General features: G+C 33.6%; 16 protein-coding genes, 1 long non-coding RNA gene, 2 other non-coding genes and 2 pseudogenes across 28 annotated transcripts; 11 read left to right on the top strand and 10 right to left on the bottom strand.

Annotated features, from left to right (window-relative positions):
• The first annotated feature begins 2736 nt into the window (after positions 1-2736).
• LOC107902710 (subtilisin-like protease SBT1.5) lies at positions 2737-5835 on the top strand. The gene has a single exon (XM_041093798.1). The coding sequence runs from the start codon at positions 3249-3251 to the stop codon at positions 5565-5567; it is 2319 nt and encodes a 772-aa protein (XP_040949732.1). The 5' UTR covers positions 2737-3248; the 3' UTR covers positions 5568-5835.
• A 15243-nt stretch (positions 5836-21078) lies between these two features.
• LOC107906038 (ethylene-responsive transcription factor RAP2-12) lies at positions 21079-23542 on the top strand. The gene is made up of 2 exons (XM_016832880.2): positions 21079-21489; positions 22566-23542. The coding sequence occupies exons 1-2, from the start codon at positions 21204-21206 to the stop codon at positions 23414-23416; spliced, it is 1137 nt and encodes a 378-aa protein (XP_016688369.1). The 5' UTR covers positions 21079-21203; the 3' UTR covers positions 23417-23542.
• Positions 23543-23677: 135 nt separating this feature from the next.
• LOC107906039 (uncharacterized) lies at positions 23678-25846 on the top strand. 2 transcript variants are annotated; one of them, XM_016832882.2, is made up of 3 exons: positions 23678-25291; positions 25440-25529; positions 25633-25846. In XM_016832882.2, the coding sequence occupies exons 1-3, from the start codon at positions 24734-24736 to the stop codon at positions 25693-25695; spliced, it is 711 nt and encodes a 236-aa protein (XP_016688371.2). In that variant the 5' UTR covers positions 23678-24733; the 3' UTR covers positions 25696-25846. The 2 variants fall into 2 exon arrangements, with proteins under 2 accessions (XP_016688371.2, XP_016688370.2); XM_016832881.2 differs by lacking the exon at positions 25633-25846 and having other exon boundaries at positions 25440-25626.
• A 7023-nt stretch (positions 25847-32869) lies between these two features.
• On the top strand, positions 32870-35731 carry LOC107906040 (GDSL esterase/lipase 5). The gene is made up of 5 exons (XM_016832883.2): positions 32870-33288; positions 33470-33591; positions 34156-34386; positions 34567-34822; positions 35366-35731. Exons 1-5 carry the CDS (start codon positions 33012-33014, stop codon positions 35629-35631), a joined length of 1152 nt encoding a protein of 383 aa, XP_016688372.1. The 5' UTR covers positions 32870-33011; the 3' UTR covers positions 35632-35731.
• A 2771-nt stretch (positions 35732-38502) lies between these two features.
• Positions 38503-40314, top strand: LOC107903210 (GDSL esterase/lipase 1). The gene is made up of 5 exons (XM_016829253.2): positions 38503-38873; positions 38970-39091; positions 39185-39415; positions 39502-39757; positions 39911-40314. The coding sequence occupies exons 1-5, from the start codon at positions 38627-38629 to the stop codon at positions 40144-40146; spliced, it is 1092 nt and encodes a 363-aa protein (XP_016684742.1). The 5' UTR covers positions 38503-38626; the 3' UTR covers positions 40147-40314.
• Positions 40315-42257: 1943 nt separating this feature from the next.
• Positions 42258-44291, top strand: LOC107906043 (GDSL esterase/lipase 1-like; annotated as a pseudogene).
• Positions 43632-48386, bottom strand: LOC107906041 (developmentally-regulated G-protein 2). 3 transcript variants are annotated; one of them, XM_041093796.1, is made up of 13 exons: positions 48252-48386; positions 47681-47758; positions 47454-47521; positions 46982-47058; positions 46513-46693; positions 46163-46219; positions 45996-46070; positions 45654-45773; positions 45380-45550; positions 44921-45034; positions 44630-44800; positions 44351-44471; positions 43632-44060 (listed from the first exon to the last, which is right to left on the bottom strand). In XM_041093796.1, the coding sequence occupies exons 2-12, from the start codon at positions 47748-47750 to the stop codon at positions 44376-44378; spliced, it is 1200 nt and encodes a 399-aa protein (XP_040949730.1). In that variant the 5' UTR covers positions 47751-47758; positions 48252-48386; the 3' UTR covers positions 43632-44060; positions 44351-44375. The 3 variants fall into 3 exon arrangements, with proteins under 3 accessions (XP_040949730.1, XP_016688374.1, XP_016688373.1); XM_016832885.2 differs by having other exon boundaries at positions 43632-43987; XM_016832884.2 differs by lacking the exon at positions 43632-44060 and having other exon boundaries at positions 44107-44471.
• Positions 48387-50522: 2136 nt separating this feature from the next.
• LOC107902711 (uncharacterized) lies at positions 50523-54274 on the top strand. 3 transcript variants are annotated; one of them, XM_041093793.1, is made up of 9 exons: positions 50523-50791; positions 50865-50957; positions 51055-51110; positions 51284-51379; positions 51505-51582; positions 52187-52249; positions 52339-52512; positions 53117-53212; positions 53921-54274. In XM_041093793.1, exons 1-9 carry the CDS (start codon positions 50611-50613, stop codon positions 53993-53995), a joined length of 912 nt encoding a protein of 303 aa, XP_040949727.1. In that variant the 5' UTR covers positions 50523-50610; the 3' UTR covers positions 53996-54274. The 3 variants fall into 3 exon arrangements, with proteins under 3 accessions (XP_040949727.1, XP_040949728.1, XP_040949729.1); XM_041093794.1 differs by lacking the exons at positions 53117-53212; positions 53921-54274 and adding an exon at positions 52587-52781 and having other exon boundaries at positions 50535-50791; XM_041093795.1 differs by lacking the exon at positions 53117-53212 and having other exon boundaries at positions 50536-50791.
• Positions 54275-56359: 2085 nt separating this feature from the next.
• LOC107906044 (protein ELF4-LIKE 4) lies at positions 56360-58274 on the bottom strand. Of its 4 annotated transcripts, none has more exons than XM_016832886.2 (2): positions 57824-58274; positions 56360-56965 (listed from the first exon to the last, which is right to left on the bottom strand). In XM_016832886.2, the coding sequence occupies exon 2, from the start codon at positions 56933-56935 to the stop codon at positions 56591-56593; it is 345 nt and encodes a 114-aa protein (XP_016688375.1). In that variant the 5' UTR covers positions 56936-56965; positions 57824-58274; the 3' UTR covers positions 56360-56590. The 4 variants fall into 4 exon arrangements, with proteins under 4 accessions (XP_016688375.1, XP_016688376.1, XP_016688377.1 ...); XM_016832887.2 differs by lacking the exon at positions 57824-58274 and adding an exon at positions 57241-57798; XM_016832888.2 differs by lacking the exon at positions 57824-58274 and adding an exon at positions 57204-57219.
• Positions 58275-61460: 3186 nt separating this feature from the next.
• On the bottom strand, positions 61461-62747 carry LOC107906045 (transcription factor MYB114). Its single transcript, XM_016832889.2, has 2 exons — positions 62291-62747; positions 61461-62210 (listed from the first exon to the last, which is right to left on the bottom strand). Exons 1-2 carry the CDS (start codon positions 62421-62423, stop codon positions 61762-61764), a joined length of 582 nt encoding a protein of 193 aa, XP_016688378.1. The 5' UTR covers positions 62424-62747; the 3' UTR covers positions 61461-61761.
• A 5960-nt stretch (positions 62748-68707) lies between these two features.
• LOC121217719 (uncharacterized) lies at positions 68708-69400 on the bottom strand. Its single transcript, XR_005913902.1, has 2 exons — positions 69159-69400; positions 68708-69017 (listed from the first exon to the last, which is right to left on the bottom strand). It is a non-coding gene; the product is annotated as an uncharacterized lncRNA (long non-coding RNA).
• Positions 69401-70729: 1329 nt separating this feature from the next.
• LOC121217718 (eEF1A lysine and N-terminal methyltransferase-like) lies at positions 70730-74712 on the top strand. The gene is made up of 7 exons (XM_041093790.1): positions 70730-71219; positions 72209-72330; positions 72636-72716; positions 72861-72935; positions 73500-73666; positions 73763-73913; positions 74342-74712. The coding sequence occupies exons 1-7, from the start codon at positions 71093-71095 to the stop codon at positions 74537-74539; spliced, it is 921 nt and encodes a 306-aa protein (XP_040949724.1). The 5' UTR covers positions 70730-71092; the 3' UTR covers positions 74540-74712.
• A 1038-nt stretch (positions 74713-75750) lies between these two features.
• On the top strand, positions 75751-77126 carry LOC107906046 (leucine-rich repeat extensin-like protein 6). Its single transcript, XM_016832890.2, has one exon. The coding sequence runs from the start codon at positions 76258-76260 to the stop codon at positions 76735-76737; it is 480 nt and encodes a 159-aa protein (XP_016688379.2). The 5' UTR covers positions 75751-76257; the 3' UTR covers positions 76738-77126.
• Positions 77127-78858: 1732 nt separating this feature from the next.
• Positions 78859-82831, bottom strand: LOC107906047 (probable GTP diphosphokinase RSH2, chloroplastic). 2 transcript variants are annotated; one of them, XM_016832891.2, is made up of 7 exons: positions 82531-82697; positions 81376-82222; positions 81097-81282; positions 80061-80521; positions 79773-79931; positions 79335-79686; positions 78859-79218 (listed from the first exon to the last, which is right to left on the bottom strand). In XM_016832891.2, the coding sequence occupies exons 2-7, from the start codon at positions 82048-82050 to the stop codon at positions 78910-78912; spliced, it is 2142 nt and encodes a 713-aa protein (XP_016688380.2). In that variant the 5' UTR covers positions 82051-82222; positions 82531-82697; the 3' UTR covers positions 78859-78909. The 2 variants fall into 2 exon arrangements, with proteins under 2 accessions (XP_016688380.2, XP_040949723.1); XM_041093789.1 differs by having other exon boundaries at positions 78859-79253; positions 81376-82831.
• Positions 82832-97290: 14459 nt separating this feature from the next.
• Positions 97291-99551, top strand: LOC107906049 (putative receptor-like protein kinase At1g72540). Its single transcript, XM_016832892.2, has 5 exons — positions 97291-97838; positions 97941-98076; positions 98188-98324; positions 98418-98541; positions 98620-99551. Exons 1-5 carry the CDS (start codon positions 97458-97460, stop codon positions 99183-99185), a joined length of 1344 nt encoding a protein of 447 aa, XP_016688381.1. The 5' UTR covers positions 97291-97457; the 3' UTR covers positions 99186-99551.
• Positions 99552-102165: 2614 nt separating this feature from the next.
• On the bottom strand, positions 102166-102895 carry LOC107903212 (uncharacterized). The gene has a single exon (XM_016829254.2). The coding sequence runs from the start codon at positions 102838-102840 to the stop codon at positions 102355-102357; it is 486 nt and encodes a 161-aa protein (XP_016684743.1). The 5' UTR covers positions 102841-102895; the 3' UTR covers positions 102166-102354.
• Positions 102896-104881: 1986 nt separating this feature from the next.
• LOC107902712 (RING-box protein 1a-like) lies at positions 104882-107907 on the top strand (annotated as a pseudogene).
• TRNAS-GCU (transfer RNA serine (anticodon GCU)) lies at positions 106318-106399 on the bottom strand. Its single transcript has one exon. It is a non-coding gene; the product is annotated as a tRNA-Ser (tRNA).
• Positions 107908-108770: 863 nt separating the features above from the next.
• TRNAS-GCU (transfer RNA serine (anticodon GCU)) lies at positions 108771-108852 on the bottom strand. Its single transcript has one exon. It is a non-coding gene; the product is annotated as a tRNA-Ser (tRNA).
• A 503-nt stretch (positions 108853-109355) lies between these two features.
• On the bottom strand, positions 109356-112126 carry LOC107906050 (subtilisin-like protease SBT1.4). The gene has a single exon (XM_041093787.1). The coding sequence runs from the start codon at positions 111854-111856 to the stop codon at positions 109550-109552; it is 2307 nt and encodes a 768-aa protein (XP_040949721.1). The 5' UTR covers positions 111857-112126; the 3' UTR covers positions 109356-109549.
• Positions 112127-113024: 898 nt separating this feature from the next.
• Positions 113025-116309, bottom strand: LOC107906051 (cation/calcium exchanger 4). The gene is made up of 2 exons (XM_016832897.2): positions 113552-116309; positions 113025-113452 (listed from the first exon to the last, which is right to left on the bottom strand). Exon 1 carries the CDS (start codon positions 116002-116004, stop codon positions 114028-114030), a length of 1977 nt encoding a protein of 658 aa, XP_016688386.2. The 5' UTR covers positions 116005-116309; the 3' UTR covers positions 113025-113452; positions 113552-114027.
• Between the last annotated feature and the right edge of the window lie 25294 nt (positions 116310-141603).

The raw sequence follows: 141603 nt of genomic DNA, 5'->3' as shown, positions 1-141603 counted from the left end.
ATGGAGGTATTTCAAAATAGAAGTAGTAGAAAAAGAAGTAGTTTGGTTATAAAGGATGCTCTAGTCATAGCAACTCCAGTATAGATTGGTCAGGAATGAGTAGTAGTATATTTGTTTAGTTGGCAAGAGTAAGATGGTACTACGGTAGGATATATAGTAATTGCTCTTAGAGATTTTATGGATCATGTAATAGTTTGTCCGTCTTTTACTAGTATAATCCATTCATAGTCCCACCTTGTTTTTGAGAGCTATTAATTAGAATAAAAACTTAACGTTGATTGCTGTGTTTGTTATGATTTTCACAATTGATGAGGAGGGTTTTATTGAGCAAGTGTCAAGGTACAGTGGAAGTTAGAGCCGATTAGCTTGGATGTTTGCCACTTAGTCAACAATTAAGGGTTGTGATATAATAAGACAACATCCATTATCGGAGTCTATGTACGGTTTAACCTCTTTCACAATCGATAAAAATGTTTTTTTTAATCTACCTATACAATAGAGTGCTATTTATTACTATCTATTGCATGCTTCTATCTTTTTTATAAAAAAAAATCAAAATTATAACTGATTGTGGAATTTAAATGTTAGATCAAGGAATTCCATCTCCCTGATGCCATTGAAATATGGAACATTTGACCTTTTTAGTTGTTAATTAAGTTGGAAAATGGTGAATTATACAATAATTGAAGGAAAGATTACTATATAGACAGCTTTTGTCTCTTCAATGTTCAGACAATCTAAAAATAACACTTTGTCATTTCAAAAGGTGTAGCTCTAGGGATAAGGCCATGACCATGCAAATAATATAAATTGAAAAGCAAGATTTGTCTTAATCATAAGCTTATGAAATGCTTTTAGGTTGCTTTAATTTAGATTCATATCAAAACCCCTTTTTGACTTGAGGCCCATAACCCACATTCGTCTCCCTTTTTTACACTAATATGTTGAAGTTAATAATAATAATTGCATTTGCATGTGATGTTTACCAAACCCACTTCTCTCAACCTTGTTCAAATTGTTTTTAGCATTCCATTGGGGCCTCAATGCCTCTCATTTATCCCTTGTTTATGGCAATTAAGATGCACGTAGCCGACATGCTTTATCCAAAATCAATAACACTACTCAGCTCATGGACTGGGTAAACACCCACATCCTCAGTAATTAAACCTTTATTAAAGACTAAACTTAAGGTGTTATATAGAGTAAGTGAACACGTGGAATGCCACTTTATTAATTTTTGCATTTCATTATGACTGTAGATGGGAAAGAGAGAGGGCATATAAAATAGAAAAAGTGGGGTTGGAATTGAAATCAGAAATATTGAAATAATGGAAACTTTGTTTGTGCACTGAAGAGAGTCAGATGAGTCCCCACCCAATGCCTTGGCTGTGCTGTGCTGTGCTGTGCTTCACAGAATGTGCATTTCACCACTCCCTCAACTATCCATAGATTTCAATTCATAACGCAACAAAAAAGTTTTGGTTTCATTATATTTGTATTTTTCATTATGATATCACACTGTCACTGACTTTGATTAAAGATAAAAGCAATGATCCGGATCCACTCACTTGCCTTTCTTTTTTTTTCAAAATATTACATTTCTACATTTTGATTCATTTATCAATATCTTAAAAGTGCAGATTTGTTAAGTATATTTAATTACATTTGCTGTATCAGGCTGTAGCATGACAAGGCGTAACCTATAATCTCCACGTATGTCTATCAGCTTTTAAAGAGGAAAACCAAAAAAAACTTTAAGCTACTATATGAAAGCAATTTAATTAATAGTTATCGGAAAGTGTGAGGTTTATTAGTAAATAAAAGAATTCGTTCATTCATTCGGATTATACAATTTGGGAGAAGCAATAATAAGTTTTTGTGGTTAGCTCTATCTACACAACAAATGTTTCAGTCTCAAATTAAATGAATATTATAATACGTTGATAATTAATTTTGTCACAACTCAAGCACGATTATTTGGAGTGATTGCAAGCATTTAATACGATAAGAAAATCAACCTCAAATGGTTCAAGATGGTGGAAAAAAACAACAAAAGAACCGAGCATCTACTAAACTGGAAAGGACAACGACAAAACCATCTTAAAATCATTTGTAAAAGTAAGACTACATGCATAAGCAAGATTAAGAAACGTGCTACATGAGCAGACAAAAGCTTCTAAAAACAAATATTTATTAAACAATGAAAAATTTAAAAATATAAAATTTAAGAAAACATGAGTTAAAATTGAGTTATGAAATCATTTATTATTCTAAAATATTCTTAAAACAGAAACATATCATGAGATGGACGGAGAGCTTTCCAAGAGAAATTATTGGTAATCAATAGAATTTTCATGATGACAGACATCATCATTTATCTATTACAACTTGTGAAGACAGTAAATATATCTACAAAATAGAATTGTAAACGAAAAGAGAAAAATCACATGAAATGAATGAAAAAAGAAATAAAGAAAGAATTGGTGGAAGAAAAGACGAGTAATAGGTAACGGGACTAACACCGCGGTTGGGAAAAACAAAAGTGAAGAAAAAAGGAAAAAGGGTTTTAGAAATGGTATTAATTAACATTATATATTAGTTTACCTACCAAGTGTCACGGACCAAACTTGTGTTTTCGTTACTAAATAAAAATTATGAAGAAAATTTGTATATTTTATATTGAAAGTTAATTAATAGCAAGCAAGCAAGGTGGGTGAAATATAAGGGGACTGTGAAGTCACGTTAACATAGTATATGATGACATGTAAAATGCGGGTCATTCTTAATACAATGCAACATTATTAATTACATTTTTATTTGGATCTGATTTTAATTTCTTTTTCAGAAAATACAACCATTTAGACTTATTTAATAAGATTTTGAATAAAATATAGTGATAGAAAATAATGAAATTAATTTATTTTCTTGGCAAGAAATCAATAAAATTTTGTCGGATTTATCTCAAAACGTCTATGGCATTATGAAGATTTGTCATTGTTTTTGTAGTAAGGACATTGGAATGTCGAAGTTTACCGACAAAACAACCATAGCACCACAGCACAGCAAAGCCAAACCCCACCGCCATTACTGTTTCTCCTTCTACTCACTGCTTGCCCTACTGGACTCTGCATAGTAACGGCCACACAGTTCAAATCTCTCTCCTTTTTATGTAAGTTTTTGGTCCTTCCTCACTCTCCCCACTTCTCCATTAACGGACGGTCTCAAAGCTCCAACCTTTCACCCACCAAATGGGGTTCTTTCTTTTCTTTTTCCTTTCGCTTCTCTCTTTAGCTTCTTCAGCTTCCAGAGTGGATCAGAAAACTTTCATCGTTAGAGTCCAAAACGAAGCCAAGCCTTCCGTTTTCACCACTCACAAGCACTGGTATGAATCTTCACTTTCCTCTGTTCTCTCCCCATCAACTCCTATCCAACTTCTTCACGTCTACGACAGCGTTTTCCACGGTTTCTCGGCTAAGCTTTCGCCGACTGAAGCCCTCAAGCTTCAAACGCTTCCCCATTTCATCGCCGTCATACCCGAACAAGTCCGGCACTTGCAAACCACGCGTTCTCCTCTCTTCTTAGGTCTCAAAACCACCGACAGTGCTGGCCTTTTGAAAGAATCCGACTTTGGGTCGGATCTTGTTATCGGAGTCATCGACACGGGTATTTGGCCCGAGCGTCAAAGCTTCAACGACCGTAACTTGGGTCCTATTAATTCTAAATGGAAAGGCCAATGTGTTACGACAAATGATTTCGGCTCCAATTCTTGTAATAAAAAGCTTATTGGAGCAAGGTATTTTTGCAGTGGTTACGAAGCAAGTAACGGCAAAATGAATGAGACCTCGGAGTTTCGTTCCCCACGAGACTCGGACGGCCACGGGACCCACACTGCTTCCATTGCCGCTGGAAGGTATGTGTTTCCAGCTTCTACATTAGGTTATGCTAAAGGAGTGGCTGCAGGGATGGCACCTAAGGCAAGGCTTGCAGCTTACAAAGTATGCTGGAATGCTGGTTGTTATGACTCTGATATTCTCGCCGCCTTTGATTCCGCCGTGGCTGATGGCGTTGATGTGATTTCGTTGAGTGTTGGTGGTGCTGTGGTGCCTTATTATCTTGACGCCATTGCGATTGGTGCTTACGGTGCTGCTGAGAAAGGGATTTTTGTGTCGGCCTCTGCTGGCAATGGAGGTCCTGGTGGACTGACTGTTACCAATGTGGCTCCATGGGTGGCTACCGTTGGTGCTGGGACGATTGATCGGGATTTTCCTGCTGATGTTAAGCTTGGAAATGGGAAAGTTGTGACTGGAGCCGGGGTGTACAATGGGCGGGGCTTGTCTCCGGGTCGGATGTACCCGTTGGTTTATGCCGGATCCGGTGGTGGTGATGGGTATTCTTCTTCTTTGTGTTTGGAAGGTTCTTTGGATCCCGACTTCGTGAAAGGCAAAATCGTTTTGTGTGATAGAGGGATTAATTCCAGGGCTGCCAAAGGGGAAGTTGTCAAGAAAGCTGGAGGGGTTGGAATGATTTTGGCTAATGGGGTTTTCGACGGTGAAGGCCTAGTTGTCGATTGCCATGTGTTGCCAGCTACTGCTGTTGGTGCATCAAATGCAGATGAGATTAGACAATACATTGATTCCGCATCGAAGTCCAAATCATCAGCCACTGCCACTATTCTCTTTAAAGGGACTCGGTTAGGTGTGAGGCCAGCTCCTGTTGTGGCCTCATTTTCAGCTCGAGGGCCTAATCCCGAGACCCCAGAAATTTTAAAGCCTGATGTGATTGCTCCTGGATTGAACATCCTTGCTGCCTGGCCTGATAAAGTTGGTCCTGCTGGGATTCCATCAGATAACCGAAGGACAGAGTTTAATATTCTTTCAGGCACTTCAATGGCTTGCCCTCATGTTTCAGGATTGGCTGCTTTGTTGAAGGCAGCTCATCCTGATTGGAGCCCTGCAGCCATTAAGTCTGCCCTCATGACCACTGCTTACACAGTTGATAACCGTGGGGAAACTATGGTTGATGAATCCAACGGGAATACTTCAACAGTTTTGGATTTTGGATCAGGTCATGTTCACCCCACAAAGGCTATGAATCCTGGTCTGGTTTACGATATAACTCGGATGGATTACGTGGACTTCTTGTGCAATTCAAACTATACGATTAACAACATTCAAGTGATCACCAGGAGGAATGCAGATTGCAGTGGGGCAAAAAGAGCTGGCCATGTTGGGAATCTTAATTACCCATCATTTTCTGCTGTTTTCCAACAATATGGCAAGCACACGATGTCGACACATTTCATTAGGCAAGTGACTAATGTTGGGGACCCAAATTCAGTGTACAAAGTTACAGTCAGGCCGCCTAGTGGCACACTGGTGACGGTAGAACCAAAGCAACTTGTTTTTAGGAGGGGAGGCCAGAAATTGAATTTCCTTGTAAGAGTGGAGGCCACGGCAGTGAAGCTCGCTCCTGGAAGCACTAACATGAAAAGCGGTTCAATTGTGTGGTCTGATGGGAAGCACAATGTCACTAGTCCCATAGTCGTGACAATGCAGCAACCTCTATAGTAATGAGATTGTGCTGCCGTTTTCCTTCTATAGAACTCTCTCTATATAAATATGTAATGAGACTGCTGTCGTTTTCCTTATCACAAAACGGGTGGTGCTTGCATGTAATGCAAAGGAGAAGTTATAATCTGCACAGTCTACTGGACGGTGCAGGTCTAATATATATATATATCTTTATTGTCGATCCAGAAGAAAGAATGTTTTGTAGAAATCGTGTCTTGAGAAGATGCCGAGGATAGTGTATGAAAGAAGTTTCCTTCTTTTTTCATATTTGGGACTCAATTCAGTTTTTTAGTTTGATGTAAATTTGTGTATTGCTTACGTTGGTGAATGCACGTGGGAAGTGGGGGAAGGTGCGTCTAGGTAGGTAATTGTCATGTACTGTTGCCGGTCAAAAGTAATCTAATGCATGTAAATTTTAACCGCTCTACAGAAAGGCCATCATAACAATGACAATGGTTAAGACAAAAATCATGTGGGTGGTTTTGAGCATATAGGTCTGTCTGCAGGTATTGGTGGGGCTGTAATTTGAAACCAAAGAAGATGATGAGCAAAAACGAAACATCCTTCTCAAACTGACACCGCCTTTAGCTGCTCATCATATTTCAATCATTATCAATTGAAATTAGAAAGCATTGCAGTTGAACTATTTGGGAAATTTTCTGTTTTAAATGTTATGCATTAGTGGCACGCATGGAGCAAACCAAAAATGTGGAAACAAGCAAGTGTATTTGCCAAATATAGGAAGATCAAAACCAATTACTTGGGGAAGAGTGTTTCTTCTTCTTCTTTAAACAAAGTAATAAGGTGTGTTGTTGAATTTGTCAAAATCCATGGTGTTAAATTGGCTGCACGATCTATTAGGCTGCCTTTCTAAAAGCTCACATAGTTCAGAGGATGTTCTCAACGCAATCGGGCTTTTAGAAACATCATAATTTTATATACGATTAAAATGAAAAAATTATACGGATGCAACTCAAATACACTAATGAATGGTGAGACCTATCAAAATAGAAACCGATCACCTTAGATGGTGGAGGTATAACCATGACCGGATGCCTGAAACAGTCAACAAGTACAAAACAAGGTCCACACTCACATCCGTTAATTTAGAAATTTAAATTTTATAAAAATCATAATCTGTAATCGTGATGTCTGAGTTTTCACAATAACAATGGATGGGGAAGATTTTGAACCAGACTTAGCATTATAGTTATAAAGTAGGCTGCTTAATGTAAAACCAACAGAGCCTACATTGCTCCAATATCCCAATGATTGAATGCCTCTTGGAACGTAAATAATTGAATCCACCATATCACTTTACATCTAAATTGGGCCAAATCCAAGCGGTTGGCTATTTTTCTAATCTTCATATCTATTCTTTTTCAAATGATACCTAGATTACTTTTTTTTTCTTTAAGTCGGTATTTTCGTGAATTAAATCTATTCCTTTTAAAAAGATTAACCAATAAACTGATATTTAAATTATACATTTTTTTCTTATTTGGTACCTAAATATTTTTTTATCATAATTGGTACCTAAATTATTTTTTCTAAATTGATACTTTTATTAATTCAATCGATTGTTGCTTATAAGACTTTTTTTTAAAAAATAATCAAATAAAATTGACATGTAGCAAACAAGACAAAAAATATTATTTTCTCTTAGATTTTTTTTTTTTGTTTCTTCAAAACTAGACTGATGGTCAAACCAGTCAGGCCACCAATTCCCGACTTGATCTGTTCACTCAATTTAATCAAATAAATTATATAAAAATTCATAAAAATAAAAATAAATATTTAAAAAAATAGAAAAATCGGTTCAACTGATTTTTTAAGTTTGGTTCAATCAGTCTACACTGGTTCGCAAGTCAATCAGTGAGGCAAGAATTTTTCTCAACGAATATAACATTTTGATGAAAAATGAATAATGGAAGAATAATTAAAGTACCAACTTGGGAAAAAAATATAATCTAAGTACTAATTTGTGAGTTAAGACATTTTTAAAATAGATTTAACGGTCTGACTAACAATTGAACTAACAGATGTATCAACTTGAAAAAATTAGTTAAGTGCTACTTGTGACAAAAAAAGTTTAGATACAACTATTGACGATAAATACCATAATTTTAACCCAAAAAAGAAGAGAAAAGTCTAATTTATGATTTAAAAATGTATCCAATAAATATAAATTCAAATTTATCAAATAAACATCAGTGAAAAGGCTTGGAATGGTGTAGTTTTCCGCTTCTCATCAATTGGACTTGGGGAAATCGCTTTGAAAACAGCAACGAAAGTTGCATCATACCATGCATTTTTGTCTGTTTAAGTAGATATTTTCCTCGTATATATCAACACTTTGGTGTTGCAAAGCCGCCTGACGGCCGATCCTTTTGCCCAATTACCGTAAAAGAGTTTGAAGAAAACAAGTTGAATGCAAATTCTAGAGCTTGGTTTAATCAGTCAAGCGGGTATATATTTAGCAACGCATGGCAACTTTTTTTTATTTAATATTAATATTTATTCATTTTATATATATATTTGAAGCTTTTAGAATTAGGATTAAATTGAGAATATTTATAAATTTTAAAAATTAATTCTTTAAAATTACGACTAAATTAATATAATATGTAAAAATTTAAAACTAAATTTATTACTACATCGATTTTCTTTAATAGTCACGTCAACTTACCATTTGTGATTTTAATAAAAGTGATCAAAATAATTAAATTATGTAATGTGTGTGTTTAAATTATAAAATTTTATTTTAAGTGTCTAAAATAAAAGTTTTTAATAGTTGAGTGATTATTTATATAGTTTATTTATAATTAAACTATGTTGTCGAAAAAGTTTGTAAAAATATATAATTTTAAATTTAAATGAATACTAGTTTTAAAAGTTGTGTTTGAAACTATTTAATCTTCTATAAGAAAAATGGGATACATTAAATAACACAAATACTCTATAATTAATAATTTATAGAAAAAATAGTTTTGAGCTCTGAATTTGTGTCGGTTAATTCGTTGATACTAAACTGAATCAAAAGCTTAAAAATATTTAGAGTGCACTCATTTAATAAAATTCATATTTATGGAAGCAACAATGGGAACGAAACTAAAACCCGTAGTTTGACATGTGAAGAAGATTCAGCAGTCTTATCCATCCAGATGTTTAGATAAGATCAAAGGGAATACTAATGTTTCCCCAGTATCTCTCATGTCGTCATGCCAAGAGACAGCTCCAAAAGCGATACCCACCCTGGTCTGGTCCTACCTAAAACACCAAAAAACAAATTGATGAAGTCATTTCTTTAGCTGTCGATTGGTCATCACTCGACTCTAATTGGCGAGTCCTAGCTTCAATTTCAATGCTCTCCTCCAACCTATTATTTTCATCACCGAAGCTTTGCTTTGCTGCAACTTGGGTTTTAATTCATTGTATCATTAATCAAGAATAAAATATGGGTCACGTGTTGGTTATGTACTTTTTTCTTTAACCAATATTAACAATACTTCTTTTGTTAAAGTGAAGCATTAGGTAACAAGCTTTGCTCAAACTATTCCTTTCAGCTTTTTAATTAAGGTTGTTAATTGGATTAAGTTACTTGGTAGATAAACGAAGAGGAAGACTTCATGGCTATTAAGCCTTTTGAAAGGTCACTCCTAATTATGACTAGTCTGTTAATTAATAATAAAGAATTGAAACAACTTGTGTTCAGTGGCTGAACCCTTTCTTTCGACATGAAGAAGGAAAATATTGTTTTGTTGAGAAAATAATATCAATTAGCAATAAGGATGAGAAAAATAAGATGTTGATTACGGATAATATATAATCGGGTCGGACGATAACAAATATTGAATTACAACTGCGGTATGATGAAAAGATTTTGTTTTTTTGTAGAATTTAATTGGTTGATATAGAAATGAGGGTGCTTATTTTGCAAAATAGAAACTATGGGCTAAAATACTACAGTTTCAATCACAAAATCAAAAGTGTGTAAAAGATAAAGATGAACACTGAGATTCCTTATGCAATTTAACCTCAATTTAGCAGGGCCTTACCTAGAACAATGATTCACTATCTTTCTCTTAGTATAATCAATTATTTAAGTTTTAACACGGTCTAAACTTAGCGACTTCACCATTGTATAAAGATTAGACCAATCTCCCACTAAGCTTCCCCCTCGAAAGCTTAGTTTTGCAACTCAAGAGACTCTTGGTTGCTTACAAAAATAATACGCACATATGCATTCCTAACTTGAATAAATTTGTGCTCTTTCAAATTTTAGGTCTCTTGGTTACTCTCTATATTCACATCAACCTAAACAAAACTTAAGTTTATATACTACTTAAGTTTTACTTACATAAGAGTTATAATCTAATCAATTTTCTATAAAGTAAAGCTAAAATCAGCATAAGATAATATTTTCATAAGAGTCCTGATGTGATCCAATGTTTTCAACTATAAAAAGTGATTTTACTAGTTCAGCAAGTGACTTAACTTAATCCGCAAGAAATCAATTTTCAAGTCTTCAATTTCAACTCAATTGGTCTTCATGTTAGGGGGTTCTAATTTGTCCAAATAATTCCACAACATGTAGTTCAATACTTTTTTTTTTCTAAAATCTGTTAACTTTGAAAAATAGGCAAGCTTGGCAATGAAACATTGCCTGAAGTTGTGGCCACTGGTTCAGCCACAGAAACAGCCTCATAATTAACCTTGCCTTCAAATGTGTCGACAATCTTCCCCTTTGACAATTTTTGAACAATACATATACAGGGAAAATAAAACATCACAATCACATATTTCCCTCTAAGTAACTCTCCCTTCGCAAAAACAATCTTTAATTATTAAAATAAGTATTAAGTACAAACTTGTTAATGTGATCCAAAACATGTAAGGGTAGGTGTATGAGATTATTGGACTGAGTGAACATTTGAACAGACAAAAGAAGAATCATCATACCAAATTAACGAGAATTGAAACCCTAAGTTTGTGGTTATTGGATACCTACAATCTTTGACTTTTCAAAGATGAATAGTGGCAGAAAGTTGGCACCGAAAGGCACCGAAAGTAGAAAGTAAGATTGGTTGGCATGAGATAATTGCAATTTTGGTCCCTAATTGTATAGGGACATTGCAAGTTGATCCTTAAACCTCAACTATAAATAGGCCTAACCATTTCTTACTTTCTTCATCCCACACTTGCCATTCTCTACTTAAGGCAATTGTTCTCTCTCCCTATTTGTAAACTTTCACTTGTATTTTTGGAGTGAAATATATTTGGTAGTGCCCGAGGACGTAGGCAAAATTTGTTGAACCTCGTTAAAATTCTAGTGTTCTTAATTTTTGTTCTGCATATTTTGCAAGTGTCATTGTAGTGATTTATTGTGCTATTAAATTACGATAGAGGGATATTCTAGCTAGGAAAGATCTGGTATGTAAGCGATCCTCGTGATCCACCTCTCTTTCCTGGGAATTGAACTTAGTGTGATTTTCAGTACAATAATTTTGCTCTTTCACACGCTTCCGCGCAACAATTGGTACCAGAGCCAGGTTCGTACTTGGGGAATACGACCGTTTACAGTACTATTCACGTATACATCACTATTCACGTATATAGTACTATTCACGTATACGGCACTATTCACGTATATAGTACTATTCACGTATACGGCACTATTCACGTATACGGTACTGTTCACGTATACAGTAGTTGGGATTGAGGAGAAAAATGGCAGCAGCATCGTCATCAGCAAGGACTACTGTGACAAATGCAAAATTTGAAGTAGAGAAATTTGACGGTACCAATAATTTTGGTATGTGGCAGTGTGAGATCCTAGATGTCTTATGTCAGCAAGAGCTGGATATAGCCCTTGAAGAAAAACCTGACAAGATGGATGACAAGGAGTGGGCCAAGATCAATAGACAGGCGTGTGGTACAATCCGCCTATGTTTGGCCAAAGAGCAGAAGTACTCCGTCATGAGGGAGACATCAGCGAAGAAGCTGTGGGATACATTGGAAGAAAAGTTTCTAACGAAAAGTCTTGAAAATAGGCTTTATATGAAAAAGAAACTTTTTCGGTTCACGTATGCACCTGGTATGTCGATGAATGACCATGTGAACTCATTCAATAAAATTTTAGCAGACTTGCTAAATTTGGATGAGAAATTTGAAGATGAAGACAAGGCATTATTGTTGTTGAATTCCCTTCCTGATGAATATGATCATCTTACCACCACATTACTTCATGGGAAAGATTCAATCACATTTGATGCAGTCTGTAGTGTGTTGTATAGATCTGAGACTCGAAAGAAAGATAAAAGAGATCACAGAGATACAACTGCAGAAGTCTTAACAGTAAGAGGTCGTTCACACAGCAGCAAACCTGGTAGAAGGGGTAAGTCCAAAGGGAGACCCGCCAAAGATGAATGTGCCTTTTGTCGTGAGAAAGGGCATTGGAAAAAGAATTGTCCTAAGTTACAAAAGGGCAAGTCTATTTCTAATGCATGTGTAGCGGAGCATGATGATGAGTCAGACTTTAGCTTGGTTGGTATGGCAATGGCATGTCAAACGGATGAGTGGATATTGGATTCGGGATGTACTTACCATATGTGTCCTAATAAGGACTGGTTTTCTAGTCTTGAAGAACTAGAAGGTAGAGTTGTTTTTATGGGCAATGATAGTGCCTGTAAGATAATGGGTGTAGGTACAATCAAATTGAAGAACCATGACGGCTCAATCCAAGTTCTGACAGATGTTCGCTATGTACCCAGCTTGAAGAAAATCTCATCTCATTAGGGGCCCTAGAATCTAAAGGGCTCACAATCACTTTAAGAGATGGATTACTAAAGGTAGTAGCTGGGGTATTGACGGTGATGAAAGGCACTAGAAGAAATAACTTGTACTATTTAAATGGAAGTACAGTTATTGGATCAACATCAACAGCTTCTGCGAAAGATGCAGATTCAGAGGCTACCAGGTTATGGCATAGGCGATTGGGACATGTTGGTGAAAAAACTTTGCAGACTTTGGCGAAGCAAGGCTTGTTGAAAGGTGCAAATTCTTGCAAATTGGAATTCTGTGAACATTGTGTTCTGGGCAAGCAGACGAGGGTAAAATTTGGTTCAGCAATTCACAATACGAAAGGAATTCTGGACTATGTTCACAGTGATGTGTGGGGACCTACCAAAGTGGCTTCTTTGGGAGGTATGCACTATTTTGTCACTTTTCTTGATGATTATTCAAGAAAAGTATGGGTGTATCTAATGAAAAGAAAAAATGAAGTTTTGGATGCATTTCTGAAGTGGAAGAAGATAGTGGAGACTCAGACAGGTCGAAAGGTCAAACGACTTCGATCAGATAATGGTACTGAGTACAAAAATGATCTATTTCTACAAGTATGTCAAGATGAGGGCATTGTGCGACACTTCACTGTTCGAGATACACCACAGCAGAATGGGGTGGCAGAACGCATGAATCGGACTATACTGGAGAAAGTTCGATGTATGTTGTCCAATGCTGGATTGGGCAAGGAATTTTGGGCTGAGGCAGTTACATATGCGTGCCATCTAATTAACCGATTGCCATCAGCTGCAATAAATGGAAAAACTCCTATGGAGATGTGGACTGGTAAACCTGTTACTGATTATGATTCTTTACATGTTTTTGGTTCCACTGCATATTATCATGTAAAAGAATCTAAGTTAGACCCAAGAGCAAAGAAAGCATTATTCATGGGTATAATTGGTGGTGTAAAAGGATACCGTCTCTGGTGTCCTGATACAAGGAAGATTGTTTTCAGTAGAGATGTAACCATGATGAAGAACGAGGATTCACAAAAGGATGACAAAACCAGTAGTACTTTGCAGCAGGTGGAGTTTGAAAAGGTTAATGATGATCCAGCTAATATTGAAAGAACAAATGATGAAGAAGTTTCGACCCAAGAACTTCTACAGCAACAAGATTCAATTGCATATAGGAGGCCAAGAAGAGAGATTCGTAAGCCTGTTCGCTTTGACGATATGGTGGCCTATGCACTTCCAATTGCAGATGATGATGTTCCTTCCACTTACACAGAAGCAATAAGTAACTCTGATGGTGTAAAGTGGAAGCAAGCTATGAATGAAGAAATGCAGTCTCTTCATAAAAATAGGACTTGGGAGTTGGTGAGACTGCCCAAGGGAAAGAAGGCAATTGGATGCAAATGGGTATATGCAAAGAAGGAAGGATTTCCTGGTAAAAATGAAATTCGATACAAGGCTAGATTGGTAGCAAAGGGTTACACTCAGAAAGAAGGAATAGACTACAATGAAGTGTTTTCTCCAGTTGTGAAGCATTCGTCTATTCGGATTTTGCTAGCCTTGGTTGCGCAATAGGATCTTGAACTAGTTCAGCTTGATGTGAAGACCGCGTTTTTACACGGTGATTTGGAAGAGGAAATCTATATGACTCAGCTAGATGGATTCAAGGTTGCTGGAAAAGAAAATTGGGTTTGCAAACTGACAAAGTCGCTTTATGGATTGAAGCAATCTCTGAGGCAGTGGTACAAGCGATTTGATCAGTTCATGAAAGGGCAAAGGTACACAAGAAGTAAATTTGATCATTGCGTGTATTTTCAGAAGCTACAAGAAGGAACTTTCATATACTTGCTCTTATATGTTGATGATATGCTAATAGCATCTAAGAGCAAAGTTGAGATTGAAAGATTGAAGACTCAACTCAATCTCGAGTTTGAGATGAAAGATCTAGGAGAAGCTAAAAAGATTCTCGGCATGGAAATATGTAGAGATAGAGCTCATGGCAGAGTTAGCTTGTCTCAGAAGCAGTATTTGAAGAAAGTACTACAGCAGTTTGGCATGAACGAGCAGACCAAACCTGTAAGTACCCCGTTGGCTTATCATTTCAAGCTTTCTGCACAACTATCTCCTTCGACGAATACGGAACGAGAATACATGTTGCAAGTTCCGTATTCTAATGCAGTGGGTAGCTTGATGTATGCAATGGTGTGTACAAGACCCGACATTTCACAGGCAGTTAGTATAGTGAGCAGGTATATGCATAATCCTGGAAAAGGACATTGGCAAGCTGTGAAATGGATTCTACGGTATATTCAGAAGACCGTGGATGTTGGATTACTGTTCAAGCAGGATAATACACTTGGTAAAGGTGTTATTGGGTACGTTAATTCTGACTATGCCGGTGATTTGGACAAGCGAAGATCAACCACCGGTTATGTGTTTACACTTGCTGGAGGACCAATAAGTTGGAAGTCTACACTACAGTCTACAGTTGCATTGTCAACCACAGAAGCCGAATACATGGCTGTAACAGAGGCTGTAAAGGAGGCTATTTGGTTACAAGGTATGGCTAAAACCTTGGGGTTGGTTCAGGAGCATATTAACGTGTATTGTGATAGTCAAAGTGCTATTCATTTAGCAAAGAATCAAGTCTATCATGCACGTACAAAACATATCGACGTACGATTCCATTTTGTGCGGGAAATTATTGAAGAGGGGAAAATTTGTCTTCAGAAGATCAAGACTGCAGATAATCCCGCAGATATGATGACCAAGGTGGTAACAACAACCAAGTTCGAACATTGTTTGAACTTGATCAATATCCTGCAAGTTTAACAGTTGAAGAAGGCACTATCAAGTATTGTTGTCAAAGGTAGAAAGAATTGTGTGAAGATAAGATTATCCTAATCAAATCTTCAAGGTGGAGATTATTGGATACCTACAATCTTTGACTTTTCAAAGATGAATAGTGGCAGAAAGTTGGCACCGAAAGGCACCGAAAGTAGAAAGTAAGATTAGTTGGCATGGGATAATTGCAATTTTGGTCCCTAATTGTATAGGGACATTGCAAGTTGATCCTTAAACCTCAACTATAAATAGGCCTAACCATTTCTTACTTTCTTCATCCCACACTTGCCATTCTCTACTTAAGGCAATTGTTCTCTCTCCCTATTTGTAAACTTTCACTTGTATTTTTGGAGTGAAATATATTTGGTAGTGCCCGAGGACGTAGGCAAAATTTGCTGAACCTCGTTAAAATTCTAGTGTTCTTTATTTTTGTTCTGCATATTTTGCAAGTGTCATTGTAGTGATTTATTGTGCTATTAAATTACGATAGAGGGATATTCTGGCTAGGAAAGATCTGGTATGTAAGCGATCCTCGTGATCCACCTCTCTTTCCTGGGAATTGAACTTAGTGTGATTTTTCAGTACAATAATTTTACTCTTTCACACGCTTCCGCGCAACAGTGGTTATTGTTGTCCCAAAAACCATCATACCACCACCACCACCACCACCACCATCACCATACGACCACAACATTACTCCCTTTTTGTTCAATTATTGTAAAAGGATCACTGAAATTGCCTGGCTAAAATATCTAGCTTCATGGCCAATAGTTTGTTGTTGCGAGCTTTGAGGTCTTTGATCTACCTCTCATTGGCAGCAATCACATCAGAAAGCAAATTGAGGATCCTTTGAACAATAACAATTGATATGCTTGAAGAACGAGAAAATGTGTCAATATTTACGCCAACGGTTTCAAGCACTGTTGTGTCTTTAGTAGAGGCTTCTTCCTCTTCCACATTCCCAAGGTCTAAGGGAGCATTTTTGCTTTTAATCACTTCTATGAGAACTTCAACTTAGGAGGTAACTTCTCATACTTCTTAGTAGACTTAACAATTTTGTTATTTTGCAAAAACATGATTTGAAATATGAGATATGGATAAGGGAAACTAAGCTTACTATAAACCTTCTCAGCATGTTGATATATCTTAGTAAAGATCAAGTCTCCAACATCGAATTGGATTCCAACTCCCACCTTCTTCAATAGGGCAATTATCTTCTTTGTCATATTATGCCTTTGACTATTGGGAAGCCAATTCCTCGTGGCTTTGGCATAGAGGGCAACATAGGTTGGTTCCAGGGTAGAATAGTGAAGTTTGGAACCAACAAGTCATGTGAGATGGACACCATTTGTAATCTGGGCAGCAATAGGTTAGGACATTAACATGATTTCTCGAACGGCGTTAAGACTCGGTTGATGAGTGACATCAACTCGATAAATGACTTTATAAATAGTATAAATTATTAAAATAATACTAAAAATCTTATCACATATGTATACAAATAGAAAATAAAAAATCTAAATACAAATGAAATATTTTATTTTTAATAATAGATTATAAAAAATTGATCCAAATTTTTTGTTTCTATATTTCAAAACTATATATTTTAATTAAAATAATATAAAATCGATCATTGTTAAAAGGAACTGAACGGATAAATTCCAAAATTCTTATCCAAAGCTTGAACCTTCAACAAGTGGATTCTTTTCTTTTCTTTTAAGTTTTGGATTCCCGTATGTTATTATTATTATTATTTTATTTAGTCATTTTCTTTTTATTTGAATACATTATTATTAAGATTGATATTAAAGTTAATGAAATTTATCTTGTTTACGACAAATATTTATTATTATTTTCTTAAATTACATGATTCAATTCATAAGAAATTTCATTTTTAAAATTTTTGGAAACTCTTAGATTATATGCAAGATAAAAAGGTTTCACCAACGAAGTTGCTGATTCATTAGGTTTTTCTTTTAGACTATATATTTTTATGTTAAATAAGAAATTTAAAACGTTAAATAATAAAAGTTTAAACACGTGTCTGCATAAATAGAGTAGAAGAGGGGCACGTGATTTTTATTCATGACTTTGGATCTTAAGTAGTTAAGTTCAAGACATTTTTTATAATTTCATAATTGAATTGATAGTTTAGTTAAAATGATATAAATATAATATATATAATTGAGTCGGACACTAATTAAGAGCGAGTGTTTAAATATAATATATATAGATATAAATATTTTAATATTATTTATTTTTAAATTTAACTTTTCTTGTCGATAAAAAAAATATTCTTACCATTTTACTTTTCTCTTCATTGAATTTTTCATCTTTTCAAAAAAAAAAAAAAACAATCACATTAAACAAAGCCATAAATTATAAATACTATGAAAAGTATTGCATGATATTTGTGACATCATTCTCGTTAAATACATTATAATTTCATATCACGTTGAAATGATTAAAATTAGATCATGAATTCAAATGAAATACTGATATAGTCAAATCTGGTGTCGAAAATTCTATAGGTAGAGTGTAAATCAGAAGCTTCTCAAGACAACTAAATTTTTGATAATTGAAAGAGAGAATGGATCGAATTTAAAATTGTCATGTTTATTACATATGCATCTGATGGTAATTAATTTAAATATCATACAATAAATAACAAAATTAAAATTAAAGTAGTAAGTTGAAAAAAATGCATATGCACTCCAATTACATTTCAATTTGTAGAATCATGCTTTTATAAATAAAATAAAATACAATAACATTAGATTAGAAAATGGTTAATTATATAAATATTTAGGATTAGATGTGAGAAACGTAGAAACCCAGATTGTAATTGTTTTGTAATTTTCAAAAGGCTAGTGAAATAATTACCACATTCCCAGTCCCACCAGTTTTAAAATATGAAATTTACCTGCTCCTTAAGACTAGAGGATTAATCCAAATAAATAAAGGAAAAGTCATGTTTTTGCAACTGCAGCCCCCCTTTGACTACCACATCTCACCAAAATTTTCCTTCATCTGCTTTTATGGATATTATAATTTTCTATTTTCTTTATCCATTATTTATTCATACAGTCGCTTTAAATATCCGATGTTCAAATATCAGCCATTACTAAATTCTTTTTATTTATTTGCATATTATATATCGAAAAATAATTTCTAGAAAATGACATATTTTTCTAGAAAAATTAATATTTTCTAATGTTTGAATGAATCTGTGTAAAATATTTTCTATTATTTGCAGATTTCTTGAAAATATTTCATAAAATTTGTTTTCAACGAAGCAAACATTCATTTGAAATTTATGATAAAGAGTTTAAATGAAGTAGTGAATTGATTACAAAGTGACGTTAAGGTGAAATTGTAGTAAATAATGAATCTTCATTATGTTAAAGATTAAATTGTAAACTTTGTGAAATTTATAATTGAAACAAGAGAAGTGATATGCATGAAAATTTGTTATGTGAAATAAGATATTATAATGAGTTATTTGATTAAAGTGCTTATATGATGAAAAATAAATTACATGGCAGTAGGGACTAAATTGAAAATTGTACAAAAGTTTAAGTGTGAAACAATTTAATATGTGAATAATGAAATTATGCTAAAAAGTTTAATAAATGTGTTATATATGAGATGACGAAGTATGCATAAAGTATTGTAAAAGTGAATTTGTGAAAAAATATGAAATTTTTATGATGATAAGGACTAAATTGTTAAACTTGAGAAAATATGTGGATGGAAAATAGAAGTGAAATACGTAGAAATTTGATATGTGAAACAAGATATTGAGATAAATTATGTGATCAAAGTGTAACAAGAAAGAAAATTGATTTAATATGATTAATTAGTGAATATTGAACTTTTATGACAAAAATGGACTAAATTGAAAAGTTATGAAAATTTATAAGAAAATATTTGATAAGTGAAGAATGTAATAGAGAAAGTAACATTGCGGTGTTTTGGCCTGATGTTCGAGTTGGGATGGGGGTATTACAATGAACAGAGCCTTATCAGTTTGGAAAATATCTTACGAATTTTTTTTTGATAAGATATTTTATAAGAATATTAGGGTAATTTTACGTTGAGTAAAAAACTTTTTACATGAAATAAACATAGAAAAAAGCAGAGAATATTTTTCGTAAAATTTTTTATATTAAAACAAATGGAGTTTAAATAACATGTAATAACTGAATTTCTCTTTTTTTTTTTATTTTATTTAAATTTTGTTCTTAAAAGTTGATTGTGGGTTTGGCTGTTGTTGATTAAGTTAAATAATTAATTGATAATGACAAATAGTTGTTTCTTGCATTTTGTTGGTTCCTCGAGGGTAGTAATTTGACGGCTGAATCTGTGGGCTGCCTTGGTTGTCAAGTAAATATAATATGGGATTTGGGACCTATACTTGTCCTAAAAAGGGATGCCGTTTTATTTTTGTTGGTTAATTTTATATTTACTCCGCTGGCCAATAAAACCTTAATTGGAGGATTCTTTTTTCTGGCAGAAAATGGAATTTTTTTTACTTGAATATAGTATTTTTAAAATAAATTTCTATATAAAAGTTACTTTTTAAAATAAGTTTTCTTTTTCATATTTGTTGGTGTCTAGATTTACGTTGGATAAAAAATATTTTTTTTGATCTAAACATCCATGAATATGAAAAAAGTTTTAGGATTTGTTGAAAAATTTTATACTTTGTTGTTACATATAAAAATTTGATATGAAAAAAGAAAAACTTAGCTCTTATAAATGTTGAATTCATACACTTTGTTAGCTATAAGATTGGCACCTATAAATGTCTAAATTTATTAATCATTACCTAATAATTACTTTGATTTTAATGGGACAGTAAAATTTTGTGGCACAAGACAAACAGCTCAACACCCATTGTCGATGTAGTCTTTCCAAGAAAAAAAAATCTGCTTATAATTGGAGTGTTAGTTGTAACTTGTAAGTTGGCGATTGAAGTTATGAGTAAGGATTTGTTCGAATGGAAATACAAAGTTTTGAGTTATAGTTAAACAAAAATCTCTAAACTAAATTAATATTGTTTTTATAAATATTGAAAAAGAATATTCTTTTATTTAACGAAAGACAAAAATGTTAAATTAAGAGTTATTTGGTCATTTAGTTAATGGCCAAGCCTTTGCCTACCTATTTGGTTACATCGTTGGTGAGTAACTTAACTCCCGTTTTCTAGTTTATAATATATCAAAAATAAAATTCACTTTTACTAATTATTATTGTTGAGGAAAAGAAAGCGTAAAAAAGAAGAAGATTCACAAGAGAGTAGATTTCATGCCCAGAATTATGTTTGTCATGAGAGTTGGATATCACTCAAGTTTAGTGAAGGGTACAATAGTTATAGGTAAGCCAAGCTTGGACACGTATCCGCGTGGGTCTGACTTGGTATGCCATGTAAGTGGCATGATAGCTTCCCAGTCATATAACGTAGGCTTTCTTGTTATCGCTTGATGCAATCGAGATGCAGATAATGGGTAAAACCAAAAAAATATTTTTGGAATAGATTGAAATTAAATTATAATTTTCTTTATGAAATATAAAAATAGGATAAAGTTTGAATTTAGGTTATATTTGAGGTAATAAATATATTAATTATCAGATTATTACACGGGATCTTAAATTGTTTACTTTCGTAAGAGTTAAACTAGACATTGTATTAATTTATATATTTGTAATTTTTTAGAGAATTAAACTAGAATCTAATATTTTTGGATCAAAGTACAATTTCCTCATCTCAAATTTGTAATTTTCACAAAAAGTATGGACGTAAAAGTAAAGTTACAACTCATACACGCCTCTGCATGAAATATAAATAGCCCACCATTGGAAACCAAGGCATCCATTTCAGTTCACTACCCCAACAACCCAAACAAACAAACAAAAAAGGAATCGCCTCTACTTCTACTTTTTACATAATTCTCACTTTCAATTCCCTCACTCTGATCAAGCCGCCATGTGTGGAGGTGCTATAATCTCTGATTTTATTGCTCCGGTGCGGTCGCGTCGGCTGACGGCTGACTACTTGTGGCCCGATCTGAGAAAATCGCAATCGAAAAAGGCTTCCAGTAATAGGTACTCGAAGCCGGCGATCGATTTCACCGATAACTTCGAGGCCGACTTTCAAGACTTCAAGGATGATAAATCCGATATCGAAGACTATGATGTTGATGATGTTTTGGCTGATGCCAAGCCCTTTGCGTTCTCTGCCGCAAAGAAAGCATCTTCTACTGTTTCTCATGGTAAGCAATGACAGCAATAATGATCTCTTCTTCTTTTTTTTGACCTTTGATTTTTTTTTAATTCTTTTGTAAGAAATAAGTCCTTTTGCTTTGTTGTAATTTTTTTTCTAGATTCTACTCGTTGCAGGATATTTTTAAAAAAAAGTTGAAACTTAAAATTTTATAATTTTTTTGAAAAGCTCTTTTTTTTTTTTACTGATTTTTTCCAGTTGCTGGTAGGTTTCGTCTCTGGCTATGTGTATGCGATTTTCCTTTTTCCTGCTGTATTTCTGTGTTTTATCTGCTTTAGAAAGTTAATTATTTTCATTTGCTGTTTAAGATTTGTTTGTAAGCAGAAAGGCATGAGGAAGAAAAAAATTATTTGTAGTTGGATCATAAATCTTAGCAACTTAAAGTTTATTCAACTTGAAAAAAAAGGAGGCCAAAAAAGAAATTTGAATAATTAAAGATCTGCAAGAACAGTGTCTTTTACCATAAAGCCCAAATCAGCTGAGTTTGAAGTTTCTCTGTTGAGAATGATATTCCCTTTATAATTCTGGATGTTTTGGTTCTTGGGAATCTAGTTCGTTTTTCATTGTGCTGTTTGTTTTTGGTCATTATTGTTACCTTTCCTCGAGGGGTTAAAAAGAGGAAACTGTAATCTTATGTTTTTCAACCATTAGTCGTTTTTTGGACCTTTTACTGAAATTAACTTCTAATTTATATTAAAAATGGAATTTAAACTGTGCTTCTTTCTTATTGTTTTAGTCTGACCGATCTGTATGGTTCTTAGATATCTACTTCCCTTTTGTCTTTTGGCGTTTGAAGTCATTTTTTTGTGCCTAAAATTTGTAGGAAATTGAGTTTCAAACCTCAAGTAATAGTTTTGTGGATCATAATTTCAAAAATATTTTTCTCATGATGTCCTTACTCTTGAAGTTCCTATGTTTTGTTGCCTGGTGGAAGTTTTCTTATGATTTATTGTTTTCATCAGCCATAACATGTATTATAAGGTTCATGCATGTGTGTATTAGTCTTGAAACTTTTTGTTTTCAATTGTGAAGTTTCTAACTCTGTAAAATCTGTGGAATTCAAAGCTCAAGCTGAGAAGTCTGCAAAAAGAAAGAGGAAGAGCCAATATCGAGGAATTCGACAGCGTCCATGGGGTAAATGGGCTGCTGAGATCCGAGACCCGAGGAAAGGGGTTAGGGTCTGGCTAGGAACTTTCAATACTGCTGAAGAAGCTGCAAGAGCTTATGATTCTGAGGCACGAAGAATTCGGGGTAAGAAAGCAAAGGTGAACTTCCCTGATGAGATGCCACGCACCTCTCCAAAACGTGTGATTAAGACAAATGATGAGAAACCACTTCCCATGTCAAATTTGAGCCCTGTTGAACCAAATATCAACCAGAATTTCAATTGCTTGAACAAACCAGAGCAGGTCTTTTATGATACCATGGGTTTCGTTGAAGAGAAGGCACCAATGGATCCATTTGCTTATGTGGACACTGTTCCTGCTGCTGTTGATGTTGGATTGAAACCCTTTGGCCAATCTGACAATACCCCCTTGTATTTCGGCTCAGACCAGGGAAGTACTTCCTTTGACTGTTCTGACTTCGGCTGGGGAGAACATGGTGCAAAGACTCCGGAAATATCATCTGCTCTTGAAGCTACTATGGACGGTGATGATTTTCTGGTGGATGCAAACCCTAAGAAGAAGCTGAAACCAAGCTCTGAGAATGTTATGCCTATTGAGGACAATTCAGCAGAGAGTTTGTCTGATGAGCTACTGGCTTTGGGCGATCAGATGAAGTACCCATTTCTTGAGGGCAACTGGGATGCCACCCTTGATGCCTTACTCAATGGAGATGCAAGTCAGTATGGTGGAGCTCTAACGGATCTTTGGAGCTTTGGGGACTTCCCTGCCGTGGCTGGTGGTCATTTCTGAGAACATTTTCTCTTACTAGTTTTTGTAAATAAGGCATGTTAGCCGGTTTTATCAATTGTGTTGATCTCTAACAACTTTTCATTTTTCTGGACAAATTTTCAGTAATTTATATCTTACTTTTTTTTTCTTGTTTATTGCACTTAGGAATTGGTCAATCTGTTATGGAGTAAAACAGCTATACAATGCTTGACCCAATTTAGTATAGACTTTAAATTTTGAGTGACTATCAGTGACCATGTGTGATTTAGGATGAAAGACTGAAAGCAGATGAAGGTGTAACCCTTGCTATTTGTTTCTCCCATAGTCCCGTTCTGGTACATTAAAATCGATCCTTGTAGATTTGGCATCACATATATGTACATGTATATCAAAACTACGAAAATATGGCATATAAATTTAGAGCTTTGTTAAATTTGGAATCTAGTAGTAAGAAATTTCGTGTAGAATAGCCACGTGAAGCAGGAAAAATTGGGCAAAAAGGGGGAAATTATTCAATCTTCGGCTCTTTCTATCTCTCTTGCATGTGGGGAGCATAGCCAGTTTATTCTCTACATGGAACGTGTCGACACGGTAGGGTCAATAATCTGTCATGGGATTTTGTTGGGTAGCTGAAGGTCAAGGGATTTAGCTATAAATTTGGTTTATTTAATTTAGCTATCATTGTGAGGTCAGCTTTGCTGGTGAGCTGGGTCCCAGTATCATGGGTTTATAGGGGGTGGCAACCCTAGGAAGATGAGCCCCCACTTCCCTGCCTGCATAGCAGGAATACTTTGTGAAGGACACGGTGAAAAAGGACATGAATGAAAGTAAGCTTGTAAGATGTCTCGTGATTTTCCATAACAATGGCTGCTCCAGTAGCACACCACCACCACGCACCAGCATCCCCGGCCCTTTTTGCCCATACCAATCAATACCCACTAAACAAACAAACAAAAAAACGTGGCTAGTTCAAGTGCCTATGGGGATATTGTTTAGTCATTACATTTCAGCTCCCTAGACATATCTCGGTCTTTCAACAATGGAGGCTGTACGGAATCAACATGTCTAATTATTAAGTTCATGCGGGAGGGAAACTTCAATAAAAGGATATACTTAAGTCTGAATTTTTGTTTTTGAGTCATTTCTTTGCATTCAATCTACCTCTGAAATCTATTCGAGGCTTTGGGATCCCATTAAGAAAGGAATAATAGAATGCTATAGTTAAAAGGAAAACATCAAATTCCTTCTTAATCTCCAAGCAGCAACAATAAACTAAAGGTTAAATCACCACTTAAACTGTTCCATTAGTTTAACATAGTCCAAAAATGCAGGCTTATCATGCATGCACCAATGAACCATTCAGGTTGTTTACATTTCCGTCAACCATTGAAACAAGAGCGTTTTCTCAGGAGCTGCTGTTTCTTTCTCTCCGTATATCTTCTAATCATAGTTTCCACCGTAGGTTTGGGTGGATTGCTTGTCGTATTCGTTTTGAAGCCTCAAAAGCCGGTGTTTTCGATCCAAACTGTAAGATTAGATGCGTACCAGTTGAACGTTTATTCCAACACAACCCTGTTTGTCTCGGCTGTTGCATCCATGGTTCTAAATGCTAGCAATCCTAACAAAATTGGCCTCAGATACAGCCCTTCAAGGCTTCAACTCTACTCGGAAGGACTTCCGATGGCGGTTATCCGAGTTCCCGGGTTCTTTCAACCCGCTCATAGTAACAATGTCAGTTTGACAGCAAGGGTTTTGATTCCTTGTGTGAATGTTACCCAAATTCTGGGCGGGGCTTGGTTGCAAGACCAGCAGGGGCACAACATTGTTCCAATGAAACTATCAGGTGACATTAGAGTGAACCTCCATTTTACACACATAACCCTGCCAAAGATCAAGGTTTGTACTTGTAAATCTTTCACCTTGGATGATCATTTTACCTTATGAATTTCTTGTTTCTCAAGTCATTCAAATGAGATGAAACTTAAATTTGCGAACCCTAAATCTTTTTTTTCTGACGTAGTGATTATGCATTATCATGTTACAGGTGGCCTTGGATTGTGACATAAGTTTCGAGTATAAGGAATTGGCCTTCTTAAACGAAGCTTACATCAAGAAACCACCTAAAGATCTACTTGTAAGTGTTGCTTCAGATATAAAATTAATTACCCAGTTTCCCTTCATTAACCATCAAGCTCTCTTGGATGCTATTTTGTAAAACAAAATTCTTGACTTTGCAGGCACCTTTTTCAAATGATTCCAACTCCTTTCTCAAGAAATGTGCTTTGGCTATCTATGTATAAAAGAAATCGGCAGTTTCCTTGATAAGGAAGTTTCTTTTTTTTCCCCTGAATGTATAGAAGCTTTAGACAATATGAGGATGTGTATAATATTATATTAAGCCAAGAACGATGTTGGGCAGAATGAAGGAATAAAAAGTTGTGTTGAAAGTCATTTAAAGAGTTTGGCATTAATTTTAAGGAGGTTTGTATAATTAAGATCGCATGATTTCGCACACAATTAATTTAGAATAAATTTAGTGTTAATGGTAAATTTGTTTAATTTTATATTTAATTTGTCAAATATAACTCCATGGATGTGATTTAATTCGAGTTTTAAGGTTGATTTTATAAAATTTAATTGTTAATATTATTAGTTAATTATAAATTTTTATTAAAATAATTATAAAACTTAAATTAAACATTAAAAAGTTAGTACTCTTAATTTCAGATACCAAAACATATAACTTTTGTTAAATACAAATGCCACATTGGACTAAAAATAAACACATATACAAGATTTTTTTAAAAAAAAGTATCAAACTCATGTGCCAAATAATGTATTAAATCTAATAGTAAAAAATAGAACCCATCTCTTAAATTCCACTATAACTGAAAAAAGGAAAACATTCTAAATAAATTTAAATTTTGACTACATTATTTGGTATTTGAAAATTATATATATATATTCTAAAATGCAATTGAGGTTTTTTATTCAATATATTATTTGGAATTTTCGAACATTACATATTTTTTATACAATATTAATGATAAGAGATGAGATAATACGATATGAATCTGTACTAAATATGTCTGACAAAAACTTTAATTGCCGTTCTATTTAAATCGAGACCAAATATTACACATATTAATCCAAATAATTGATGCCAACATATTATTCCAATTTGACTTAGGGTTTAAGAGAGAAAATATAAAAGAAAAAAGTATTCACTTTAAATGGAAGTTACTCAAAATTTATTAAAAGAAAATCATTTACTTAAATTAATAATATGCTGACACCAATTTTGAGGTGCTTATATTTTTAATTGCCATCCCTCTAGGGAACCTTCCTCTTCTATTTTTTTCCTTTTGCAAAATTTTTAAGATTTATTAGCGGATCTTTATTTTTAATATTCATTTTTTTATTTTTTTATATCATTCATGTCTATTTTACAATCCATTTTCGATGTCTATTGTATCTAACCTTTTCTCTTTGATCTCAATTGTTTGTCATGTATACACAAATTTAAATTGACCAATCATATTATCAATTAAAGACGTCTTATATCAGTTCATTACATTAAGGCTCTCCACTTCAAACTCAAAAATGCTTCACTAAACCTCCGATATATTATAAAACCTAAGTTATTTCCGTTCTTATCACACATGTCATCAACTCTAAGTTGTTTTTTAAAACTTGTGTCTAGATCAACAACTACCATTTTATGAATATTATGAGGGAGCTCGAGGTATTTATAATGCTTTCCAAGATCCATAACTCCATTATTAGAGCCTTCAAACTACCATGGTAGTAAATAGAGTATCCTTTTCCATATCATCAGATAAAATAGTGGCCTATACCATTACTTATTTAGCATTTCATCGTCGACAATTGCATTATAGGATCTTGGCCTTAGACTAGATTTTATTAACTTCTAAAGCATGCTTTATTAAACCCTCATCACTACTCACTAGTGCCTGTTGTTGCTTTACCAGTAGGTTCTATAGATAGAACTTGTTTGTAAGTTATGGAGTTACCATCTTTCTCCGTAGGCACTCTTATGTACATCCCCAAGAACCCTCCTCAAAAATGAAGATCTTTATCCATATAGGGTCACAGGTTAACACCAACTCGATAATATAAAAACCACATACTATTGAGATTATGAACTACTCTCATTACATTAGATAATATTTGGCACCTCATGGAGTCGAATTTCAACTCATGGTACTCCTCTTTTTGGGTATGAAATGGTCAACAACATTCCCATGGATATTATACATACTCTTCAACCATTAATGAACTTTGGACAGAATGTTATTAACAAACGGGTAGTGGTGGAGAGAAAATCAGAGGAAATTCATGGGGTTGGAACATGAAAACAAGAGGAGGTAAAACCATTTGAATTGATGATGAAGATGTAGTGATTCATGAACTTGAGGGTTGAAGGGAGTAATAAGAGAAATGAGAGGGGGGAGGGAAAGGTTTTAACTTTCAATGGTTAGTGTCAATGAACAAAGAATGACTTAAACATTCGTTTTACAAGTGGATTTTACTCAGAATCTTTTGAGGTAGATGGAATTGAGCAAATATTGTGTAAAAATAGAACGTCGGTAATGAAAATATATTGCAAATAAAAAAGAGAAATAAAAATAAAGAACACACAGGTTTTTATGTGGAAACCCTTTCGGGGAAAAAACCACGGGCAGAGGAGAAAAAAGTTCACTACGTCAAATTCGAATGATTACAAGAGGAGTAGATTATGTCTATTTATAGGCTTGTAAAATCATATTCTAATAGGAGTGTAGTAAGATTGAAACACCTTATTCTAATCAATATCAAATAGATGAAGTTTAATAAGGTTTAAAAAACTTTATTCTAAAATAAAATAAAAGAAGTCTAGTTCTATAGGGATTTTACTTTTATTTTATTTTACCACTGTATTTTATTTAAATAAGGATTCGAGTCACTTAATTCTAATAATCTCCACCTTAGCACGAATTCTCAATGAACAAGTTCTTCGTCGCGAACTCTCAACGAACAAGTTCTCCACCTCTTCCATAAAACCCCTTAAGGGAAAAACTTCAACAATGAACACCAATCAAGTCTAAGCAATGCTCAAACTTGGTTATAGGAAGTGACTTAGTCATCATATCTGGAGGATTTTCATAAGTACTAATTTTGCTCACAACAATATCACCACGAGCAATAATATCACGAACAAAATGATACCGAACATCAATGTGTTTTGTCCTCCCATGAAACATTTAATCTTTTGTAAGGAAGATGACACTCTGACTGTCACAAAATATTGTATTGATTTGAAGGTCTTCATTAAGTTCACTAAAGAGTCCCTTTAACTAAATAGCTTTTTTACAAGCCTTAGTAATCCCCATGTACTCAACTTCAGTGGTAGACAAAGCGACTGTAGTTTACAAAGTGGCTTTCCAACTGATTGTGTAACCTCTGATTGTAAAGACATGACCTGTGAGAGATCTTCTTCTATTAAGGTCTCCAGCAAAATCAGCATCAATATACCCAATGACTCCATCTATAGTTCTTCCAAACTGTAAGCAAACATCAGTAGTACCTCATAAGTATCTTAAAATTCACTGAACTGCCTAATATTATTTACCGGGATTCACCATGTATTTACTAACTACACTGACTGTATATGATAAATCTAGACGTGAACAAACCATAGCATACATGAGAGATCCCACTGCACTAGAGTATGAAACATGTGACATATACTTAATCTCATCATCTGATTGTGGAGACAAAGTTGATGAAAGTCTGAAATAGGCTGCTAAAAGAGTACAAACATAGTCCTCTTTTTCTGAAACTGTAAAACCCTTTGGTTGTTGCATATAAATATCCTCCTCAAGTTCTTCATGCAAAAATATAGTTTTTACATCTAACTGCTCAAGCTCCAAATCATGCATGGCCACAATACCAAACAAAGCTCGAATCGAACTATGCTTCACAACTAGCGAGATCACATCTGTAAAGACCACTCCTGGAATTTGACTGTAATGCTTTGTAACAAGTATTGTTTTATATCTAGGTTCTTCAACTACTAGAGTCTCTTTTTTCTTTTTAAACACCCATTTACAACTAACAACATTTTTACCTTTAGGAAGTTTCACAAGATCCCGTGTTCTATTTTTGTGGAGTGATTCCATCTCCTCTTGCATAGCAAACATCCACTTTTCTGAGTCTTCACAGCTAACCGTCTTAAAATAATTAGATGGCTCTTGGTTTGCATCTATATCTTCAGCCACATTTAAACCATAAGCAATTAGATCAGCCTTGGTATACTTCTTTGGAGGTTTAATTTATCTTCTATTTCTGTCTTTAGCGATAGAGTATTGTGGTAAAGAAGCAACTCTATTCTGAATTTTTGTACTAGCTTGAGGAGTCGACTCTGTTGTAGATTCTGGATTAATCTGATACTCCACCTGCTTTTGATTTTATTTATTGGAAGAGTCTTTAAGAGATAAGTTAGGTAGCATAGCAGTTTCATCAAAAACAACATCTCTACTAATCACAACTTTTTTGTTTGCAAGACACCATAACTTATACCCTTTTACACCAGCTTTATAACCAAGAAAAACACATTTAATGGATCTCGGTTCCAATTTTTCATTATCAACATGAGCATACGTAGGACACCTAAAGATCTTTAAATCAGAATAGTCAGCAGGATTACCAGACCATACCTCTTATGGGGTCTTTTTCTCAATGGCAACGAATGGAGATCGGTTGATCAAAAAATATTCAGTAGAGGCTGTTTCGGCCCAAAACGACTTTTGTAAATTGGCATTTGACAACATACATCGAACCTTCTCCATGATCGTTCTGTTCATTCGTTCTGCAACGCCGTTTTGCTGTGGAGTATGACGAACTGTCAAGTGTCTTACGATCCCTCTAACTTGCAGAATTTATTAAACTCATCACAACAGAACTCTAAGCCATTGTCTGTGCGAAGATATTTGATTTGTTTTCCCCTCTATTTTTCAATCATAGTTTTTCGAGACTTAAATGCGGAAAACACATCGCTTTTCTGCTTCAGGAAGAATGCCCAAACTTTTCTGGAAAAATCATTAATAAAAGTTAGCATATAATTAGCTCCACCTCTCGAAGGCACTCTAGATGGCCCCCACAGATCAGAATGAATATACTCCAACGTTCCCTTCGTGTTATGGATTCCTCTAGTGAATCAAACTCTCTTTTGCTTTCCAAAAACACAGTGCTTACAAAACTTTAGCTTGCAAATTCCTTGCCCATCAAGAAGTCCTCTTTTGCTTAATTCTGCCATGTCATTCTCACTCATATGCCCTAGGCGCATATGCCAAAGTTTAGTAATATTATCATCTGACAAGGAAGAGGAAGCGGTAGCTGCATCACCAATAATAGTAGAACCCTGCAAAACATATAACTTGGCAAACTTTCTCTGCCCTTTCATCAAAACAAGGGAACATTTAGAAATCTTCAAAACTCCACTTTCAATTGTGTATCTTTACCATTTTGAATCAAGAGTACTCAACAAAATTAAATTTCTCTTCAATTCTAGAACATGTCGCACGTCACTAAATGTTCTGACAACTCCGTCAAATATATTAACTTTAATCGTTCCAATACCTGCAATTTTACACAAAGCATTATTTCCCATCAAAACAACACCTTCAGACACTATTTCGTAAGTTGTAAATCAATCCCGATTGGGACTCATGTGGAATATGCAGCCCGATTCAACTATCCACTCACCGCTCACTTTAGAATTATTGATAGAAGCGACTAGAAGTCCACCATCGCTGTAGTCTTCTACAACATCAACTTCACCGGAAATTTCTGGTTCTTTTTCCCTTTTGATTCCAACCTCCCTTTTGATCTTGTTATGTAGCTTATAACAATCAGATTTAATGTGCCATTTCTTCTTGTAGAAGTTACAAGTTTTTGACATACATATTTGTTCCAACCTCTTCCATAATGCAGCGGCGATCTTTTCCTTCATCACATCCTGCAAAATTTCTTTAGACAAATGTAGATGTAATTGTGTTAACGCCTTTCGATCTTTACGCTTCTTCTCTTCATCCGTTAATGTCGAAGGCATCTTATCTATCCCTAGCAGGGCATCCCCCAGATCCATCTGCGCAAGAACTGCTTGTATCTTAATCTGCCACAACGCAAATCTGGTGTTGCGATCCAATAGCAGAATTTCATACTTCAAAGACGCCATTACCGTGATCGAGATGAACAACCCGGAAGCTCTCATACCAATTTGTAAAAATAGAATGTCAGTAATGACAATATCTTGCAAAGAAAAAAGAGAAATAAAAATAAAGAACACATAGATTTTTACATGGAAACCCTTTCAGAAAAAAAAAACCACGAGCAGAGGAGAAGAAAATTCACTATGTCAAATTCGAATGATTACGAGAGGAGTAGATTATGTCTATTTATAGGCTTGTAAAACTATATTTTAATAGGAGTGTAGTAAGATTGAAACACCTTATTCTAATCAATATCAAATAGATAAAGTTTAATAAGGTTTAAAATACTTTATTCTAAAATAAAATAAAAGAAGTGTAGTTTTATAGGGATTTTACTTTTATTTTATTTTACCATTGTATTTTATTTAAATAAGGATTCGGGTCACTTAATTTTAACATATTATATGGCAAAGACCCCTAGATTTCATCGACATCAACTATGGTACCTCGCTTGATGGCTAAGGGATGGTCGAAATTATAGTTGTGTGCGGAGTTGGTGTATAGATGAAAATTGGCAATTTCTCTCTACTCATCATTTGTTGCTAACAAACTAGCTGCTAGAGTTGCTAAATGTAAATTTTCTTTGAGGTATCCAGAGCAAGTGTATTTGGACGGGAATGGCCATATTTCATAAGCTCACATATCATCCATTTTAAAAAATAAATAAATTATGAGTTTACTTTTGAAAACCCCTTAAATACGGAATATTATTTTAATTTAGAATACCCCTTTTGTCTCGCTTTCATAACATGGCCAAAAAATAAAAAGTCATATATAAACATGACTGCCTTCAATCTTATTACTTTAATCAAAATATTCATTACTTTTATTAGTCAAAATTTGACGCTGGCATTTTATTTTTTTAAAATTATTTCCCCCTTCTTCTTTTTTCACCTAAGAGTAGGTCATAATTCGTAAAGATGCAAAACCATGATTGTTCACACAGTGGGCTAAATGTGAAATTTTTTGTTCACTGCAATCTAATGATGTTTTCCTGGGGTTTTAATTCATTTTAATGTGAATTCCTTGGAAGAATATGTTTTAATTTATCAGAGTCCATAAAAACAATTTAGCCATTTATTTCAATTTGAAGTTTAAATCTAAAAGGAAATGTATGCTGTAGTATCTTTTTCTTTATCAAACTCACCAAAATGCAAACAGATATTATTATTATTATTATTATTATTTTGCATCTCATTTGAAAATTATGGTCTACCCCTTGCTATCAGGCACACATATATACATATAGTTTAGTCATTTTCATACATCAAACAGAGACAAAGGCGATATAATTTAAAGACGGGAACTGTGTGATTCATGAAGCCAAGGGGAAGGCTTTAATCATGGCGAGACTTAGCTCTTTCTTCATCTTCAGCTTCTTCCTTCAAGTAGCACTCTTTGCAACATGTTGCAGAGGGGAATCAAAGGAGCAGCAGCATCAGCTTCCAAAGAAACACGTGCCTTTCTTCATCTTCGGTGATTCAATCCTCGATGCCGGAAACAACAACTATATCAACACTTCAACTCTTGACCAAGCTAATTTCTGGCCTTATGGACTAACTTTTTTCAACTACCCCACCGGAAGGTTCTCTGATGGCCGTTTAATACCTGACTTTATTGGTGAGTGAGAATATCGAATTCTCCTTTTTCTTTCCCTTTGTTTTTGTTGTTTGTAAAAATGGTCAGTTTGGTTAACTAACAAATATTCTTTTTGCCTAACATGATCTTCTTTCTTGTCTCATCTTGAGTGTCTTCATTTTCTTCATTTTTTTAATACATATATGTTTGTTTTGTATTGCAGCTAAATATGCAAAGTTGCCATTGATTCCACCATTTCTGCAACCGGGTTTTCGACAATATTACCTTGGGGTCAATTTTGCTTCTGCTGGAGCTGGAGCTCTTGTTGAAACATTTCAAGGATTCGTACGTCTTATCTTCTTCCTTATATTCCCTTTACTATTGCATTTCAATTGCATATAACAGTCTTATACATTTAGCTATTTTCTTAAACATTTAAAGATCGATCTGCTACGATATATATAAGTAGAAGACATAAATCTATATTATTGTAATGAAATTTTAGGAATCAAAATCAATGATACCCACAGGTTTGAATGTATAGAAACTGGAGATAGTCCTGACAAAAAACCTTATGGCGATAGTGAAATCATTTACTTTAGTTGGCTGGATGCACCAACTGGCTTAGGGTCCACTAACCAATCCATTGATTTGCCAAAGTGAGGTCCAAAGATAACTTATTGGTACCCTGTCCCATCTTTACAAACACATCAAAATAGAAACTTTGATTGTACATACAATTCCGAGGTCAACTTGTATGTATATGCACACCAGGTGAGAGGCTCAGTGATGTGTCAAACGTATGGCCATTAATTTTGTGAAAGATTTTGATTGCAGGGTTGAAAAAAGTGTTTTTTTTTTCTGCTGTCCTTTATTTGGTAAATGGTTACTTCATTTTCACTTTTTCAGGTCATCGATCTTAAGACACAGTTAAGGTACTATTACAAAGTAGATAGTTGGTTTAGACATAAACTAGGAAATGGTGAAGCGAAGGCGACCATGTCAAGAGCTGTTCACTTGTTCAGCATCGGAACCAATGATTACGCGAGCCCTTTCTTGACCAATTCTACTATCTTAAACAACTACAATAAGTCCACTTATGTTGGGATGGTAATCGGCAACATTACAACAGTCATTAATGTAAGTAATTCTTCTTTGTCTCAATTGGATATGGTAGATGTTGTCCAAAATCAACATGGTTAACAAAGTTGTCTACCTTTTCGGGGTTATCATCCATCATGTTGTTTTCTTTTAAAAGTGATTGCATGAATTCAAAAACTGCAGAAAAGTTGTAAGCATCTTTGGTACTTAAATTGATAGGGAATATATAAAAGAGGAGGTCGGAAATTCGCGTTCATCAACTTACCGGATTTAGGTTGTGTTCCGGGGATGAGGGTAATCAAGTCCGGAAACAACGGAAGCTGCTTCGAAGAAGCGACGAGACTTGCAAGTTTGCATAACAAAGCTCTTTCCAAGCTCCTCTATGATTTAGAAAAACAATTGAAGGGGTTCAAGTATTCGCTTTTTGACCTAAACAGTAATCTCAGACAGAGAACGGAACATCCTTCTAAATATGGTACGTACGGAACAGACATAAACATGCAAATTAAAGCAAACATTGCTTATTAAAAGCTATAGATTTTGCCTAAATTCTAAAAGGGCTTGATCATAGGGGGACCATCAATTAACATACATCTATGGTTTTCATGATTATATGTTTTTAAGTTTGAACATGCTGTCAAAAAATTAAATTAAAAAGGCATTGAACATTCATTATTGACACCTAAAAGAAGATATGATGATTGGTCAAAAGAAATTTTCTAGAGGGGAAAAAGGCATAATTTATCAGCTTATTTGAAACCTCGAGATCTTGCGAAAGCTTGAGAGCTTATATATAGCCCAAAGCTCAAGGGGTAAATCATAATTTGGTAACCTTTTTCTAAAGGGTTTTTCATAAAGAGCCTATAGTAAAACCTTTTTTAATTATCATAATTAATTTTGGACTGCATGCATTACACAGTATATGTTTGTTTCCCGAGAAAAATTTTCTTACTGACTTCATAGAAATATAGAAAACTGCAAGTAATATTAGGTGGAAAATTTTTATTGTGTGATGAAGGTTTCAAGGAAGGGGAGACAGCATGCTGTGGAACTGGGGAATATAGAGGAGTACTCAGCTGTGGGGGAAAAAGGCCAGTGAAGGAGTTTCAACTTTGTAAGCATCCCCAAAAGTATGTGTTTTGGGACTCTTTGCATCTCACTGAAAGAACTTACAAACAATTGGCAGATCAACTGTGGGGTGGAGCAACAAGTGATTCTCATGATGTTGGACCTTACAATATCAAGCAACTATTTTCGAATTCCTTAAACCACAGATATAATTAATTCTATATATAAATTATTGGGTTCATTTCATCAAATAAAATGTTCACTTCGGTCAGCATTTTTTTTGACATATTAAAGATCTGTCTTTGCATTTTTTACAGATTTTTTTTTTGTCAAATTCACCTTTTTTTTTCTTCTTTATTGGTTAATTTTCAGAGAAGAGGTTTAGACTTGGGAGGCTAGTAATATTATTATTAACTAGAAAGGCATATTCCATGAAGTTGAGATTCATGTATTGCGTACCTTCAAATACTTCATGATAATGTACCATTAACCAAATAATTAAATATATTAGATACATGTATGTGCAGTGTTTATCACTTTGCCTCCCAGTTATAGGCTCTCCTCTGTGGAGAATAAGGCCTGCATGATGTGTTATTGGCAGCCTTAAAACCCAATTCGGTGCCTAACTTTCGATGATTGTGAGAGTTGCAACTCCCAACTACTAATGCCGAGGATAAATTTTCAAGTATATCTCTTAACGCTATCACTTATGGTTAAAATTATGAAAGATGAGTTGTATATGTAGAAAATAAACAATCAAATTTTTTATTCTATATTTTTATCATCAACAATTAAATAGTTAACTATCACCAACACTTAAATAATTAATGAAAAGATGACGTGATAACTTTTAAAATTAGGATAATAATAAGTTTAGCACATCATTTAAAAATTGTTTCAATTAATCTTAGTTCTAAAATAAATTCGCTATCAACGTTTACATATTTACCAATTTGGTCCTTTGTTATAGTTTTACTTTTCTTTGAGACCCTTTTACCTAAAAAGTAAAAAAAAAAAAAAAGAACACCAAAAAACTTAATATCATATTTTCACATTTTCTCATTTCTCCATCATTAGATTGAAAACTAACAAGTAAGATGACTTAGTCCTTACTAGCTTACTCTTAACCAATTTCACAATATTTGCGTTTGTATTTTTCGACAAAGTATGAAAATGATGTTTTAGTTATAGTTATATTTGTTATTTATTTATTTTTAATATTTATATTTTAAAAATATATAAAAGAAAAAGGAAAAGCTAATAGGCATGAGGAAAGTGCCGAAAATTTTCTATTTAATTCTTGAATTGTGCTTGAGAACCTGAAATCGACATGGCAGTTATAAATTTGGGTTTACAATGCTGCTATGTTTGATTGTGATAGAATAAATGCATCATTGTCACCTAAAATCATCAAGTCACTATGTCAATTTGAGGTTTCCATGCAAAGTCCATATTATTTTGATAAAAAAATCATATTATTTCAGTAATTATTTTTTTTCTATATTATTCTAAAAAGGAAAGAAGCATATTTAAGTCAAGGAACAAGTACTAAAGAATTCTTCTTGATCCCTAATGACACCTACTGACTAAAGTGTAAAATATATGTTTAATTATGTTAATCACATGAAATGGTATATAAATATACATGAACGATTATATTCATACATGATTAAAATGGAAAAGAAAATGAGTGAAGTAATGAACCTAGGAAATTAGTGAAAGAGGTTATGAAATTATGATATATGTTTTATTGATGTGATATAGTACATTAATTTTTAAGTGTGGTAAAATGGTATGAAAATATGAAAATTTGTGAAACAATAATATCATGAATGGTATACGTGAAGTTCGTGTTAATGAATTGTTTATGTAGACGAGATTTGAACTTGTTAAATATAGTTTACATGCTATATGAATATTTAAGCGCTTCTGTGTTTTCTTGTACTTCGATGCCTGTATTAATTACACTTCAGTGCTCGTGCGTCTAGCACTCTGGTGCCCATGTTATTAGCACTTATGTGCTTCGTGAATCTCATGTTGTATTCTGTGTATCCATCTTATTCATTCATGTCTACTATGAGGTAAGTAAAAATGGTAAGTGAAAATGTGACAATTAATCATGTTGTGTTTATAAGTTTTATTTGAAGTTAAATCTGTATAGTTTATTAATTGTGTTTATATACTTATTTAATTAAAGATATAGGTAAGATCTGAATTTTTTGAGTACTTACTAAGCTATTCATGTTGCTTAATACGTTTGTTGTTTTAAACTCGTAAATTAAAGACTGAATTTGGGAAGTTTATTTTCAGGTAGATCAACTTCGCTCACATCTCATTACCATATGCTCTAAATTTTAAGCCCCATTTTTAGTCAATCCAATTTTAAGTCTAACGTCTTCAAATTTTTTTTAAGTTTTGATTTGTTTTATCAATGGTGTGGCGAACTCAAACTAATTTTTTTTAAAAAAAGAGAGAGAGAGAGAGAAAATAGTGATAGACAAATATTAAATTTTCAACCAATTGAGGTATAAGAAAAACAACATAGTTGGGATTATCTAGTTTAATAAAAAAATTCAAAAAAAATATTTTTTTATGTTAATTTGCAAATTGTGAATCAAATTTTTTTTTTTTGTAAAAAATCGAATAAATTAAGGTGATGTGTAAATGTTGAATGCTAATTTTTAAAAACTAAGGCTTAATTAACACAAATGAGGGTTAAATTTATTATTATGTCAATTTTAAAATCTATGACATTATCTTTCCGTTAACCATTTAACAATTGGTGACCAGAAAATAAAAAAATGAAAAATTAAATGATTATTTCATAAAAGAAAGTCGATTGGTTAACAATATAATTTACAGAAGAAAATAGCCCAGTTGCCAAAAAACTTAATTGGTTAAACATATTCCTCAATCTTCATAGTTGTTGAATTGAAAAGTAAATGAAGTTGAAAGATAATTACGTTGACATACTTATCCAAATGAAGCCACCAAAATTTTCGTCCTATCACAATCCTTTCGATCTTATCACTGTTATATAGTTGAAAAGTGTCATTGGTCGCTTTGAAATTTCAATTTGCAACTCTTTCTTCTTTTCTTTTCTTTTCTTGCAAGCCACGCCTTAATCCGGTGAGGAATTTCTAGCATCTCACAGGACTGAAGCAGGCGGCTATATAAATGTCATGCAACCTGCAAAGAATATAACACAAAAATGGCTAGTTTAAGGTTGTTCTTGTGTTTCTTTCTCTTTACTGCAAGTTCTGTCAACATTGTATGCAGCCGTAGTCTGCAAAAAGATCATATCGCCTTGTTTGTCTTTGGGGATTCAGTGTATGATCCTGGAAATAATAACTACATCGACACGATTGCTCGGGCAAATTATTATCCATATGGTGAAACCTTCTTCAAATACCCCACTGGGAGGTTTTCTGATGGTCGTTTAATTCCAGACTTTATTGGTATGACACAAATATATCTCAATTTTTTGTTTTCCTTTTTCCTTTTTACTGAAATTATTAGTGTGGTCTTAGTGTTGTGGTTAATTTATGTTGCAGCCGAGTATGCAAATTTACCACTAATTCCACCATATCTTCAACCTGGGAATCATGAAGTTACTACTGGGGTCAACTTTGCTTCAGCTGGAGCTGGTGCTTTGTCTGAAACTAATCAAGGATTCGTAAGGGCTCTGGCAGTTTGGCTAACAATAAGTTGTATTTCAATTTCAGAGGATGTTGTTCGACATTGATTTCTTATCTTTAATTCAATCCAGGTGATAGATTTGAAAACCCAGCTAAGTTATTTCAAGAAGGTGGCAAAGCAGTTGAGACAGGAACTAGGTGATGCGGAAGCCATGGCCTTCCTCTCCAAAGCTGTTTACTTAATTAACATTGGAAGCAATGATTACGTATTACCTTTCACCTCAAACTCCACCGTTTTTCAGTACTTCTCCAAACAACAATATGTTGGAATGGTGATTGGCAATCTAACTGAGACTATCAAAGTAAGTTGCCCATAGTTCAAGCCTTCCCGGTTATGGAAGCTAAGATTCATGAACCCACTGTATATTTGATTCTGATGATGTTCCAGGAAATACATATGGAAGGAGGAAGGAAATTCGGGTTTCGAAACTTTGGGTCAATGGGATGTATCCCATTACTGAAAGCACTTGTACCTGGAAATACAGGTTCCTGCTTTGAACAAGTAAATGAACTCGCAAAACTGCACAATGCAGCTCTCACTGAAGCCCTGGAAGAGATGGAGATCAAACTAGTACAATTCAAATACTCAATGCATCATTTGAATATTTATCTTAGTGAACTGACGAAAAATCCCGGAAGATTTGGTATGCATCCAGCTATTTAAATTGAAGTTTCATGATTTTGACATTGAAGCATCAATGATGTTTATGGAAAAGCGACACAACCCCAATGTCAAGTAATAAAGGAAAATGAAGCATATTCTAATGTAGATGTTTGTACTGATTTTGTTTTACAAGGTTTCAAGGAGGTAAATAAAGCATGTTGTGGAAGCGGTCCATACAGAGGAATTTCGAGCTGTGGGGGGAGGAGGGGTGTGACAGAATACGAATTATGTTCAGACCCTACTCAATATTTTTACTTTGACTCGAGCCATGTTTCTGAAAAGGCCAACAAACAGATTGCTCAGCTGATGTGGAGTGGACCACCTAATATTACGGGGCCTTACAATCTAAAAGCATTCTTTCAACTATGATCATTTAATTTCCTCCAACATCATCTTCGCATAATTATTTAGTCCAAATGAATAAAGCCTTAGAAAGAGTGCCTAAAGCTAAAATCTTCTTATACATATTCCAACAGCGCACACTATGATTTGGGCAAAAATTAATTTGGATTTAAATTTAATAATTCTTTTTTTTTCTCTCTTCTTTCACACTTTCTTCGAAACTCAAATAATAAATAATTAATTTTACTTATAATATATCATCAATGAAACTCAAATTGGTCAGACCATTAATTTTCGGTTCAATTGATTCCATCAATTCAATCGGTTCAATGAAATAAATTAATAAAAATAAAAAAAATATTAAGAAAAGATCAAACTGGTTCGACTGTCGATTTGGCCAATTCAATTGATTTATGAGTCAACAAATTTAACCCCTTATTTCAGACTGATACCTTGACCGATTCCCAGTCCAATTAGTCTAACTGATCGATTCGATCCAGTTCTGAGAATAATGACAAAACTTCATGTATTTAATTTAATATGGTATAAATATTCAAAAATTTCATTTATATCATAATTTCCACAATTTTAATTTTAAACCCTTGATTTTTAATTTACACCTAAGTAAACTTATGCCCAGTGCAACTGGTGGTTGAACTAATTAGATATCGGTTTGTGAGTCCAATCGGTTTGATTGGTTTGGCTGGTACAATCAATTCGACCGTAACTTCCGGGTCTATTAAATAAATCATCAAAAAATAAGAATTTTTTTAAAAAAAATTGGTTCAATCGATTTTATCGCCCAATCAACCGATTTGCATTAATTCTCGAGTCAACTGGTCTAATGCTTTTCTCCAGACCGATAGCACAATTGGTCTTTGATTCAAACAACAATGTTCAAAATCCTCCTACATAATTATTTAAAAAAAAATTAAGGCATAGAATTAGTTTAAATCCAAATCTACATTTGAATTATCAAAACAATGAATTTAGATTTTTTTAAAATATTGAATTTCAAATATTTTAATTCCCAAACAGGAAATAATGGATTCATAAATCATAAATTCAAAGTTGAAATTTTGAAATTGAAATTGAAATTCCAATTCTTAAATTTATAGCTCCGGACTTTTTATTTTTTAAAACAGTAGATATTTTCGTTCAAAAGACTGATTTACTTTATAACCCAAAAAAATAAAAATAATACCCAAGTCTACTCCATAGCAAATGGAAAAACTGGGGGAGGAGAAGGAAAAGGAAAATGAAGCAAATAAACATGATAAACCCTAGTTGATTAATATTACATATAATACAAAATAAATAAGATAACTCTTAATACTTGATATATTTTGTGATGGTTAGGTCTTCAATGAGGTCTTTTTTTTTTTATCTCTAGCGAGAAAGAGTCTTATATAAATTGCTTATGGCCTTAAATTTAAATCCCAATTAAGTGTTTAAGGCATTGTTTGAATCACATTGAAAAATTAAATAAATAAAAAATTAATATTTTTAATAATTTAATTTTTTGCACATATTTTATAATTTAAAATAAAATAATTTGATAGAATTTTTTTAATAAAAAGTGTAGAAAATAATAAGTATACAAGAATTACTTATCAAGAATATTTCAATTATTTTATTTATTTTAATATTATATTATCCTATACAAATTTTATGATTAAAAGTTAATTTAAAAATTAGGGATAAATGTAAGATATATATTTTTATAATTTAAAAAATATATTTATCAAACAATTTAATTATATTCAGTAATTAATTTTAAGTAATATATCCAATAATTTTATAACTTAAAATTTTCAACATTTAATTTATTTTAATTTACTGTGATAACGAGGAGAGAAAATGTATAAATTTTAACTGTGATAACGAGGAGAGAAAATGTATAATTATAATTAAAAAAATTATCAATTTTTATTTATAAGCTTACTAGTACTTTATTATTATTATTTGATATACTTAGTCGAATGTTGACCTACAACAGCCACAGAAATCTTTTCATCTGTGGAATTTGCCACGAAATAAAGGAACCAAATCCTCTCAATCTTATCAATGTTTAATAGTTGAGTTGAAAAGTAAATAAGTTGCCATTCGTCCCTTCAGAATTTCATTCGCCCCCACCCTTTTTCCTTCTTTTCTTTCTTGCAAGTTGAGGTCATTATCTGGCGAAGTTATAGGGAAATTTCTAGCATCTCATGGATAAGACTGAATCTCCTTTCATTAGGAGCAGGCAACTATATAAATACCATGCAAGCTATAACTATTATGACATAAAATGGCACGTTTAGTGTTGTTGTGGTGTTTCTTTATTTTCACTGCAACTTCTGTCAACCTCGTATGCAGCCGTAGTCCACAAAAAGACCATACCGCCTTGTTTGTCTTTGGGGATTCGCTGTATGATCCTGGAAACAATAACTACATTGACACAATTATTAAGGCAAATTATTATCCATATGGTGAAACTTTCTTCAAATACCCTACAGGGAGGTTTTCTGATGGTCGTATAATTGCTGACTTCATTGGTATGACACAAATATATCCTCTCTTTTTTTTTTCCTTTTTACTGAAATTATGAGTGTGGTCTTGGTGTTCTAGTTAATTTATGTTGCAGCTGAGTTTGCAAATTTACCACTCATTCCACCATATCTCCAACCTGGGAATCATGAATTTACTTATGGGGTCAACTTTGCTTCAGCTGGAGCTGGCGCTTTGTCCGAAACTTATCAAGGATTTGTATGGCTCCTGCTCTTAGTCTTTACTTTGGCACTCAGTCCGACTATTTGCTAATGCTTAAACAATAAATCAGCTTAATACAGGCTAAGATGTCCTCAAACTTGTTCTATTTCACTTTGCGAGGTTCTTGTTCGACATGGATTTCTTTTATCTTTTACAAATTGCGGGTTTAATTCAATCCAGGTGATAGATTTGAAAACTCAGTTAAGTTATTTCAAGAAAGTGGCAAAGCTGATGAGAAAGGAACTCGGTGATGCAGAAGCCACGGTCATCTTCTCCAAAGCTGTTACTTAATTAACATTGGAGGCAATGATTACATATCATTTTTAACCTCAAACTCCACCGTATTTCAGTCCTCCTCCAAACAAGAATATGTTGCAATGGTTATGGGCAATCTAACTGAGACTATCGAAGTAAGTTGCATATAGTTCATCCTTCCCTGTTATGGAAGCTACGATTCATGGACCAACTCACTGTATATTTGATTCTGATGATGTTCCAGGAAATATATAAGAAAGGAGGAAGGAAATTTGGGTTTCTAAACATGGGGTCATTGGGATGTGTCCCATCCATGAAAGCACTCGCACCTGGAAATACAACAGGTTCCTGCTTTGAACAAGTTAATGAAATCGCAAAACTGCACGATGCAGCTCTGCCTAAAGCCCTGGAAGAGTTGGAGACCAAACTAGTAGAAGTTAAATATTCAATGCATTATTTGAATATTTCTTATGCTGAAAGAAGGAACAATCCCGAAAAATATGGTATGCATCAAGCTATTTTATTACGGTGCTTGATAGAATTTACATAACCATCAAAAGAGAAAAGCAATAGAATCTTACAAAATCTCAAATATTGATACAATGTAAAATGAAGCATATTCTGACGTAGATGAGAATTTTCTTTTCAAGGTTTTAAGGAGGCAAATATAGCATGTTGTGGAAGCGGTCCATACAGAGGAATGTTTAGCTGTGGGGGAAGGAGGGGTGTGACAAAATATGAATTATGTTCAGACCCTAATGATTATTTGTTCTTCGACTCTGACCATCTTACCGAAAAGGCCTGCAAGCAGATTGCCCAGCTCATGTGGAGTGGAACACCCAATATCACGGGACCTTACAATCTGAAAGCATTGTTTGAAGTATGATATTTGATTTGATCCAATATCATCTCAACATGATTACTTTGTTGTTTACCTAAATAAAGCCTTAGCATGAGATTTATAAGACAAGACAAATCTCCTTGGTATACAATCTAGGCCTTCTTGTCTTTGAAGACTGCCCATGTTTTTTCTTTCAGAATACTGGTTTATAGTGTAAATGACCAAAATTTGCATCCAAGTACGTACTAAAATACAGCTACTTAATGGCAATATAATTAAGAAGTGAAAAATGAGGGGAGCTGGAAGAAATGGGAAACAGAATAAATCAGCCAGACAATACTAGTTGATAATATTACTTATACAACAAAAAAGGGCAACTCTTACTTCCTGCCGACATCTTTTGTCTTGGTTACGTCTTCAATGGAGCCTTTTTCTCTCTATCGGATATTCGTGCAGGACCTGTCGTATGTGTTTTGAAGCGGCCTCTCCCTCCTTCCTCTTTTTCCTGGAAAAATCCGTTTTCATATTGTTCAATTTTGTTTTACATTAAAAATACACTGGTGCATGCCCACAGCCAAGCAAGTTCTTAAATTGTTGGAATTATTATGAAGCCGTTCAGACAGCATTATATTAGTATGAACATGAGTTTACAGTTTCTAATACCTTTTTCTTAACAATCTGAACAACATCTTCATCCTGCAAGGAATGGCCAAGCCCACAGTGTTGAGGATAATGCCTTGCACTTGAGCCCCAGACCAGCACATATTTCACATCCTTTATCAAACTCCTATGAATGTGATTGCAGAAATCTTCCACCGAACAGCCACCTCTATCCTATCTCATGCCAAGAAAAATTGAGTAAGAGAGAAAAATCAGTCAGGCAAACCTCCAGCATTAATTTAAAGTATTAGACTATTATAGGTAACTGAAATTTCTAGAACATATGTGACATACAGCAGATAGAACCACAGGATCACTGAAATCAGGTTGCTGGCCTTGTGGCTTTGTATATACTCTCACAAGGCCCATCTCTTCCCACATCTTTGAAAGTAGTCTATCTAAGTTCAGCTGCACAAGCGACAGGCATATAGGTCAACATTTTTGTCAAATGCACCAAATATGGAACTAATAAACAATAATTAATCTGCAACTAATTCCGCCTTGCATTGTGTTCTTGATGTATGGTAGACAGCATTATAGTGTCCTTTTAACAGGGAATGGACAATGAACTTCATAAAAGCATGAGGAAGGAAAACAAAGCAAGCATCATATCATATCAAAAAGTCATTGTCTTCTGCTCATATCACTGAAGATACTATCATTTTAAAACTATTAGCAGACTCCTTAACTTTGCTTCGATGTATTTATTATTGCCAAAAGCCCTTAACATTTAAAATACGTTAGAAAACATGCCTTCAGGTTGCAGCTGATTACAACGGAATTAGGCTGCCGGGCTAACTTATCCACATCATCAATACCAATGACATCTATCTTGTTGTAAACATATACACATTTGATATATTTGCGGTTTCCTTCAATGACATCTATAAGATCATCAACTGTCGCATCCTCACGAAATAGAACCTGAAAAGAATCCATCAGGAATACCTCCAAGTAAGGGAACACCATTTGAAAGAATGAATAAATAAATCAAATCTGAAGTTTAAAACGTTACAAGACTGCAGACCTCTGCATTGTGAATTTTGTATTCATGTAGGATTTGATAACAGAGTTTTTCATCCACATGAGTTAAAGGTAATGTACTGTTGAAAGAGATGCCTCCAGTTTTCTTCTTTTTGAAATATATCTGCAAGAAACCCAAAATGAAGCAGACAGCAGTAATACAGAATTAAAAATTAAATTATTAGACTTTTCATATAACTTGAACTAGTTACTGTTATACAGTTCGTAATGTGCAAATTATTCATTTTTTCTTGAGGCAAACAACAATGCAATATTTTTAAACACAGAAATGCACCTAATGCAGTAATAATGATACGAGATATACAATGGTTACTGATGTACTTACTTGAGGCGGTCTCTTGTTTAAACGCAATCCCACAGCCTCCAGTTCCTTTGTTAATATTTGGCGATGACCCTCACTCTGGGATTTATAGTAGAATACACAGACACATGAGAACAAAACTCATAAAAGTCTTGAATTCAGAAAACTGCTCTTATGATATAGATACTTACTTTAGAGGCATCCAGAACCATAAGCACAAGATCCGATGACTTGGCAACAGCAATAACCTGAGAAATGAGCAGGCTCGTGAAAAATCTTGATTCCAAGAAACTACTCAGCCAAACTAAGCATAAGATTGGAGAGAACAAATTATAGATATGAACAGAGAGCAAACGAAAGACATAATATGATCTTATCATTTTGCTTAGTATGAATTCTGAATGTATGGGTTCACTGCCCTTTTTAAGCAAACAACATTCGGCAACAATTTTACCAATTACCTCATTTGGCTACAATAGGTTCCATACCCGGAGATGACAATACATATCACCAAGAAAAACAAGAAGCTGCAAAATTTTACCTGCCTCCCACGTCCCTTGCCTTCAGAAGCACCTTCAATAATTCCAGGAAGATCGAGCAGTTGAATCTTAGTATCATTGTAATGTATGATACCAGGAATGCATGTAAGTGTTGTAAACTCATAAGATGCAGCTTCTGAATGAGTTCCAGTTAACATAGTCAAAAGGGTAGATTTCCCCACACTGCAGTTGCATTACAAGGCAATAGTTAGCTCCCTTTTCAAAAAACAAAATGTCCACATAGAGCATAAATGCATGTCTGTAAGTATATTCTCTTGCAAATGGATGTTTGTACTGAAAGCCCGGGATATATTTTCCTACACAGTTGTGCAAGTAGATGGAGCATGTAGGCTAGAGAAGGATGGCAGAAAGAAGGTACTGTGCTTTCTACTTTGGCAAACACGTGTTGCTAATATTTCTTAATAACTTAATCCAAAAAATTAAGGACAAGCATTCAAATGATAAAGGTACCTCGGAAATCCTATTAGTGCAACACGTCCATGACCAAATTTTGTAACTTCAAAACCGTCTCCACCTCCACTAGAACCCTGACCATAGATTCAAAAGGCAGCTTTAAGGAAAAAGAAAAGGAGAAAGCATGACAAGTGCAAAGAAAAACTACTGCAATTATAATAGGTTACCAGCCAGGCCATGAGCAACATTATCATTTAGATCACTTACACTATATCATATCATATATCTAGCCACCCAAGCAAGAAAAAAAGAACAACTTTGTGAAATAATTAAAATGGTATGAAACTGATAGGCCATTCAAGACTTGGGAATTATTAAAAAGACATAAAGATTGATTATAACACCGTTTGCAGGCACATTAAAATGTAGCAAATAAGAAATTGGAGAAAATCCAAATACGTATAGATCATATGCATATAAAAACAACAAATTTTAGAATCCATTCATGTTACATAAGAAATATTCCTACTTTCGGTGGCTCGAGTAATTGTGTCCTTAGCTTAGCAATCTTTGCTTTGAGCTGACCGAGATGGTATTCTGTGTATTCAGTAAAAATAAAATAATAGACAGATTCAGTTTTTTGCATAAGATCAATAATTATCAAATAAACAAATAAAATGGGTTTGACATGAAGTTAAAGAAATTTTAGTTCATATATACAAGTAAATATGCATTTAAGGAGATACAATCATATACCTGTGGCCTTATTTTTCTGGGTTCGAGCCATCTCGGCTTCGATTTCTTTAATCCTCTCAATAATCCCCATCTTTTTTCCTGATTTCAATGGCACAGATTTAGCTCCCAGAAGTGTGATTATAGATTTGTATGGACAGGAAATCTGTCAAAAGGCTAAATTCTAACATAATCATCCAAAACCAGTACACATTAAAGAAAAAGCAAACTTTGACAAGAACCCGATTACACCACGAGAGAAAAAAAAGAACAAATTGGAACAAAACAGAAGTACCCTGTTTGGATGATGAGAAAATGAAGGGGAAAGAGAGAGAAACAATAGAATGTTGGAAGTAATTCAGTTCCCTTATCTTCTTTTCTCCCCATATCTCAATCAGTGAACCAAAGATTATGAGAGGGAAAGAAGCTGATTGCTGATTATACCCGATTAAAAGCAAGTTGGTATTAGAAACATCGAAATAGTAGTGCAAAAGAAAATTTACAACTTTCTGAAGCATGTGAAAGTAAGTTTATGAGCCATACAGAACTGATGGAAACAAAAAGAGAGAGAAATTTTGCCGAATGAATGACTCACCAGAACTGAGTGAAACGCGATCTCAATAGCTGAAAGGGGAAGAAAGAGAGAAAAAAGAAAAGGAAGAAGAATATCAAGTAGGAGCAGACAAATAGTAGGGCTTTGAAGTATGAAAAAGATGAAAATTGATGGACTTCATTTTGAAAGCCCAATTCTGGTATTAAAGAAAAGTAGGCCAAAATAGTTTTCGCCAGTTAGCAAGTATCATGCCCAGTAGTGATTATGTGGGTTTAACTCGCTGAACACTTAAGCCAGTGGTTTAAAAAATTCAGTCCAATTATGGTAATAGTACCATGATGTCCTTAATTTAAAAGTCCCATTTTAGATTCTTTACTAAAAAAATATGTAAATTAGTTTTTATACATTAAATAAAAAAGTAAATAAATTTTTTTGTTAAAAAATTTCATCCATTTTTACGGTTAAAAACTGAGGTTACTGATAGAATAACCAAACAATTAGATGTGACACATTTTGACATATAAATACCAATTTTTAATGTAAAAACAAATGAATTTTTTAACAAAAAAACTAATTTACTTTTTTAATCTAATATATAATGACTAATTTACTCATTTTTAAAGTAAAAAAGACAAAATACATTTTGCCTTGTAGTAGACTTTTACTGTCCAATTATACAATCAGCTATACTGTGTAAGGTGTAAACATCTCTGCAAGTGACTATCATAGGCCTTACAGGGATTGGAGGAAAGCATTATGGAAACTCAACAGTTCTTCCCAAATTAAAAATTTATTATGGATAACGTGTTATAAACTTATAATCTTAACCCGACTCTTGAAATTTTATTTAAATGTCGATCTTAATCCAAAATTGAGTCCATGGAATATATTCTCTTCTTTTGTCCTTTTGCCAAAGCTTTTAAGGAGGTCTTAACCTTAGTGGAAACGAGGGTGCTTGCATTTTCTGCCTCTGGAAATGGCTGGATGAAACCTAAGCCAAATGTGTTTAAAATTAACTGTGATGCCTCATGGATTTCTGAAAATCGAATGGTTGGTATTGCTGCTGTTATGAGAGATTACAATGGCTGGTTGAAATCCAATATAGAAGTGCTATAGACTTTATGCTTCTTCAGCGGAAGCCTTGGCAGTATGCCTTGGAGCTTCCATTGCTGAAAATCTTATTTCTCCTCTTAACCCTAGTTTTCATAATTATTGGAAATGTTATGCTGTGGAAATGGATATTAAGTGTCTCCTGGAGTGGTGACTGTTAATAGAGAGCAGCTGATTGGGTTGCGAACCCTGGGATACCATCACACACGATGTTACTCAAAAAGTCCTAAAATTTTCTCTTAATTTCCCAAGTATCTCAAGTATGACGTTTACATGGTGGGATTTCATATCCTCCAAGAAGAATCAATTGTTTGATGTTTCCCCATTTAATTTTATTACTTGTTTATGCAAGAATGAAATCGGACATTCCTTCAAAAACAATAATAGTAATAATAAAAGAAACTCGCCCTTGTGATTTAGTATCCATCCTCTAAACTTCATGCTTTATGGATAATTTGCAAAACTAACTTCAATAAATTAAATTTGAATGGACGATTAGATGCGACACGATGCGTACGGCTGTACACGATGCATATGGCTGTTTTAACACTAATAGCACCGTCAATTCAAACTTACCCTAAATTTAGATAATTTTTCTTCCTTTTTTTTTTAAAATCCAGAACAAAATATAAACAAATCATTCAAGAAAAATACAGAAACCATTTCCAATTAAAAACTTCAACAACAGATTTACATGCAATTGCAAAGCCAGATAAAAGGAAATATGGAAATTTAGGAGTTCCCGAACTCCAAGAACTAGAATCAACAGTTCAGAGAGACTAACAAAACTCCCATCTTTTAATATAAGCATCACTGAGATCCGCTTAACCCATCATTACTGGGCAAGGGAAGAGTAATACGCGATGCTAACAAGGAGAGAATGCAGGTACATGAAATCAAAATTCCAATAACGGCAATATCTACTCATGCATGAAACTAAATACGGGGGAAATTCCTAAGGATTAACTCCTGTTATAAAACATGAGTTGAATTTAAAAAGCTTTGATCTTCTAGGTGGCCAATTTACCACACAGTGAATCAACCTAGAAGACCAGAGAACCGAATAAAAAAAACCTAGAAAATTTGAAACAGGTTATGATTTTATTTATAGAAAGACTGGACGGCAGGGATCTTGAATTTGAGAATCCAATGGTTCTGATTAAAATTTTGACTTTACCAGGGATATACAAGGAATTTCAGCTATGGAAATATAGAGTTATCGCTTACCCATGCAACGATTGGTCGAGGAAAGAAAAGAAAAAAGAAAAAATCAAAGGAAACGATAAGGAAAATGGCGGGTACTCTGTCTTCTTCAACTCTCCATTGCCAAACTTATCTAGTTTTCACTTCCCAGAATCCATTGAGAAACCTGAATTCTTCTTTCCTCATAAACATCGAGAAGCGAGCTCTTATCCGTTGCTCCGCCAAGAAGAAAATTGGATTCGTGGATCAAATTCTCGATTATATTGAAGGTTCTCCTACTGCCCTTCTTTCCAAATTAATTTTTACAATATTGCTTCATTTAGGGTTCTGCATTGATTTCAGGGGGTCCTAAGTTAAGAAAATGGTATGGGGCACCTGAACTACTACCAAAAGATGGACCGATCGTGGAAGATCAGGAGGAGGAGGATTATCCAGGTAATTTGTTATGGAAACTGGAAAGATATATCAGTATGCTTATAGTTCTTGGAGAGGATGAACCATTGATGAACTATTAATCTTTTTGAGTTTTCAGAAGATGAAGTCAGGGATGCAGTTTTAGTAACAGATGGGGATAGTGAAATTGGACAGGCAAGTTATCTTACTGATGATCGTAGATAATGGCCAAGTCTGTGGAATGCCTCCTGACTGAGCATGAACCGATAGTGCTAAGCCTGGACTTTTTTTTGTCCCTTATAGTCGCTTAAACTCCCTACTGGTTAAAGCAAATTGAGCTTATTGTAACTGTTTATTTATGAATGCAGATGGTGATATTGTCATTGATTGTTAAACGAGCTAGAGTAAAGGCATTAGTGAAGGATAAACGCTCAGCTAATGAAGCTTTTGGAACTTATGTTGAAGTGAGTTCATGTGCTTTCAATGAAGTAGCGTTTAGAAAGGCATTTATATATGATTCACGTCATCGGCTTATTTAAATGATTCTTTATTCTTATACATGTTATATTTTGTTCTGCTGTGTTTGCAGTCAATATCTGGAGAGACAAGTAACAAGGTATTTGTAAAGAAAGCTCTTCGTGGAGTTCGTGCAATCATATGCCCAAATGTATGTGAATCTCTAACCTGTCTGGTTCTAGATTTCTACTAAATCAGCATCTTGATGTATGGATGCTATAGTCTAACAGTTTCTACTGTTGGGCTTTTGATTTTTGAAATCTGATCTTTTTGTTATTATTTGAATTAGTTGCTGGTTTTTAGGAGTAATGCTATCCTAGCTTCAACTAGCTATTTCCGAGGAGTGGGATTCTTTAAAGTCGTTGAACTTTTCTGTATTTAAGCACTGCAATTGCTTCAATAAAATTCAGCATTCATTTTATCTCCATCCAAACTTCTATAATGGCCAGTTTCTCCATCCTCTCTAGTATCAAGCTAAATGCTGCATTTATACATAGTTACTTGGATCAGAAAAACATGAAGGATAACTAGAGAATCAAGATGGTTGTGTGAAGGCTTGCAGATTATACATGCTTGGCAAGACTCCAGCCTGATATTTGTCGGAAAACTGTAAAGAAATCTAAACAAATAAAGGATTGTCATTTTCCTAAGATAGTGAAAACAACTTATTGCAAAATCTTTTATTGCTTTAGCATTGCTAGCTTTGCTCTGGTTGCAATAAAGATTTTGAAAATTTTATTTATCTCGTCTTGCAGGAAGGTTTTTTATCAAGTATTGAGAGCTTTAAAGGTGTTGAACATATAGTTCTCTTGTCTCAGGTACTCTCTCTCCCTCTTCCCTGATGTTGCGTGTAAGCGAAAGGCTTTGGACAGTGATTATACATGATTGTGGTTTACAAAGGTTGCAGTTGTTTGTTTATAGAGCAAGCAGTGGTATTCAGGCTATTATGAAAAACAATCAAAGAAAGATAGCTGAGAAAGATGAATCAGTACTGATGGCTTCAGGAATTCCATACACCATAGTTAGAGCAGGAATGTTGCAAAAAACTCCTGGAGGAACTCAAGGTTTCAGTTTTGAAGAGGTAAATCATTTGTCTTTTAAATAGACCAAACAATGCTACTTACAGTAAGGTAATCCACCTTATTCTTATTGCAGTTAACTAGAATTGAGCAACATATACAGGCAGCAGTAGTTAGTGAATCAAAAAGCATGGCCAGAATGGCCATTTGTTTTAGTAACTCAGCCTATTTTCTTTTTGGCTTGTTCCTGGAAGAGGGCAATCCTGAGAAACTTAAGACAATGCTTATGGAACTCTAGAAATTGAGACAATTCAAGGTCGATATTATAGTATCTGGATTCATATCGTATTGCTTAGCAACAACAAAAGAGAAACTTTAAAGGTTTCTCAGATGCCTTTTACAATCACTCAATGAAGCTTGGTTCTCGAGACAAATTCAATGTCAATACTATGTTATCTGGATTCATGCCTTATTACTGACCTACAGAAAGAAGAGAACTTTAAAGGTTTCTCAGATTCTCTTTCCAATCACTCAATGAAGCTTGGTTCTTGATTCTTTGACTTCTAGAAACCAGAATAGATATGTTTGTCGAATTTGAGAACACGAGAAACAACCATATTCATTGTAACAGTTTCTAACAGTTCCTACTAACGCCACCATTAACAGGGCTGTTCAGCAAGTGGAAGCCTCAGCATGGAGGATGCTGCCTCTCTATGTGTGGAAGCACTTGAAGTAGTTCCACAAGCAAGATTCACATTTGAGGTCTGTGAATAATCATGTCTGCATCTATAAGTGGAAGAAAAAGAACCCCTACAATATCTAATTATTCACTGAATAATTTATCCTACTGCAACTTTCTAGTCAAAAGTTCAAGGCCACTCTGCCATTTTTCATTCTTTTATTCCTGGATTAAAAGATAAGACTAGTTTATCTATCTTGGTATCCTGTAGCGATTAGTGGTGTCAAATTTATCTTTTGACATTCTTCGACAAGCTGCTCTTTTCAAATGCATGTATAGGATATAGGTACACGTGTCTGATACGGATATTATCAACTTATTCCTTACATTTAGAAGATCATACTCTCATACCCGTATCCATATATGTGCCCGACACATGCTGGGATACAAACTTTGTTTAAGAAAAGATGAAGGTAACACAGACTTTTTAGTTTAAAGTCACTTAAAAACAAAACAAACAAAAAGATTTACTCGTTGGAATAAATATAGTCATCAACAACATGATGTCTGAAGTGACATGGGAACAAAGAGTGTCTGGACAAAGTGAAGTGGAACCGTTCAAAAGGCAATGTAAGAAAAGCAATGGAACAATAAGTAATTGTTTACACAAAAACATTTCAATTTCAAACCACCTTTTCTTTTTCTATTTATTTTCTGTTTGCCATTCGTCTTATATTCCTTTCCATTTAAGTTATTGATAACTACTACAACTTTGTTTGTGTGAACCATAGGTTGTCAATGGAGGAGAGAAAGTTTCAGATTGGAAAGAGTGTCTGACTAGATTGATAGGAAAAACGGAGCAGTAGCTGCCATGACAGTGGCACCATATCCAAGCAAAACACAAAGACAAAAGTGCACCCATTTGTTTCTTTTTCTCCCATCATGCGTTCAATTATTTGGTCATATTAAAATATGTTTGCCTGCATCTGAACTGAAAATGTTTCTATAAAGTTTGGTCTTCTGGGCAAACTGAAAGATTTCAACTACAACAGCTATGTTGAATTTCATGACAGGTTCATGTTCAACATCATGCTATATAGATATTACTTCTATCTTAAGATTTAAATGAAAGTTCACTTCTTTTATTGACATTCTATATGAGACTTTTCAATTAGAAATCTTAAGTTCCAGTGGGTTTTTTTTTTTAATTTACTTGTTTATAGAAATTATTCACAGAATAGTCGTGGAATGATGAAATAGTAGAAATAGTGCACGTGTGTGGAGTTGTTGCATGATTAAAAAAGCCATGGAATCACTGCATTTTGGTGCTTAATTTGTTGGGGGGAGGGGGAATTGCAGGCAAGAGGGATGTTGGGGCAGCAATGGACATGTAGATCTAAACGTTAAGAATTGCTTTAAATATAATAAAAATACAAAAACTGATCTGCATAAATTATTAAAATTCAAGAATACAATGCCAACATGTAACAAACATGATCTCTTCTTTTTAGTTCAGTAAATCAATTAGTAGATTAAAATTAAAAAAATGGAAGAGAACATAAACATAGAAAGCATACATTGGAGTACGGAAACAATCTTACATTCTTTATTGTCTGATTCCTCCACTTCATGTGCAGAGTTGACTTGACTTGTCCAGACCCAATAGATACTATAAAATTCATCACTCCAATTATATTCATGAAACTTTTTTTTTTTTGATAATAAATTTAACTCAAACTCATGAATAAATATAAAAAAGCATGGGCAGCACTTAAACTTAAACCCCATTCTTAAAATAATAATATTTCCCATCTATCCTTTTCAAAAGCCCTTTAGATTCTTTGGTTTTTTTTTCACATTGCAGAAAGAAAAGAAAATTATGTTATCTTTGGAATATAATTTATTCAGTTGATCACATTTGATTAGGTTAGGAGGTGACCCCATACTTTAAAGTCCACAAAAACTTACTGCTCCCGTTTGATGGCACTCTTAAAAGCAATCACATGAATGATGAATTCAATGCATCCTTTTCATTTTAATCATTCCAAATTCAATCCTTGTATAATTCACTAGAAAAACTCCAAATCAATAACTTGGCCTCAGAACATGATTCACGTTGAGGCAATGATTGATAAGTTCAAGATTAATCAGAAAATTTTGAGAATAGGTACCCAAATGAAATACCAGGTTGATGACCCAGATAGTGCTAATCAGCCTAATTTTTTTTCGTTTAAATATTGCCCCAGATGTAGCAATTTATGGTTCAGGAATAAAGCTATGGCATAGTTTAACATATCTGTGATCCACTATCTAAAATTAATTCCTTTTTTTAAATATCACCAAAAATGCTTTAGACATTATTGTTATGAAGAGGCTAAATTGATTAAGTAGTATATAGTATTAGATTTATCTATTCCAAGCACATGTTTCAGACAGTTTGTGTCTGCTTTTGTCCTAGCTGTCACCAAAAACTATAATTAAACCATACAACCTGCTTTTAGTTTATGAGCCATTGAAGATGCAAGAAAACAAAAGAGATTTCATATTTGCCATGATTGATTGTACAAGAAAACCCAAAAAAATCAAAGCCTATCTGATAAATCTCATTTGTTTTGATTTACATTATATCTTTTTCTCTTTCTATAAGCATCTGTGCTTTCTCTTAAGAAACTTCTCAATTATTAGCACTTAATTTTCCTTTAAGTTCATCTTTTTTTGGAGGGGTTTAAAAGAAAGTCATCATCCCCAACTTGAGGTTTAAGCTTATGGTGTTGTTTCAATCAAAATAATTGAAATAAACTCAAAGCCAAAGCTGCTTTCTTCAGCTTGTCCCACAGCATCTTCAACCCCAAAAAGGCATGCATAATTACCAAATATGACTGCAGAATATATATATTGCTAGTATTTTCTCAGTTTCCCACAGAGACACAACTGAGAGAATTTATGCTCGAATATGATTCATTGTCTCGACATAGATGTTAGATAAAATTACTTATGAAGAACACAAGAGCTTCTAAACTTAAAAAGACAAAAAGATGGGTTGTAAGAAAACAGTATATACCAACCCTTTACTACATGGGAAAAGAAAAAAGTGTGGTTGTTGGTAGTTCCTATCAAAACTCTCTTAACAAATGAACATAAAGAGATCATTGGAAACTGGAAAATGCTCCAAAACTGTTTTATTTAATGACAGTTAAAGCACTCACAGACTTGCCTCATTAAACAAATAATTAAAGATGGTAAACAAAGATAATGCTTGATTTCCACAAGGCAGCATAGTGATACATTATTATGATGAAGCTTCAAGCTCTCAAAACACATTTCATACTCGCATTGAAAGAGTAAAAACAGAATACTATCTCTTTTTTTTGGCCTGACTAAAATATCAAAATACCCCCTCCCTTTATTCCACAGTGAAAGGGTACATACTTTATGCCAAAAGTTTCAGTTTGATCAAATTTTTACCCAGATCTAATTCTCTTCTGACTAGCTTTTCCATCAGGTTCGTACATCCCGGCCGAATCGCCTTCGGACGAAGCTTCCATCGACCTGGTGAAAGAGCTGGAGAGGTCAGCATAGAGATCAGCTACTCTTCTAATATTGTTATTCAGCTCTTTAATTAACCCCACATTCCGGCTCAAGTTATCTGGGATCTTTGACTCATGGTTTTGGTTAATCTCGTTGATTAGCAGCCTGTTTTGGTCTAGGATGTCTTGAACTTGAACAAAACTCTTTTGAAATGTTTGCAAAACCTTGCCATCCACTTGACCTCCATTACCAAAACTCGAACATATATCACCTTCCATTCCAACAGTTACTTCTCACTTCAATCAACCCTGCATGAAAACAACAACAATAATAATGCACATCCAAATTAAGGCAAAGAAAAGGATAACAAGTTATGATGGCACTCATTACTGTTAATCTAATAATCTCTAATACAAACAATTACTATAGGGAAAAAATAAATTAAAATGCAACATGGAAAGGCAAGGAACTATATAGTCTCTCTATTTGGTTGCTGAAGAAAATGAATGCAAAAGAAAGATAAAACTACAGTTTTAAGACCTTAACTTTCTAATTGGGACTAATGGGAGGGAGAACAGCTCACCAAAGGAAGAAAAGTCAAAGAGTTTTAACAACTTGGCTTTGGATAAAATGACTGCAAAAGGATTTTCCTTTTTGCTTTTCTCCACCTTTCTTAGCAACCAAGCAGAGATTCAGAGTGTGTGTGTGTGTGCGCGCATGTGAGGCAATGTATTAATCACAAAAAACAAAACAAAAAAAAAAGTTCTGTTCTGTTTTGTTTTGTATTTTAAAAGGAAAATCACTCCTTTGCCCATAAAAATCAACTTTTTTACCCAAGTTCTTATTTTGAGAGACCCCAACAAAATCATACCCCTAATCTAAAAACACATCATTAAAAAAAGGAAAGAGAAACAAATCTTTGGTGTAAAAAAGGGAAGAGACTGTAAGGAACTAGGGGGCAATTTCTTCGGCTGTTGCTCCAAATATAGAGTTATAAAGAGATACCCACTTCCCTCAAAAAAAGAGGTCACCTTATAAGGCAGGTAAGTGTATAATTATTATATCAACATAAAAAGGGAAAAAAATTTTAAGTACCATTAAAAAGTTTAAAACAACATAAACAAAGAATACCAAAATCTGGGTTGATATGCATTTTCCATATTTACCTTGAAACAACAAGACATGTCGAGGGGTAAAAACCAGCAGAATTGGAATCTCTTCTTCAGCAAAATATGGGATTCAGATATATTTTTTTCTTCTGACAAAAAAGAAGAAGAAGATATGGGTAGTCTTTAAGAAAAGATTGGGATGGAATCTTCTTCTTATTGCTTGTGGAGAGATGGCTGAGAAAGATAGCAGAGATTGGATTAGATTCAACACAAAGGCCCTGAAAACATGAAACCAAGAAAGAAAGAGAATATAAGAATGAAAGATTTGATGAATTTGATTGATATGCTCTCTATTAACGTTGTTGTAATGTTGGTTGCTCTCTTTCTCTCTATGTTTTGTCTCTTTCTCTAGACTTTTAAAGACCAGTTAGGCAGAGTTTTTCCCTTTTACCTCTTTTTTTTTTCTTTTCTTTTTTTCTGAAAAAAAAATCTGGTTTTATTTGTCCTCTCCTCGTTTACTTCGCCTGCTGGCTGCTGCTGTACTTTACTATATTTTTAGTTTGCCAGGTAGAATAACATTTACAGTGCAATAATTACTAAAACAATTTAGAAGTATTGTATAAAATGAGTATCTCACAAAAATGTTGTACATTTAGAACTAAATAAATAAATCCCAATCAGTTGAGAATTTTGAAATTTTAAGTTGATGTTTATTTTTCCCTAATTTTCTCTGAATTTTTTAATCCAGATTTATTATAGTTTTAAGTTTGGTTTGGGTAGGTTATTTTTAAATTTATTTTTGGGTTAGATTTGAGGTTGATGTTATTTTTAATTAAGTTATTAATTATGAAATTAAAAACATTATTTTTATAATTAAAATTAAAATTATTATGATATTATTTTATCTTTTCGTACTTTTATATTATTATTAAATAAGATATTTACAAATTTAATTATCAAATTCGTGTTCAATAATATTAAGAGTTATCACTCCATTTAAATTTATTATTAAATATAATTTAAAAGCAAATATGTTTAGCGTAAAATATTTTTTTCACTTAGTGTAATAAAATTTAATTTTTATTACTGTATTGATTAATTTTTATTGAATTTTTTTTGAAAAAACACATAATTCAATTCATATTACACAAATATGTTAGCATGTATGTGTATTTCCTTGTACTATTTTTAAGGGGGCTGGGGATTTTGATGCTTATATTGGATTTCAGGCCCAATACATGGCCCATGAATATCTGATGCGAAAACCGAGTATCAATTTTATAAAAAGCTAACTACCGACTAATATGGGCCGACATGCGGCCTTCCTTGTTTCATATCCTTTAATTTAACCTCTCGTTTTTTTTTTGTCGCTTGATCCCCGTTTTCCTCCTACGTTAAAGAAGCCATTTCCTCTTTAATAGTGTCGTGTTGGGTTGATTATGTGTATTTGTGATTCTGTGTTTTTAATCCTAATAAGTAATATGTCATAGATAGGTTTTGTTTCTATTTAACTGTATTTATATTTGTATTTATGTTTGTAATAGTAAATATTAAAAAAAAAAAAAGCTTTTCAGTTTTCTGCACTTGGATTCGAAAGGAACCCATTGCTGCGTATGTGCAATAGACGGGGAAGGTGACATAAGATGAAAACTTTCACAGGGGGAATGCATAGTTTGAAACTAAATTGAAGCGATCGTAAATCATGAAACTTGACAAGGATGAGATATTCAGCAGCCCCACTATGAATATCAAACAACCAGCATGGGAGAGGGAGAGTGTAGCTAAATGATTAATACCCGTACTACTAAAATTCAGCTCCAAAACAATTTTAGATGATGAAAAACCCGTGTGTGATTGTCCTAGCAGATATCTTCTATGAATGAAATTATTATGTTGCTGGTAAGGTTGACCCTGGTAGCTTTTGTCTTTTGACAGTGTTTTTGTGTTGAGTTTCGGTGAAAGAATCTAAATTTGCAGGGGCATTAAAGTAACACACAAAAAAAAAGAGACAAAGGGAAAAGGTCATAAAAACTGGCTTAGAGTAGTTTGGGATAGATGGGGATGGGACTAAAAGCCAATCTTTCCACTAAAGCACCGGCTAAGTCTCCGCAGGAGTCAGGACTGCTTTGCAGGCTATCTAGTATCTACTCATGTTGCACTAAAGCCACCCCTATAAAAGACGGGGAAAGGGGGAATATGGAAAAGTTTAAACAACTGGAATAGATGCCCATGATTCTGTATAACAATCTTTGTCATTTTCAAAAACTCCCACGAGCCTATTAAAGTTTAATGTCGATGCTTGTAGTTAAGAACATGATGGTATAGTGGGGTTTGCTTCCATTATCCGAGATAGTTGAGGTCACGTGATTAGGTGTCTTTCTGGCTTTTAAAAAGCGCTTTTAAATTATTGTTTAGCTAAGGCGTTTGCCATTTGGGAGGCTCTTTCGTGGCTAAAGTTATTACGTGTAGAGAATGTTATGATTGAATCGAATTATCACGTGGTTGTGAATGTTTTGACATGTCCTTTGGATGATGTATCTCAGATAAGTATGTTGGTTAATGATAGTTTGATGCTAAAAGAGTAGTTTCAGCAGTTGTCTTTCTATTGGACACATAGGGGTGCTAATAACGCGGCTTATTCTCTTGTTCAGATTGGCTCTCAAAATCAAAAGGAACTCATTGCCGTCGTATGTGCAATAGATGGAGAAGGAGACATAAGAAGAAAATTTCGCAAGGGGATGCATAGTTTGAAACTAAATTGAAGCAATCGTAAATCATGAAACTTGACAAGGATCAGATATGCAGCACCTCCACTATCAATATATCAAACAACCAGCATGGGAGAGTATAGCTAAATGATAAAAATCCGTACTACTGAAATTCAGCTCCAAAACAATTTAAGATGATGAAAAACACGTGTGTGTGTGTGTGTGTGTGTCAGATATCACCCCTTGTCCTAGATCATGAAATCTTTCATGAATGAAATTATCATCTTGCTCGTAAGTTCACCGTGGTAGCTTTTCGCCTTTTGGCAGTGTTTTTGTTGTTGTTGTTGAGTTGTCGTTGAAAGGATTTAAATTTGCAGGGCATCAAAATAGTCCTAACAAAGAGACAAAGGGAAAAGGCGATGTAAAAGGGAGTTTGGAATAGATGGGGATGGGAAAAAAGCCAATCCTATCCACTAAAGCATGGATTAAGTTTCCGCAAGACTGCTTTCCAGACATTTTAAGGTTATCTAGTGTGTACTCATCTTGCACTAAATCTGCCCCTAGAAAGGAAGGGAAAAGTGGGGAGGAATATGGAAAACTTGGAACAACAACAGGAATCGATGCCCACTTTTCTGTACAATACAATCTTTTTCATCCTTAGAAGTTCAGTATTGTTTTTGCCTTGTTACTTGAGTGGTTTATATGTTGTATTAGACTCTCTCCATTTTACAAGTTAGCTTTTGAAAATGCATATATTTGAAAGTTGAGTATTGTTTATGTCTCGAAACTGGCCTATACATATACATAGGTTCTCTCTCCACCTTACAGTTTAGCTTTCGAGGTCGGATTTTACATGAGAATGTAATGAACCAAATGCCAACGGGTCATCATATTGGCTCAGCAGACTGACTGATAAAATCGAATCGGTAATGGTCTAAACCAAAGTTCTTTTGTTTGCTAGCTACCAGATGAATGTTATTGTGAGATGAAAGAAGACTGCCTTTTTGTTTATTTTTCCAGAAGTCTCTTTGCTATATTAGCCAACAATAGTACGGGGTTCAACTTGTTGGTCTAATTGATTGACACCAATAACAAGAGTCTGTGCTACCGTTTCACTATGTCGGCAACTAGGGCATATAGCCGACACAAAACACGTATGTAGCCAAATTCAGGGATAGATAACAAGGTTTTACATATTAACATGGATTGCATCAAATTCATGAATCATGATGATAGAAGATAAACAAACAACAAAAAGCTCTTGGGGTTCCATCCATAAAGTTTCAGTTAAAACTTAAAACCGTCGTCAACTTCAAGAAACCTGTTCACCCATTCAAAGTTCCGGGTATCCACTTTGGAGAAATCAAAGAAGTCATCCACATCGAAGCTTATATTCGACTCCTCAAATCCAGTAGATGTATTCTCTTGTCTCACTTGTTCTTTGGCGTTCTCCACTAATCTCTGTTGAGCAAATTTGCAGCCTTGCCTAGCTGATGCTCCACTGTGTTTCTCCTTCTGGTTCACTTTCTTGCTCAAATGAGAATTCCAGTAGTTCTTGATCTCATTATCTGTTCTTCCTGGTAACCTTCCTGCAATCAAAGACCACCTGTTCCCAAGGAGTTTATGAAGCCTAAGTATCAAGTCCTCTTCTTGGTCTGATATATTTCCTCTCTTGATGTTAGGCCTAAGATAATTCATCCATCTCAGCCTGCAACTTTTACCACACCTATTTAAACCTGCAATAAACAAAATAGGAAACAGATTTCAGTTCAGCCGACGTGTAGGCTATATACAGTGACACTCAGAATGTTTTTACCTGCTATGGTTGGAATTGTCTTCCACCTTTTAGCACCATGAACTGCAATAACCTCAGCCAATTTTCTATCTTCTTCAGCTGTCCATGCTCCCTTGTTGACATCGAATCTCTTAAGCGACAAATTTTTCTCCATTCTTTAGTGGCCCAGATTTTTTCACGGGAGCGTGGATAAAATTCCTTTGGATCCACTAATGCTTATATATGGACCAGAAAGGGAAAGGGCGGTGTTTGTTCGGGGTTCACTGTGTTATCTACCCTTCTTGGCGTTTGAGAAGAATCTCAACCACCTCTTAAATATGTATTTATGCATGTATGCATGTATGCATGTATGCAGACATCAAGAGATGCAGGTGTAAAACAAATATGAAAACGACCGCAGCGATGGCTGTGATGATTGAGTAATGAAAATGCTGTAAAGTTTGTAGAAAGTTGCAAATATTTACGGAAAAGGCTGCAATATTACTGGATACTCGCATAGTGCGCCTGTGACTGATTTTAGAGGGGAAAAGGACTATTTTACTTATAAAGTCCCATTTCTAACTTTATTCACAGAAATAGACTAATCTTTTTATTATTTACTGAAAATGGCTGAAAATGATAAAACGCGTCTATGTAAGAGCGGTGAAATTTCAGCAAAACATGCTTTTGAGGAGCGATTTTGCCATGTCAACACAAAACGCACTGACGTGAAAGCGTTTTATCCGGTGTGCAAAAACACACTAATGTGGGCGCACTTTTGCCCGCTCTCAGATTAAATTTTTAAAAATGGTCATTTTTTAAAAAATATATAAACATAGACTAATTTTTTAAAAAATTTACGAGAATAAATCTTTATAAAAACTTAAAGTGGTAACACCATTTTTTTAAGGTGCCACCAATTAATACTTTATATAGACCCAAAATCTCATTCCCCTTATTTTCTTAAGTAATGTGAGATATGAGACATATGTATATATAGACTCATGAATAGGTTTGTAGTTTGTTCTTAAACAATGTGAGATTCTTTCATCTTTTAACTAACAACATAAAATTAAAAGCTACACTATATTTTATTTTTTTTGCAAAACAATTTCTATTAATGAGTAAATTGGAAATAGGCCTGGCATTGGCCTTTGACTCTTTGGGTGAAAAACTGAGTGTAAGTCAGATGGCTACAGAATAGCAATAGGCATGTGTGCTGCAATTGTACGAGAAAATTTTAATGACGAAAGGATAAAAACTATGGACACAGAAGTAAAAGGCAGATAAAGGAGGTGGCGAGTAATGGTTAATTAATAACCAAAGTGCTAAAAGATTAGGAGCCTAATTTTGTCTTTATATTTACTTTTTCAAATTAATGAAGGTATCCATCTTAATTATTAGAGTGAGTGCTCCGCATAAACAAATTTTGTGATTGGCTGCTACTATGACTTATTTTACCGACCTTTTATTTCCATTTTATCTTATTCCATTTGCAGCAGGCTCTGGCGCTCTGCTTTCATGTGCTTTTCATTTTCTTTATTATAATTAAAACTACTCTTTCCTTTTCCTTTTTCTTCTTTTTCTTTTTGTTGTTAATCATGAAAACAATTTATTACTTTGCTTGTACTAGGTGTCACGTCGTTGAATTTCTTTTTATTTTTCAAATAATCTATCATAATTCTCATTGATTGTGGCTCTTTCTCATAAATATTTTTTAAAATTATATTTTTTTAAGTAAATAAAAAACAACGTGATATTTTAAAAAAAACATTTTTTTATTTAGAATTTTTAATTATTTGCGCTACTTTAAATATGAAATGTTTTTTTTATATCATAAAAATAAAAATTAATTATAAATTAAATAAAATTAAAATTAAGTTGGTTTCAAGTAATCATATATTTTTTAATTTAATACTAATTTTTTATTTTACTCAACCACACTTCAATCAGGACATCACATGTGAATGGGAAAGATATGACATCAAAGTTTACCCAAAAATTTCTGTTGTAACATCCTATAATATCTGCCAAGACTCTAACAGGGCCTGTGCCTAGCTCCAAGCTCTTCCGCCGTACAAACTCAATCTATCTTCAAGAAGAGTCCAAGTATAGCAAAAACTATCGACACTCTTCCAAACTTCCTCTAAGCACTCTCTCATCATTACTAATGACTCTTTATCTTTATACGAGTTGTCTCTCACTTCTTAACATTTTAGACCATTGAATTTAAGATTAATTTTTTTACAAGTCAAAATTCTTTAATTTCATTAATCTTATTCTTAACAAATCAAATCATTTATACTAATTTTGTTAATATTTTTTAATATAAAATTGTCTTAGTATGTTTTTTATTGTCAAAATAGATTTTGTATGGAGTTAAGCACTTTAAGTCAATATTTCATAAGAATTACTTAACTAAATTAGCAAAAGTGAAATAATTTATTAATTATAGAAGTTTTGTACTGTAAATTAATAAATTTTAAAATTTGTAACCAATATAAAAGTTGATACTAATGATTAAAACTACTGATATAATTTTAATTTTTTTAAAATTATTACTTACTTAAAAGACCTAAAATATAAATTACTCCTAAAAATTAATTAAAAATTCTATTATTTACACCATATACAAAAATAAAGGTTTTATATAACATTTGGTCAGGACATTTTTCTTAATTTGATATTTAAGTTTTTTTTAACTTTAATTTAGTATTTAAATTTAACATTTTTTCCTAATTTGACATTTAGGCTTTTTTTTGTCCAATTTGGTACCCTTACATGACAATTTATTTCTAATTGGGTAATTAAGCTCTTTTTTCTTGTCTAATACTCTAATTTGATACTTAGTTAAATGTTATATAACTTTTTTAACCGTTTTAGTTTTTACGAGGGAACAAAAATCATTAATGATGTACGATCAACATATGGCAAATACGTGGAATTTAATGGCAAGAACAGCTAGATTTATTTGGAGTTTTCTTTGTTTCTCTAAACAATATGCTCAAATTTTACTTTTTTTTATTGGGATTGAGATGACTTTGACAATTAATAGTAGAAATGATTCAAGAGGGATCACATGCTTAAAGCATGACCTGATCTTCACAAAGGCCTAGTTTCACCAAATGTTGATCATACATTAATTTTTTTTGCTACCTCATAAAATTAGCACTATTAGTATATTAAAATAAATTGTTTAACATGTGACAAATTTAGGTACCAAAAAAATTCAGACACCAAATTAAGAAAAAATATCAAATTAAAGTACCAAATTGAATAAAAAAACTTACCAAATTAAGTCAAATTCATATACCAAATGTTATATTAAGCATAAACTTCCAACTATAAACTTGTACGAGGCTTAATAACAATTTTCTTTAAAAAATTTTGTTGATTTATAAAAATGGCTATAATTAAATCTTCCTCTTCGCCTTATGGTATATAACAAAAAAAAAATAAAGGGATAAATATCGAAACTATACATGAATTTAATCTAAAATGTAATGTCATACATAAATTTTGATTTTATACAATTTTATATATGAAATTTTAATTTGATTCAATTTTCACAAATCACTAATAACATTACTGAATTACACAATATTACGTCCACAAAAAATTATATTAATCCAATATAGAGAAAATAAATATATGTATTCATTTCTTTAAATGTCTACAATTGAACAAAAAAAATCATGTATACATATAAATCAAAATAAAAATTCTGTGAGTATAATTATACAAAATAAAAAAAATCACTAGTCAAATTGTATATTGAATCAGAATTTATGCATATTTTTTTCATTTTTCTTAAAATTGTTAGGATTTTGGAAAATCTTATACAGAGAAGATCTGCCGAAGTCAGAAAATCCGAACATCTTCTCCACTTCTTGATCTTACCCAACTACATCACCATAATATCTTCCCTCGGTCTCTCGCCATGCCCAGATTTCGGAACTCGCTGCACGAGATTCCGGCATGCCATGCGACCCTGCATTGCGCGCAGAACAGCCTATGACAATTCGGATTTCGGACGCTCTGATTTCATCACAACATCAGACCCTCCATCATCCACTAACATGGCAGAGCAATCCTAGAAAGGGCAGTAAAACCTCTGCGACCCGAGAACCAGCAATTCTCAAAGGGCGTTCTTCCATTGGTCGAACACTTGTACAGGAACAATCGAACGGCAAAATTGTGGTTCTAAAGCAGCATTGCAGTTCACATACATCAGGGCATTTAACCATTGCTATGTTTTCCTGGATTTTGGCCTCTACGTATTTGCCAATGCAATCATTGCAGAACGAATGGGAGCAAGGGTTGCTTATAAACATCTCCTCGAATTGCAGAATGAAGGACTAATTAATGTTACCGAGGAGATGCGGTGTTTGGATTATGAAAAATCGAAATCCCGTGCATTTTTCTTCCATTGGAAGATTAAATGATTTTTTTTTCTTTTTTCAAGGAACAGACTTCAACTGGGAGACTGCCCATTCATATTCTATAGAAGATACTGTTTTTTTTTTCTAGCAAAAATTAACTCATTCTTTTAGACCCGTTAAAATGCGACACAAACTCATTACTGTCTCAACAATCCATATAATATCGAAACAGATAACAGTATTCTTGATGTTATGAAAATTACAGGAATGTGGATTATTTATTTTATGTGGAATCCAGATCATTAAAAGCACTGCAATGTAATTACTTGTCTAATAATAGATATGATTTGTAAATGAGTAAAATGGAAAATGAATATACACTAAAGCGACTGCAGTTTGAGCCAGAAGAAAGAAAAAATGGAATAAAATAAATGTCAACTTTTTCAGTTTCATCTCTTTGGGTATGGTGGCGTTACATTCTAAAATTTTGCCATTTCATCAAAAAAATTTTAAATCATAATTTTTTTTATAAATTATAATAATTTTAGTATTACACAATGTCAATGAAAGTGGAGAAGAACGAGAGGCGGTGTCGAAGGAGGCCGATTCACCAATTCTAAGATCGAGAGCCGAACAAATAAAAAGACTCAAGATGAACGCTCGACGTGTTAGGGTTTTAAGTAGGAATGAGTCCCCGTACATATCTTGAGGTATTTATAGGAGAGGTAAGGGCCTAATGAAGGGCTCAAGTCCAACCAGGTCAAATTGAGCTAGGGATATAACAATAGTTCTCCCTAGTCGAGAGGTAGGTTATATAGTGACTGTGTCTTGAGACCATCTATTAACTGTCCCTGTGAGTGGTAGTTGTTGCAAATAAAGTAGCGGGGTGAAGGGGACAATTTATTGGCTGAATGACTTGGGAATATACGATGCGTTGCAAGGTTATTAAATTCATGCTCACCCCCTTTAGTAATGCATTTTGCGGATGGTATAAATTTCGCTTTATAATTTATCGGATGGCATGCCCATTGGCTCGACAATCTGAAAACGTATAACATATACTCGAGTGGTGCAATTGTCAATTAAAGGATCCGAATTTATACAATGGAAATGTGCCGTATATATATCGTGGAAGTGATTATTGAAAATGTAAAATAGAGGAGGTTCAAGTTATCCGTTGGTAATATAAAATGTAAGAGATGCAACGTTTCATTGGTAATATGCAACATAAGAAAATGCATATTATCTGTAGGCGATATAAAACGTAAGATCTTGCTCCTATATCCATGGGGAGATTTACGGTAAAAAATCACTAGTTGGTCGCACTACCATAAGCCCTCGCAGCACAGAAGTATGTGGAGAGTGAAGTCCTGCCGCGTCAAATCACAACCCTAGGCCAAGTCTACTCGACTTAGATTTACGTGATGAATACAAAATCATAACACGTAAAATTTATAGATTTAATGTAAATATAAACAGTAAATGTGAGTATTCACGGGAGTCCCTCGCAGGTTCCTTTTCTAACAGTAATCATTAAATGAACATACATATATGCAATGGGATATAACCACCCATGGGAACCCTCAGGGATTCTCTTGCCCAAACTCATAGATATGCATATATTGGCAAGTATAAATAAGCATACCGAATGTTTACCATTCATGGGGTGTAGCCCCCTGTGGGTGTGAGAACATAAACATTTGTTATCTCTGTCTCTTAGGCCTTTGGTTGGATTGTACGAGTAACAAGAAGTTTCCTAAACAAGTTATCTCATTTCATACTTTTCATTAAATCAATTGAAGCAGATTTACAAGGACCCAAAACCAACCGCAAATTAGAGATAATCGATGGAAATCCAAATTAGCAAAGTTGAAAGAGAAGGGCGTCGATTGAAGGCCAAAACAGCAGCAAACTTAAAGAAATTGCAACAACTTTGGAAGGACCTTACTCACAGCGTCTCCATTTATAAGGAAATGAGCACGAGTTGTTCAAAATGTATGATTGCATTTAACAAGGACATCCCGGAGTCATTATTTGGCCAACATCATTTTAGGGAATTCATGCATCAAAATAAAAATGAAAAAAAGAAAACAATCACTTGATTGTTCTCACATTATTCAATCAGTGTCATTTTAGGCATTTCATCTACTTAATTAAACAATGACATGCCATGTTCGCATTTTACATTAACTACAAGACATCGTTAGATGAATCCCATCACAGGATTCAAGATTAAACTTATAATTAGTAGTGGTATAGAAATGATGGAAGGTATTTGCTTTATCTCATTTCTTCATGCTGAATCTGAATAAAACATGTCTATATATTCAGCCTTTAATCCACCCTTCAACCTGCAATCTAAATTTTAGTTATCAAGAACCAAATTCCTGCACCAAGCAACCTTACACAGTTGAAGAAACATGAACACCATAGAAATAATAAACAGAGTAATTTAACGAGAAATTAAGCTAAATGGCTCATCGTTATCATAATTTAATGAGAAATTAAATGGCCCACAGTTGTCATACCTGCTACAGGAACATTATCAAAACTGTTTTGGTATTTGATCAACAGCTCTTCATACTAATCTCAGCGTAGATTTCTGTATCCAGTGCCTCCAAAGCTCGATTCCCATCTCTCAAAGGCTTCAAATACCTTGATGAACAGAAATTAGCTTAGTGTTTGGTCCAACGCACCCTAGTATCAATGAAAGTAGAAAAGAACGAGGAGCGGTGTCGAAATTGGCCGGTTGACTTGGGATGGATGTTTAGTGTATTAGACTTTTGAGTAGGGAAGAGTCCAATATCTTGACATTTATAGCAGAGTTGAGAGTTCAAGTTTAACCAGGTCCATATTAAAATAGGAATATAACAAAAATTTTAATTTCTCTTACATTATATATATTAATTAAGAAAATCTAAATTCAAATATAAAATTGAAAAAAAATAAAATTCTGAAATGAATATGAAAGAAATAAAAAAGAAATTAAATTCAAAAACTAAATATTATTTTACGCCTAATAATTATTACCCAACAACAAAGGTGAAACCCAAAATTAAGCCCTCTCGCTTCTTGTGCTGTACCATATACCCATATCATTTGAGTGAGATGGTGAGAAAATAAATAAATAAATAACAAAAAGAAGACCCTTTTTAATGTTTCCCCAATCTGTCACCAACCTGTTTGACCCATTCCACTTATTAGCCCAAAAAATTTCTATCTATTATTGTTTTTAGTATTTTCCAAGAAATTAATAATATTAATAGGTTAAAATATATCATAAGTCCTTATATTCTTTATAAACTTAAAATTTAATACTTATACTTTTTTATTTTTAAAATTTAATCTCTATTTTTCAGATTTTAAAATTAAATTATACTGTTATTTTTTTTGTTTAATTTATTAGTTTGACACATTATGAAATAAAAAATATATACTTACTTGGTAGTTACGTAACTAAATAAAAGGTAAACTATAGTAGAAATTACCCAATTATGAAATATTATAAAATGATCACCTAACTATTCAATTTTGTCTTTTTTGGTCATCGGCTAACTAATATAAAAAATAAGAATATCCAAAAATCTAAAATAGTTGGGTGACCAAAAAAGACAAAATTGAATAGTCGAATGATCATTTTGCTACTTTTCATAGTTGGATGACCAAAAAAGAAAAAAAATCATAGTTGGGTGACTACTAATGTAGTTTACCCCTAAATAAATGATATTGTAATGAACCTGAATTTAATAGAATAACTTTAACAATGTTAACAGTTGAACTTGAATTTTGAAATTGAAAAGTAAAGAGATTAAATTCAAAGAAATAAAAGTATAGAACTAAATTTTCAAATTCGTGAAGTGTACAGGGGCTTATAGCATATTTTAACCATATTATGTTTATCCTTGTAAAAAGTAAAAACCTCAAGGATATGTTTGGTTCAGTATATTACCTAATACAATACAGGCTGAATACGCGCGTATTACATGACGCCTCTAATCCGGCGTTTGGTTCGCTGTAATAGGCATTACGGGCGTAAACCAATCCCGACCTAATCCCCTTTTTCGCTACTTTTGTAATCCCTTCCCAAATCCCTGTAATAGCTATTACGTCCGCCTTCCGTCCCCTGCTCTCTGTTTTACCCTCCCTCCCTACCCGACCCTCTCCTATTCTGTCCTCAAAATTTCTCCTTCCATCTCCCACCGTTTTTGTTTATTATTCTGTCCTCATTGTTTCTTCAGTCTCTGTCTCCTCCCATTTCCTCCCAACCCTATCTGCAACTCTCTACTGCTCTTCAATATTTTCACAAAATTGGAAATACCTGATAGCTGAATCCAGTGAATCCTTTGAAAGTGAAGCGTTTTTCGGGTCATCACCTCTAATCCAATATCGGGTGAGTTTTATTTCGGACCGAAATTAATCTGCCAATTCTTTTGTTCGACAATCTTTTATCAAATATTTTTGCATGGTACAGTCTGAAGCTTTGCTAACTAGGGATGGATTGTTTGACAAAAGTGTTTATGGAACAGAGAAGAAGAAAGCCAGTTCATCTTCCAAATCCAAACGAAGAGGAGCCCTCAAAAGAAATAATGGTAATATGTTTTCTTTGAAATTTTTGGGTAGAATAACTCTTATATAATGTTGGGTGAGTTTGTTTGAGTTGTAAAACTTCTTTCACATTGACATGTGGAATCCCATGAAACTATTCTTTTAGACCATGCTGTTTTTTTTTAATTACTTTTTTTAAGAGATAAGAGCAAGGTGCAGAACTAGGAATTAGTTTCTGGGAATGCCTTTCTGCTACTGTTTCTGTAATCTGAAATTGTGCATTGGAATGCGAAGTCATGTTGGACTGTTAGATATTTGTTCCAACAAGTTTTTAATGTGATTTCTGTGTATGAAGTTTTCAGTAGTGGAGGTAAAACTGTTCCTTGGACCATAGTGTCTTGACGGTGAAAAAACAAGTAGTGAATTTGTGCTTATATGCTAGGCTGACAAACAGTTGATCGTTTGCTATTTCACTGTTCATTTGGTCATGTCTAGCTCATTGTTTTTTTGTTCGTTGGTGGTTTTTGGGTGATTCCTAAACTTTGGTTGACTTTGTTACCAAGTTGGATGGATGTGTTTTTGGAGAAATAATCTACTGTCTTGGAAGACAATGGTCTTGCAGACTCATTTCTCATGAATTTCTACGTTTCTATTGATGTCTTAGATCTATGGTGTTGGGCAGTTGTCCTTTCTTATGCTTCATTTTATATAATTCCTGTGCATTGAATGAACTGTTGTTTCTTTTGGTGTATTATTATTGGTAAAGGGGGGAAATATGGTGCTATTTTCAAGAAAATTGGACAGAAATCATTGAATGAGCAAAATTCTGAGTTCTGTCTGTGTTTTTTATTAGTCGCTGTTTATAAAAGCAGAGCCACTTCTATCATGTCATTGAGCAACATTTTGTATTCAAAGTACAGAAATTACCTTCCATCTACAAGACTCTTCTTAACTTTTAAATTGTTAGAATGCTGACTCCATCACCTTTCAACTACTTGTGTGTCATTCTGATGTTGTTTTACATGATATGTAGAATCAAGCGGCAAAATGAAGGTGTATCATGGTTATTTGGCCAGTTCTTATCATACAGCAATCATTTCTGGGTTTTCTCTGATTTCATCCTATTTGGAAAGTGTGGCATCATCAGGGAATAGGGTAACGCTCATTCTCTTTTCTTTGTGGAATATTTGGTAGATTTTTGCCCTCCACCTATTTAGATATCTGTAATTGCTGTTTTGCTCGTCTTCATCAGATGTTGAAAATTTATGGTTGCCAGTTTTAAGTATATTTGGTGGTCATTTGATGTGATTGTTGTGTATTGGGAATAGACCTACTTTAGCCAACTTTCAGATTTGGAGGTCTAATCTTTGTAGCATAATGTTTGTCTTGTTTCAAATCGTTGATGTTTATTTTCTTTGATGCACTGCACTACTGCTCATGTCAGAAGTCATCTTTCTCAGGTTAAAGCAGTTGTGATAGGTCTTGGTGCGGGCTCACTTCCTATGTTTCTTCATGGATGTATGCAATCTATGCAAATTGAGGTAATTCTTACGTTACCCTGTCAAAGACATGTTAAACTGTCTTTCAAAAGGAATTGCTTTGTTAAAAATTTTATTGAATCTTCTGATTGATTTTGAAGTTGACTTCACTTGATGGAAATAGTGCAATGGAATTTTTATGCACAGGGAGTGGAGCTAGATCCTGTTATGCTTAACCTTGCAAGAGACTATTTTGGTTTTACTGAAGATAAACGAATGAAGGTAACTGACTGTATCTCAGTGCATTTTTAGTTTGAAGTGATTAATCCTTTCCTGAAAAATTAGTACCATTGTCACTGAATAGCTTGTTTCCAATAATTATCAAATTGTTTTTGTTTCATCCTTAAACCTGGCTTCAATATAACTCAACTTGGGAAATATTCTTGATTCATAATTTGACCTTCATAGGCGTTTATGGTCAATGATGCCAAACCTTCCAATTATTGTCATTAGAGGCTGGATTGTTTGGTCTAATTAGGAAACCTGTGAGGCCCTGAATATTATCAAGCCTTAACTGAAAGTTTCTTATGAACTTTCTTAAACCCTCTTAGGTCAATTGTCTAACTACACACAAATATTTATGTTATTATCAAGACGTCAGCCGTATAGGAAGTATCTTCAATGTCTTAGGTATAATAATAAAAGTTGGAAAAGATAGAATGAATATGGTAGGAAATTTATCTGTTTCACCTTTTTAAGAATGCATTTGTAAAAGAATTGTAAGATGACAGATATAATATATATTTTAAATAGAGCTTCAAATATTTTTGCCTTCCAATTTTTTAGGTACATATTGCTGATGGCATCCAGTTTGTCCGGGACTACAGAAACTTATTTTCAGCTGGCAATGAAGTGCTCCTTTCTTCCAACGGAAGTTGCAAACTTTCAGATGCTGAAAGCAGAAGTACCGCTATTGACATAATTATTGTTGATGTGGACTCTTCTGACTCAAGGTGAATTGCTCTATTAACGGCTACAACAATTGTTGTTGCAAAGCGGAAAGCTTTTAAATACATCTTTTAATCACCTCTGTTGTATTGTCTTTATAGCTCTGGACTGAGATGTCCTGCTGCTGATTTTGTGGAAGATTCTTTTCTTCAAAACGTAAAAGATACTCTTTCCGAGCAAGGTCTCTTTGTTATTAATTTGGTCTCAAGGTCTCCTGCCATCAAGGATGCAGTTGTCTCAAGGATGAAAGAGGTGAGATTAAGAACATAAATACTCGCTAATCAAAGTTCATCTCTTGTTTCATGGTTCTATACTCTCTCTATAAATCTAATGTAAATATATTTAAAAGCTTCTTATTACTATTTATTTCTATGTTGGTCCGACTCTTTTTTCCTTAAGTACCCATGTCCGACCTTTATCTTTACATGGATTCAAGGATATGACCCTCCTAGGAATGTTTACTGCATCCCATGTAGTCTAATGCTACTATTTATTTTTATAAATTTAACTTCGTTGATTGTTTTAACCATCGGGAACTTATTATGTGGATTTAAGAATTTAGAAAGCTAACAGTAGTTCTTGGATTAACTAATTTTTCGTTCTCCATGCTTACAACATTTATGTAGCATCGAACCATGCAAATCTCATTGCAATTTGGTTATGTTATGCTCATCATTCAGGTTTTTAGCCACTTATTTTGCATTCAGCTGGAGGGAGAGGTCAACCTAGTACTTTTCGGTCTTTGTTCGGAGTCTCACATTGAGGAGGATTGCATACCTGATGCTGCCCTTAAACTTGATAAATTGCTCAAGTCCGAACATCCCGAGATAAGCCAGAGCATCACAGATGCAGCAAAGAAGCTCAAACGTTTAAAGTGAAGACCGTTTGATAACAAAGTTTCCCCTTTAATGTATTCTCAAGTAACTCGAGAGCAAGCTTTTGCAGATTTTGAAGCAAATGGCATTGAAACTGGGTGACTGAAGATTGCGCCACAGAATGAGAAAAGTCCGAGGTGGGTTTTTATTTCTTTTCTTTGAATGGTATGCATTCTTACCATTAAATATCAATGTTCAAACTTTTTGATGTTGTAAAACTATATAACATATGGATTTTAATGTACAATTTCATTTTCATCTAACCTTTTCTTAATATAAGTTAATTATGTTTATGCATAATATAATTCTCAAGTTATATATTGATTTTAGTAAATTCATATAAGAACATTTTATCATTAAGAATTTTATGAAATTATATATCACTATATAATTATATTTAATATTAATTATTTTAAATTGTATAAATTCATATAAGAAAATTTTTATTATCAAGAATTTTATGAAATTATATATTATTATTAAATTATATGTAATAATTATTATTTTAAATTATACAAATTCATAAACTATAATCATATTAGTTATAATAATTTTAAATTTTATTAAATCATATATTTAATTAAATCATATTAGTTATAATCATATATTATGATTTGAGTAAATTCATATAAGAATATTAATTATTAAGAATTTTATTAAATTATATATTTTAATTATATTATATTTAATAATAATTATGTTATTTTATATTTTACAGTATCATATATTATGGTTTGAGTAAATTCATATAAGAATATTAATTATTAAGAATTTTATTAAATTATATATTTTAATTAAAATATATTTAATAATAATTATATTTAAATATGATTAAATTATTTATTATTGATATTAATCTTATTAAAATTTAAATAAAATAATTTACTAAAACAAATTTCTGCTAATTATTAAGAATTTTATTAAATTATATATTTTAATTAAAATATATTAAATAATAATTATGTTTAAATATGATTAAATTATTTATTTTTGATAATAAATAATCTTATTAAAATTTAAATAATAATAACAATAATCATTTACCAAAACAAATTTATGCTAAGGGTATTCTGGTCATTTTAGCTTTCTCCATTATGCTATTACACCTCTATTACATTCAACCAAACACAGTTTTACTATTACGCCTCTATTCCATTACATTCAACCAAACAGTTGATTTGCTATTACACCTCTATTCCATTACACCTCTAATCCAATCCAATACCTCTCTAATCCAATACAACGAACCAAACGTGCTGTCCAAATCCGAAATCCCCCTGTTTCTTTTGAATCTTCGCGAAAGAAAAAGACAAGCACAGGAGAAAACCCCATATTTCGATTCATTTCGTCGATCCTTCAAAACAGGGGGAGGAATCACAAATACCCATATTCATAAAAACCTATCTTTCTTTGCCTGAACCATAAAGTCTTGGTCTTTGGGGAAAAAAACCCTAGATTTTGAATTGGGAAAGCAGAAGTTGATTACGTCAAGAATTTGGTAGATACTCATTGTGACTCATGCGCTTGATTTCTCAAAGAAAAGCAGTGATGCAAAAATCCAGCTCATATTGAAAGCCTAGTCCTTTCTTCTTCTTCTCCCCCCTTTTTTGAAAGCTGAAAAGCAAAGGCAGGAATTTTTAATCATACCCAAAAGCAAAAATGCAGCAAAATCCTTGATTTTAAACCCAAAAGAGGTTGCATTTTTTGCTTGGCCTTTTGTTATGATGGAACCGCCGTTATCTCGATTGGTGATCTTAGGTTTCGGCCTTCTGTTTACAGTTTTTGCTTGTTTTGTTGAATCACAACCATCTAATGTAAGTCCGCCACCGCCGCCATCAGTTCCTCCTCCACCACCGCCCCCGCCCCCGCCGCAGTCAGTTCCTCCACCACCGCCATCGGTTTCTCCGCCGCCGCCGCCGCCACCATCACCATCACCTCCTCTGGCGCCTTCTCGCCCACCACCACCGCCGGCGGATCACCACCGGAATCATACTCATCATCCTAGACGGCGGCCACCGCAATATTCACAAAATCACAAGCCTAGTACTGGGAACAAGCTCAATACTGGGAAAAAGCTTGGGCTTTTGTTCATCGGCATTGTTATCATCCTGCAATTTGGTGTTGCTGGGTTCTTGGTTTTCAAGAGAAGGCAGCTCTTGAAAGTTAATGGCACATACGAGGCTTGCTCTTCTTCTTCATGAAATCACCGCCAAGTTTTTGGGTCTGCAATTCAATTCATTTTAGGGAGTTCTTTTATTGGATTGAGAAAAAAGAGTTATCTGCTGAGCTTAGAAAGGGATTACGTTTATTTTGGATATGGGTCCTTGTTGAGATCTTCTGTAAATGGGTAGTTCTTTTATTGACTTTTTTCTTTACCCTTCTTTCCATCTTGTTGTTGTCGTTGTTTTGAATGTTGATTCTTTCCCTGGGTTCTTTAGTTCTGTCTACACGGCTTGTAATGCTACATAGAAGAAAAGCTTTCAACTTTTGCCCCAACTGTTCTTTAAATCTTTCCCTAACTTGTTTGACACTGTAACAATGTTAGAAATCATGGAAGAAAATGTAATGATTCGGTAAACATATTCATTTATCTTTTCCTTGTTTATTATGTACCTTGCCAACATGATTATATTGTTGTGTGATGCAAAATTTATTGGTTTAGTTGCTTCTGCTGCTCTTTGGAGTACATGATAGAAGATATAATAGATTCAGCATAAGCTTCAAGGAAAGAGTAATGTTGTCTTAAGGTCATAAATGATAAGTTTTCATGGTTTTTGTTTTCCTCATCTGGAACGGTTCTAAGATGAAACTCTCTTAAGGTAATAAATGTTCTAAGATGGAACGGTTCTAAGATATAATAGATACCTTGTTGTATGTTTTATAAGCATGGATATTACATAATTCAATAGGGCTTTTCCCCCCAAAGAGATGCTTTTGAGACTGATTTGTAGAATAATCTAAGAATTTGTTAACGACACTAATAGAAGCACTAAGAACTGGCCTTTTGGATTAAATATATGAATGCTAGATCTGGGATGCTTGTTTATGACACTTCCTTCCCTCTGTGATGTATTGTTGTCTGGTTGCTCGTTTATATGGTTTTGAATATATGTACCATATGAATTGATGATATTACTGAATAAGTTTTTTATAATTGCACTGTTCGGTAGTATCCATATGAAATGGTGTGCTTTCTCTTTCTGTGGTTTGGGGTGGGAAAGTGGGTGATGAGATGAAGATACTTTTTGGTATTGGGAATTTCTCAAGGTTGTGATTTGTTGCCTACTATTCATGAAGTTGTATTGTATTCATTAATTCTTTATAAGCTTACATCAAGAAATCTGCAACATACCTAGAATATAGCTGTTACATATCAGTTGTCACTTGGCAACACTCTACGTCCTAGTCATACAGGCAAAACTGCTACATCCATTCACGTTGGTGGTCATCTAGGTGCAGTTACCTTTTCTGGCTGGAACAGTGCTATATGAATATGATGGAACTCTTTTTGAACCAGAATGGTTGGCTAGAGTGGGTTGGTAGCTCAATAACTAGTTTGATTATTAACCATGTTAGTTTTGATGTTATTGAAAGCTGAAACTACACTTTGGTTTTGCTATGCTAAGAATTTACTTTTTCAAAATTTAAAAGCTTGAGCAATACTGCTGCTGAGATGATTGATAATAATCTTGGCTTGTTTGGTGGATGGAACAAATAGCAAGTACTAACTCTATTTCGTTTGGTAATTTGGTTAGCCTTCAAGTTAGTCAATAGAGTGGTTAAGCCTCTAAAGGTAGCCAATGACTGTAAATTTGAAGAAGAAAAGCTTTTCAGGATTGGGGGAGTTTGCTTTTAAATTAGTTTTAGCATCCCACTTTTAAATCTTTTAATACCAACGAGGGTCAAATATTAGCAAGGATGAGCTGGTGTGTTGAGAAAAGAGTAGATTATCTTTTGTTGATGACAACTATAAGTAACCCAGTCATCCGGTTTTATTCTTTGCCCCATTGCTTCTCTGGACATGATACGGCTGTTGTTTAATTTATTATTAAGTTGTTAATAACACTTGATGGAGGAGTCATGGTCATCAGGTGTCAATGACATGACGCCTAATTCATGTTTTAACATCACTGCCCCACTAACTCATTTTAAGTTTTCACATTAGAACACCTAATTCAGGTTTTAACAGCAAATCTATTCTGGGATTGCATAGATGGAGGACAGGATTGAGAAATCAATTGTTATAATTCGTTGTTGAAACCAGTTAGCAAATGTTTCCAGTAACTTGGTCCATATTATTTATCATTTATGCACAACGGGGGAAAAAAACCCTTTCTTCTTTTTGCATTTATAAAGAAACAATCAAAACAGGGTCAAGTTCTTGAGGCAATCATACTACTAGCCGAAGTGCCGGCACTGGAAACAGGGAGACCACTATTATACATGCGTTGGATCTCTTCCCTATACTCTGTCAAAGACTTGTCAGGAATGGCTGGTGTTAACTCCACCACATCACCCATCTTCAGCCTGCATGTAGGATCGTTTACTGGCTCATGGTTCAGCCTTGGCCTCAATTCTTCCTTCACGGTAAACCCGAATGGAGACCGTCTTGAGTTCCCCAGCCCAGCTCTTTCCAGCAAATCCATCATTGTTGAGTCTGCAGGAAACTCTTGCACCGACATCTGCAAATTGGTGGTGCAAGACTTGTCATTTCTTTCTGGCACAGGTTCATCTCCCATGTTTACATTTAAGTGCGTGGCAAAAGACCCTGCCAACATGAAAGTTTATAGAAACATACCTTGTCATTTTCAATCATGATAACAAAGACAGGTCCATCGTCACAGCAGTGAGGCTTATAAGAAAATGGGCAATCATCCGAATGAGTAGGAAATGAGCAGTGAGGTTTGAAGGAATCATTATAGGCAATTGAAGAATGGTCCTTGTTCATTGTTTCACAGTGCCAAGTTACAACCCACCGAGCCCACTGAACCATCTGAAGTACAAATGAAGAGTGCTTGCAGTCACCCTCCTTATATCTCCAATGAGCTGCAAAGCCAAACTCAGCTTGCAAATGCATCTCCTTTGTTCGAATTTGAACTTCAAGTGGAACTGTGCCATCACCCATCACTACTGTGTGCAAGGACTGATACCTGCAGATTAAGATGGTGTTAGAAGGAACTTCTGCATTATAGATTTCATCTAAGAACAATTCCAGGGCATATAAGCTATAACACACCCATTAAATTTAGGGCGAGTTATATAGTCCTTCAGCTTTCCAGGTACTTCAGACCACAACTGATGAACTACTCTCAGTGCCTTGTAACAGTCATCCACATTTTCAACAATAACACGTAGTCCGCAGATATCGTGGATCTCATCCATGGTCAACTTTTTCCTGCAAAAACAAAATAGTCTTATACAACCATAAAGATAGTCTCCATGTTCCTCTGACTTCTTTGGGTGTTCATGCTTGTACAGTAAGATAGATAGATATACATAGTGAGAGAGAGAGACGAGAACATACTTCAACATCTTTGAATAAATGCTATATAAACTTTTATGTCGTCCAGAGATAACAAGATAAGGAATTTCTTCATCCCTGAGCACTCTCTCGAGTTTCTCTATAGCAGAAGTAATCAATGCCTCGTCAAAGAAGTCCACAACCCTGGAGGACAGCTCTTTGTGCTGATCTGGATCGAGATGCTTGAAGCATAGATTCTCTAGTTGCTCCTTCCAATTAGAGATTCCTAAACGATTGGCTAAAGGTGCAAATATTTCCAAAGTCTCCTTAGCAAACCTTTGTTGCTTGAGCAAAGGCAAAGCATCTAGCGTCATCATGTTATGCAACCGATCTGCCAATTTAATGAGAACAGCTCTTGCATCCGCCATGGCAAGGAACATGGTGTGCATCCGATCTGCTTCAGCAGTCCTGCTAGCAGTATTGTTTTCTCGTGCTAGCTTACTCAGTTGGCTAAGCTTGGAGACCTATGTGAATGTCATAATAGAAAAAGTAGAAGCTTATAATATCAAAGCTTTACTCAAAAGAATGTTGACTGAAATACGCAAGAAAATTACAAGGAACTTAAAATAACCAAGCTGCAGAGATGAGTATGCTGCCTATAATGTTCTAGATTGGAGAAGCTCATACTTATACCTAGATATTTTTACTTTTAACTAGGAAGCTAAGAACAAACTAAAAGATGAGAATCCAGTGTTAATTGAATTACTGAGAAGTAATAAGAACAACATATGCTACAACCACTACCCAAAAGCCGAGTCAGTTCAACAGCATCCACAATTATTCATTCATGGCAACCATAAAGCTATAGATATTTGCCCATTCAAATATGGTAATAGACTAATCAATCATATGAATGTCCTATGATAAAAGAAATTAATTAAATATGGCATCACAAATAATCTTTCATTCCTGTACCACCAGATTACCAATTGAATATACCAAAAATTTCACTGCCAGACAAACCAATCCTAACAGTAAAAAGCATTTTGGTTAGTATAAACATGAGTAACGCATTACACAATGGAAATTCATGTCTCACCCCTTCAACTAAATCAGCAACAGCGGCACCAAATGTCCTACAGATATACTCATAGCTCAAAAACGAGTCATCAACGGTGTCATGCAAAAGCCCTGCAGCAACTACATCAGAATTGGCACCAATGGAGGCCAACAACACTGCAGTTTCCACACAATGTTGCAAATAAGGATCACCACTTGCGCGCATCTACAAGACAAACAACTTCATATCACCTTTCAGACAATCTGAAAACAACAGAAAGTCAGGATCAAGAATAAAGTTTGGTTTCTTTGTTTGTACCTGCCCTCTATGCGCCTTCTCCGCTTCATAAAATGCCTTCACTACCAGATCTTCACAGAAGATTTTGTGCCTCATTTGTGCACCTAAAAGCAACTCCGAATTCCCTTCCTCTGCGAAATTATCCTCCATAGTAAACGGTAATTCATCGGCAATACTTTGCGCCTCAAAACTAGTGGAATCATAATCAATGCAAGAACCTAAAGCACCCCTAATGAATCCATTGAACAACCCATTAGTTCCACTACGGAACGAGCCCTGAAAATTCCCATCTCCACCCTTTTCGCGCGCACTTCTCATAGGAGGGCTGCTGCTACTACACAAAACAGGGCCCTGAAACACCGATACCGGGCTCTGATTGGTTTTAAAAGAAGAAGCGCCGAATTTACTGGTTGAATAACAAAATGAACAGCTTAAGTCCTTCAACTCTTCCCCTCTATAGGACCCTAAATCCTCTCCACCGCTGGAAAAGCTTGATTTTACCGAATGTGAGGAGAAGAGGCAGGATAGGCCACCGAGAATGGGTCTCTGGGACGACGTCGAAGCCGCCGTAGAGGGAGTTGAAGATGAAGATCTTGAATTCAAGTCGAAATCACAGGAATTAATGTTGATATGGTGTGGCGTAGAGCATACGCTGCCCGGTGGACTCGCGTAAAGAGCTATTGTTGAAACCGCCATGGCCCAGGTACAAGCAGATCGTCTCCAAAATAAATGTTCTGCTTTGTTTTCTAAATCAAACCCCGATCTTTCACTCCAGGGAAACAATGGTTTTCTCAGAGACCAAACAAACCCACTAGTTTTCTCGAGAAAATAATCAAACCGAGAAATTTTATCTGGACCCAAAAAATTTCTGCAATGAAAAAATTAAATTTTAATTTCCCCTTAAGAAAACAGTAAATTTCTCTAAAAAAAGCCCAACAATTATCCCAGCACAAGGGTTTTTCTACTGACAAAAACCAGTTAATTTTATTAAAAGAGACCCAATTGAATCTCAAGTCAGAACTAAAAGGCAAAGAAATTTCTTTAATTCTAGGGTAAATCTATATATAAAATATATACAGAGAAACCCCAGAGAATCAAGATGAATAATTTGATTGAAAATCACAAATTTTGAAGCTACAGTATTTACAAATACATATAGTCAAATTGACTACGTACAATTTACAAATTAGGAAAATATCACAATTTTTTTTTCCTTTTTTTATAAAACGAAACAGTCAAAGACGCTTGAGATTGTTGAAATGAAGGCTTGAAAGAGAGAGCTTTCGATTCTTCTCCTTTGAAATTTCCTTTGAGGCGCTCTTTTTTCTTTTTTTCTTTTTTTCTTAGTCCCTCTCCGCAGTTTCTTATTATAGAAAATTGATTTGCGGCCGGGGGAAGTAACAGTTAAATTACAAATGTATCCTTGCCAATTAACGGAATTAACTGAATGGGGACAATGTGACAAGTCCCACTGTCCATGTTAAACTATATTTCTCGTTTTGGACAATCTAATGTTCTGGATTTTGGTTAATTAGGAAATTAATAGAAGTGTAGAATTTTATAAAACAAAAAGGCTTAAATGTACATTTGGTCCCTGAAATTTATATTTTCTCCTTAATTGGTATTTATCATTGTTTTATCACAATCCAAAAGTGTCAGGTGTCCCTATCATTAATGGTGTTGTAAAAGAGTACAAGTTTAGCTGATGGAATGAAAATCCAAATATTAAGTTGAAAAAAAACCATAAATACTATCTTAAAAAAAATGCAAAATTCAAGTAGTTAAAGAAAATAAGAACATGTGATGATCGTTTATATCTTAAAAATTTATATCAACTTCTTGTACAAATATCTGTAGTTATTGATTAAGGATTAAGGATTGCTTTTTTTTATTTTGTTTTTTATTATTTATTGTATTGTTTTTACTAAATAATTTAATATTTATATAAACTTTTTGTACAAACATTAAAGATAAGATTATATGTCTGTATGTATGTACAACCTTGCACTTTGTTCTTATCCCTTTGATATTGTTTTTAATCATGATTGAATTAAATTATTATATACTTTAAAGGGCAATGGCATTGGGGCTCAAAGTCAAGTGTTATTGCTTTGCAAGAAAGTGAAACAGCAAACCCCATGATTGTACTTGCTTTTGAATGTCTACAACAGCGTCGACTGTCCCATGACATAAAAAAATATCTTAAAGAAAATATAAAAAAAATTTAAATCTATATATTAAATTCTCGTTAATTAAAATAATCAATCAAAAATTTTCTCTAATTTTTTTAACTAATCACGTTAATTGTTAAAATAAACTGATGAACCAATCAAATAGTAACATGTGACAGTTTATGATTTAATATAATATATTTTTATAAAAATATTAAAAATTTAAAAAATAAACATTAAAAATAATATTAACATTTTTATTTATAAAACTTTTAACAAAAATACAAAATTCTAATAATTTTTAAAAAAAATTAATAAATCTTATTTACCATATTTAATTTTTTTTAAAAAGCATTAGAATTCTTAAAAAATATTAAAATTTTAAAAATATCAAACTTGATATAAACTTATAAATATTATAAAAAATCATAAAAACTTGAACTGGACCGATTAGCCCGAAATCGGTAAGGGTACCAATTCGACCGGTAAACTTGGAACTGGGCGTTGAACCAATTTTTTTTAAATATTTTTATCAAATAAATATTTCATTATCTAACTATTAGCATATGTTAGAATGAAATATTCTAACCAGGATTTTCAGAACTGGATCGGCGGTCGAACCGATTAGGCCATCATTTTGCTAGTTTGACTAATCTGTCCAATTCAATTAAATAAAACATTAAAAATATTTTAAAAAATCGATTCAACCGTCCCGTTCCCAGATCAACTAGCCTAATGGCTTTCTCCGGACCGATACCCTTGTTGATTTTTGCCCAATTGATACAACCGATTCATTCGATCCAGTTCAAGTTTTTATGATTTTTTTTATAATTTTTATAAGTGTATATCAATTTTGATACCTTTGTATAATTTTTATGATTTTTATAGAATTATAATATGTTTTTATAAATTTTTAAACAATTTAAATATATTTTATTAATTTTATCAAAAAAATTATAATTTATTATTTTTATAATAATTATAAGTTTATATCAATATTAATTTTGTAAATATTTAATAAATTTCTTTTTTTCTATTTTTTTATGATTTTTTATATTTTATGAGAAACATATTAGATTAAACTAAAAACGGTCACATATCAGCATCTGATTAATCCGTCAATTTATTTTAACAGTAAATATAGTCAATGACATAAACCGTCAACAAAAAAGTTTAATTAATTGTTTTAATTAACGACAAAGGTTTAATCGAGCACAAATTTAATACAAATATTTAATTAATTTTTTTACATTTTCTTACATATAAACCTTCTTTTTTTATATTTCTTATATCACCTATCCAATTTGGTTAGGAAGTTGTAAACATATTTTTAGAATCAATTAATGTATTATTTTTGGAATATAGAGGAATTAAAAGTAAAGATAAAGGAAAAATGAAGACAAAGTTATTGTGAAACCGTAGTGATTTATTATTCACGTATCCAAACTTTATATAGATAAAAGAAAACAACTACGAACTAAAAAAATATGAGTCACTATTAATAAATATTCAAAAATAGTGGAACAAATCAATAAAAATATTAACCAAATTACCAACAACCCAACGTTCCCAAACCATCAATCAAACCCACATACAACCTTAACAATTATTTATTATAGTAGTGCAATGGATTTTGTTATATTGTCACTATGTGAACAGAACTTTTGGCTGAATTATTTGAAGTGTTCAATTATCAGACTAATGCATGTGAGCTTTAATTGAAATGGTTTTTACATTTATTTTAATTTAAATTTTTATTTACTTCAATATAATTTGTAATGGCAACTGTACTTTTTCTTGTAACCTCAGAATAGATTTTTAGTTGATATTTTATCATAATAAAAAAATACATTTATTATTTTTAAAATCACCTCGATTAAAACGATAGCGTAAACTCCTTTTTTCATATAAAATAAAATAAAGCGTGGATAAATATTTTATTTATCAATTGTGAATTTCTTTTATTTCCTTAATTAACATTTAAAAAGAAAAATTATGAAAATTTTCTTAAATTTCATGACCAGATATAATTAAAAAAATTAACTATATAAAAAGAAGGGGGATACTCATCACATTTTCAACTATGAAAAGTCAAAAAATTATTTATTTGAAATAAATAAACAACACAGGATTGTTTCTTAATCTTACTTATAAAACAAATTTTTAATATATCAAAATAATAATTCATAAATGGTAAAATACCCATAAATGTGAGCACAATGCTAAAGCACATTGCACTTTCAAAAGAGTGTAGATATGAACCTTGAAGACTATAATGTTGAGATGAATAGTCAGAAACTCCATACATGAATTATAAAACGGACATAGAAAATACTCAAAAAATTTATACATTGAGAATATTTTCTTATCATTTATTTTATTAAAACATATAGGCTAAAATAATTATATTTATTAACAACTTCATGAACATAATTTATAACAAGTCAATCTATGTAATCTAATACTTATATTTAAATATTTTATTAAATTAGTGTCACTCTTAACCGAATCACAAATTAAATTAGGAGATTACAAAATATTATTTCTTTAAATTATAATTAAAATTATTATATTGATACTTTTTATTTGTTCATACTTTTATATCATTTTTAAATAAAAAAATTAAAAATTAAAAATAATTCAATAATATCAGAATTCATTATTACTCTACCTATATTTGTTATATAATAAGATTTAAAATAAGTTTTTTAACATAAATTACATTTTTTAACCTCACGAAGACAAAATCTAATTTCTTTAGCACAGGTTATTTATATTAAAAGGTTTGAAGATATTGGCTTCATGGCAAGTAGCAAGTAGCATGGTAATTATTTTAAATTTTAAAATTTTTTGTTATAATTTATTGTATAAATATTTTTAAAAAATTCAAGCTAAGTCACTTGTAGTGTAAAAGTCGATGTAAATATTAACAGCCGCAACAGTTAAACACATAAATGTGATCGAATTATTCAAATTTAAGTGATTATTGTATCTCTTTTTAAATTATGAAATTAACTGTGGATTGTATTAAAAAATAAATTTTATATATTAGATTAAATATTAAATTAATTTTTATGTTAATAATTTCATTTATTTTTATTATTATAAATTTATCACTGTATGTTAGTTAGTAAGAGGTACGCATGATATTTGATTATTCCATCAGTTATGTTAATTTTTAACGACATAAATGAATGAATATTTTTACAGAAAAAATAATTTTACTCTTTAATCGAACATATAAAAATTAAGTTACTCATTTTCTAAATAGAAGAGATAAAATAAAATTTAATTCCTATTATAAAGATTTTCATGATACTTTTATCAAAATATTTTAATGAGTTAAAACCCTATTTTCAAGCTATTTGACTTAATCAAGGAAAATAAAAATATATAATTGATGATTTTCTAGAAAGGGCAGAATGGGAAATCAACAGTGAAGTGTTTTGGTTGTGATGAATTCTTTGAACAAACTCAAGTCCACGATAAGGACTTCGCAGCTTCCCACACACGATTTCCTCCGCATTCTTCTTCCTTTTATTAAAATTTTGGCTAAAACATTGTATTGTGATATTGAGAATTGGTTGGCCGCGCGTGGCGAGTCACCAGCAGCTGGCGTGTCCTCATAGTCAGTTTACGCGGCTGGCACGTGTTGTTTATGCATAAGGTAGGTTGGGGCACGGTCACATCTGTGACTGTCTGCTTTGTCCACGTGTCGTCTCGTGTGTCGGTTCAATTCCGTGAATTTAGGGAGTTCCGTCCAATATCTGGATCTCGTGAAATAAATGTATAAATATATATTTTAGAGCAATCACGAATGTAACAGAAGATGATGCACCCGAAATATTCGATAATGATTATGGTTACAATTAGATGAATAACCCAATGTTTGACCCCAAAAGGGAAAACTTGCTTTTATCTTTGAATAGATTTGGTGCTGAGATATAAAAGTTCAAAACTTGGTTGTGTTTTAAAAATTTTAAATGTAAAGACAAGGTTAGATTTGTAAATTGAGTGGGTGGTTTTAATTTTCGATGGATTAATCTAATTTGGGTTTAGAGCTTTTACTATGGTATTTAATTAGCTTTTATCATGGTGATTTTAATTACCTTCCATGTTTCCTTAACTTCCAAAGGAGCACTTTGCGCGCATATCGTTTAGGAAAACAAACCACTTTACGGTAGTTTGTAATTTATAAATAAAAAAATGTTAAATTCTGTTATTAGTCCCTGAGAATATTGTGAATATAAATCCTTGTAATTTATTTTACCAAGTTTTAGTTCTTACACTTTTTTAAATTTCAAAATTTTAATTATCACTAAATGATAACTATTGAATTCATTAAGTTCTGCTATTTTAAATATTTGATGCGGTAAACATATTATTATATCTCTATTATCATGTCGACTTATTATTTTCACGTATTACTCACTAAAAGTTCAATCAATGAATTAATAATTATCATTTAAGTTAAGTTTGAAATTTCAAATTTTGAAAAATATAGAGACTTAGAAGGATCTAATTGGAGAATACAGACTAAATCTTTGGCTGTACACATAATGCATGCCAAGTGATTGAAATTAATTTCTACTATTCAGGTTAGGACTAAATTTTCAAAATATACAAGAACTAAAATTGATAAAATTAAAATATAAGAACTAAATCCATAACTTTCATAGAATATAGAGTAACACAAAAATTGTACCATTAGTTTTTAAAAAAGAAAGAAAGAAAGAAAACATCGTTGGAATAAGTTGTATGTAATGTGGATATCTGGAATGTGTATGTTGGGTCAAACAAAAGTAGTTAAACGCCGCGAAGAAATGTGATACAAGCAGGAGTTACTTGTGAAACACCAACACTCTTGGGTTTGTTTGGGATCTCCCTGGATTGGGTGTCAAACAACATAAGCCGACCCTCCATGAAAATCAGCTTCAAAATCCCAACTACATTTTCAGTTTGTGTTTAGTAAACCCTCCTATTAATTGCTGATTTCAACTCATTTTCATCATTTACAATTTTATTCATCACCTCAAGGATTGGACGTTTTAAAGTTGTAGTATGATGAGCCCCTGTAAAATGATATGCTCCTAGGGGAGATCTAAATGGATGGTCTTAACGCCTTTTTATTAGCTATCCAAAATATTGAATTAATTGAAAAATATTTTTTTATTAATTTAGTACTTTTGTTAATTTAAGATAAAAATTATTTAATAAAATATAATAAGTAGCATTTAATAAATAACATGTTCAGTTTAATTTATAAAATTGTATTTTAACATTCTCAAAATTTTATAATTTTACTTTATTCTTGAGAAAAAAGTCCTTTTAACTTTTAGGATATTTTTCAATCATTCAAAATATTATTTAAGTGACATATATTATATTTCACTTTAATTTAATTAATCTTTTTATTGTAAAATGTTTGACATAAATTAAATTATGCCAATTCAGTCATTGAATCAACCATAAATTTGGATTCTACAGGTGTCAAAATACACTTAATTATCAAGTTTAAAGGCAAAAAATTATATTATCCTTTAAATATTAGTGAGCTGACTAGGGAGTTAGTAACAGTTAACAGTTAGTAGTAGCTAGAGTTCACTTTAGTCAGTCATGTTAGTTGAAGGTTTGTTAGTTCTGTTAGCTAGTCATTTATATAAACACAATCATTTTCCATTGTACATATGATTTTTGAGTTGGAAATAATAGGTTCATTGTTTTCTTTGTTAATATGGTTTCTTTGCTTCATTTCTCTGTTAGTAATTTTACTAGTTCTTCTGTTTTCGATTATGGTATTAGAGCTATAGCATAATAGCCAATCGAGTCCTGTTATGCATTGTTTACGTTGATTGATTAGTGCTGTTAGATTCTGAATTTTTTGTACGTGTTCAGATTGGTGTTTTAGGAGATCTGGTTCAATGGCAGTTGTAACTGATACGAGCCAAAATAATGAACTTTCTATAAATTGAAATGATCTTGGTGATCATACGAAAAGGAGCTTCAATGGACAGCCTTCTTTTCAACCAGGTACAAGGGTGTTGCCTCCTTTTCAACCATGTATAACGATGTCTTCTCAGAATGTTAATGAATCTCCTTCCTTTAATTCATTTTCATGTCTTCTTTTTCGTCGACTTCTTTGGTTCACCAGTTCCCAAAGCATGAGATTGTAAAGTTGAATTAGGATAATTATGTCCTATGGAATCATCAAGTTAAATTGATAGTTGAGGGGGATAAATTGCTTGCTTCCTGGTTATCATCTACTGTTAATGATGATATATTACCTCATTTGATTGGTACCAATACTGCTTGCTGTGTGGAATGCTAGAAGTAGAATGTTTGTTGCTCGTTCTTGCACCGAGATATCAAGTTTAAGGCATTCTAAATTAAGGGTAGTCAATCTGTTAAAGAATGTTTGGCTAAGATTAACCTGATTGCTGATATATTAAATGCATCAAGGGGTACAGTGTCTGAGTAGGAACATGAGAGTGTTGTTCTTGCGAGACTGTCAGTTGAATTTGAGTCTATACTTGTTGTTGCTTCTTTTAATCGTGAAAGTTTAACTCTAGATTTACAGATGTTAATTGATTGTGAAAATAGACAAAAAGAATTTGCCTTGAGTAGTTCCTTTCATGATATCTGGTTTAGCATTTGTCTGGTGTTAAGTCATCAAAGGGCCTGCTAGATTCCTCCTCTCAACAAGATTATTCTTACGAAGATCATGCTCATTTTCGACAGTCAGATGGTTAACAGGTGAGAGGTGGTAAGAGCTCTTATAGGGATTGTGCACGTGGTCGATATGGCTACAATAGGTCACGGTGTCAACTTTTTGGGAAGATTGGGCATCTTGTCATTAAGTGTTATTATCGTTTTGATGATACCTTTTAGGGCCAGTATTCCACTAATTCACAACATTCTAATGGTGAGCATCTTAAAGGGTATCCAAATCAATCTATGCAGGTCAATCATTGTCTCCAGTTTCTTCCCTATGTTTTCTCCTTCACCTACCGGTGTAAATGCTCATGTTGGTTGTTCATTACCTATGTTTGCTCCTTCTCCTAGTGAATTTCCAGCTTCTCTAATGATGCAACATGCTACTTCATATTTTAACGTTTTGAAGGATCACCTAGGGCTGGTCAGTCTCAACAAGTACAATATATTCTTCAGCCTTTGTCTCACTTTTCATCAGGTTTTGCTTCACAATCACAGATGTCTACTGCTATGCCTCATCAACCTTATGGTGATTCTATACCATATAAGAGTTGGCATCCAGAATCTAGTGCTACAAATCATGTCACTAATGATTTTCATAATCTTGACACTGGAATGATTTATATAGGTAAAGAAAAACTCTTTATAGGAAAGGGTTCAAGTGTCTCTGTTACTCATGTGGGTAATGTTTTGTTGTCTTCTACTGATAAAGTTCTAAAGTTGTGTCATGTGCTTCATGTACCTAGTATTAAGAAAAATCTACTCTATGTCTCTTAGTTTGCTCGTGATAATAACGTATTTTTTTAATTACATCCTTCTTATTGCTTTGTAAAGGATATCAAGACAAAGATGGTTCTGTTGGAAGGGCACGTACATAACAAATTGTACAAGTTTGATCCAGTTCGAGTTATTAAGGTTTCCTCATCTGCTGGTGGTTCTGGTTATGAAATGCGTTGTAAAAATAGAGTACCGAATAATGTTGAGCTAAGTCATACAAGTAACTTTTCTATGTCTTCTACTTTGATGTTTGATTTGAAGCATAACAGACTTGGACATCCATCTACTAAGGTGCTTCAAGCTGCTCTTAAGAATTGCAATATTGTTGTACCTGACAATCATAATGCTATTAGTGTTTGTTCAACCTGCCAACAAGGAAAATCGTATAAACTTCCTTTTCCAACTTCTAGTACGGTATACGATGCCCCTCTTCAATTAGTTGTGTCAGATTTGTGGGGTCCTAGTTTAGTGGCATTTGATGGCTATTGGCACTATGTAGCATTTTTAGTAGACATTTGGTCATATATGTTAAGGAAGAAGTCTGAAGTTGTTGATTACTTTAGTAAATTCCAAAAACTTGTTGAAACACAATTTGGAACAAAAATAAAGGCTTTTCAAAGGGAATGGGGTCGTAGCAGATGGCAATACATTGACTGTTGAAGATGAGAAACTCTATCGCAGCATAGTTGGGGCATTACAATACATTGTTATCATTCGACCAAAAATTGCTTTTTCAGCGAACAAGCTTTGCCAATTCATCCAAAATGGCAAACATAATTTTTCTGTTGACTACGAGATTGTCTGGGTGTTGTTTCTTTATCCACCTTAGCAGTAGCTCATAACATTAAGGCCTCTCACCACATACAAGATCAGGCCAGTGGGTGAATATTATTGAACTGACTAGGATGCCTTAGTGGTAATTAGAGATCAGTTTAATCAGTTATGTTAGTTGAAGTCACCTATATAAAAACAATCACTTTCCATTGTACATATGATTTTTGAGTGGAAAATAATAGGTTTATTGTCTTCTTTGTTAATACTGTTTCTTTGCTTCATTTCCCTGTTAGTAATTTTACTAATTCTTCTGTTTTCGATCATAAAATAGTAATCACAAATATATATATTATTTAAGACTTTTTCAGTCGCATGTGATTTAATCTAATACTATATAATCACCTTTACCGATCAAATTACATTTTTTTTTAAATTCCTTAAAATAAATTAAACTTTGGAATTTGACAAGTTTGAAACTGTTAGATAACTTTTTTCTACTTTTTACTGTTCAAACTTAATTAAGGTAAATTGGATGGTTGAATGAATTAGTCATCGTCAAAGTATAAAGTATCATGATTGAGCACAGGTTTCTGGTCTAAGCAACTAAGTATGTTTCGCATTTTGTGGGTTCATGACATGGACGACTAACATTAAATAACATACTTCACATAATTAAGAAAACCATTATAATCTATCTGTTCCTACGTCTGAAATGTCCTATAATTAATATGTCGGTATATTACTTAATATTATCTAAAGTAAAATTCTTTCTCATCTGCAATGATGTGTGTTTTCTTCATTATTATTCTTTTAATGAAATATTTCTTACTTTCATTGTTCAAAAATTCACATGTCAAATATCATTTAGTAAAAATATACCTTTTTTTAGTTTTTTCCTTCATTTAGTGCACCTTTCAAAGATTTTGGTAATCCAAAAAATAAAATTTATTAAAAAAGATGTAAACGATTATCTTGTGTGTGTTTTTTTGCCAGCAATTATATATCTTGTTTATTTATTAGATGTTTGAAATAAAATCATGATTCCCTTATTATTATTTTTTTGATTATTTTGAATGATTTTAGAAAAAGTTTGTAAATATTTATATATTGGTTCGTCAACCAAGATTTGTTGAATTTCATTACAAAATTCAGGTTTACCGTTTGCTCCATAGTCGTGATTTTTGTCTAAGACTCTACAATCCAAGACTTGCCTTTTTTTTTTTCTAAACATATAAAGTTTAGAATTTAATTCATTTTTAATACATTATTCTCATTTAATAAATGTTAAAATTATTTTTAACAATGATAACTAGAGATACATAAAAAAAAGTTATTGGATCGAGATGCAATAGAGAAAACAAGGATGAAGCTAGAAAATATTTTTAGCGGTTAAAATTAAATTGTAATTTTTACGATAGTAAAAATATAATTTCACTTTTTTAATAGTTTATATCTTTATAATTTCTAAAGAATTATATTAAAATTTTATCATTTTTAGGGGGACAAAAATACAATTTTACTTTTACTTATTTAAAATTTTAAAACTTTTAAAAAACTTAAATAGAAAATTTTTCAGTTTTAAGGGAGCCCAACCCTCGATAAGAATAAAGTTTTTGTTTTTGTTTATAAAGTTTGGCCCTCCTTTGCTAATTACTACTATTACATTTCAAGGTTGTTAAAATTAATTCAATTAAATAGATATTAAAAACATTCAATTTTAACATATTATATAACATAAATTTAAAAATATTTACGCAATTTAGTTTAGAAAATTTTATTTCTAAAATGGCACCAAATTTACTACTTTATCTCAACTTCTCTGTTACAATATAGTCCAAATGTATAAAAATTTTGAGGTTCCAAGAAAAAAACGTCAAGTTTGACTCTTTATATAAATATAGATTTATCTTTTCTTTTGGGTCAAATTTTATCCCCTCTTTACAACACTTCTTCTTTCTCTTTTTTCTAACCATTAACTACCATTAATTTTGTAACTACCTATATTAGTTTTCACTTTTTCATAAATATATTAGGTACAATATGAGGAACTACTTTGGATGGTGATTTGTACGGGTTGAAATTATACTTTTGCAAAAAAAAATTTATGGGATATAGGTTATTTTTTAGTAGAATTATTTATGGTCGAAAGGTTCATTCGAAATTTAAGATTGTTTGACAAAAAATTAGGCCTAAATAAGTTTGGGCAAAAAAATTAGGTATGTTCAAAACATGGATCAGGCTTGGGTTTGAACATTAAAGGCATGAACCTAACCTGACCCGACCTATTTTTGTAAGTTGTAATGTTTTAGATTATGTTATTTTATATATTATATAATTTATAATACATAAAAAATTAAATCTATAATGTAAACATTAAAAATGTTAAAATGACTATATAAAATTTCAATAAATAAAAAAATAAATCATTAAATATTAAATTAAAAATAATATAAATATATTTTAATTTTTTTAAAAATATGAACAATCCTAAAATGAGTTTGGGTTAACTATTTACAAATATGGGTAGACTTGAACAAAATTTTAGGCCCATTTTTTCGGGTTGAGTCAAGCTTGGGCAAGCATAAAGTACATTGATATCATGCCTAGGCTTAACCCTGCCCATTATCACCTCTATCTCCAAGGTTTCTCCCTTTACCTTGATGTTGACAAGTATTTATTAAAGTTAAATCACATTTTGGAGCTTGAACTTGGCATCTCTTCCCACATTGGGGCTTCAATTTTTTATAAAGGAAAATTGTCAAATTCAAGCCCCAAACAATGATTTAACCCTATTTATTAAGGAAAGATGGTTGGGCATGGGTCTCTTCCATTGAATTCTCTACTTCGTGAGTGTCGTGATAGGGCTATGGATATCAACCTAGGGCACAGCTGGAGTCAACCTAAAAGGATTAAACGAGATGCATGTTGGATGAAATGGATTGGCAAATGTTGTAAGAAAATCTTTCCGATATATCTTTTGTGAATTGCGTGGGCCATGCTTAGGCAAGGTTATAAGGTCGAGCTTTTCTCATGAAGTCATGGTGAGGTTCGTCTTGTTGGGTTTTTATAGTGATAAAATGTTTTAGGGTATGCTTAGTTGGGTGAAAAGTGGAGGGATGGGAGAACGGAGTGAAAAAGAAGATAGAAAATAAAATTTGAGTGTACTTAGTAGGAAAGAAAAGTTAGAAAAAATAAAATAATAGAGATGGTCATTTTCCATATTAATGCATAAAAACCCGTCCTTCTAAATTTGAATGATAAAAGGACAAAAATACAAAAAATGAGTGAGAGGTGTAAGTTTTAAATTATGTATTTTTCAAATATTTTATTTTATTCCCTTTCATTTTTCAATTTATCAAGCAATTGAGAGAAATAAAATTAATTCATCTTCTGTTTTCTTTTTTTTATATTTTCTTCCAAGCATACCTATAGAAAGAAAAAATATATTTCCTATCTTTCAACTCTACCAAACTAAATCTTAATGAAGAGATAGAAGGAGAGGATATAACACAACTTTAATATTAATAATTTTCCATCCACGCATATGCCCTATTTTAGTATAATTTTGATTTTGATTTTGATTTTTATGTACACTTATAATTAGAGATATTAAAACAAATTAGCTTTATAACATTAGCCAGCAAACAACTTGTTTAGTGACAATAGCTTGTATCAATTGTACAGGTTTTAAGCTCATTGACAACTTGTGTAAAATCTGTATGTCGTTGTTTCGGTAAAAAAGAAGATAAGAAAGAAAAAAGGGTCATGGAATCATTGGGTATATTGTGATTTCATCAAGTGACCTAACCAAAATTATGAATTCAGAGTCAACAAAGTACAGACCCAACAATTAAAATATATTGATGTCAATAATAGAAACATTTGGTAAATTTTGCGTTGCTGGACTGTAATTTGCAGATATTTTGGAGCTACTCACAAAATCCATTTCAATGACTCAGTTACGCGCACCCCCCCAAAGTTTGGCCATATTTAAATTTGTTGCTTAATAACATAGAAATAACAAAAAGGTAAAAGTTACAAGACAAAAGGCAGAGTCAATGGTCATTCCCTTAGTGCCATAGTCTCCCCTTGTGAAAATAGCAAAAGCGTGGTCCGCTAGATTGATACTTCTTATCCTTGCAGTTGTGAACAATTCAATATTCAACCAAATGTTTCACCGAAAAAGATAGAGAGTTAGGAGACTTTTCTCACCCAAGATATTTGGTAGTATAGAGGAACTGGTGGTAGTGGTGATGATCTCCATTTATATATTGTCAAGTCACGGTGTTGAAATGCATATTAGCCATAAGTCGATGAGCTAGGTATTCAAAATAAATAAATAAATAAATGGTGAGGACTTTGAATAGTATCTTCTAAAACCTGACCAATTATCAGCAATTTGAGAAACAAACAATGGAGAAGGTGAAAACTTGCCAGAATTAACGAAGTTGATGAGCTTCACTGTAAACGCAGTTTCAAGTTTCAACCCTCTTGAAAGCAAGGCATTTGCCGTTCTTCAGGGTGGCAAGAAGCAGGAGAGGTTATAATATAATATATTACACAGCCAACTAATAACCTGGTTTTTGGAACTGCGGTCTTGGTTTAAATATGCCACTAAAGCCGTATGTTTTGGAATTAGATAGAGTTATTGTATCAAAATTACAAGCTGCTTGTTGACGGTTTTCTTAGAATACTCCAAGTGTTTAGGTAAATTATTAGGTGGTTGATCAAGACGTGTATGTATGTATTTGTTTAATTTATAAACAAATTGTAGGAAAATGTTGGAGTCTTCCCTAACATTTGATATATCAGTTAATTAATATAAACCATAATTATATCAAAACTTTGGGAAAACCCTCAGGTTTTGATGTTTACCCTGTTTTCATATTTCTACTTCAGTTTCAATAGCTGTGGTTTGGGTATAAGAAAGTCCAAATGGCAGAGATTATGGGGCAAATGGTTGAGTGTGAAAACAGACCCAGCATGCTCAAAGAATGGCTCATTTTTTTGGCTTATGAAAAGTGGAGCTTCCATGTTCCGACTTATATGCCCCACACTCCCACCCACACAAGGGACACATGAAAGTGCAGGGAAGAGCCAATAGCCAGGCGCCCACATAGGCAAATAGTACGCACTTTTTATAATATTGGGATTATACCCCAACTGTTCACAATCATCAGCTTGTCCAGATTACAGCCCTCCAAGAAACCTGTTATGAAACTGCATATAACCTCAAATTCATGCATGTGCCACAAAGGAAAAAAATTGATGACATAACGCTTCTGTTTCTAATAATATGAAACCCACCCAAAACCTTTTCTGCTGATAAATTATAGTGTTCTTTTCTGCCAAGTCTTCGAGGCTGCAGGGCCCAAAGTCAATCTACTTTCTGGTCAGTTTTGGGACTCTGATTTTCAGATTTCATTATTTAAATGCAACTTCATTATCCATGAGCTATATAGGAGAGAATACTAAGAAATTTTGGGATCAAAGAAGAGGTGTTGGTTACTGTCTGCTCATCCATCTTTTAATTAAAGCACATATCTTATATTATTATTATTATTATTATTATTATTATTATTCTTTCCTATCCTGCTCAGCCTTATTTAAACACCCTTTGAGCTTCAACTGGAAGCCCAACACACACCAAAAGAAACCATTCTATTAAAAATGATCCTCAAAAGGTACTTGTCATGGAAAAATATCCTCCCCAATTGCATCAAACCCCAGGTGCCATCCTCAGGGCAAAAAGTTCATCCTTCCAAACGAAGTCCTAGCCAAAGGCTATCTCTCTCTGATATTAGCCACTTTGGCTCTCCGTTGTCACTAAACGATCTGTCGAATTCTCTTATAAGCCTTCATGTGTTTACCCTCAAGGAGCTGGAACTGGTAACTCACAAGTTCTCCAAGAGTAATTTTCTGGGTGAGGGTGGGTTTGGACCTGTTTACAAGGGGTTCATTGATGACAATCTTAGGCCTGGCTTGAAGGCTCAATCTGTTGCTGTGAAGGTCCTTGATTTGGATGGCACACAGGGACACAAAGAATGGCTGGTGAGCATTTATATGTTTCTATTTCAATGCTGTTCCTAATGTAAGTTGAGTTGCAGATAGTAAAATATGATCAGTAATTCTGAATTTTCTTTTTCCCCACAGGCTGAAGTTATTCTCCTGGGGCAATTAAAGCATCCCCACCTGGTGAACTTAATTGGATATTGCTATGAAGATGACCACAGGCTTCTGGTATATGAATACATGGAACGTGGCAGCTTGGAAAACCAACTATTTAAAAGTTCGTTTTGCTCTTCCCTTTTCAAAATTTGCAGTCAGCTTTCTAACATTGGAATCAATATAATCTTGTACTCAGAACTGATAAATTGTATAATTCTTGCCATTTATGCAGGATATGGACCACCATTGCCTTGGCTAACAAGACTGAAAATTGCTGTTGGAACTGCAAAAGGACTAGCTTTCCTCCATGAAGAAGAGAAGCCGGTCATTTACCGGGATTTCAAAACTTCAAACATCTTATTAGACTCGGTAAAAATACACCCCTTGGCCCTCCCTTAATAGATTATAATCATTAAAGACTAAAGGAGAAACTGAGATGATTATGGTTTGCTTCATTGTCAGGCTTACAAAGCGAAGGTTTCTGATTTTGGACTGGCAACTGACGGTCCAGCAGAAGAAGAAACCCATGTTACGACTTGCGTCATGGGCACCGAAGGCTACGCTGCCCCTGAATATGTATCGACAGGTACTTCAACAGTTCTACTGACATTAGTCTTGATTTCATAATTGTTTATATGAATTAATGTGGTTGCTGATTTTCCAGGGCATTTGACGACCATGAGCGATGTGTTCAGCTTTGGAGTGGTACTCCTAGAGCTGCTGACAGGGAGACGATCCGTGGACAAGACCCGACCAAGTCGAGAGAAGAACCTTGTGGAATGGGCACGGCCTCTTTTGAAGGACCCTCATAAACTCCACGGAATAATGGACCCAAGAATTGAAGGACAGTATTCAACCGAGGGGGCTAGGAAGGCTGCTGCATTAGCTTATCAGTGCCTTAGCAGCCACCCCAAATCCAGACCAACCATGCGCAATGTGGTCAAAGGATTACAGCCTCTCCTTCACTTAACAGACATCCCAATTGGCCCCTTCGTTTACATAGCCCCAACTCAAGACAACAAGGAGCCAACTGTTCAGAAAATTGAAGAAATATACGAGAAGCAATTCGATGAGGTAAAAATCGAAAAAAAGGAAGACAAAAGCCGAATTCCGCGCCGAAAAGGTCGTAAGCATAGACGTCGGGTTAAACCATCAAGGTCTCGAGCTATGTACTCAGACACTGACTTGTATAGATCTCTAGGGTCTAGTTTGTATTCTACCAAGCACTAGATACACGCAGGCTAAATAACCCATACTTTCAATCACACTGTACATTAAGGTTTTGGTTCTCTTTTCCCTCCCTTCCTTTTAGTGTTTCATCAGTCAGGAAATCAGAGGGAACATACAAGTTTACATTTTTTTGTTTGTTGTTAGATTTATTGTCACGTTTTTGCCATAGGATCCTGATCCAGGCTTTTCTCCAGCAGTTTGTTCTTCATCCCCTGTACCAGAAACATCGATTAGCCCAAATTGTTGGCCAAGGATAAGGTTTGACGATAGATTATGTATCTGTGTACGATTCACGTATAAGCTAAATATACGATGTTGTAAAATTTTCCACAATAACTATTTCAGGGTTTGTAACCAAATTCTCACTTTCCCTCTGAAACTTCTTGAAATTACTTGAATGCAATTCCTTTGTGTTTTCTTGGGAGCTAGTTAATTAGTGCAAACATACTTAAAACTCTTGTGAATTGTATGTTAAATCTTCATTGGCTTCTGCTGTGGAATTGTAAATGGTCAAATGTACAATCCCACCAACCCCATCCTCAGCCTCAGCCTCAGCCTCAGCCTCAGCCTCTAGCCAAATGCATCGCACAAGTTTTTCATCATTTCTTCATCCTGGTTCAAAAAGTTCGGCGAACAGAAGAAATTATAGTTCACTTTTAAATTCTTGATGGCTAATAATTCTTTGTAAAACAGGAATTTACCGGCATCCAGTAGAAAATAAGACAATGAACAAGCATGAGTTTCATGACTGGCCGGTTGTTATCCACCATTCGTATGAAATCAATTTATGGACAGGTTACCGATAACTTATTCTTAAATCGGTACATAAAAAATAAATATGATTTTTTTTCGCATTTTTTGTCTAGCTTTGCATCATTGTAACTTGAGGAAACTCGTTAACGTCAATATTGTTCGAAGAAAAATATATTCTGCTAAATTGTATTGCGACATTTAATTTGCTAAATCATGTAGATTCTTTGTTAGGCTTATAATGTGATTAAATTCTATTATTTGATCACCAGATAGAGACAGAAGCAACTATTGTGGATGACACAATGAGGATAAGAAAACAATGGTTGCCTGGGCTTAACACTTAGGGTGGGTTTAGATGGGAGATGCGTTTACTTGCGGTTAATGTGAAAACAGATGTGGCTGTAAGATTAGATACTGTAGTGTGAGATAAAAAGTAAATTAAATGCACCGCACTCGATCGCCCATCTAAATCCAACCTTAATTTCCTGTTGAGGAGGAGGTCAGTATTTCAAGTAAGCCCAAATTAGAAGCCGATGCTACAAAGCGTAGAGCAGCAGTGCAAAGATTCACATAGAGCATATAATATAAGTGAAACAAATATTTGAGCATTCACCGACAAAACAAAGTAATCTAAGCAAATTCTGACTCGGCTGCCTTTTTCCATATATATGGCTGGTTCACCTACTCTTGTGGTTACTCTATATAAAAATCAGAATCTTCAAATTTTAAAAGGAATTTTTAATTTTTATATAGAATCAAGACTGATAAAAAGAATAAAAATTAAGGATTAAATTTATTATTATATCAATTAAAAAATAGTCAAATGATAAAAAAAAGTAATTTGAAAAATATTAATTATCAAATAATTATTTTTTTAAAATTAAGTGACCAAAATGAAAATTTATATATAAATAACTATTGATGTAGTTTACTTTTTCTTTAAATACCTTATTGTATAGTAAGTATATGTTTATGGATTGTATAAGAAATTCATGGATTTTTCTTTTTAAATTTAACTGCTGTATAATGTATTGCACAAATATAGGTTTAGTATATTATTTCAATATGCTTACATTAATAAAATATAATAAAATATATAAAGTAGTCTTAATTGTTCTTCGTGTGGTTTCATATCATCACCAAATGAATTATTAACCGTCAATATTCATACTTTGATATTTTAAGGATTTTATAATATTTAAAACTTAGATTATAAAGTTTTAATTCTTTATAAAAAGAAAGTGGGGTTAAACTGGATTTCGAAAAGATACTAAAATATACACGTGACAACTAATAATGGAAACAAGGCTAAGATAATGAGGCAATTGAGCAGAATGTTGAGGCTAGCTAGCTAGCTGTATATATTGAGTTTATATTCATTGAACCATCCTCAGTGGGATCTGATTTGGAGATAGTTCTATATTTTGTTTTCCTTGGACAAAATCATAAACATCAACATGATGGTCAGTACTCCATGTGACCAATATATTGTTTAATGAATATTTAAAAGATATATATATCAGCACATGATCATAAAAAGGCATGGCACTGTCTTGATCAAGAAGAATTCAAGGAAGGAATCCATCCATCATGCTGCCTCCAACACTGTCCTCTACGAAATCGTATGAATGTCGGCTTTCACTTGTTATTGTGAAAGTTTTGCTGCTCTAATATTGAATTCCTTTAGAAAATGATGTTCAGTTTTTCACCCTACTAGCAGAGTAATAAATGCAATTAAAGACATTAGGGTTGCGATAAGAAGACGGTATCATATATTTAATAAACAAAGTAAAAAAAACAATTGCTAAATACCAATGGTGTTTCCCCCGGACGTAGACGTAATGAATATATGTTTATAAGTTGTCAAGTAATTCTCCATGCCTTGGAATTAGTTGTCAAGTCAAATACTGTTTAAGTTGTATAAGGAAAGCAAAAGGATCCTTAGAATCCTATCAGTACTAACAAAACAGCCAATGCATTGAATTCGTGGGTTTCCACCGTGAAAACAGCCCTGCTTTTAAGCTTTCTTCACTAATCAGTCACTGTAAAGGCGATATTTTATATATCAACAATAAAATGAACTTGTTAACGTATATTGCACTCATAAGTCCTATCAAACCCATTCATAGCTTGGCAGGCCTTGGAAAGCTATCAACTCTCTTACCCCTGCTTGTTTACTATTAAATTAATTACCAGTAAAAAAGTAACATTTTCTGGAAAAGCAATGGAAAGTAAAACACGTAAAAGCGAAATTATTTTATCTAAAATAAACATCATCGTCACTGTCTTCTATAGAGTTTGATAACATGAGATGAGGCTGCGAAAGATCAGAAAGAAAGTTGGGAAAAAAGAGAGTAAAATAACCCCCAAAAGAGGGGGGGGAAGTAGTAGATGAGGAAATTAAATACTAAAATGTTCAAAAGAACAAGGGTCGAGGACGATCTGAGGCAGTAGCGGAAGGGACGGTGGCGAAGGAAACACCCATAACCGGGATAGCGAAAGTGGACTCCATAAACATTCTTTGCTGTAAAGCCTCCACGGTTGAACCTGCTTCAACAATATCCTTGATCAAATCTCTGTAATATTTCTTGATCTTCCTCAACATGCAAGCATATCGCAGCTTCAGCCACCTTAGCCTCATTTTCTTCAAAACCCTGGCTATGGAAAGCCCTCGCCGTGGTTTCTTCCCACCGAGTCGAACTGTGGGTAACTTGTTGTGATGCCTCAGGCGTAGAAAGAAAATCCTCCGCCGTGCCTGGCATTGGAATGCGGTGGCTAAATGGGTCTGAGAGGGAGGTTTGGTGGTTTTATTCTGATCGACAGCCATGTTGGTGGAAGGTTGTGGAAATAGAGAAGAGAAGAACATTGAGAGATATGAGACGAGAGAAAAAGAGTCGACCATATGCAGACAAAAGCATCTCAACCTGGCCTCCTGCTTGAGTTACTATTCACGATTTGCGTCATCATTTTTTTAACCTTTTTACGTTACATTATAATAATATATATTTAACATAATATTTGGGTATGAAAATTTAGTTACGAGAGCTTGAATTGATTACAATTAAATCTATTTATTTTAAATATTTTTATGATGCATCAAATCTGATTTAGCATCATACATGATGCTTATGCATCAAATCGTTTTCAAGGATTAATTGTTATCTCAAAATTTATTGGATTAGATTAATTGGCAAAATCGATTAGAATATTAATTCAAAAAATAATATCACATCAGTTAATTGTAAATTGATAAAGATTGGTTTAATTAATTAAATCGGCTTTTTAACACATATATTATAAATTTTTAATATTTTTTAATCAAATTAATTGAATTGATCCAACCAATAAACTAATAATCTAATTCATTCAATCATCAGTTTAGTTCTAAAAACATTAGTTTAAACGAGTGATTGAAGTAGTATGAGAGAAATCTAAGAGCAAGTTGATGCTTATGATTTTTCTTTATGTTTTCTTCTTTTGTGGCTGGCCATATAGGGTGCGGTGCGGTACGTTTAGCTTACTTTCTGTCTCATGCTACAATATTTAATTTCACCGCCACCACTATTTTTATACTAACCACAGGTAAACGCATCGCCTATCCAAACTCAGCCATAGTTTGTTAGTTTTTATTTGTAAAGACCACCTTTTTGTCATGGCCTTTTCCGTTAAAAGAATCATCATCTTTGTGGACTTAATTAAATGGCATAATTTCAATTTAATCTCTCAAAGCAATTAATTATTTAATCTAAGTTATTTAACTTTATGGTTAGTGAAAAATATCATATTTGTTCCCTTAAAAAAATTAACAATTCAATTTAAAGTTTTTTTTAAATAAAAATATTTAATTGTGCTTTCTAAATTTTTATATCCTAAAAATTTAACTTCGAGCTTAAAATTCTCTTATAAATTTAAATATATTAAAACAAATAAGAGTTATTTCATATATACAAACCTGTTTAGTCGAGTTATCTGAGTCACAGATAAGGTTGGTTAAATTAAGATAGAATGACCTCTCAAGTCTCTTTTTTTTCTTTTATATATATACAAACGATGCCTAGAACTATCCATAATTCTTCATTAACTCTTGAATAGGAGAATAAATGAGTTTTAGCGTGCTCAAACACACGTTCTCTTGCATAGACAATAATGTTAAACCAACCGAGATAGGACTTAGTCTATACCTCTCTAGTCTCTTTCAATTTCGATATTAAGCAATTTAAATCTTTTAAAAAATCAAAGTAATTTAATTTCTACTAATTTCAAAAGAAAGCAACTAAGAACTATGGTACAAATGTTTTTTTTAAATATTTATATTGTATTAAATTAAATGCACGAACCTTCGTCATTGTTCTCAGAATCGAGTCGAACCGATTAGTTAGACTTATTGGATCGAGAATCGACTGGGCTATTAGTCCGAAATAAGAGGTCAGTTTGGTTGACTCGTGAACCAGTCGAATCGATGGTTGAACCAGTTTGATTTTTTAGAATATATATTTTTTATTTTTATTAATTTATTCGATCGAACTGATTGAATTGATCGAACCGGTTGAATCGATCGAACTGGTTGAATCGATAGTTGGTGGTCTGATAGGTTCGCCCCTTAGTCCAATTCACAAAACCTTTAGCTTCATTAATGATATATTATAAATAAAATTAATTATTTATAGTTTGGGATTGAAGAAAGTGCTTCATGTTTTTTTTTAATCAACTTAGATTTTAAAAATTCCAAATTTTAAAATGGATTCTAAAATTCAAAATTTAACTATTATGAAATTAGACTTGAATTTACTCAAATTCAAATTCAAATTCAAATTCAAATTCAAATTCAAATTCAAATTCAAATCCAATTTTTTATTTATTACCCAAACTAAAAGTTAGGATTTTCAAATCCAATCTTTTTTTGTCAGACTTAGCAACATCGTAAACCCAAATCAACAATCGACATGCCGATTTGTGGATCTCATGCACAACCCAAAATTGCGTACTTCTTACTAATTTATGCCGTACCCATATTAATTAATTAAAATAATTGACATCATTTGTAGACTACACCTAATTGCCATGTCACCACCTCATTCATGTGTCAACATCTCTATGCCTCCCTTCTAGACAATTTCATGTTGGTTAAAATACACCATAGGTTTCAGTGCTAAATTTGCAGTCCAATTCCACTACTAAAGGTTCATGTACAATTATTAACACTATTAATTTTTTTGTCAAAATTATTGGTGTGGCATTGTGAACTAAAAAAAAAACCTCACTTGATAGTAATGTAACTAAAAAATGATGTCGTATTAAACTTGAATTTAACAAAATAGTCTTAAAAACATTAACACTTGAACCTAAATTTTAAAATCTAAAATGTAGAGGCACAAAATTCTTATAAATAAAAGTACAAGGATTAAATTCTAAATTTACAAAGAGTAGAGGGACTTATGACATATTTTAACCTTTCATTTTCTCCTAATAATATGATGTAATTTAACTAAATCTATGGTTTTAAAAACTAGATTTGTGGTCGAACAGGTCAGACAAACGTTTATCGATTTAATCGGTTCGATTATAAATAAATTATTAAAATTTTTAAAATAAAATAAAATAAAATCGGTTCAATCATTAATCAATTTTTTGTCTTGGTTCAATTGATTTCAAGTAGTAAGCGATTTGAGGTAAACAAGTAGAGCATTGTCGTTCTTTGGGCATGGGGTTTGTAACCATTACATTCATGGATTCTAGTCTAATTTCTCTTCTTCATCTTTATTTTTTTGGTGCGGGAGAAGTTTAACATTATATTGTTTGGTTTTAGTGCATATATATTTGTGGTTGATAACTGCGCAATTTGTGGGAACTATATCATGGATTTTTGTAAGTATTTTTGTTAGTCTCTTTTTGTTTATTATTGTTTTTTTAAAATATGGGTTGATTTTTAAACCACATGAATGTTTTTCTTAATTATCTATTAAATGCCAAGTCAATCAAACTAGTGTCACAAGCGAGGAGTACATTGTTTTATGGGGTATCAAATTTCTCATTCGGAAATCTTTTATACAAATTTGATCAATAGCTTTCGTGCTTGTTGTTCGTTATTTATTTATTTTGATTCGAAACCCAAAATTGAAGTAAAAAATAGTAGCAAGTTGGAACCAAAGCTTTGTTGCTCTTCAAGTTAACATTTAAAATTCACTTGGATTGCCACGTAAGCCCACCGTTAGGGAGGTAATAAAGCTTAACAGTAGAGTGATCACTTCGTAACAAAACGATAACGTAAGTGACTAAAACGTAATATTTCAAACAAAAATGACTAAAATGTAATTTGAGGTAAACAAAAGTGACTATTTTTATAGTTTACCCATAAAAATTAAAATTAAATAAAAACAAACGACGCCTGAGAGATTCGAACTCTCGCGGGGAAACCCCATGTACTTAGCAGGCACACGCCTTAACCACTCGGCCAAAGCGTCATTATTGGTGGAAGCTTATCTATAAATTTAAATAGTTTCTTCCTGGAAACTCGAATACTAAAAATCCGTGAAAATGTGAAGTACAACACGTTTGCCTATAAATTTTAAAATCATAATCCCCAAATCATTTTTTGTTAGGTTAGATTATGTTTTCAAGTTGCTTCATTTTCTCAAATTATATGGTTCAGTCAATTAGACAAATTTGATAAGGTTTTTAGGTAGCTCTTATTTATTATTAATTATACCCTTCAAAACTTGAACTAATTATTTAGTGCTGATTTTATACAGTTTTAAATTAAATAAGAATAAAATATCACTCAAATCATTTTAAATATTAATTTGTTTGTTCTATTAATAGAGATTGATGTTATTTTTGAGTTAAAGATTTATTCACTTTTTATTATAAAGCCTCCAATGCAGCTTCATCTGTGAGTAACAAGAAATCCAAACAATTTGAGATAAAGAATAGCGCTGTCGCTCTCTAGACATGGGGTTTGTAGTCTAATTTCTCTTCTTCATCTTTATTTTTTTGGGTGCGATTTAACATTATATTGTTTGGTTTTGGTGCACAGATATTGTGGTTGATAATTGCACAATTTGTAATAATCATATAATGGATCTTTGTAAGTAATTTTGTTCATCTCTTTTTGTTTATTAATTTTCTTGTAAAATATGTTTTGATTAGACATTAAATGTCAAGCATATCAAGCCAGTGCCACAAGCGAGGAGTGCACTGTTGCATGGGGTATCGGATTTTCCCTTTAAAAAACCCTTTGTACTGATTTAATCAGTAGTTTTCTTGCTTGCTGTTCGTTATCTATTTATTTTGATTCGAAACCCAAAATTGAAGTCGAAAACATTAGCAAGACGGAACCAAAGCTTTGTTTCTCTTCAATATAACTTATATTATTAATTATACTTTACTTATTCTACATCGTGTGTTAGTAACGTAGATCTAGCCTCTTACTTGTTGGTTCAGTGCAGGTATTGATGGTGATATTGAGATTGTAGATAAACTTGATATTGTTTTATGAAACTAAACAAATCATGCAGAGCAGCTTGAAGTTTTAATGACTCGAGCTTGCAGGGTTGTGGTTGTTTATCCTATCATGTCAACAATTTCTTGTTCAACTTAGATCAATCTGTCTCACACGATAGATTTGAACGTGCTTCATAACTTTGTGTTGGCATAGGTGTCTGTAATCACGCCTTCCACTTTCACTGTATTAGCAGATGGCCGAAAACTCGCCAAGTTTGCCCACTGGGTATGCATTAGACTGGTCCTTATGATTTCTCTATTTTTAAAAAATATTTTTTTACTTGATCTGTTAAGTTGGGTGCCTGATGTTTCATGTTCTCATATTGAAGTTCTGTCTTTGCACAGATAACAGCGAGTGGGAATTTCAAAAGTACGGCCATTAGAATCTTTGCATCAATGAAATTAAAAAGAGGGCACAGTCTATCTTCTATATTAAACAGAAGTCAAGTGTGCAGTTTCCCGAGTGTAATTGATCGGTTTTTGACGCAAAGTTTTCATCAATTAAAGTTACAAATAGTTTTAATATTATAAATATTAAATTGAATAATTAACGACCATATTAATTTAAACCAATTAAATGGACTAACTAGAATTTGGCCTTTATAATCTCAACATGATTGACAATTAAGAAATCAATATTAAACTGGATGCACCTCAACCTCTTTAAAAGCAAGAGTTGTGATATTAACCTTTCAAGTGTGGAGTTAAATAATAGTATTAAAGCTGATTCAAATTTGCATACCATTATTAAATGAAAAGATAATTTCAAAAAATTAAAATTAAATATAATTAGTGATGTCACATTGCGTGATACGTATGACACTTAAATCCCATATACTTCATGTGGGCGACAGACTAAAAGTTTTGGCTACTTCTTTCATCCAATAGCTGTTAGTCTCCGTTTTCAAACTTTCTTAACCAAAACTATGTGTTATCTGATCTGCATCCCGTCCAACATTTTTCACAATGCCTTTCCAAACCCCAACCACCTGCAAGCAACCGTTCAAAATTTCACTTCATTAATATTATAGTTTTCATTATCAATATCAATATCAATATTATAATAAAAAGGCTACTTGTGTTGACATCACTACATCAGTAAAATTACATTAAAATTTAAACTAAAATCACAATAATAAAAAAAACTAAGAGATTTTAATAAATGAAAAATACTTTTATATTACGTAATTACTTTCTATATTTTGTCAATTAATTTATTTTCACCCACATAACTACCATTGTATAGTTATGCCTTCAATTTTGCGCAATTAACAACAGTCCAAAGAGAAAGCGATGCCTTCTGAAGATGGGATATAAAAAAATGAAGAAAACCGACGCCTGAGAGATTCGAACTCTCGCGGGGAAACCCCATGTACTTAGCAGGCACACGCCTTAACCACTCGGCCAAAGCGTCTTTTTTAAGAGAAGCTTATCTATGACTATAAATAGCCTGTTCCTGACCTTGAAAATGGGAAGTACAACACATTTACCTGTAAATTTTAAAATCATAATCCCCAAACCATTTTTTGGTATAAGTAGTTAGGTTAGATTATGTTTTCAAGTTGCTTCTTTTTCTCAAATTAAATGGTTCAGTCAATTAGACAAATTTGATCACGTTTTTATGTAGCTCTTATTTAATATTATTTATACCCTTCAAAACTTTAAACAATTATTTAATGCTCATTTTATACAGGTTTAAATCAAATAAGAATAAAATATACTCAAATTATTTTGAATATTAATTAATTTATTTTATTAATAGAGATTGATGTTATTTTTGAGTTAAAGATTTATTGTTTTTATTATAAAGCCATATTAGAAACATCTCAAATGGAATAAGTGGTTGTGGATGAATGATTGAGCTGTGACATCTCGTATACTCTAAAAAATGAATCCCATTTTTAATGGTGGAAAAACTAGGCAATAAATAACTTAAGATTTTCATTTCAGAATGGTCCTTGGATAAATTATCAACATTACAACCATGGATCTATGAGGATAAAATTGCCAATGCATATTGATAAAAATGGTACAGGCGCCTCCTCGTTTAAGCTACGGTAGACAAGGGGCATTCCTACTTTATTTACACCATCTCCGACCGAATCTGCAAATCAAATGGAATCCTTGAGTCCCTGAGCCCACCTAACAGCAATTGGACTCCTCACGAGATGAACTCCGTCACTCCACTCGATCGACCCGAATGCTTGCAAGGAATCAACAGCATGCAACCCCAAGCCATCACTTGCAAATGTGATCTCATAGCTCAGTGTTTTGTTTTCACCGCTGAATTCAAGCTTACATGGCGAAACATTGATTTCAACACCAGCTGGAGCATTCACTTTCGCTGTATAAACAACATCGACTGAGGTTCCGACATTCTTCACAGTCCTTTTATACTTAACTACATGATCATTCGAATAAAAAACAACAGAGAATGATGGGTAATTAAGGTCTCCCGGTGTAGCCAATTTCCCTTCACATATATCTGAACCAGTAGGTCCTCTCACAAATACCGCAATCCTGTTTAAGTCGTAGCCGATGGAGCAAAGGAATGCAATGTAGTCGTCGCTGTCGATATCATACACCAATCCCGGATTAAGAGCTCGGTTGGGGTTGACATGGCCGGCTCCATGACCAAAAGGTGATGATTCTTCTCCGGTTGCAAGATCCTTAATGGTAATTCCCGAGTTATCTAAAGTGTACGCGGTTGTCATCAAGGCAGATTTTATGGCAGCTGGTGACCATTTGGGGTATGCCTTTTTAAGCAAAGCAGCCAATCCACTTACATGAGGGCATGACATTGAAGTACCTGAAATTATGTTGAAATCAACTCTTCTTGGATCGATGTCCAAATCTGTTGGTGCAGCGAAGCCAGTCCATCCTGCCAAGATATTGACACCAGGGGCAATGACATCGGGCTTGAGAATTTCCGGAGTCAAATGGTTTGGACCGCGGCTCGAAAATGCGGCAACCTTTGGGGCTGGTGGTGAAGGGCCAACCACTGTACCACGGAACAAAATTGTAGCTGTTGGAAACGGACTTTTTTTGACGTACTCCCGGATCTTATTACCTGCTATCTCGCCGACCATGGTGGCCGGTACAAGATGAGCATCGGCTATGAGTTCTTCACCACTCTCAGCAGTGTTTGCCTGTATCATTCCTAGCCCACCAGCAAGCTTCACCGCAGCTCCTTTCTCAACTCTAGCGTTCCCTCCCCTGTCACAAAGAACGATTTTGCCTTGGACCTTTGATGGACTTATACCCCCCATATAGCAATACCTGTTTCCAGCATCACCAGCATAAACCAAACGAAGCTTGAAATCAGGCAAAGGGGGACCATAGTACAACGAAACCCCACCGAAAATCCTACCATCACCGAGAACCACATCTGCTGGAAATTCCCGGTCAATCGTAGAAGCCCCTACTGTTATGATCCAAGGCGCAATGTTAACAGCAGTGTACGTTCCAGGACCGGAATTCCCAGCAGAACATGAAACAACAATACCATGAGCAGCGGCACCAAAAGCCCCAATTGCAATAGAATCATGGTCATACTGAGGAGCATATCCAGTGGCTCCCACAGATAAAGAAATCACATCAACACCATCTGCAGTTGCTTGGTCCATAGCCGCTAGTATATCGGAATCAAAACAACCGAAACTCCAACAGATTTTGTAAGCAGCGATCCTAGCTTTGGAAGCCATACCACGAGCCTCCCCGCGAGCAAATCCGAAAAGGCTGGCGTTAGAAACCACAGATCCAGCAGCAGTTGAAGCAGTATGCGTGCCATGACCTTCAGTGTCTCGTGGAGACTTGGATTCTTTCGTTTCATCAATTGAATGGCCAAGATGTGACTGGTAGCCTTTGTAAAAGGCTCTTGCACCTATTACCTTCCGGTTACAAGCTGAAGCAGGGAAGTCAGGTCCTGTTTCACATATACCTTTCCAAGTATCAGGAACAGGAGACAGCCCGGAGTCGGTAAAACTGGGGCGTTCCGGCCATATTCCGGTATCTAAAACTCCGATTATAACACCGTCGCCATAATAGGAGTTTTGCCAAAGACCAACACCATCGGAAAGGCCTAAAAAGTGAGGGGTTCGAGTAGTGTGGATCTGACGAACCTGGTCCGGAATCACTGAAAGGATTCCGGGAAGTCCCCTGAGCTTATCTGCCTGAGCGGCCGTAAGGCGAGCGGAGAAGCCATTGATTACACGTTCGTAGGTGTAGAGGAGCTTGATGGGGTGAGGGGAAGGAGGGAGGGAAGCGAGGATAGAAGAGTACCAGTGATGGTGAGAGGAGAAAAGGGGCGGCTTGTGTGATTTGGACACGTGGATGATGAAGTTTTCTGGACCGTCTGATGAGGGGGAGGAGAAAGGGATGCAAAGGAGAGAGAGGAAGAAGAAAAAGGAGATAGCCATGGGGATTGCTCTTAAGTTTAATTATCTTCCAGGGAAATTGGAGAGATAAGTATAATTGAATGACTAGCCTAGCTCAGTCTCAAAGTAAAGAAAAAGTAGGATGTAGAGTCTAGCATTGTCCACGTTACACAAGCCGACAAAACTCGGTAAATATCAACGGGATTTTTGTTCTCTTTACAAACAATTTCCCGTGTTTCTTGTAAGACATGGATTTCTTTTGTACTAACCGTATTGGCTACCATTTCGTGGTGGGTCCGTCCACGATGAATATTGCCTCTAAAAACCATTAGTTACTTAGTGTAAAAATAAAAATAAAAGTGATATTAAATATTATAATGATATTGAGTTGAGATTAAAAAATAAGTTAAATGTATCGTATTGTATTTAATGATTCATTTAAATTCACTTTAAATAATTATAAATATTTTATTATTAAGTAAATATTCATTATAAATATTTATATTTATATTTATATTTATATTTATATTTCTTATATCTATAAATATAATTTTTTTTAAAAGCATTATAACTTTTATCTTTCTTATAACAACCACGTCATTCATTCTAACTGCAAAATTTACGAGGGATAAATTAAAAACTTTAAAAGTGAAATATTAATTTTGTTGAGAAATGGGATAAGATATATTTAAACTTTTTGATGACAGAAGGCAAGGTTCTGGGATGTCAAGTATAATGGATGATTTTTACAGGGAAGAGGACAAATAAAATTGATAGGCTATAATCATGCAAATATCTTTTGGTTAATCACAGAGTTAATGAAAGTTTTAACCGCGACTGCGAATAGAGAGAAGTGCTGAGTTTTGCGTTGAAAGCAGGCGATTAATTCTCAACATCTTTGATGCTTAGAAGACTGATATTTTTCCGGTTGGTTGGTAAGTTCTAAAACCATAATAAATTGTTATCATTAGTAAAAGAAACCCAGAAATTCAGATCAGTTGTGATAGTGGAATAGCTTTATCAACTAACTATGTGCTTTACACAGTGACCATACTTCTGTCGCTTTTATGCAGTTATGGCGTTGGGGAAGGTTGATAATACTTGTGCAGTTGTGGGTCCAAAGTCACCATAAAACAACTAATATTACACTGCCATGAGCTTCCATTCCATAACCAGTCACCATAAAACTGAAATATGGGCCTCCATTCCATCAACCAAACAGAAAGTTGAGGGTTTCATTAGGATGAAGGAATGAAAAACAACTAGTTTCAAACTAAACCAACAAATTTTGCTGCTTGATTCATTGAGATGCAATTAAAGGGGGCGTAGAAAGCTTCTTTGACTTCTTCGTTTGCCCACCCACAATAAATGAACTAGACTCAATCTTGAAGAAGAGATTACAGATACTCGAAATCGAATCTTATACATGCTTGATAGTACGAACTAACTAATATGAACCTGAAGCAGAGTTTTAACACAAATGAATATACAGCACAAGAAGTTATCCTCTTTAGGCACATTTATTCAAGAAGATACTTGTATTTTGTTGTCGGATATGACGTTCTAACATTGGTATAATTATCAGGGATTTATGTCCTCCATCTTGCACCTCTTATTTATGCCGTTAAGCCTAATTTTCTGTAAATGAATGAAAAGGAATGATGGGAGCTTATGAATACGAGAGACAGTCAAATTTCATTCTATTACAAGAAATTTATGCACTAAATACTTAAATACCTGACTCTCTCAACAGAGGATACATGCGAGGAGGAGCTCCCAGTATCTCAGTAAATATATTCACTCTACACGGGCTAGTTGAAGCACAATCTTGCCTCTTTCCTTGCACAACCATTAAATCGGTTTATCAAGTGAAAGAACGAGCAATGGGAACAATAAACATGACTCAGCTCAAGAGAAGGGGGAGAGGGACATTTTCCTACAATTACTAGAACATCAAATACAGTTTTAACTCGATGACAGATTTTTCCAGCAAATACTGGGACACGATGAATTCAGCTAGGTCACATGACTCACATCTGTTGCGTTCGCCTGCAGTTGTTGTGTCCAGAGATATAACAATACCTTTGTCTTCCATAGAAACATGACGGTCAATGGTTGTAGGAAACTGGGACATTGATAAGTGATTCAATCTCACCACTCTTTTCTAACATGTTGGAAGTTCGTGGTCCTTCTATTTACAACCAAAACAAAATTCAACTCAAACCACCAACTGATACAAATCCCACAGCACTGCTCAACCTGAGAGAAAGAAATATCACATAGAGCATTATAAGACCTGCTCCTAAAATCTTGCTAGGCCGCATGTCGCTCCGAGGCAAAACTATAAGTGCCCAGATTAGTCCTGACATGAGAAACCCTATGGTAAAGAACAAGCTGCTATCTACTGGAATCAAGTATGGAGAAGGACTCTTTGACCAAGCTCCGAGCAGCATGGAGATACCCAAGCCAACAAGTGTGTTGAACATGGGACCTGCATAGCAGCCAGAAAAGGCAATCTGCACGCCATCATCACCATTCATTGCTAGTGCAACATTTGAAACCAAATCACCCATTGAATTGCCCCATGCCAGAATAGTTACTCCAAGAATGGATGGATTAATTCCAAAAATTACACCAAATGTTACCAATAGAGCAACAAGCTCATTAGCGATAATATAAAACCACACAATGCTCATAAAAAAGCCACCCAGTACCCAAGGAATTAAAAACCTCTGAGGTGGATGATCAGATAATGTATGCTTACGTGCAAGGATACCAAGAATGCAACCAACTGCAACACCAATACACCATGCAACAACTCGAGTGTGAGAGCCCACATCACCCTGGCTATTCCACAGAAAAGCCATTAGAACAGGAGCCAATGAAGCACTAGCTACAGCATATGGTTTTGACCATGATTCCTGCTCAACTAAAGGAATTGTTAGTCGCCTTGGAACTGTCAGTGGCAACTCGAGGAGAGAAATTAACTTGGAACATGAGAATGACGAGCCATTAGTTTCCATGCCCTTTTCTGTCCAACCCCATGGAGGCCTTTCTTCATCGGCTGAATTGATCTTCATAAAGTTATTTGAATATATGGCAACATTTGAAGCCCACATCCACTGTGGAAGGGAACTAGGGAGTTGGGGTGGCTCATTTTCTGTGTCCATTTCAAGCAGAGAACTATAAGCAAACGTCTCCTCTTCGCTTCCTTGTAAAAATGGACTTCCATGTACGGGAAGCAAAGGTGTAACAACATCCAGTTTCAACCCCCGTGCATGTTTTCTCAAAAGCTCATTTGCAGCCACAGAAAATGAATATATCACATATATCATGACAAATGCAATGGCACCAGCAACACTCACCTTACCAATGACCAACATCATCATAAGCGAGATGAGTGTAAACAGGAAGAAACAGATATCTCTAATAAAGCATCGTGTATCAATCTGGATCCTCTTCTCTGCTACACAGAGGGAGACAGTCCCTACAACAACGCAAGTAACAAAAACTGCACCACCCAACACACTATTAAGACCCACTTCACCTGTATCTGTCCCCAAAAATGCAGCTATACTGGCAAACACATCCGGTGCCCCATTTCCCAGTGGAAGGAGTGAAACCCCAGCAACAGTTGGAGGCAACCTAAGCAGATGTGAAAGCTTCTCCAATGAACAGCAAAAGTAATCTGCTGCCGTGTTGCCTAACAGATAAAACAAAGCAGCAAGCCAAACACCCAATACCACATACCCCGCTATCCTAAATTCTCCGCAACCACAATAGAAAAACTTAATGTAATCAAAGAATCCATCCGAAGAACATTGGGGATGAGCTTTCAAGAATTCACATGGATTAGCAAAACCCATATGATCTAACAATCCATAACACAAAGCGGGGTTGCTCGAGCTTACGTTCAAATCATTCTCTTGAGCATTCTTATCAGCTAAAGTTGATGAATTTGCATCAAGTTCACTAATTTTTCTACGAATAACACTAAAATGATCATACCCATCAGTGAAACCAGGTCCTTGAGTCACATGGTTAATAAGCCGAGAGGACTGGCGAATATGAGGGTTTCTTAAGAAATCAACCCGGGTGTAGAATAGGAAAATCAGAATCAAAGCAGATAATCCATTGAAAATTCCACGAAATTTGGGATTTTTCGGAGCATAGAGACAATGATTCCTCATTGAGAAACTACTCCAAATTTCCTAGAAAGTGGAATTAGACTAGGGTTTTCAACAAAAGGAGCTATGAAACCCCAGCCCTGGAATTAAGAAGAGAAATTGAATTAAGGGATTCGATCACTTACCGATGGCCAAAGCAGCAAACTTAATGATTTTCGAGAGGAAAAAGAAGCGAAGAGCCCAAGATTTAAATGTAAAATGAAATTTGATGATTTTTTTTGGCGGCTTTTAAACGGGTATGTTCGTTGTTGAGAGAGAGAGAGAGAGAGAGAAATGAAATCAGGAAGAGAAGGAGAGTTGGTCGGTAATTTCTCAAGATTTTGATTTATTTGTTTATTTATTTATTTATTGGGTAAAACAGACCCAAATCCGGTTTACCTGTTAATAGTCGGGTTATCCGCCTCCGTTGGTTGAATTAAGATTTTAATAATTCATAATCAAGTAAATTTTATGTGTATGGCATGCAACATTAAACAAGTAAAAAGTTAAATATAATATTTATTTGATGAAAAAAAATTGTTATAAATATTTTATTATTAAACGGATATTCATTAAAATTAAAATAAGTTTAATGTACTTTAATATTTATTAGAAGTTGAATTTTATTTGATTTTTACTTTTTATATCTATAAATATAAATTGATTTTAGAGATGCATTATAAACTTCTTTATTGATGAAATCAGGTCTCAAATATTTGCTTTCTCAATATGAAAGGGCATGAAAGAAAAAAAAACAAAGACGAGAATACGATTTTATTATTGATGGCTACCAGAATCTTTATTATTGTTACGGATGATAGTGAAAATTGCTTAAATTTTTCTTGTTGTTTCTTTTTCTTTTCCCTTTATTTGTTTTCTTTTTCATTTTTTTAATAAAATATATCATTAAAAAACTCTTAGTCACAAGTTATATTATTAGAATATACCCATACCCCATACCTTGCCCATACCTTTCCCATACCTACCCATACTTTGAAAAGGTCAAAGTTATGGGCACCAAATATTTTATTTAGTGTTGGGCATGGGAAAATAGCAATTTTTGGTCCCTAAGTGAATAGTGACTTTGCAAGGTGGCCCTTGAATCTCAACTATAAATAGGCCAACCATTGCTCATTCTCATCATCCCACATTTGCCATTCTCTACTTAAGGCATTGTTCTCTCTCCCTATTTGTAAAGTTTCACTTGTATTTTTGGAGTGAAATATATTTGGTAGTGCCCGAGGACGTAGGCAAGATTTGCCAAACCTCGTTAAAATTCTGGTGTTCTTTACTATTTATTGTTCATATTTTGTGAATTTGATTGTAGTGATTTATTGTGCTATTAAATTACAATAGAGGGATATTCTGGCTAGGAAAGACTTGGTACTTAAGTGATCCTCGTGATCCACCTCTCTTTCCTGGGAATTGAACTTAGTGTGATTTTTTAGTACAATAATTTTACTCTTTCACACGCTTCCGCACAACAATTGGTATCAGAGCCAGATTCGTACTTGGGGAATACGACCGTTTACGGTACTATTCACGTATACGGCACTATTCACGTATACGGTACTATTCACGTATACGGTACTATTCACGTATACGGAACTATTCACGTATACGGTACTGTTCACGTATACAGTAGTTGGGATTGAGAAGAAAAATGGCAGCAGCATCGTCATCAGCAAGGACTACTGTGACAAATGCAAAATTTGAAATAGAGAAATTTGACGGTACCAATAATTTTGGTATGTGGCAATGTGAGATCCTGGATGTCTTATGTCAGCAAGAGCTAGATATAGCCCTTGAAGAAAAACCTGACAAGATGGATGACAAGGAGTGGGCCAAGATCAATAGACAGGCGTGTGGTACAATCCGCCTATGTTTGGCCAAAGAGCAGAAGTACTCTGTCATGAGGGAGACATCAGCGAAGAAGTTATGGGATACACTGGAAGAAAAGTTTCTAACGAAAAGTCTTGAAAATAGGCTTTATATGAAAAAGAAACTTTATCGATTCACGTATGCACCCGGTATGTCGATGAATGACCATGTGAACTCATTCAATAAAATTTTAGCAGACTTGCTAAATTTGGATGAGAAATTTGAAGATGAAGACAAGGCATTATTATTGTTGAATTCCCTTCCTGATGAATATGATCATCTTACCACCACATTGCTTCATGGGAAGGACACGATCACATTTGATGCAGTCTGTAGTGCGTTGTATAGATCTGAGACTCGAAAGAAAGATAAAAGAGATCACAGAGATACAACCGCAGAAGTCTTAACAGTAAGAGGTCGTTCACACAGCAGCAAACCTGGTAGAAGGGGTAAGTCCAAAGGGAGACCCGCCAAAGATGAATGTGCATTTTGTCGTGAGAAAGGGCATTGGAAAAAGAATTGTCCTAAGTTACAAAAGGGCAAGTCTATTTCTAATGCATGTGTAGCGGAGCATGATGAGGAGTCAGACTTTAGCTTGGTTGGCATGGCAATGGCATGTCAAACGGATGAGTGGATATTGGATTCGGGATGTACTTACCATATGTGTCCTAATAAGGACTGGTTTTCTAGTCTTGAAGAACTAGAAGGAGGAGTTGTTTTTATGGGCAATGATAGTGCCTGTAAGACAATTGGTGTAGGTACAATCAAATTGAAGAACCATGACGGCTCAATCCAAGTTCTGACAGATGTTCGCTATGTACCCAGCTTGAAGAAAAATCTCATCTCATTAGGGGCCCTAGAATCTAAAGGGCTCACAATCACTTTGAGAGATGGATTACTAAAGGTAGTAGCTGGGGTATTGACGGTGATGAAAGGCACTAGAAGAAATAACTTGTACTATTTAAATGGAAGTACAGTTATTGGATCAACATCAACAGCTTCTGCGAAAGATGCAGATTCAGAGGCTACCAGGTTATGGCATAGGCGATTGGGACATGCTGGTGAAAAAGCTTTGCAGACTTTGGCGAAGCAAGGCTTGTTGAAAGGTGCAAATTCTTGCAAATTGGAATTTTGTGAACATTGTGTTCTGGGCAAGCAGACGAGGGTAAAATTTGGTTCAGCAATTCACAATACGAAAGGAATTCTGGACTATGTTCACAGTGATGTGTGGGGACCTACCAAAGTGGCTTCTTTGGGAGGTATGCACTATTTTGTCACTTTTCTTGATGATTATTCAAGAAAAGTATGGGTGTATCTAATGAAAAGAAAAAATGAAGTTTTGAATGCATTTCTGAAGTGGAAGAAGATGGTGGAGACTCAGACAGGTCGAAAGGTCAAACGACTTCGATCAGATAATGGTACTGAGTACAAAAATGATCCATTTCTACAAGTATGTCAAGATGAGGGCATTGTGCGACACTTCACTGTTCGAGATACACCACAGCAGAATGGGGTGGCAGAACGCATGAATCGGACTATACTGGAGAAAGTTCGATGTATGTTGTCTAATGCTGGATTGGGCAAGGAATTTTGGGCTGAGGCAGTTACATATGCGTGCCATCTAATTAACCGATTGCCATCAGCTGCAATAAATGGAAAAACTCCGATGGAGATGTGGACTGGTAAACCTGCTACTGATTATGATTCTTTACATGTTTTTGGTTCCACTGCATATTATCATGTAAAAGAATCTAAGTTAGACCCAAGAGCAAAGAAAGCATTATTCATGGGTATAACTGGTGGTGTAAAAGGATACCGTCTCTGGTGTCCTGATACAAGGAAGATTGTTTTCAGTAGAGATGTAACTTTTGATGAATCAACCATGATGAAGAACGAGGATTCACAAAAGGATGACAAAACCAGTAGTACTTTGCAGCAGGTGGAGTTTGAAAAGGTTAATGATGATCCATCTAATATTGAAAGAACAAATGATGAAGAAGTTTCGACCCAAGAACTTCTACAGCAACAAGATTCAATTGCATATAGGAGGCCAAGAAGAGAGATTCGTAAGCCTGCTCGCTTTGACGATATGGTGGCCTATGCACTTCCAATTGCAGATGATGATGTTCCTTCCACTTACACAGAAGCAATAAGTAACTCTGATGGTGTAAAGTGGAAGCAAGCTATGAATGAAGAAATGCAGTCTCTTCATAAAAATAGGACTTGGGAGTTGGTGAGACTGCCCAAGGGAAAGAAGGCAATTGGATGCAAATGGGTATATGCAAAGAAGGAAGGATTTCCTGGTAAAAATGAAATTCGATACAAGGCTAGATTGGTAGCAAAGGGTTACGCTCAGAAAGAAGGAATAGACTACAATGAAGTGTTTTCTCCAGTTGTGAAGCATTCGTCTATTCGAATTTTGCTAGCCTTGGTTGCGCAATACGATCTTGAACTAGTTCAGCTTGATGTGAAGACAGCATTTTTACACGGTGATTTGGAAGAGGAAATCTATATGACTCAGCCTGATGGATTCAATGTTGCTGGAAAAGAAAATTGGATTTGCAAACTGACAAAGTCGCTTTATGGATTGAAGCAATCTCCGAGGCAGTGGTACAAGCGATTTGATCAGTTCATGAAAGGGCAAAGGTACACAAGAATTAAATTTGATCATTGCGTGTATTTTCAGAAGCTACAAGAAGGAACTTTCATATACTTGCTCTTATATGTTGATGATATGCTACTAGCATCTAAGAGCAAAGTTGAGATTGAAAGATTGAAGACTCAACTCAATCTCGAGTTTGAGATGAAAGATCTAGGAGAAGCTAAAAAGATTCTCGGCATGGAAATATGTAGAGATAGAGCTCATGGCAGAGTTAGCTTGTCTCAGAAGCAGTATTTGAAGAAAGTACTACAGCAGTTTGGTATGAACGAGCAGACCAAACCTGTAAGTACCCCGTTGGCTTCTCATTTCAAGCTTTCTGCACAACTATCTCCTTCGACGAATACGGAACAAGAATACATGTTGCAAGTTCCGTATTCTAATGCAGTGGGTAGCTTGATGTATGCAATGGTGTGTACAAGACCCGACATTTCACAGGCAGTTAGTATAGTGAGCAGGTATATGCATAATCCTGGAAAAGGACATTGGCAAGCTGTGAAATGGATTCTACGGTATATTCAGAAGACCGTGGATGTTGGATTACTGTTCAAGCAGGATAGTACACTTGGTAAAGGTGTTATTGGGTACGTTGATTCTGACTATGCTGGTGATTTGGACAAGCGAAGATCAACCACCGGTTATGTGTTTACACTTGATGGAGGACCAATAAGTTGGAAGTCTACACTACAGTCTACAGTTGCATTGTCAACCACAGAAGCCGAGTACATGGCTGTAACAGAGGCTGTAAAGGAGGCTGTTTGGTTACAAGGTATGGCTAAAACCTTGGGGTTGGTTCAGGAGCATATTAACGTGTATTGTGATAGTCAAAGTGCTATTCATTTAGCAAAGAATCAAGTCTATCATGCACGTACAAAACATATCGACGTACGATTCCATTTTGTGCGGGAAATTATTGAAGAGGGGAAAATTTGTCTTCAGAAGATCAAGACTGCAGATAATCCCGCAGATATGATGACCAAGGTGGTAACAGCAACCAAGTTCGAACATTGTTTGAACTTGATTAATATCCTGCAAGTTTAACAGTTGAAGAAGGCACTATCAAGTATTGTTGTCAAAAGCAGAAAGAATTGTGTGAAGATAAGATTATCCTAATCAAATCTTCAAGGTGGAGATTATTAGAATATACCCATACCCCATACCTTGCCCATACCTTTCCCATACCTACCCATACTTTGGAAAGGTCAGAGTTATGGGCACCAAATATTTTATTTAGTGTTGGGCATGGGAAAATAGCAATTTTTGGTCCCTAAGTGAATAGTGACTTTGCAAGGTGGCCCTTGAATCTCAACTATAAATAGGCCAACCATTGCTCATTCTCATCATCCCACATTTGCCATTCTCTACTTAAGGCATTGTTCTCTCTCCCTATTTGTAAAGTTTCACTTGTATTTTTGGAGTGAAATATATTTGGTAGTGCCCGAGGACGTAGGCAAGATTTGCCAAACCTCGTTAAAATTCTGGTGTTCTTTACTATTTATTGTTCATATTTTGTGAATTTGATTGTAGTGATTTATTGTGCTATTAAATTACGATAGAGGGATATTCTGGCTAGGAAAGACTTGATACTTAAGTGATCCTCGTGATCCACCTCTCTTTCCTGGGAATTGAACTTAGTGTGATTTTTTAGTACAATAATTTTACTCTTTCACACGCTTCCGCACAACATATATCCTCTCTCATTCGATCAAACTCTAGAACTCAAAGCGAATAGACAAACATTGCCATGGTAAACCCCTCTTAAATAAAATTAAAGTACTTCTAGGGTTTTTACTTATTTCTTTGAGTTTAATTTATATTTTTTTTCTCAGGCGCCTCCTGCAAAAGCAATAGCTAGTCTCGTGGTTGATGTCCTCTTCTTTCTCGTCGTTGAAATATAAAATATTTTATGAAATTTTCTTATTCGTAGGTTGTGCTATGCATTATCCAAATCAAATAATAATATATATTTTAAGTGTTTAAATTTATGTTTTGATGGATTAATTAATGGTTAAAATATATTACAAGTTTTTATTATATTATATCTTTGGAATTTATCTTTCTTATTTTTATTTTTAAGAATTTAATTATTTTATTTTATAAATTTTAAATTTTTAAGTTTAATTCTTAATATTATTATTATCTTTCTTAAATTAAAATTTATTACAACAATTGTTTATTTTGTTACATGACTACTAAATGAGTATTTTATTGTTTCAAAATATTAAACAAACAAATTTAACAAAAATTTTAATCAGCATTAACAATTGGACCTAAATTTAATGATGCATCAAATCAAATCGTATGAATGTCGGCTTTCACTCGTTATTGTCTACTCTAATATTGAATTCCTTTATTCACCCTTTTAACATGTGGTTTATAAACAAAGTGATAAAAACCAATGGTTTTTCCCCTGGGTGTAGACGTATTCTTTTGTGTTGTTGTATTGCTAAGTAATTCTCCATGCCATGGAATTAGTTGTCAACTCAAATACTGTTTTAGTTGTATAAAGAAAGCAAAAGGATCCTATCGGTCCTAAAAACACAGCCAATGCATTGAATTTATTTGTTTTATTAATAGATTGATGTTATTTTTGAGTTAAACAAGAACAAAAGGCAATAATAATATCCTGTTTTTAAGTGGTTTGATAACAGTATCACAATCGAATTCAAAACTAACTTCGTCTCAACATTTCCCTTTTGCTTTCAAGCTACTAACTCGTATGGCAACAAGATGTTCTGCGGCTTCAATGGATGTAGTACCATACCCCGTGGCCCCTAATTACAACTCCGACACAAATTGACTCCAAGATAGATTGAAAAATTACAGTTGCATTTAATAAAATGAAGAGAGGGAGGAGACTTGATGTCGATCCCAAAGAGAAGAATCTACCACAGGGTCAAGTAGTCATTTCGAAACCTGAAATCGTGAAGCGCGACTTCCCATACCCCAACCGGATCAGGTGAAGCATTACCAAAACCCAAATGGTTGCCTGCTTTTCACAAGTGCCAATAGAGATAAGCCACAATGATCCAAAAGAGGGGAAAGGAGGTTGAGATGCTATCCCACCATTCTTTAAGGCAAACCAAAAGAAGAGGGTAATGTTTTTCAAAATTAGCTAAAAGTAGTTTTGAAAAGCTAAAATTTATAGCTTGAAAAATCACTTTTGAGCTAAATTATCTGTATCTATCAAAGGTAACTCCATTTCATTTCCCTTTTAAAATTTTGTTTAAAATATTTGAATTTATAAGGTTATATCTGTAACCCTAGCTCAAAATTTAAAAAGACACACGCACATTTCAAAAGCTTTTGTTTTTCACTTGCATTTTTCATATGAAAGAAGTATTAAAACAGCAGTTTAAGCAGTAGATGTGCCCAAAGCATCTTGGCTTAGCAAATGCCGAATTCCAGGCAAAGGAATATCAAAAGTTTGTAGTTGCAAACCCATATCAAAGCCCTGTTTTGCAATTTTTCAAAGCAATGCTAAACTGACGTGGGTGTTAGGAAAATCCCAATCTTAGCCTACTTTGTGCTTCTGCCATTACCTATCACTGTTACTTGAGGTGGGTGTCCATGGCATGAGGGTGAACTCCGTAACAGTATTGAATAATCTTTTCAGCTGGGAAAACCTGTTTCCTTGAAACCCCTGCTTCTTGTAGTTCATCATCATTGCCACTGGATAGTTGGGCATTTGAGCTATGCTTGGAATTATACTAACAAAATTCAGCCAAGTCAATATTTATTCGGTGCCTTCTCCCGAAAATCTCAGAATCCAAATACGTTGTAGCTTGAAAACCTTCACCCAAAACCAATTATAAAAGTTCTGTCCAAGGAAAAAGAAAAACCCAAGGTGAGAATGGTTTTTATAGGTGAAAAAAAGATTCATTTTCGTGAATTCTTCTGTCAGCTCAATGTAAATTACAACAGCTCATGCAAAATACAGAGAAATACAAATACCAAACAAATTATGCTTTAATTTTCAGATATCAAGTGTTTGTTTCCCATGGAGGCAAACCCTCTAATTTTCAAGTATGCTTATCTAAAAAGCAAATTGTATACTATCTTCCTATATAAATATGTACAATTCATGTTTATTGAAAGGGGTCGAGTTTGGGCAGCTAATTAATGAAACTCATCTTGAAGCCTAATTTAATATGGGTAGAATTTGATTGGTATTTCTTTTTTGGTATATAAAGAGAGATGAAGGCCTTGACTCACAAAAATTTATATACAAACCTTCCTCCTATAAGTGATTTCCATACGATCGCTCAAAAGTTTGTTCCCTATCCTCACACGTGGTTGATCAAAGATGAAAAAGCTCGATAATTTAGAATTGATCCAATTAGTCATGTGATTAGCTACTGAATTTGCTTCTTGGTATATGTGTCTAATGATGTCTTTTTACTGTTGGCTTAAAGCTCATGTATACTCTTAACTATATTGAAGTTGGAAACTCACCTTTCACTCCTTTAAGCAAGTAAACAAGAGTGCTACTATCGGGTTCTAGGATAACTTTCCTATATCTTTTATTCCAATGATAGGATAAGTCTGGCATAGCACCCTCATAGTTCGGCTTGAGTAATTGGATAGACGCCAAGGTTTCAACTAAAGCTAGCAATCCATTCTCTGTTGAATTAATCTCGAAACAAGCTTCCAATCGACACTCTTTTATAGTTCATTTTGACCGCACCATTTGCATTGATTTTAATCCACCCAAGTTCGGGAGGGATCCAATGATAGGTGGTAAATTGATGTATATAATTACAATCTTTCCATACTTGTTTTAGCTTACTTTTGAGTGAAACCGAATCATTTTAGTATTAAATTGTTTCATGGTTTGCATATAAGTATAGTTGCGTTTTCATGTTTGTTTTAGCATTTTAACGTCATTCTAGTGGTTAGATGGTAAATGGTGCTTAAGGTGTGTGGTTGAATGTGCAAGTGAGTTAGAGGCCAAAGCTTGGAGAGTTGAGCGAAACAGAGAATCACGTCACGGCGTGAGGGAGCTTGGCACTGCGACATGAGAAACTGTAACAGCCTGATTTTGGGTCTAGTCAGAACAGTGGTTTTGGGATCACAAATCCGACGAGGAAAAATGTAATGGCCTGAATTTTTAGAGGTGTCGGAACGGTGATTCGAGATCACTAAATTCGACAAATGGGTAGAAAATATGATTAATTTAGTGAGTATAAGTTAAATGTGAAGTTAGGAAAATTTTTGAAATAATGAATAGTACACTAGAAATAAATATTAAAATAATTAGAATAAAAAATGAGGTATCGAGACCTCGGGAATTTTAAACCGAGCCATAAATATTTTTATAAATATTTATGTAGTGTTAAACAGTTAGTATTAAAGTTTCGTTCAGAAATTTTAAAGTTCCGATAATTAATTGAACAAAAAGGACTAAATTGTAACAAATGAAAATTTATGGGAAATGATTAAAATAGCTTAAATGATAAAAGGAAGAGGGCTTAAAAGGGAAATAGACCCAAGATCTATTTGGGGTGGACGGCAAAGGCATGAAATCAGCAACAAAGTAAGGAGAATTAAGGGCAAAATTGGAATATTGCAAAATTTTCTTAATTAAGTTAGGACCAAAGTGGAATTATCTAGATTTCTCTTTATTTTTCTGCATTCTCTTCAGCAAAAACACCATAGAAGGGTTTCCTTAAGCTGGTTCTTCCTATTTTTACTGCAGGTAAGTTCAATTCTTGATTATTTCTTGAAAATTTTATGTTTTTTGTGACTTTTACAACTAGGCCCACTGTTGAATTCATTAGTTTTTGATTCTATGAAAGAAGTTGAAAGTTGCTATGAATATGTGCTGGAAGTATATGATGATTTAGCATGGAATTAGAGCTTTAAATTGTTCATACGCTGATTTTATTGAAAAAATTGAATAGAAAGTGAATGTTTGGGACCTAATAGTAAAAGAGTTTGAAGATAGAGTTATATGTGGAAATTATGAATTTCAATAGTTGTGTAACAACTTATAATGTCTAGGTAAAATATTAATTGAGAAAATTAGATTAATTGAGGGGTTAATTGAGAAATGACCGAATTGTATAAACTGTGAAATTTGGGGCAAAATGGAAATCAACATTTTGCACTAAAGCAGTTTTGAACAGCAGCAGTAGTCTAACTTTGAAAAATCACCAAAAATTGTGGGAATTGAATTAGAGGATGAATAAAATATGAAATTAAAGCTTGTTGAGTCTAGTTTCTCATAGAAGAAACGTTGTAAGTGATGGAATTGTAAATTTTGAGATATTTGAAGTTTAGTTAGACCGAGTTAGAATGAGTTCGGAATCCCCTGTTCTGACTTTGGAAAATTGTTAAAAATTGTAAAAAAATAATTATGAGTTATATTTTATATTTTTAGAATCCTTGATGAGTCTATTTTCAAAAGAAATAAACAGAAACATCATCCGAATAATTTACAGATCTTAATTTGAAGTTCTGTAGCTCCAGGGAAAAATAATTTAGTGACTCTAACTCAGACAGACAGCTTGAATTTTACATACAAGAAAATAGTGAAAGTACGAATAATGTTGTTTAAATGTGTCAATTGCTGCAAAATTCTTTTAGTCGACTCCATCCAATTTTCAGCTGTGGATGGATCAACTCCTTTTAGACCCATAAATTCAGTGGCACCATATTTCCTCAGTTCCTTTATCGGAGCCCGTCTAACAGTAGGTACTGAAGTCGTAGCAGGAGTAGTTCCCGCTACTCTTTGTAATGCATCAGCTATAATTCTCAGTAATTGGGATTCATCTCTATCTCTGACATTTTCTCGTTCTACATTAGAAGGTTGGTTGCCTAACGGATTCACACTCGGTGCAACAGATTCTGTTTCATCTAATTCTCTATCTTCAGTATACATTCTTTCATCAGTATCATTTATTCTTTCTTCAGACATCTTTAATATATAAAACAAAACAAACAAATAGGTCAGCATCCAAAAATCCCGACTCAGTTTAACTCGACAGTGGCATGTACATCTAGACTCAATTCCGAGCTCGATTTAGGCCGAGAATCGGCTAAACCTGATAGCTCTGATACCATAAAATTGTAACACCCCTTAACCCCGAACCATCGCCGGAACAGAATTACGAGGCATTACTGGATGTATCGAACGATTTACAACAATTCTTAAATAAATAACCAATATATTAAAATAATTCATAAAATTTATTAGTTTGTTTACCAAATGACTTCATTTTTTTTATAAAAATTTCGGCAGCATATCTGCTTATTTTTACATAAAACCCCCTGCAAATTAAAACCATACAGTTTCCAAATATCACCAATTCAACCAATTCATTTCACATTCACATTTTCTATTCTAAATACTTCTAATCAAACTCAATCTACACAATATCAATTTAAAATTTAACAATGTACTAATTAGATAAAATAGATAGACTTCTTTCATTAAAATCCATAAACTTTTAATACTAACATTTTTAACCATTATATATTAAAACATAATAACCTTTATACACAATCTATGTACATGCCACCTTTACCAAAGGAAAAATACATCACCAAGTTTTGCCGAAGCCGGGATTAATCTGGATGCTGAACCGGGACCTTTGACTTCTATCGACCTGCGCACGGAAACAACCGTACGCTGAGTAATTCATACTCAGTGGTATTACCATAATTCAAATTATAACAATAATGGACATGTAATGCATAAATTGTATATACAATTTAAATTCAAATTCTACATTTCAATAATAACAAATCATCAACTAATATCACACATCCACAATTTAAATTTAAACATTTCATGAACCTTAGGTTCATTTCTCAATCTCATTTCACATTTCAATTCACAATTCAACCTTTTCATTTCATTTCAGTAGCTCGTTCGATCAACTCGTTCGGTTTATCATTTCATTAATTACCCTATTAACGAAACTCGGACTTTGGCGGATACACGGATCCAACCAAACACACCAGTATGGCACCCAGTGCCTCATCGGATAGTTCGAAGCAATAATTGACACCCAGTGTCTCATCGGCAGAGCCGAAGAAAGTTGGTACCCAGTACCTCATCGAATCTATCCGAAGAAATATAGTGACACCCAGTGTCTCATTGACTCGAGGTCGAAGTATCCCTGAACTCTTCCAATCCTATGGCATGCCAACTATATCCGACTCAGCCCGACTAGTTAATAGGGTATTTAAATCACATATAATCCCAATTCAATCACAATTTCTCACATTTTCAATTCAATAATTTTTCCACTTTTCAATCAATAATTAATCCGCAATTCACATATTTTCACAACTCAATATATTTCCATTCAATTTAATATCAGTCACTATTCGATTTAAATTCACTTCCCACTTTCAATCAACAAACAATTCAAATATTAATTCATATCAACTATTCAAATTAATTCCCACTCATCTTAATAATACTAATAATAATACTAATAATAATACTAATACTAATATTAATACTTACCTCACATTTCATTTACTAGACACATAAATTAAAATTTAGCAATTAATAATAAATAACTTGAATTATAGCAATACAAACCGTTATTCTCCCGTTTTAGTCCTCGATAACTTTCTCCTTTCCTTTTGTCGCCGATGCCTCGGGTTCTTTATTAGCTACGAAAATAATAATAATTTGTAATATTAATTACAGCACTAATTATAATAAATAATTGAATTTCTATTCAATTTCTTCCTAATTGTCAATTTAATCCTAACTAAATTCACTTACTTTCCTAATTCAATTCACACTCTATTTCTATTCAAATTTCATCCAAACTAAAATTTAACTATAAAAATTTCAGCATATTTTGCTAATTTCGAATTTCTCTAAATTTAGTCCCTAAAACATAAAACTTATAGTTTCTTTTACAATTTAATCCCTTTTTTCAATTCTAACTTAAAATTCATTCAATTTAATCCCTAATTCATCTCTTTTGTTCAACATAAACTATACTTGAAAACCTATGAACTTACAAAATATCAACTTAATTCCATCAAAACTTTGTTTTAAAGCTTTTAAAACATTAGAATTAAGAGAAAAGGGCTAATTTGACTTACCAATTTAAATTTCAAGCTTCAAAAACCCTATTTTCCCCTTTTTCTTCTTTTTCTTCTTTCTCCCCTGTTTCTCCCCTGTTTCGTTCCTTTCTTTTGCTTTGTTTTTATTTCTTTTTATTTCATTTACTTTATATTATATTAATTAATTATAAGTATTACAAATGTATGTATTTTATTAGTACTCTTGCATTAATTCATCACCATACACTTGTCTCAATCTAACTAATTTATCAAATAAAAATCTCATAATATTATTATTTAATTAACAATTATCTTTTACTTAATTTTCAAGTAAATAAATAAATGTAATACACTTGTATTTTATTTTTACCACACACTTGGCAAAATCATAATTTATTATTACCCAAAAATCTTATACTAATTATTTAATTATTAAATATCTTTTAATTTAAAAATAACTAATAACTAATAATAAATAATAAATATCTTATACTAATTAATAAGAAAATTAAATCTATAAACTACAAATATATACATACTTTAATTACACATGTATTACTTTATCATGTCTTTATTTTAATTTATTTAATAATAATAGTAATAATATATTTAATATTTTATAATTAATTGTCATAAAAATCTAAGATTTTTATGCACATTTGCCGCCTCATGTAATAAAATAGGCTTAATTACCTATTTGGTCCCTTATGATTTCTTTTAATCTATAATTATGCTTTCACTCTTTATTCAATTTAATCCTTTTACTAATTACTCATAATTAAACTAAATTCACCTATCCAAAACCTATTTAAACACACAACTCGCCTCGTAAATATTTCTAATAATTATTTTCGAACTCAAATTACTAAGACGGATGCCCGATATTATACTTTTCCGATGCCCGTGAATTTTGGGTCATTACAAGCTAGGTTAGTTTTCTTTATGAACTTTATTTGATTTGCACTAGTAATTTTTAAGTTAATTAGATCAATAATTGTTTAGCTAGTATTTCACTTGACCTAAGCATAATACCCAATCAATCCCTAAAGAAAAGCAATCATTGGAATACTTACTTGAGTGTTTCATTGTAAATCACTATATTATAACTTAAAATCATCATTATCTTGGTTTAATTGTTAAATCTCTTTGGTTTGTAAGTATGTGCATGAGCAAGTCATCTAACCAATTGATTTAACCACTCGTTTGAGCTTCCTCATAATGATACCTTCATTACAAAACGTTATTCTTGATCAAGTGAAACAATATACAATTAGATCATAAAGTTAAAGATCATTTTCAAGTAATTATAATAAACTTGAGCAATGAATTCAAGCTCCACGATTTGTGACGGCCTAATTTTCAGTGATGTCGGAAATAGTGATTCGAGATCACTAAATCTGACCAATGAGTTAAAATTTAATAAACTAATAATTATAGGTCAAGTGTGAATTTAGAAGAATTTTTGAATTAGTGAATTTTGTGATTTAAAAATAATCTAATAGGTAAATTGGGTCTAAAATGAGGTATCGAGACCTCGAGTTCATAAACCAAGCCATACATATTTTTATAAGTAATTATGGAGTGTCATTGAGTTATTGTAAAATTTTCGTTAGAAAATTTTAACGTTTGGATAGTCAATTAATTAAAAAGGACTAAATTAAAAATAGTGCAAATTTTGTTAAATTGTGATTAAATAGCTTAAGTGACTAATAAGGAGGGATTTGAAAGGAAATTAAGCCCAAATTATATGGGGTGGACCGTTGGGCAAGAAAAATCAGCAAGAAAGTAAGGAGAAACAAGGGCAAAATTGGAAATTTTACAAATTAAATATATAAAATAAAGATAAAAGTGAAAAGTCTAGAGATCTCTTCATAATTTATCAGCAAAAAATGCCATAGGAGGTCTAAAACAAGCTGGTTTCTCATATTTTTATACCATGTGAGTTCAATTCTTGCTTTTTCCTTGAAATTTTTATGTTTTGTGACTTTTACAACTAGGTCCAACTATTGAATTCATTAGTTTTTGATTCCATGGGTAATTTTGTAAGTTACCATGAATAATTTCTGGAATTTTATGATGAATTATTATATATTTTAAGTTTTAATTTCAATATATTATGATCTTATTAAGTGATTTTAGTAGAAAATGATTTTTAGGACCTAATTGTGAAAAAGTTAGGAATTGGGGTTTTTTACTGAAATTATGAATATAAAATGCTGTTTAGTAGTCTAAAATGGTTGTATAAGGTGTTAATTGAGAAAAATTAGATCAATTGAATGGTTAAATGAGTAGGGACCAAATTGTAAAAAAATTTAATTTTGGGGGTAAAAGTGTAATTTCAAAAATTGAAAGGCATAAATTGTGAAGTAAATTAGTATTGAATTAGATGCTAATAAATGGAAAATTTTATATTATATATCGGGAATTCGAAGATAAACGCGGAAAAGAGAAAGTATCGAACTATTTTCTGAACTTTTACAACTTCTACGAATTGGCCCAGGTAAGTTCATATGGCTGAATTTTTATGATTAATTGTTAATGTGGGAATGATATAATGTATCAATTCGTATATTGTTGTTAAATTATGATTATGGTAAAAATGAGAATAAGATGAGATTGTTAGTTCAAATTAAGAGATACGCAGGATTGAATACATACGTTCTGTAACCGGTGATGAATTGATGGATAAGTCCATGGTGGATCCATGGCAAAGTGTGAAACGTAGGTATGGTATTTCAGTGAAGAAAACCATACTATGTTGTGAAAAGTAGGTATGGTATTTCCGTGAATAAAACCATACTGAGTCTTAAAAAGTAGGTATGGTATTTCCGTGAAGAAAACCATACTGAGTTATAGCAATGTGAAATATTCAAGCAATTCGAGGCATTGGGCAAACGATGTACTCAAATCCGTAAGATGATCCTTAATTTGACAGGTATTTGTAAGTGCAATTGAAGCTAAATGTCGGAATTGAAGTTGACATCTAATGTAATGACCTAAAATTCACGGGCATCGGAAAAGTATAATATCAAGCCTCCGTCTTAGTAAATTGAGTTTGAAAATAATTATTAGAAATATTTACTGGGCTAGTTGTGTGTTTAATTAGGTTTTAGATAGGTGAACTTAGTCTGATTAAGAATGATTAGGGAAAATGATCAAATTGAATAAAGAGTGAATGTCTAATTATAGATTAAAGGAAAGTAAAAAGGGCTAAAATGGCAATTAAGCCATTTATATGAAATGTGGCATATATGCATTAAAATTTAAGATTTTATTTAAGTTATATATAAATATTATATGTATATAATTATTATAATTATTAAACATTATTATGGTTTTATATTATTATTATTATTATTATTAAATAAACCAAAATATGCCAATTGTATGGATATGATAAAATACATGTGTAATATAAGTATTTGTACATTTGTAATATAATTGTATTTTTTCTTATAATTGAAGTAAAAGATATTTATTAATTAAATTATTATATTAAAAGATTTTTTTTATGAAGTAGTTAGATTAAGACAAATGTAAGGTTATGATATGGTACAAATGTATTAATTATATTTTTTTATTAAAATAGATATTTTATAAATATTAATTAATTAAATATAAAAGAAATAAATCAAACGGTGCCAAATGTAGGGTAATAAAGTTGTACAAATGTAATAAAATATGTATATACACTTGTATTATAATTAAAAGATATTTATTAATTAAATGGTTATTAATAAATTATATTAATGTTATATAAAGTAAATGAAATAAAAGGAAATAAAAACAAAGCAAAAGAAAAGAAAGAAACAGAATAAAAGGGACGAAACAGAGAAGAAACAGGGGAGAAAGAAAGAAAGAAAAGAAAAAGGAAAAACTAAAGGTTTAAGGTTTAAAGCTTTTATTGGTAAGTCAATTAAGCCCTTTTTATTTAGTTTTGATGATTTAGAAACTTTAAAACAAAGTTTTGATGGAATTAAGTTGATATTTTGTAAGTTCATAGGTTTTTAAACATGGTTCATGTTGAATAAATTGTTGAATTAGGGATTTAATTGAATGAATTTTAAGTTAGACTTTATAAAGGGATTAAATTGTAAAAGAAACTATAAGTTTTATATTTTAGGGACTAAATTGAGGGAAATTTGAAATTAGGAAAATATGCTGAAATTTTAATAGTTACATTTGAGTTTGGATGAAATTTGAATAGAAATAAAGTGTGAATTGAATTAGAAAAGTAAGTAAACTTAGTTAAGATTAAATTAAGAGTAAGGTAAAAATTGATTAGAAATTCAATTATTTATTTTAATTTAATTCTGTAATTAATAGCAAAAATTATTATTATTTTCGTAGCTAACAAAGAACCCGAGGCATCGGCATCAAAAGGAAAGGAGAAAGCTATCGAGGACTAAAACAAGAAATTTACGGTTTGTATTACTATAACTTAAACTATTTACTAAATGCTATATTGAAATTGTAATCATGGGACATTTAAAGTAAGGTAAGTAATAACATTTGAAATTAAGTAAGAATATGTGTGAATATTGAATTATATGTGAATTGAAATAATAGATATTTTGATTTGATCGAATATTTGAAATTGTTGTGGAAATGAATTTGAAATTGGAAAAAATAAAATAATACCTTATTAACTTATCGGACTAGATTGGATACAAATAGCATGCCATAGGATTTGTGATGTGATGAGGAGATTTGTAGTTCGGCCAAGAAGATGATTATGTTATTATATGCTTCGGTTTATCCGAAAAGGCATTTAATGCCTTATTTGTAACACCCCTAACCCGTATACGTCGCCGTATTAGGGTTACGAGGCATTACCGAACAAACACAACCATTATTATTATTTTTTTTACTATGTTTTAAACTTACTAATACAAACTAATTCATAATTTATTCTTGATGTAACCAATCAAGACATATAATCAAGTTTCAATCATACTAATTATCATTTATACAAATAGACTTATACTATGGTTGAATCATTTAAATCAATTACATTGAACATTCAACCTAGAATATATAAAACTAAGTTTAAACATAATGATCAAGCCATGTTTAACTAAACCGAATTTAAGCATAGGAAATAAACCATTAAAACATATTCGTTAATACCAAATTCAAAACAAAAAGAGATAAGCCATTTTCGCATGGCTCATATTCACATATCCCAAAAATTTAAACATATTAACTAGACTATACATGCCATAGGTTGAGTTCAAAATATATAAAATACCAAAGACGGTCGATAGTGTGATAGATTATGCTGATGATCCCCGAGCTCGTAACGAGTCTCCAAAATCTATAAGAATAGATAGACAAAGATAACCAAAGTAAGCTTTTATAGCTTACTAAGTCTATAGCGTATATAAAAATACATATAAAAGAATCACATAATTATTTAAGTAAATTTATCGAAATCACAAATATCAAATATAATTACTAACCAAACATTTCTATATTAAGTCATTTTGTTTAAATCTAAAAGTATGTATATTTAACTAATATACATAAACGGACTAAGGTATATACATTATATGCATAAAATCAAATTACTAACATAATCATTATCTGCATATACAGATTTTTAGAGTACTTGTTATTCATACTTCATCGGATCCATTTATATATTTGTTCAATTACATATACCAAAAGCATAATTTTTATACTTATAAACTATAAAGGCCGAATACACATATTCACTTATACCCACCTATGCCGAATGCATACATATATACACTCATAAATATCCAACAATTTTCATGACATCCGATATATATATATATACATACTCACTAATCACAAAGATTCGAACAATTATATACTCATCAACATCTTGAAACAATATTCATACATTCATCCATTTCATATAAAATCATATCTATATTTATACCAAATGCTTAGAATCACTTAATTCATCATATTCGGATCACCGGCACTTAGCCTGCTAGGCTTATAGCCTGATTCAGATCACCGGCACTTAGCCTGCTAGGTTTATAACCTGATTCATATCACCGGCACTTAGCCTGCTAGGCTTATAGCCTGATTTAGATCACCGGCACTTAGCCTGCTAGGTTTATAACCTGATTCATATCACCAATTCCAAACTTGAAAATACAATGATTCAACCGAATACATTTATATATATTTTTGAGTCTATCATAAACATATATAATTACGTACTCATAATCAAAGCATGAATTTATATTTGTATACTTATACATATTCGAATCTAATATATATACATCCATAATTTCATTCCTAAATCCATATAAGGTATCATGCATGTATATGCAAACTTGTTCGATCCACACATATATATATATTACACACATATACATATATTCGCACATTAATATAAACACAACCATAACATTTGAACTTTTAATTGAGTCTAAAAATTTATACTTTTATATACATACCTATTCGAACATCACATGTATATGTATGAAATTCACACATCAACTAACATAAATTTATACTTGTAATTATAACTCATTAATTATAAAATAAATATACTTATATATATATTGATTTGATAACATGAATTTTTGCTAACAGACTTACCTCGGACAGTGAAAAATTGAAATCGGATAATTAACCGACGATTTTGGTTTTTCCCCGGTCTAGCTCCGATTTCTTTGGTTCTTGATCTAAACATATTCAAAATGAGCTAGTTTAAATATTATTAACTTCAATTTAATCCAAAAACACATAAATGGGAAATTACAAATTTGCCCCTAACATTTTACATTTTTCACAATTTAGTCCGAATTACACAAAACACAAAACATTCAAATTTTGACTATACTATGGTTAGGCCGAAACTTCATTATACTCATACAAGTCCATGCATTTCATTTATTTCGTATTTTAGTCCCTCAAAAATTTATTTTCACAATTTAGCCCTAAATACTCAAATTCATCAAAAATCCCAAGACAAAATATGTTAATCTAACACATATATTTCATATTTCATCAACTAACATCATAAAACTCAAACATCCATCAATGACACATTTCAAAATCATCATCAATTCACAAAATTTAAGCATGGGTTTTGAAGAACACAAAACAACGATATCAAAAACGTAAAAATTATCAAAAACCGAACAAAGAACTAACCTTAATCAACATTCAAAATGGCCGAATGTAGCTAGGTTCTTCTTTCTTTTTCTTTTGTTTAGTTTCGGTCATAAAGATGAAGAAGAAATAAAATAAAATGATGATGGCTTATAATATTTTTTATTATAACATAATAATATAATATACATAATCATAACCTTTATAATTAATATTAATAATATAAAAACTATATGCCATCACTTAATGCCGTCCACTAGCATTTAAATGAATTAATTGCCACATAAGACCTCCATATTAAAAGAACATCCACTATTCAGCCCTTTTAAAAATGACTACAAAATTTTTATTTTACGCAATTTAATCCTTTTTTTTAATCGGACGCTCAAACGACGAAATTAAATCATGAAATTTTCACACAAGTAAATTCACACATAAAAATTATAGAAAATAATATTAAAATATTTTTAGGACTCGGATTTGTGGTCCCGAAACCACTATTCCGATTAGGGTCAAAATCGGGTTGTTACAACTCTCCCCCTCTTTAGGGATTTTCGTCCCCGAAAATTCTTACCGTTGAATAGGTTTGGATAACGCTCTTTCATCGTATCTTCTGACTCCCAAGTTGCTTCTTCAACTCCGTGTTTATGCCACAATACTTTAACTAACAGAATTTTCTTGTTTCGTAATTCTTTGATCTCATGAGCCAGAATGCTAATCGGTTCTTCTTCATATGACATATCTGAGTTAATTTCAATCTCCGTCGGACTAATCACATGTGAAGGATCAGATCGGTATCTACGGAGCATCGAAACATGGAATACATTATGAATCTTTTCTAACTTCGGCGGTAACATCAATCTATAAGCAACCGGTCCAACACGCTCTATAATCTCATACGGTCCAATGAATCTCGGACTCCATTTGCCTTTACGACTGAATCTTTGTATTTTCTTCCATGGTGAGACTTTCAAAAACACTTTATCCCCGATCTGAAATTCTATATCCTTTCTTTTCAAATCCGCATAAGATTTTTGACGATCCGATGCTGATTTCAGACTATCCCGAATCACTTTCACTTTCTGTTCAGTCTCTTTAATCAAATCAACCCTGTGTATCTTATTATCACTGAGCTCGGTCCAATACAATGGTGTACGACATTTACGACCGTACAAAGCTTCGTAAGGTGCCATTTTGATACTAGATTGAAAGCTATTGTTATAAGCAAATTCAATCAAAGGTAAGTATCGTTCCCACGTACCTTCAAACTCGAGAATGCAACATCTCAACATATCCTCAAGTATCTGAATGATTCGTTCGGATTGATCATCTGTCTGCGGATGGAAAGCTATGCTAAAATGTAGTTTCGTACCTAAAGCATCTTGTAGTTTCTTCCAAAATCGTGATGTGAATCTCGGGTCTCTGTCTGAAACAATAGAAATAGGCACACCATGCAATCTCACAATTTGAGAAACATACAATTCAGCAAGTTTATCGAGTGGGAAATCTGTGCGAATCGGAATAAAGTGTGCCGATTTTGTCAACCTATCAACAATAACCCAGATTGCATCTTTCTTGCTCGGTGTCAACGGTAAACCGGATACAAAATCTATCGTGACTCGGTCCCATTTCCATTCAGGTATCATGATTGGCTGAAGCAATCCAGATGGTACCTGATGCTCGGCTTTTACTTGCTGACATATTAAACATTTCGAAACAAAGTCAGAAATGTCTCGTTCATACCATGCCACCAATAATGTTGTTTCAGACCATTATACATTTTCGTGCTACCCGGATGAACATAAAATCTACTATTATGGGCTTCATTCAAAATCATCTGAATTAACTCTGGATTTTTCGGAACACATAATCAGTTTCTGAATCTCAAACACTTCTCAGCATCAACTAGAAACTCTGAATCAACATTTAAGTCACACTGAGCTCGTTTTGCAATTAAATCATCATCGAGTTTCTGAGCTTCACAAATCTGTTGAACAAATAACAGTTTTGCTTTCAACTCAGCTACTATCGCACCATCATCAGACATAGCCATATGCGCGTTCATTACACGCAAAGCAAATAGTGATTTTCGACTTAGGGCATCAGCAACAACATTAGCCTTTCCCGGATGATAGTCAATCACAAGCTCGTAATCTTTTAGCAATTCTAACCATCAACGCTGTCTCAAATTCAAATCTTTCTGAGCCATCAAATATTTCAGGCTTTTGTGATCGGAATAAACATGACATTTTTCTCCAAACAGATAGTGGCGCCATATTTTCAACGCAAATACAATAGCGGCCAATTCCAGATCGTGAGTCGGGTAATTCTTTTCATGCGGCTTTAACTGTCTCGAGGCATAGGCTACAACTTTGCCTTCCTGCATCAAAACACAGCCCAAACCATTTAAGGATGCATCACCATAAATAACAAACTCTTTACCCGATTCTGGCTGAACTAAGACTGGAGCTTCGGTCAAAAGAACTTTCAATTGATCAAAACTTTTCTGACACTTTTATGATCACTCGAACTTAACATCTTTTTGTAGTAACTTTGTCATCAGGGTCGCAATCACAGAGAACCTTTTCACGAACCGTCTATAATAACCAGCGAGCCCCAGAAAGCTTCAAACTTCTGAAACATTCCTCGGAGGTTTCCAATCAAGTATAGCTGAAATTTTACTCGGATCAACCCAAATACCCGATGCTGATACAACATGGCCCAGAAAACTGACTTCACGTAACCAGAACTCACATTTACTAAACTTTGCATACAACTGCTTATCTCGCAAAGTTTGTAACACAAGTCTCAGATGTTTGGCATGCTCATTTTCGTCACGAGAGTAGATCAAAATGTCATCAATAAATACTACCACAAACCGATCCAGATACTTTCTAAAGATCCGATTCATCAAATCCATGAAAATAGCAGGTGCAATAGTAAGTCCGAAAGGCATAACAAGAAACTCATAATGTCTGTACCTCGTTCGGAAAGCAGTCTTTGGCACATCAGAGTCTTTAACTCGCAACTGATAGTAGCCTGATCTCAGATCTATCTTTGAAAACACAGTAGCCTCTTTCAACTGATCGAACAAATCATCAATCTGTGGTAACGGATACTTATTCTTTATAGTCACCTTATTGAGTTACCAGTAATCAATGCACATTCTCATCGTTCCGTCTTTCTTCTCACAAATAGAACTGGTGCACCCCAAGGAGAGAAACTCGTCGTGCAAAACCTTTATCAGTCAACTCTTGCAACTGTACTTTCAATTCTTTTAATTCGGCCGTGCCATACGGTACGGAGCTATCGAGATTGGATTCGTCCCTGGTACTAACTCAATACCAAACTCTACTTCTCGAATAGGTGGCAAACCCGGTAATTCTTCAGGAAACACATCTGAATACTCACACACTACTGGCACAGATTCAATCTTCTTTTCGGTCACTTTGCTATCAAGAACAAATGCAAGGTAAGCTTCACAACCTTTTCTCATATACTTCTGAGCCAACATAGAGGATATTATTGCTGGTAAACCATCCAGGTCATTAGATTCAATGCGAATAATCTCATCATTCTGACACCGTAGATCAATAGTTTTCCGTTTGCAGTTTACTATAGCATCATGCAGAGTTAACCAATCCATACCCAGAATTATATCAAACTCGTCGAATGGTAACAACATCAAATCAGCTGGAAAACATAAATCTCGAATCATCAACGGAAAATTCTTACACAGTTTGTCAACCAACACACACCGACCCAGGGGGTTTGATACTTTAATTACAAACTCAGTAGACTTAACAGGTAGAGTCTTATTGAATACTAAGGTCTCACACACATAAGAATGAGTCAAACCAGGATCAATCAACGCAATAACATTAGTATCATAAAGAGTGAAAGTACCAGTAATAACATCTGGAGAAGAAGCCTCCTCTCGAGCTCGGATAGCATATGCTCTGACAGGTGCATGAGCCTCAGATCGAACTGCTGTGTCCTTTGTTCCTCTCTGACTACCACTTACATTACTCAAATGCCTTGGCGGTCTACCCCGTACTGACACATTACTCGGTCTGGTATTTTGTACAGTATTTGATCAGCTACCATCAGACACTCTCGAATGAAATGATCCTTTGAACCACACTTGAAGCAAGACCGATCATGAAATCTACAATCTCCAGGATGCCATTTCCCACAATGCTTGCACTCTGATCTATTTGTCAAACACTACCAACGCTAGCAACTGAAGTAGCTCGTGAACTCACAGGGGTCGATCTCGATCATACTAAGAAACCCTACAGTAACTTTAGATCGACTATGATCCTCTCTGGATTTCCTTGAGGTCGACGGAAGGATTACTAAATGATCTTTTATGAGAATCTCGAGCTTCATAGTCAGCTTTCCTTTTCTCTTTCCCGAGCTCCTCAGCTTACAAGCTCGCTCAACAAGTACTACGAACTCTTTATCTCAAGTATACCAACTAACAGTTTAATTTATTCATTCAGCCATCTTCAAATCTTTTACACATGATAGCTTCAGTCGAAACACACTCTCGAGCATATCTACTGAGTCTCACAAATTTCTGCTCATATTCTGTCACTGTCATACGACCCTGTTTCAATTCAAGAAATTCCTTATGTTTCTGATCAATGAATCTCTGGCTGATGTATTTCTTACAGAACTCAGTCTGAAAGAATTCCCAGGTCACTCGCTTTTTCGGAACTACTGATACTAGTGTATTCCACCAGTGATATGCAGTGTCCCGTAGCAAGGATATGGCACATTTCAAGCACTCATCAGGGGTGCAAGATAACTCATCAAACACTCGAATGGTATTATCAAGCCAGAATTCAGCTCGCTCAGCATCATCATCATCGATAGCTCTGAACTCTTCGGCCCCGTGTTTTCGAATTTTATCAACAGGAGCTTAAGTAATCTCATTGGATCAC

This window comes from Gossypium hirsutum, chromosome D05 (assembly GCF_007990345.1).
Source record: "Gossypium hirsutum isolate 1008001.06 chromosome D05, Gossypium_hirsutum_v2.1, whole genome shotgun sequence".
Classification (NCBI taxonomy): Eukaryota; Viridiplantae; Streptophyta; class Magnoliopsida; order Malvales; family Malvaceae; genus Gossypium; species Gossypium hirsutum.
This window is presented reverse-complemented; position numbering and strand designations above follow the sequence as displayed.

Excerpts from the sequence above, each read along its gene's own strand:
- LOC107902710 (XM_041093798.1), top strand. The coding sequence starts at position 3,249 with ATGGGGTTCTTTCTTTTCTTTTTCCTTTCGCTTCTCTCTTTAGCTTCT.
- LOC107906038 (XM_016832880.2), top strand. The coding sequence starts at position 21,204 with ATGTGTGGAGGTGCTATAATCTCTGATTTTATTGCTCCGGTGCGGTCG. Across the intron at positions 21,490-22,565 it reads ATCTTCTACTGTTTCTCATG|CTCAAGCTGAGAAGTCTGCA; the intron begins GTAAGCAATGAC and ends TGGAATTCAAAG.
- LOC107906039 (XM_016832881.2), top strand. The coding sequence starts at position 24,734 with ATGCATGCACCAATGAACCATTCAGGTTGTTTACATTTCCGTCAACCA. Across the intron at positions 25,292-25,439 it reads TAACCCTGCCAAAGATCAAG|GTGGCCTTGGATTGTGACAT; the intron begins GTTTGTACTTGT and ends ATCATGTTACAG.
- LOC107906040 (XM_016832883.2), top strand. The coding sequence starts at position 33,012 with ATGGCGAGACTTAGCTCTTTCTTCATCTTCAGCTTCTTCCTTCAAGTA. Across the intron at positions 33,289-33,469 it reads TTTAATACCTGACTTTATTG|CTAAATATGCAAAGTTGCCA; the intron begins GTGAGTGAGAAT and ends TTTGTATTGCAG. Across the intron at positions 34,387-34,566 it reads ACATTACAACAGTCATTAAT|GGAATATATAAAAGAGGAGG; the intron begins GTAAGTAATTCT and ends TTAAATTGATAG.
- LOC107903210 (XM_016829253.2), top strand. The coding sequence starts at position 38,627 with ATGGCTAGTTTAAGGTTGTTCTTGTGTTTCTTTCTCTTTACTGCAAGT. Across the intron at positions 39,092-39,184 it reads CTGAAACTAATCAAGGATTC|GTGATAGATTTGAAAACCCA; the intron begins GTAAGGGCTCTG and ends AATTCAATCCAG. Across the intron at positions 39,758-39,910 it reads GAAAAATCCCGGAAGATTTG|GTTTCAAGGAGGTAAATAAA; the intron begins GTATGCATCCAG and ends TTGTTTTACAAG.
- LOC107906041 (XM_041093796.1), bottom strand. The coding sequence starts at position 47,750 with ATGGGGATTATTGAGAGGATTAAAGAAATCGAAGCCGAGATGGCTCGA. Across the intron at positions 47,059-47,453 it reads AATTACTCGAGCCACCGAAA|GGTTCTAGTGGAGGTGGAGA; the intron begins GTAGGAATATTT and ends ATCTATGGTCAG. Across the intron at positions 44,472-44,629 it reads TTCAGATTGTTAAGAAAAAG|GAAAAAGAGGAAGGAGGGAG; the intron begins GTATTAGAAACT and ends GGATTTTTCCAG.
- LOC107902711 (XM_041093793.1), top strand. The coding sequence starts at position 50,611 with ATGGCGGGTACTCTGTCTTCTTCAACTCTCCATTGCCAAACTTATCTA. Across the intron at positions 50,958-51,054 it reads GGAGGAGGAGGATTATCCAG|AAGATGAAGTCAGGGATGCA; the intron begins GTAATTTGTTAT and ends TTGAGTTTTCAG. Across the intron at positions 51,380-51,504 it reads CTTTTGGAACTTATGTTGAA|TCAATATCTGGAGAGACAAG; the intron begins GTGAGTTCATGT and ends CTGTGTTTGCAG.
- LOC107906044 (XM_016832886.2), bottom strand. The coding sequence starts at position 56,935 with ATGGAAGGTGATATATGTTCGAGTTTTGGTAATGGAGGTCAAGTGGAT.
- LOC107906045 (XM_016832889.2), bottom strand. The coding sequence starts at position 62,423 with ATGGAGAAAAATTTGTCGCTTAAGAGATTCGATGTCAACAAGGGAGCA. Across the intron at positions 62,211-62,290 it reads GACAATTCCAACCATAGCAG|GTTTAAATAGGTGTGGTAAA; the intron begins GTAAAAACATTC and ends TGTTTATTGCAG.
- LOC121217718 (XM_041093790.1), top strand. The coding sequence starts at position 71,093 with ATGGTACAGTCTGAAGCTTTGCTAACTAGGGATGGATTGTTTGACAAA. Across the intron at positions 71,220-72,208 it reads AGCCCTCAAAAGAAATAATG|AATCAAGCGGCAAAATGAAG; the intron begins GTAATATGTTTT and ends CATGATATGTAG. Across the intron at positions 73,667-73,762 it reads GTGGACTCTTCTGACTCAAG|CTCTGGACTGAGATGTCCTG; the intron begins GTGAATTGCTCT and ends TTGTCTTTATAG.
- LOC107906046 (XM_016832890.2), top strand. The coding sequence starts at position 76,258 with ATGATGGAACCGCCGTTATCTCGATTGGTGATCTTAGGTTTCGGCCTT.
- LOC107906047 (XM_016832891.2), bottom strand. The coding sequence starts at position 82,050 with ATGGCGGTTTCAACAATAGCTCTTTACGCGAGTCCACCGGGCAGCGTA. Across the intron at positions 79,932-80,060 it reads ATTTATTCAAAGATGTTGAA|GAAAAAGTTGACCATGGATG; the intron begins GTATGTTCTCGT and ends TTGTTTTTGCAG. Across the intron at positions 79,219-79,334 it reads TCATGATTGAAAATGACAAG|ATGTCGGTGCAAGAGTTTCC; the intron begins GTATGTTTCTAT and ends ACCAATTTGCAG.
- LOC107906049 (XM_016832892.2), top strand. The coding sequence starts at position 97,458 with ATGATCCTCAAAAGGTACTTGTCATGGAAAAATATCCTCCCCAATTGC. Across the intron at positions 97,839-97,940 it reads AGGGACACAAAGAATGGCTG|GCTGAAGTTATTCTCCTGGG; the intron begins GTGAGCATTTAT and ends TTTTCCCCACAG. Across the intron at positions 98,542-98,619 it reads CCCTGAATATGTATCGACAG|GGCATTTGACGACCATGAGC; the intron begins GTACTTCAACAG and ends CTGATTTTCCAG.
- LOC107903212 (XM_016829254.2), bottom strand. The coding sequence starts at position 102,840 with ATGGTCGACTCTTTTTCTCTCGTCTCATATCTCTCAATGTTCTTCTCT.
- LOC107906050 (XM_041093787.1), bottom strand. The coding sequence starts at position 111,856 with ATGGCTATCTCCTTTTTCTTCTTCCTCTCTCTCCTTTGCATCCCTTTC.
- LOC107906051 (XM_016832897.2), bottom strand. The coding sequence starts at position 116,004 with ATGAGGAATCATTGTCTCTATGCTCCGAAAAATCCCAAATTTCGTGGA.